The sequence below is a fragment of the Ranitomeya variabilis genome, chromosome 4 (genome assembly GCF_051348905.1).
Source record: "Ranitomeya variabilis isolate aRanVar5 chromosome 4, aRanVar5.hap1, whole genome shotgun sequence".
NCBI lineage: Eukaryota > Metazoa > Chordata > Amphibia > Anura > Dendrobatidae > Ranitomeya > Ranitomeya variabilis.
Genome location: NC_135235.1, coordinates 565,137,901 through 565,281,032, shown reverse-complemented (window position 1 = coordinate 565,281,032; position 143,132 = coordinate 565,137,901). Strand labels below are relative to the sequence as shown.

The window sequence follows — 143,132 nt, the reverse complement described above, 5'->3', positions numbered from 1 at the left end:
TACCAATGAAGACTAACGTGTGACATCGTAGAGAATCGTGCAACTTTTGTTGCAATAAAGCAGAAAAAAAATAAAAATGAAGAATCTTTGAAGTTGTACAAATTCTTCAAATATTTTACTCCTGTTTTGACGCATTTGGTGAAAATCTGGCAGCTCAAATATAAATACAGGACAAAAATTACTGAAACAAAATGATGAATATGGGCCACAGAGTTCTTTTTTAGAACCCACTCTGTGCTTTAACGGCATTAAAAATCTTTAATAAAAACTTCTCTATGGATAAAGACTTGAAGGGAAAGGTTATGGAAATTAGCTTTCCTCCAAATGAAAGAAAGCTGTCTTTGAAATGCCACTTTAAGAAGCAGTAACCCTATGGATCCGATTCACATTTGCATCTTTTACCTGCTTTTATTTTTTGTCTTGTGGTATTTGATGACATTTTTGTTCTAAATTCTTCAATTGAATATTTATGGATACTTAGTTACAATTTAGAGGTTCCCACTTTACCATCGCACATTCATACAATCTGCACAGGGTAAAAAGACACGTCAGTCTCCGAGGACGATTTTGGTCACTTGTGTCAGGACAGCACTGGTGCTATTTCCGAATATTTGACTGAAAACATTCCTGGGTAGAAGATGGAAATCTCCTTCTTGATTGATTTGTTACACTTTGTTCTCAATCCATAATAATTTGTGTCTATCGCAAAGCTTCCGGGAACGCGTTGGGCACACATTGTGCGTCTGCTTATGCCAACCCTTTTATAAGTTTGTGGGAGCAGGGTTGGGTGTACCCATCGTGGCATTTTCAGGATTATGTCCTTAAATGGTACAGATTCATTGATGATTTTCCTTTGGACAGAACCTGAGGACCAGTGTGTCCATTTTATAGAATATCTCAACCAAAATCTATAACAAAATTGGTATTCCAGTTGGACAGTTTTAGCAACTTAGGCAAAATTATTTTCAGGAGGTGGACTATAAATTAGAAACACAAAATCTGACGCATAGGTTAAAAGCAACAAACTGTACAAGGAAAACCATCTCTGGGGCCTACAAAAAGGACAAGACTTTGGAACTAGTTGAGCTCCTTCAGCAGAGATATAAACCACAGAATCAGCAGGTAAGACTTATCACCAATGGGGTGACCGCTCTATCAACATTGGGATGTTCTCTTTCCCGGTCCTCAAATTAGACAGCACATTTCAGACACTCCACAAATCATTGCTTGTCGAGCTCCAGATTTGATATATATTTTGCTTGATAGCTATAATGGAAATGGTGGAACCACTATGCCATGATCCGAGGAGAGACTAGAGGGGCGTAACTAGGTGGAACATCTGATTCTTCACTAGAGCCCCTGATGGTGGGGTTAGACTTGGCTTCAGATGCACACCAGGTGCTACACCTGGACAGACCACGGACGCACGGCATCAACTCCCAAGGGGCAGTGAGCTGGAATGGCCCAGAAGGAGAGCACAGCTGGTACAGGCAGGCACAGCAGGAATATAATTCTATATCATGGGATACGGTAAATGTAACTTTTAATAAATTAAGAATAAAGTATGCTTCAAACACCAGTAAAACATGTATTATTTGTGACACATAAAATAAAAGGTGCTCAAGACAAAATCAGTGCAGATAGTAAAAACCAGATGTCAGGCACACTATAGGCAATACTATCTAATAAGCCCTTACTTGAGTACTCAGTGCCCCTGCACAACTCAATGAACCTATTGGTCTATTTAGCGGCCACATTTGCAGGAACGCAGGTGAAGGTGGGAACAGCTGGTATACAGGCAAGCATTGGCTGGTGCAGGCTGGTATACAGGTGAGCATGGCAGGTGTAGGTTGGTACGACTGGTATACATGTAAGCAAGTTAAATGGATGCAGTAACGCAGAGGTGCAGAGCAGGGGTCACAAGAATGTGGTTTAATCTACAGTACTAAACTCCTCGCAGGGAGATAACAGCAAATTAATAAACAATGACTCAGGCTTAAAGGAACAGGCAGAATTAAAGCAACAGTCCTATATTCAAATAACACTTATCGTGGCTCCCGCTGATGCTCCTTAAGCCACAGTTCATGGGGGTAGTAGTGCCAACAATGGCCAGTGTACGGTCCTCAGATGGGGTCCAAAGTTAACAACCCATCTTCTGGCGGCAGCGGGCTGTCTCCGGTTTTACTCGCTGAGCCCCTAGTCCATTTAACTGTGGAGCAACAGAGTAAAGCTCTCCGCAAGGTTCCTCTTGGTACGTGTGTCTCGGAGCAGCTGCTCTGTACGACTCTGCTTGGCATACGCTCTTCTGTGTGCCAGCAGAAGTGAGGATCGCTGCAGAAGTCTCTGTCACACATGGGTGCCGCTGTGCGTCTGTCAGCAATGGGGGACGCACCTCATGGTTCTGCACCGGGTCCTTGCTCCTCCGCGTGAGCGTTGCACTCTGCTAAGCCAGGCGCTCGGTGCTCTCACTGGCTCAGTGGCCCATACGCGAAAGCTCTGCCACAGTTCTGCCCTGCGCTGTTTCTCATACTGCGGAGCACGTCTGCTTCTGCCCTCGCTGCCAGCGGGAAACTCTCTCTCTCTGGCTCTGGCTTAGGCTAAGTTCACACTTGCGTACCAGGGCTTTGCGGACGGCTGCATACTTCCTCTCTGAAGCTCTGCCCACTTCTGCACTTCTTCCGTTTAGGTCCGCCTACTTCTGCATGTGTCCTGCATACCTATCTTTAACATTGGGTACGCAGGACATGCGGATGTATGCAGATGCTTCGTTTTGATGCGCTGGCTGACCTCACGAGGACGCAACAAGCATACTGGTATACAGGAGGGCACGGCAGGTGCAGGAAGGTACGGCAAACACGGCTGGTATGCAGGCAGGCACAGGCAGGTACTGAAAGACAAACTAGAACAGAGGACCTGATAACTAGCATGCAAGTATTGCATGCAACAAGCAGAGCATACACGTTGTTCAGGCACCTTCCAACATGTGGAGATGGCTTAAATAATAAGCGTCTCCCACTTTAGGGTGACGTGCGCTGTCCCATTTAAGAGGGCACGAGCACGAGCGCCTTAAGCAACGTACCCGGGTATCTGTGAGCCGTGTGCAGACCCCAGGCAGCAGCAGCAAGAGGAGGAGGAGTGGGACGGGGGTTACGGCAGTGGTTGAGTTGGCATCCCTACAAGGGAGGGAGGAAGCGTGCAGGAACGCTGGCGCTACAATATCCATTTCTCTCGTCCTTCCAAATCTGTGAGTATGGGCTATTGTTTGCACGAAATTAATCTGTTTGCGCCTTTTTTTAAACCTATTTTATATATGTTCCCCTATTGTTTTTTGTGTGGATTTTTTTGTGGGTTTTCAGATGTTTTTGCCTGATTCACCATCTGCCACAAAAAAAAATCTATAAATTTGATGCACACATATTCCGGGGAGATTTTTTGTATGACAGAAATTTTTGTTCAATTTTTGCAAAAATGGTTAAAGAAAATAGACCAGAGAGGCAATACCACTGCTTAGATGACAGCATGCATGTTTTTTTTTGTTATTAGCCGGCATAGCGTGACGTCGTATGTTCTTCACACCGCTATGATAACATTGCACCAGGCGAGCTAGTCAAAAGAAGAGCCAAGGATGTTGAAAGGTAAGAGTCAGTACTCCCTGACCCGACCAGGTGCCATAGACCACTGTCATGACTGATGGAATGGGACACACGAATCCATCTGGACCAACTCTCGTCACAGGGTAATTTCATAGCTGAATAGATAGGGCGCAAAAAAATCAGCAAATACCAACAGATAAAAAAAAGGAACTCAAAAACTCAAGCAAATGATGAATCAGACTCTAAAACTCGACAAAAAAACAGGTGACGTATCGGGCTCTATTTATCTGACCCTTAAAAAGCTTTACACCATGACTAAGGATTTGTGATGGGCAAGTGTGCTCGGCACTGCCAGAAACTCGATGACGCATTGGGGTGCTCAACCGACAATCAAGCAGTGCCAAGTATTCTGTGGTGCTTGAGTGCTCAGGTCCCCGTAAGAAGTTCAAGCACAATGAAGCAGGGTATTTCCCTTCCGAGAGCGCAGGAACTCCTCTGTCAGCCAGACTCTTTTTCTGGGGACAAAAGAGAGAGGTCCTCCAGAAAATGCTTCAGTTTCACATTGAGTTCCTTTATGGTTGCTACTCGAGTCAACCATGTCCGAGCATCCGACGTGCTCAATTCAAGTACCTAGCATTTTAGTGCTTGATCATCACTACTAAAGATATTAAGCATACCAAAGTCTCCTCCAAAACAGAAGCAATTTTAGGCCCTTTGACCTCTACACTACTGGATGGCCCCCTAAGGCCCCTCTCGGCCAAACAGCATCCTGCTGTGCCCTGACGGAACAATGACAGGGACATGCTTATGATTTGGAGCCTGCAGCAATTGTTGTGCTCTGTAATCTTCGTCTCGTTACATGATGTTTTGCTGTCATTCACCAGACACGTGAGCTGGGCCAATGGAAGCCTGAGGGTGCAGCTCACATCGTGCTACTTGCAATACTCCTGTGACAGGCGTCTCTATGGCAACATATCATGTTTGTGCTGGTGATAACAGGGGAGACTACTTCCATAGCAACCATGCCAGTATTCGCTGGTTAATTAAAATTGCAGAGCATATAAAAAGCTACTCCTCTGGTGTGACATAAAAGAATGGAGAAGGATGCTTGTTTCCTTATGTTTCTCTCACCCAAAGAGCAAAGCACAACCACAGAGCTCAAGGTATAATGACTTGCACAATTGTTTTCACTTCATCTTCTGCTGTCCTCTGGCAAAATTAGGTACATCGTCACGTCACATGATTACTTTCACATGCACTGCATCCAAATGCTGTGACTCAAGTATTCGTCAAAAAACCCTTCCCCTCCCCTCCAAAAAGTTGAGCAGATTACCATAGAGGGCTGCAATGTTCCTTTGCAGTCACTGGCTGACATCCTGGAGTCTTTCCAACATTCTGGACCTGATGACATCATCCTGCCTGGGATGACCAAGAAAATGTAGCACCTGCAAGGGATCCCACACACACATTAGATTAAAGGAGTTCTCTGGTGAAAACATGTTATCACCTATCCTAGGGAAAGGTCAACAGTGAGGTTGATCAGTTGGAGTCTGACCGCTGAGACCCGCACCGATTAGCATAACGGGTAAATGTTATCCATGTTAGGATAGTGTGGCAGTGCATACACCTGACCACTGCTCCATTCATTCCCTATGAGGCTACCGAGCGCTGCACTCGCAGCCCCTTAGAGAAAGAAAAAAGTGGCAATCGGGCGTCTCACCTGCCATTACATTTTGTAACAGGAATAAAAGCTCCCCGTAAGGTATAAAAATTCTACGTCATGCTGATCAGTGCTGGTCTGAACAGTCGGACCCCCAACAATCAGCAAGTTATCACCTTTCCTATGGATAGGTGATAACTTGGTTCCTCCGGACAAGACCTTTAAGGTGTCATGTCGGACGCTGTTCATTCTAGGACGTTCGACAGACAGCGGTAATTCCGCTTTTGTCCACTATGCGCTCAGTGGCGTCGGCTAGATTTTGTCTAGCTGGTCCGGGGTTAATTTAGCTGGTGCTCGGATTGAAAGCTGGGCCAAGCCCACTGCCTTTAAATAGTTCTTCTGAACATTGGGCGTCGCCGATTATAGCTTCTGTCTAGTGCTTGGTTATCTCGGTCTGCAGTGGTGAGCTAGGAGTTGGAGTATCGTATCTGGTGGTGTATTTCCCTTTGTCTTATTTACTCCTTCCTATATTTGTATTTGTTTTGCCCTGTGCACTTATTGTGTATTCCTGAGTGACTGCGGCTTGGTTCATATTTTCAGTTATCCTTGTCTGTGCTAACTGTGGGTATTGGTGTATGATCTCTTCACTGGGTGGTGGGTTGTGGTTTCAGCCTAGGGTTGAAACAGGAGATAGGGTGAGGGTGGAGGCCTAGACATGCACACCATCAGTGTAAACTCTAGGTAGAGGGTCAGTCAGGATTTCCCTAGTCTGAGGGAAATTGCAGGGGCCCGGGTTATTAGCTCTTGCCCGTGACATTATAATCGGCCTTGAAAGAAAAAAAAAAAAAAAAAAAGGGGTTTCTTTTTTTTTTTTTTGTCATGAATCCCATGACTTCCATAACCCGCCAGTTGGAGGCGCTGTCCCTACAGGTCACTGAGTTGAGGGGGGCAGTGCAGCAACAGGGAGTAGCAGTATCTAATGTGCAAGCTGGAGCGACAGGTAGAGTTGCTGAGCCTAAGTTTCCTTTGCCTGAAAAGTTTGCTGGGGAACGCAGTAAATTTGTTTCTTTTCGTGAAGTTTGCAAACTATATTTCCGTATGCGTCCGATCTCCACGGGTAATGAGGCTCAGCGTGTGGGCCTGGTGTTGTCATTATTAAACGGGGATCCCCAAGCATGGGCGTTTTCTTTGCCATCTGATTCTGCTGCATTTGACTCTGTGGAGAGTTTTTTTTCCTCTCTTGGAAACATTTACGATGAGCCTGACAGAATGGCTCTAGCAGAATCTAAGATACGCACTATTTGCCAGGGGGAGCGAGTTGCAGAGGATTACTGTTTTGAATTTCGCCGCTGGGCGGTCGATACACAGTGGAATGATCCAGCGCTGCGGAGTCAGTTTATTCATGGGGTTTCTGGAAGGGTTAAAAAAGCCCTTCTGATGTACGAGACTCCTGCTTCTCTAGATTCCGCTATGAGTCTGGTTATCCGCATTGATCGCCGTTTGCGTCAGGGAGAGCATGAGACGCTGCCTGTGGGAGAAGGTTTAGGTTCACGTGAGGTTGCTGCAGGTGAGCCCACGGAACCTATGCAAATCGCAGGGGTGTCACATGTTAAGCATCGAGCCCCTGTGCTCAGGAAGCAGGGAGCCTGTTTTTACTGTGGTAAAACTGGTCATTTTGTTAACATTTGTCCTCTGCTGTCTAAGAAAAACGCAACGGCGGAAAACTTCTAAGCTCAGAGGGTGTGGAGGAGGCCAATCTGAGCTTATGTATATCCTCCATGGTGGTTTCTCAATGCATGCTCCCTGCTAAGGTTATTATCGCTGGCAGTGAGCTGCCAATTACTGTTTTTGTGGATAGTGGTTCTGCCACAAATCTAATTGATGAGGAGTTTGCGTGCACTTCTGGTTTTAAGATCGAAAAACTGCCTCATCCTATCCGTGTGGTCACCATCAATGCTGCTCCTCTCTCACAGGGGGAGATTACTGAGTTTGTGGCTGAGGTGAAACTCCACATTGGGGTTCTACATTCCGAGCAGGTTACATGTAAGGTACTCAAGAATCTTCCTGCACAGGTGGTTTTGGGTTTTCCATGGTTGTCTATGCACAACCCGGTTATTGACTGGAAAACTCAGGACATAATTCAGTGGAGCGAGTTCTGCCAGGAGAATTGCCTGGCCACATGTGTGTCTGCTGTGACTTCAAACGTTCCGGAGTCACTTCTGGATTTTGTGGATGTGTTCTCTGAGAAGGGTTGTTCAGAGTTGCCGCCACATCGCCCCTATGACTGTACTATCAGGTTTAAACCAGGGGCCAAATTGCCTAAAGCAAGGATGTTTAACATCTCCGGTCCGGAGAGACAAGCGTTAAAGGATTACATTGCTGAAAGTTTGAGCAAAGGGCACATCAGGCCTTCATCCTCGCCTGTGGCAGCAGGGTTCTTCTTCGTTAAGAAGAAAGATGGCAGACTACGCCCATGTCTGGATTTCAGGGAGTTGAACCAGATTACGGTTCGTGATCCATACCCTATGCCATTGATACCGGATTTGTTCAATCAGGTGGCAGGTGCTAAATGGTTTACCAAGCTTGACCTCAGGGGGGCGTACAACCTCATAAGAGTCCGTCAAGGTGATGAGTGGAAGACGGCTTTTAATACCCCTGAGGGTCATTTTGAAAATTTGGTGATGCCATTTGGGTTGACTAACGCACCTGCAGTGTTCCAACATTTCATTAATGATGTGTTCTCGCATGTTTTGGGGAAATTCGTTATCGTGTACCTAGATGACATTCTCATATATTCTTGCGACCGAGATACTCATTTAGATCATGTCAGGCAGGTGTTACAGCTTCTCAGAGAGAATAAGCTGTATGCAAAACTTGAGAAATGTGTATTTTCTGTTCAAGAGTTGCCTTTCTTGGGTTATATTGTGTCTGCTTCTGGTTTTAAAATGGACGCCACTAAGGTGCAAGCGGTGTTGCATTGGGAACGGCCTGATAACCTGAAAGCACTTCAGCGGTTCCTTGGGTTTTCTAACTACTATAGGAAGTTTATCAAAGATTTTTCCATCATTGCTAAACCGCTAACTGACATGACTAAAAAGGGTACCAATTTATCCGTTTGGCCTGAGGCTGCTGTGCGCGCATTTGAATTTCTCAAGAACAGTTTTGTTTCAGCCCCCATTCTTGTGCAGCCAGACGTATCAAAACCTTTTGTTGTGGAAGTCGATGCGTCTGAGGTTGGTGTGGGGGCGGTGTTGTCACAAGGCTCATCCTTGAGCGATTTGCCTCCTTGCGCCTATTTCTCCAAGAAACTGTCGCCCGCCGAACGTAACTACGATATCGGCAACAGGGAGTTGTTGGCAATCAAGTTGGCCTTTGAGGAATGGCGACACTTCTTGGAGGGGTCGGTTCATCAGGTTACTGTTATTACCGACCATAAGAATTTGCTTTATTTGGAGTCTGCCAAGCGTCTGTCTCCCAGGCAGGCTCGCTGGGCATTGTTTTTCACGCGGTTCAACTTTGTTGTCACTTACAGACTGGGGTCTAAAAACACTAAGGGGGATGCTCTGTCCAGGTGTTTTCCGGGGGGAGAACCTCGGGAGGATCCAGTACCCATCCTCCAAAAGGGTGTTGTGGTTTCGGCTCTCACTACCGAGGTTGAGGCTGAGATTGCCGAGGCTCAGGAGGAGGTACCATCTGAGCTTCCCATCAACAAATCTTTTGTATCGCTTCATCTCCGCTTAAAGGTTTTGGCGGAGCATCATGATGCTGTCCTGGCTGGCCACCCAGGGGTTAGAGGTACCTTGGAGTTGGTTTCACGTCGGTTTTGGTGGCCCAAGATCCGACAGGACGTGGTCTCATACGTGTCAACTTGCACCACGTGCGCTAGGGCTAAGACGCCCCGCTCCCGTCCTGTTGGCGCACTACTTCCTCTTGAGGTACCTAGTAAGCCATGGACGGAAATCTCCATGGATTTCATCACTGATTTGCCCTCCTCAGCTGGGAACACAGTCATCTTGGTGATTGTTGATCGGTTTTCAAAAATGTCGCACTTGTGTCTTTGCCTTCGTTGCCTAACGCTAAGACTCTGGCTCAGGTATTTGTGCAGGAGGTGGTCAGACTTCATGGGGTTCCGTCTGACATCGTGTCTGATAGGGGTACTCAGTTTGTGGCAAAATTTTGGAAAGCATTTTGCTCACGGCTGGGGATCAAGTTGTCTCGTTCTTCTGCGTTTCATCCTCAGTCAAATGGTCAGACCGAGCGTATGAACCAAAATTTGGAACAGTACTTACGCTGCTTTGTCTCTGATAACCAGGAGTGGTCGACGTTCCTTCCTTTGGCTGAGTTTGCCATCAATAATCATCGCCAGGAGTCATCTGGGGAGTCTCCGTTTTTTTGTGTTTACGGGCTACATCCTCAATTTTGTACTTTGAGTCAGAGGGGCTCTTCCGGCGTTCCGGAGGAAGACCAGTTAGGAGCACAATTGTCATCTGTCTGGAGGAGAGTTAAACAGCGCCTGTTGAGTGTGGGTGCTAGGTACAAACGTGTGGCTGACAGTAGGCATGTGCTAGGTCCGGACCTGAGTGTGGATGACTGGGTGTGGTTATCCACAAAAAACATAAGACTCAAGATACCATCTCTTAAATTGGGTCCAAGGTTTATTGGTCCATTTAGGGTCGCCGCCGTCATTTACCCTGTAGCGTACCGATTGGAGCTTCCTACGGTGTATAAGATACACAACGTGTTCCACAGATCGTTGCCAAAAAAGACGGTGGGTCTTGTGGACGCGACACCAATGCCTTCTCCAGTCTTGGTGGATGGTAATTTGGAATTTGAAGTCTCCAAGGTGGTTGACTCTCGTGTAGTGCGTCGCACTTTACAGTACTTGGTACACTGGCGTGGTTATGGGCCTGAGGAGAGGTCCTGGGTACCAGCCTCGGACGTTCATGCGGATCGGCTGGTCAGTATGTTTCACCGCCGCCATCCGGACAAGCCTGGTCCTATAAGTCGTGAGGGCCCTGGGGTCCCTCGTAGAAGGTGGGGTAATGTCATGTCGGACGCTGTTCATTCTTGGGCGTTCAACAGACAGCGGTAATTCCGCTTTTGTCCACTATGCGCTCAGTGGCGTCGGCTAGATTTTGTCTAGCTGGTCCGGGGTTAATTTAGCTGGTGCTCGGATTGGAAGCTGGGCCAAGCCCACTGCCTTTAAATAGTTCTTCTGAACATTGGGCGTCGCCGATTATAGCTTCTGTCTAGTGCTTGGTTATCTCGGTCTGGAGTGGTGAGCTAGGAGTTGGAGTATCGTATCTGGTGGTGTATTTCCCTTTGTCTTATTTACTCCTTCCTATATTTGTATTTGTTTTGCCCTGTGCACTTATTGTGTATTCCTGAGTGACTGCGGCTTGGTTCATATTTTCAGTTATCCTTGTCTGTGCTAACTGTGGGTATTGGTGTATGATCTCTTCACTGGGTGGTGGGTTGTGGTTTCAGCCTAGGGTTGAAACAGGAGATAGGGTGAGGGTGGAGGCCTAGACATGCACACCATCAGTGTAAACTCTAGGTAGAGGGTCAGTCAGGATTTCCCTAGTCTGAGGGAAATTGCAGGGGCCCGGATTATTAGCTCTTGCCCACCTAGGCTTCCCGTGACATAAGGTTGAAAGAAATGGCCAATTTCTAACATTACAAATAATTGTTGGCTGATGTGGTAAACATTTTGACAGAGTGAAAAGAATTCCTAATCAATTAAATAATAACATTCTGTCATGTTGGATTTTTACGGCTGATGATCTGATCATTGGAAGAAAAAATCCAATATTGGTCTATGTATTTTGGGACCTTCATCAGCTCCTTTCTATGTAATGTGTATGGGGAGCTTAAGAATCAAGTCTGTGAGAGGCAAGACTCCTTGGAGGAGGGTCCAGTCATATATGTTCACTTTATTTTACATTGTGAGCACTGTTTAATTAAAGGGATACATTCTCTCCTCCAGTAGCAGCTTCTGCACTTAAAGCACCACTTTGGCAATGGCAATTTTTTTTTCATTTCACCACTAATGTATGTTCCCTGTCTATAGGAGAATACTTACGGTTCGCTGTTATCTATTGTTCTCTGCCAGTCCCGTCGTCTTCTGGTAGTTGGATCACTCCAGTGTTTGCTTGGCGGACTGGAAGTCACTTCTCAATATAAGTCTATGTGAGCCAGAAAGCCAGAAGAAAGCCAAAATTAAGCTCTCATAGACTTGCATTGAGAGTTTGCAAGCACTAGTTATGACTTCTGGTCAGTCAGGAGCTATGGTCACAAGATGGCAGAACGGGGCAGGAGCTGAAGATGGCGGCTGGTATTTTACAGGGAGCAAGGACCACACATTAGTGATACCACTCTAGCGGTGAACTAAAAAAAAAAGCCAAAGTGGAACTTTAAGTCCAAGTCTAGACGGCCACATATGATGGTGTGTATACGGATCACAATACCCAGATTCAACGTTAAATACGCCATCTGAACCAGTAAAAACGACTTGAGTTTGTGTAATTCCCTATGCTTTCCTTGTCTTTTCTTTAACATACCTGTTTTCACATAGCTACTTTGTAATCACTTGTAGAATTGATGGACAAATATATCATTGAATTCATGAGCCTTCTGCTCCTCACATTTTAAAAAGGACCTATAACCAGGTCAAAAACAGCCAGATTTTGCTCTTATTTTATTACTTTTTTTTTTATTTTATTTTTTTAAAGATCAGGATTTGCAATTAGTGGACTACCTGGGGGCCTTGCACCCGAAGATAAGTAAAGTATTGTGCTGTTCCCTTTTTTATACTGTACTAGATGTTAGGTTAGCTATATTAGGCCTCTGGGGGTAAACACCATTGTTTTAATTCACTAACAAACTCTGCTCTCAAATATGGTGAGTAGTGATGAGCGAGTGTGCTCGTTACTCGGGTTTTCCGAGCATGCTCGGGTGTTCTCCAAGTATTTTGGGGGTGCTCGTAGATTATGTTTGAGTCCCCGCAGCTGCATGATTTGCTGCTGTTAGACAACCTGAACACATGCAGGGATTGCCTGTTTGTTAGGGAATTCCCACATGTAATCAGGCTGGCTAGAAGCTGCAAATCATGCAGCTGCGGGGACTCAAACATAATCTACAAGCACACCGAAGATACTCAGAGAACATCCGAGCATGCTCGGAAAACTCGAGTAACGAACCCACTCGCTCATCGCTAATGGTGAGGAATGGAAAAATAAAGTTATATTAGAACGCAGCAGCACAAAACAGTGCTCCTTTCGATAAACTATATCAGAATGTAACCGATAACCCTCACGAAAGAATAAATATAAATGGGTGAAACATTGGGGTGGTATTAAGGAGAGTCTGAGGTGACATTTTCATTGCTCCCATTCTGCTTTGTTCACATTTTTCCTCCGATTACACAAATCTTTACAGAAAAATACAATTTTGTTTGTTTCCAAAAATATAAACTTGGCCTGCTCCCTGCATCTTTGTAGACGGAGACCTGGCCATTCTCACTTGGAGGATATCTAAATGCTCCAGGACTTCACTTTAACTAAATAATTCATGTAATTAAGACTTTATGCGAATGTCAGCCTTTGGAAGACTTCTTGTGAAATAATGCTTCGCTTCTGGGAGGAGGTCATCTCCGAGAACTAAAACATGTAGCTCTTCTGCCAAGCTGCGGTGTTTGGCCTTTTCACAGCAAACAAATACAATGTCACATATTTCACATATGGTAAAAAAAAATGTACACCCCCCCCCTTCCGAAATACTGAGTTCAGGTGCGTTAGCCAAGTCCAGTGCAAACAGATGGATAAAATCAAGCACAGCAATGTCATCTCTACAGCCATTAGTTTTTTTACATTTCCTTCCAGAGTTCTATTTTTCCGATTCATTTAAGAAGAACAACGAAAATAAAATGCTTGGTTACAAGACTCAATGTTTTCTTTTTTTTCCTTAACCCCTTGGCGCAGCAGCCCATTTTCGTTTTTTGCATTTCTGTTTTTTGCTCTCCTTCCCAGAGCCATAACTTTTTTTATTTTTCTGTCAATATGGCCTTGTGAGAGCTTGTTTTTTGCAGGACAAGTTGTACTTTTGAACGACACCATTGGTTTTACCATATTGTGTACTGAAAAACAGGAAACAAAATTCCAAGTGCAGTGAAATTGCAAAAAAAGTGCAATATCACAACGTTTTTTTGGATTTTTTTTTTTTAACCATGTTCACTAAGTGCTAAAACTGACCTGAAGTTATTACAAGTTCACAGACTCCAAATATGTCTAGGTTATTTTTTATTTAAGTGGGAAAAAAAAAATCCAAAGTTTGTTAAAAAAAAATTGTGCCATTTTCCGAGACACGTAGCGTCTCCATTTTTCGTGATCTCGGGTTGGGTGAGGGCTAATTTTTTGTGTGCCGAGCTGATGTTTTTATTGATACCATTTTGGTGCAGATACAATTTTTTGATCACCCGTTATTGCATTTTAATGCAATGTTGCGGCATCAAAAAAACGTAATTCTGGTGTTTTGAAGTTTTTTCTCGCTACACCATTTACCAATCAGGTTAATCCTTTTTTTATATTGATAGATTGGGCGATTCTGAACGCGGAGATACCAAATATCTGTATGTTTGAATTTCTTTTTTGTGGTTTTATTTTCAATAGGGTGAAAGGGGGGTGATTTAAACTTTTATATTTTTTTAATTTTTTTAATATTTTTAAAAACATTCTTTTTTACTTTTGGCATGCTTCAATAGTCCCCATGGGAGACTAGAAGCAGCCATAACCCGATCGGCTCTGCTACATACAGGTGATGATCAGATCACCTGTATGTAGTAGAACACCTCACTTGCTATGAGCGCCGGCCGGTGCTCACAGCAAGCCGGTAGTGACAACCATAGAGGTCTCCAGGAGACGTCTGGTTGTCATGCCAACCCATTGGTGACCCGCGATCACGTGACAGGGGTCACCGATGGTCAGATTTCCGGCCCGGTGGCTGGCTGAGTGCGTCAAGTGCTCTTAACGGGTTAATAGCCCCAGGTGGATCGCGACTCCACCTGCGGCTGTACCAGGCACATGTTAGCTGTTCAAAACAGCTGACGTGTGCCGGGAAAGATGTGGGCTCACCACAGAAGCCAAAATCAAAGGGGGAGACACGACATGCGCCATACATGTACGTCGCACGTCGCGAAGGGGTTAAAATTTCTTCAGTTTTCATCCTTTTTGTCTGTTGTCTGTTTCCCATAGACTTTAATGTTAAAAAAAAAAATTTGACTGGTTTTTTTTTTTTTTTTTTTTTATTTAAACAAACATTTGTGCAGTGGACGAAAAATGTAGTGTGCACAAAAAAACAGTAGATGAATAGCCGGATTACTTACGGTAATGCTCTTTTAATGAGTCCATGACAGCACCCACTGGAGAGATAGGGATCCGCCCCAAGGAACAGGAAACCTACAGAGACATAAAAGGGGGCGGTCCCCCTCTCCTCCTCGGTTTAATTTCAGAGTACCCGGAGGACCGCCAGTGTTAGTCAAACATCACAATGTTTTATCAGAATATAAACTTCATAGAAGTAATTACATTGGCTTTTATTAGGGAGGGATGTGACTGGGTGCTGTCATGGACTCATTAAAAGAGCATTACCGTAAGTAATCCGGCTATTTACCCTTCGCCATGACAGCACCCACTGGAGAGATTTCCAGAGACCAACACCTAGGGGGAGACCACCGTGCTGAGGATAGTCCTGCCAAAGTGTAGGTCAGAGTCGGAAGACAGGTCAAGCCTGTAGTGATTATAGAAAGTGGAAGGAGCCAACCAAGTTGCAGCCTTACATATATCCTCGATTGGCACGTTCCCTTTTTCGGCCCAGGAAGAAGCCATGGCTCTGGTGGAATGTGCTTTGATACCCTCCGGAGGTTCTTCATTTTTCATGGAATAGGCCAACCGGATAGCGTCTCTTATCCACCTGGATAATGTTGCTCTTGTGACTCCATATCCTTTCTTTTTGCCCTGGAAGGATATGAACAGAGCCCTACTCTGCCTCCAACTACTAGTTTTCTCAATATATTGCAAAACTACTCTCCTGACGTCTAGAGTATGGAATTTTTGTTCTTCAGGAGTAGAGGGGTCTTTAAAGAAAGTAGGAAGATGTATCTCTTGTGACCTGTGGAACATCCCTGCTACCTTAGGTAGGTATAAGGGGTCCGGTTTTAAGATTAGTCTGTCATGAAATGTGAGAAGGTAAGGTTGATCTATCGACAAGGCCTGAATGTCGCTGACTCTTCTAGCCGATGTTAAGGCTACTAAGAAGGCTGTTTTTAACGACAAGTGTTTTAAAGATGCTGTGTCTATAGGCTCAAACGGAGATTCTGTTAGAGAGTCTAAGACTAGATTTAGATCCCAAGGAGCTACCCTAGGTATGTGGACAGGAGTAACTCGTTCACAGGCCGTGATGAAGCGGGATACCCATTTATTACCAGCAATATTATGGCCATAGAGGGCACCCAGAGCGGACACCTGGACCTTTAGTGTGTTAACTGACAGACCTAACTCTTTCCCTTTCTGTAGAAATTCTAGTATAGATTTTATTGGGACTTCAGAGGGGTTTGAACTAGTATGGAACTGAAGAAACTTCTTCCATACTTTGGTGTAAATTTTTGTCGTAGATGGTTTCCTGCTAAGCAGGAGTGTATCAATTAGGCCTTTTGAAAACCCCCTGGAATTTAATATCTGCCTTTCAAATTCCAGGCTGTCAGGTGGAGGCTGTCCACCTGAGGGTGGAAGAAAGGTCCCTGAGAGAGAAGGTTTGGGATTGAGGGAAGGACCCAAGGATCCGTCACCGACATTGACCGCAGGCACGAGAACCATGGTCTCTTGGGCCAGAATGGCGCTATCAGTATTATCCTGGCCTGCTCTTCCCTGATCTTCCGTATTACTTGTGGAAGCAGAATTATCGGAGGGAAAACGTACGCTAGCTTGAATTGCCAAGGTGTTTGAAGAGCATCTAGAATGTCCGGGTGATCTGCACGGGACCGAGATGCGAATTTCTGGACTTGTTTGTTTTGTTTTGTAGCGAACAGGTCTATTTGGGGCTTGCCCCATAACAATGTTATCTTGTGGAAAATGTGAGGATTGAGACACCATTCTCCTTGATGAAGAGTGTGTCGACTTAGAAAGTCCGCTTGTTGATTGTCCTCTCCTTTGATGTGGACTGCCGAGAGGGACAACAGATGCTTTTCGGCCAGGATTAAGATACTGTTTGCGGAAGACATTAGAGCGTCTGATCTTGTGCCGCCTTGTTTGTTTAAATACGCCACTGTCGTAGTGTTGTCTGAACAGATTCTGACGTGGCTTCCTCGTAGCTGTGGGAGAAATTGAGGCAGTGCATAGTTTACCACATTCAATTCTTTTAGGTTTGATGAATATAAATCCTCATTCTTATCCCAGGTTCCCTGGCAGAATCTATCTCCCATGTGTGCGCCCCACCCGTGGGGACTATCGTCCGTAGTTATCGTGTGGGATGGAGATATTACCCAAGGGACACCCCCCCGCTAGGTTGTCTTTATCTAACCACCATTCCAAGGAGGATAAGACTTTCTCGGATAAAGTTATTTTCGATTCAAGGTGCCCCAGAAATTTTCTCTGTTCCCGAAGTATCTGATGTTGTAGTGTTCGGGTATGAAGTTGTGCCCACTGAACGGCTGGAGTACAGGAGGAGAGGGATCCTAGCAAGGACATTCCTGCTCTCAGGGACATTTGAGGTTTGTGAATGGCCGCCACTACTTTACCCTCTATAAGAGATATTTTTTCTTGGGGAAGTAGACATTTTTGCTTTATGGAATCTAGATTAAACCCCAAAAATGTCTGAAGAGAGAGTGGGATGAGTCTGGATTTTTTATAGTTGACGATCCAGCCCAGGCTTTCTAAGGACGAGACAGTGTCAGCTAATCGTTCCGCACACTGAAGGGACGAATTTCCTACAACTAAAAAATCATCTAAGTAGGGAATGATTAATGTGTCTCTCTGGCGAAGGTAGGCCATTACTTCTAACATTACCTTCGTGAAGATCCTGGGTGCCGTGGAGAGACCGAAGGGCATGGCTGTATACTGGAAATGATGAATCTCCCCCTCAAGAGTTACTGCCACTCTTAAGTATTTTTGATATCTACTATGGATAGGGAGATGGTAGTAGGCATCTTTTAAATCAATGCCGCCCATTCTACAATTTGGGAAAAGGAGCTTAATGGCCGATCTAATAGACTCCATTTTAAACGTATAATTTTTAATAAACGTATTGAGTTTTTTAAGATTTATAATTGTTCGAAATGAACCATCGAGTTTAGGGATTAAAAATAACGGAGAGTAGAACCCTTTACCCTCTTGTCCCTTTGGCACCCTAACTAAAACATTTTTAACTATAAGACTTCTAATTTCCAGTTCAAGGGCCTTCTGTTGCACTGGTGAGGAAAGGGCTGTTAAAATAAAGGAATCATGGGGAATTTGGAGGAATTCTATTTTCATTCCTTCCTTAATAATATTTAGCACCCAGGAACTTGACGTGATTTTTCGCCATTGGGGAAAGAAAAATTTTAACCTACCCCCTACTGGGGTGTCTGGTGTTTCAGAATTTATTGTCTCTACGGAAGGGGGGGCCTTTAAACATAGTGCCACCCTGTTTTCCCTCTCTTGTGGCCCATCGTGACGATCTTTCGGTTTGTGTTCTTTTCCCGAACGGCCTCTTCCTAAAGGTCTTCCTATAGAAAGGAATTGAGGGGTCAGGGAAGGCTTTTTTCCTCTCTTTAGCTTTTTTGAGGATCTCGTCTAATGCTTTCCCAAACAAAAACTCACCCTCACACGGAATAGCACAGATCTTAGCCTTTGACTGCGTATCCCCCTTCCAGCTCTTCATCCATAACGCACGTCTGGCATTATTAATCAGAACGGCTGATCTTGCTGCAAGGCGAAGAGAGTCAGCTGAAGCATCGGCCATGAATGCTGCTGCACCTCTAATTAGTGGTATCGCATCCCGCAATTTTTGTCTGGAGACCCCCTGTTCGATCTGTTGATCCAGCTGATCAATCCAAACAAGCATGGATCTAGCAGTGCATGTACTGGCAATTGATGGTTTAAATATGCCCGTGGAAGCCTCCCATGATCGTTTTAGTGACGATTCTGCCTTCCGATCTAGAGGATCAGAAAGTAGGCCCGCATCCTCGACTGGTAGAGCTGACTGTTTTGAGGTGGAGGCGACTGCAGCGTCCACCTTAGGGATTTTAGTCCATGAAATTAACTCCTCATCATTAAAGGGGTACTTCCTTTTGGAGGCTGACGGGAGAAAACCTCTCTGGTCCTGTTTCTCCCATTCCCTCTTTATCAGTGCCTTAACCGCAGGAATTACTGGGAATGCTCTTCTCTTCCTCTCTGCCAACCCTGCAAACATGATGTCTTGTGCAGTTTGGTCGTCTTTTGCATCCTCACAACCTATAGTATTCCTGATGGATTTTACTAGGTTGTCCACCCCATCAAGGGGAAAACAAGCTCGACCCTCAATGTCGGAATGAGTTGAGGAAGAGGATGATGCCTGCGAGGAGTCTGAGTGGATAACGCCTTCCTCCTCGGACTCAGAGCTGGATATAGCCTTTTCTTTCCCGGATTTTTTAGGGGGGGTACTGGCTTGTGAGATGGCCTGTAATTCCTCTCTAATTATGGCCCGTATATCTGTGACCGACATAGATGGACTCTGCATTGTTTCCGCCATACATTGATTGCAGAGTTTTTTGGGGTGGGAATCTGGGAGAGGCTCGTCACATAATGCACACTGTTTGTGCTTAGATTTCTGTCTCTTTTTTGCCTGGGAGAAGAAGACATTTGTGGAAAAGGGTGTCAGCTTTATAGGCAGAGGGGAAATTACACTCACCCAGTGAAGCTGTACGGTACCGAAATAGGAGGCTGCGACTTTCTGGATCTTGAATCCTTGGTCTCACTCCTGTGGCTGGCATCTGAGGACCTTCTGCTGGCTGGTTCACCTGCTGGGTCCACTGTCTTGCCTGGGGACGACATGTTGCATCGCCTGTGCGTTGCAACTTCCCCCTTTTTATACAAGATCCGGTCAGTAAAACTTTTTTTTTTTTTTTTTTTTCTTCTCACAGCGGTGTACTGCGCATGCGCGAAACCGCGCTTTCCCCCACCGCTGTGTGAGTGACCCGGAAGTGTTCCTCTACCTCCGGGTCATTCTGGGGATTCTTACACCGCTCCACGCATGTGCGGCCGCCATCTTATCCTGGCCTGCGCTATGGAGCGGTGTACCGGCTGCCGCTGCAGCTGTGCCGCAGATCCCGGACCCTTCACCTGCTGGTCCGCGTCTGGAGCCTCTTCAAGGCCGCACCTCTGCAGCGTTGCTGTATGGAATCGGCGGCGTCCCCCGGACTCAGCCGTCCCACATGCCGGACAGACGAGGGGGGAGCCGTCTAACGGAGTCTCCCCCGACGCTGCATCTGGACTGCATCCCCTGCCGTTCCCGCAGAAACCGCACAGGCGGATGCTCCTAGCCCAGGTATGATCTTCTGTAGTCTTCAGAAATCCTGTCCCCTGGGAACAGGAAACCTAAACTGAGGAGGAGAGGGGGACCGCCCCCTTTTATGTCTCTGTAGGTTTCCTGTTCCTTGGGGCGGATCCCTATCTCTCCAGTGGGTGCTGTCATGGCGAAGGGTAAAACAGAGACTTTTTCTTTTAGGCCCACGTGCACACAGTCAGTATTTGGTTAGATTTTTTACCTCAGTATTTGTAAGCCAAAATCAGGAGTGGGTGATAAATCCAGAAGTGGTGACGTGTTTCTATTATACTTTTCCTCCGATTGTTGCACTCCATTTGGCTTACAAATACTGAACATGTGAACATGGCCTGAGGGTATGGCTCCACGGTCCGGAGGGGCGGCGGTATCGCCGCAGCGGCGAAGCCGCTCGGCGCTAAGCCCCGCCCCCTTCCTGGGACGCGATCATGCCGGATGTGTTAACTCTTCACATCCGGGATGATCGCTCGCTCCCATAGCGCCCTGTGATATGCCTTGCGGGGACGCTGCGTCCCCGCAAGGTGTACGGACATGCTGCGATCTGAAAAGACGCGCAGCATGTCCGGAGTCGCAGGGCTGCCGCGTGCGGGTTTCCACGCAGAGTGGAGACGGGATTTCATACAATCCCCTCCACTATGCTGGAACATCTGGACGCTGCTTTTTTGACGCTGCAGCTCTGCGCAGCGTCAAAAAAGCAGCGTTTCCTGACCGTGGAAACATACCCTTAAAAGGACTCTGTCGGCAAAGAATGACTGTTCAAACTAAACACTGCCGCTTGGTGCACCATGGCGATGACGTGGCCAATCATTTCAAGAAACACTCCTCCTCCCTTCAAAGTTTTTATCCTAATATACTGCAATCATCATATTATATAGTACTGTGTACTTACAATTGCTCATTTTTGCCTTTCTACCTAGATAATACTTCTCTGCTCTATGTGGAAACAGGAAGCCTCTAGTCCCCGCATTTATCATTCCCCCCTGCCCTTCTACCAAGGACGTTGCAGTGACTGATGATTCATGCAGGGAAAATTGACCTCCGGTTTCTACATGGAGCTTAGGATTCAGCTAGTCAGTTTTTAATCATGCGACGTCATAGACCTAATGGGAAAGAGAAGAATTAACTGGGTAGAAAGGCAAAATCAGTGCTATGTAATATGATGATTGCAAAATTTTAAGTGGATAAAAACTTTTATTACAAGCAGGTGGGAAGGAGGATTTAAATGACTGTCTCCACCATGATCCATTGAGCGCCTGCACTTGGTTTGAGCAGTGATTTTGTGCTGACAGATGATACATGCCTGCATGGGCGTATAGGCAGAGACTTGTCAATCACTGTCAGCGGGCAGGGAGAGGCCTGTACGACTAGTCAATAGCGCGGCTGAGTCCCAGCGGCTATGAAAAGTGTGTTTTTCTCTTAAACATCGCAGCGTTTCAGAGACAGATATGCATGGCTGTGTTAATAGAGCCCGTGCCTGACACATGCTTTCCACGCTTTTGCAGCATGTGTCAGCTTCCCTTTACATTAAGATCTATGGAAAACAGATATCATATGTTGTTCACACCACTGGACTCGAGCAGTAGAAATGCGCGTTCCGGAGTAATGAACTGCAGATTGCAATCTGGAGGTTTGACGGACAAATACAGGAATGTGGGTGAGGGGTATTAACTAGGGATGAGCAAATAGCTTCAGATAACTCCTTATCCAAATAGCTATAGCGCTTACCAAATGGCTGCATTGGGAACCCGGATACCGAGCGCTCCCGATATTCAGCTGTTTGGCGCCGCAGGTGCATGTGTCACAGCTGTGTGACAGTCACAACACATGCATGGAGAGCCTGTGTGTTGGGCTCTCCATTCATGTCTTGTGACAGTGACACGGCCGCGACACATGCACCTGCGGCGCCAAACAGCTGATTATCGGGAGCGCTCCAGTCCAGGTATCCGGGTTCCCGATGCAGCTATTCGCTCACCCCTAGTAGTAATAGAAGAACCCGGCACTGTTCTTGTTTGTATTGCAAAAGGATCTCTGGACCCCAATGGGTACTATAGCTCCAATAGCCACCTCCTTGGATGTATGGGGGAAGACACCCTGGAGCTCCAGAGCTGCGCCAATTGTCAGGCTATTTCCAACACATGTCTACCTGACCACAAATCCCAAAGACCGTAGATAACTGGTGGTCCGATCGATGGTTCGGCCGCAGCTGTCTCTCATACACTGGAGTGAAGGCTCTGCCGATAGCTCCTATGTACTCGGAGAGGGCCGCTGCCAGACATGTCGAGACAGCTGGACAAAAATGATCGGACATGCCGGATCCGTATCTCCCCAAGCATCATTTATCCGGGTCCCCCAAACACATGAGACTGCCAGCCTGTTGGTATCACAGCGTTCAGCCGAATTTAGCCTGTGTATGGGACGTAAGGCTAACTTTCCTAATTGCTATAAATGCAAATGTGACAGGACAAGTAAATGTACCCCACAAATTATTCCAAATAGAGCTTTCTAGCCATTTGTTTGATTGTTCTTGTAAAATATTACCACAAAACTACCCATGCATGTAACCACTCATATCCACAAACTAATGTGACAGATAGCATTGCATTTACGAGCTTATTTTTCTATGAAGACAAGAAAGAAAATAAAGGGATTGTGACAATTATGGTCTCCACTAACATGGCCGCCGCCCAGGAAAGGTGGAGACATGTGACTGAAAACATTGTGGCCTCTAGTGTTTGTTTGCAATCTCTGTATTTGGTGTGTGGACCTTGTACCCACATGTAAGAACACTGTGCCTCCGTGTAGTCGCCATCTGCCTCGGTCGCTCGCTGACGGCAGTGACACAAAGGGACGCCCTCCGTGTGCAGGCTCCTTGGGTCCTCACCAAGATGGCGGCGCTGGGGATCGTCCTTCATGTGGGATTCTTGGCCTGGAATGTGTTCGCGGTATGGCAGAACCTGGAGGTGACTAACTCAACCCTGAGCCATGGAGCCAATACATATGGAGGCAGGTGGAAGTACCTGACCTTCCTGAACCAGGTGAGCTATGGCTGGAGATAAGGAGACCTCTCCATCAGCAGGATGAATGCTTGGAGCAGATGCAGCATACTCTAGCTTTGCTGCAGGTAATGAACTACAGAGCCCAGCATGTCAGAGGGTAGCACACTGCTCGGTTAACCCTTTAATTCTGCACCCAGTTCTAATTCTTGCACTTCCATTTTTACTCCCTTGAGAGCCATTACTATTTTGCAGTCTACATATCTTTATGAGCGCTTGTTTTTTTGCCTTCTTTTTTTACCATGCAACTTACTGAGAAATGGTAAAAAAAAAAAAAAATTACAAATGAGGTGAAGTGGTGGAAATCCCACCATTCCGTCATTGCTTTGGGGTTTTGTTCTTACAGTGTTAATTGTACGGTAAGGCTGCGGTCACACTAGCAGTATTCGGTCAGTATTTTACCTCAGTATGTGTAAGCCAAAACCAGGAGTGGGTGATAAATACAGAAGTGGTGACGTGTTTCTATTATACTTTTCCTCTGATTGCTCCGCTCCTGGTTTTGGCTTACACATACTGAGGTCAAATACTGAGGTAAAATACTGAACGTGGCCTAAAAATTACATGGCAGTATGATCCTCCAGATGGGTACGATGTGGGCGATGCTGAACTTGTATAGCTGGGTTTTCTTGTGGCATTCATCGAGACAAGGAATACTCCAGTTTTGTGATACACTAAAATATAGTGTATACGGTAATATAAAAATTATTCAAAAAACGTGATTTACACACATACCACCACCAAAAGATACCCTAGGGAGGTGCCTATCCCTATGGTACCCTGCAATTGCCCTACCTGTCAGCGGAGGTTGGCACCCTAGCCCCCGCTCATCGACGGCTCACCCTGCCAGCCATTTAACCAGAGGGGATCTGACTCTGACGTCCCGTATCACATGGACCTTATGCCTTGTATCTATATTATGCCTTGTACTATTATTATCCACACTGTCACGTCACTCCTGTTGAAGCTCAAGAGAGGGGAAACACATCGAGTGTAATGAGTGTTAGTTTTTTTTTTTTTTTGGTCAATTGTTTCTTTATCACAATGTTGTCACAGACTAGTTATCATGGTTCTGCTGGGTTATACTGAACCTTATGTGGAGTTACTCTGCCAATATGTACATTATATCTGTTATCTATTATACCTGAATATAAGGCACTTTATCTGATCAACGTACTCGGAGAGACAACTTTTGCAGCTCTGAGGAGGACAGTCATCTGTTCACTTATCATATGCGAAGTTCTTTTCTGATGATGACGTTATATACTAATTACTATGGCTATGTAGCCTATACTGCAGCTTATCTGTGAATATTCCACTTCTGCTGCACTGTGCATCGCTGTATGCTAAGGTGCCACGATGGATCACAACAGCACCTTATCCATCACCCTCTCACTGTGACAAGTGATCTCCTCATTCAATAAGGGACAGCCGCTGATCAGCAGGGCGCCACTCTCCCTATACTCTAAGGCGCTAACCTCTGCTGCTAGGCAATATCTTTGATACACCTCCTTGTTCCTCCTTTGTGCCACATTTTCTTCTTTCACTCCTACTCCACAAATAAGGATAGCAGGGTGAGCCGTGTATGCCATTGCGCAGGATCAAGGGTGCCAACTTCCGCTGACAGGTAGGGTTATTACAGGATACCATAGGGATAGACGCCTCCCTAGGTATCTTTCCTAAGTACTTTGGTGGTCGTATGTGTGTAAATCTTGTTTTTGAATAATTTTAATATTAAAAGCTATATTTTAGTGTATCAAAAACTGGAACATTCTTTTTCTCGGTGATTTCCAATTTAGTATATACTCAGACCTATGTTTTCTTTTCCTGTGCTTTTTTTTTTTTTTGTGGCATGAAACAATGTTGGACTTTTTGGTTTGTGCTGCCATTTTCTGAGCCATTTTGGTTTCTGCCTAGGTATTTTTTTTTCTTGGTTCTTTTTATTGATACCATTTTGGAATAAATACACCATTTTCATAACTTTGAGGTAGGGTGTATTCACACTCATTTTCAATGCATTTGTTTGTTTTTTCATGCATTCAATTGAAGGGTAAAAGCACTGAAAAAATTGACATACTGCGGTTTTTAAAAAAAAAAAAAACAACCTCACAGCAGCTCAAAAAATGAGGGGAAAAAAACAGTTTGAACAAGATTTTAGGAATCTCAGTTCTTTAACTGATACTGTAAACCAATGCGTTTTTTTTTTTCCTTTTTCTGCATGGAAAAACCACTGCAAAAAAATGCTATGTATAAACAAGTGCTTTTGTTTTGTTTTTTTTTCAGCTGGGTTTGTTTTTTGCTTATGGTATGTCTTGTTTAAGATAAAGCTGCTTTATTTTTTATCTCTATTTGGCTTTGATTTTTTTGTTATTTATACAGTCATGTTCAGATTAGAAGCATTTTTATTGCATTTTTCAGCTGCTCAAACTCCTCTCTTGATCCCCTCCATACGCGGGCAGTCCAGGGCTGTGGAGTCGGTAAGCCAAACCTCCGACTCCTCAATTTCCCTGACCCCCGACCCCACAGCACTGGTCACTACTGAGCCATCCATCTTGCTCTGTATCTTGCTCCTCTCTAACCCATCACAGATGTAAGGAACATTGTATATATAGTTTTAAGCTGGCCAATCACCAGTTTTAGCCTTTTAGGGAGCGTTTTTAAATGCCGGATCCGTCAAAAACTGGAAAGGAAACCAGACAAACCGGATGAGACGGATGCGGTTTTTCGCCGGATCCGGTGTCCGGATCCGGCAAAAAACCGGATCCGTCTCATCCGGTTGTCCTCCAGTTTCCAGAAAAAAAAAACGGATCTGGTGATGCGGTGCGACGCCGGAACCAGCATCCGGCAAAAAAACTGATGTGTGAAAGCGGCCTTATCCAGGTCCCCCAAACACATGAGACTGCCAGCCTGCTGGTATCACAGCGTTCAGCCGAATTTAGCCTAATGTGTATGGGACGTAAGGCTAACTTTCCTAATTGCTATAATTGCAATTGTGACAGGACAAGTAAATGTACCCCACAAATTATTCCAAATAGAGCTTTATCGCCATTTGTTTGATTGTTCTTGTAAAATATTACCACAAAACTACCCATGCATGTAACCACTCATATCCACAAACTAATGTGACAGATAGCATTGCATTTACGAGCTTATTTTTCTATTAAGACAAGAAAGAAAATAAAGGGATTGTGACAATCATGGTCTCCACTAACATGGCCGCCGCCCAGGAAAGGTGGAGACATGTGACTGAAAACATTGTGGCCTCTAGTGTTTGTTTGCAATCTCTGTATTTGGTGTGTGGACCTTGTACCCACATGTAAGAACACTGTGCCTCCGTGTAGTCGCCATCTGCCTCGGTCGCTCGCTGACGGCAGTGACACAAAGGGACGCCCTCCGTGTGCAGGCTCCTTAGGGTCCTCACCAAGATGGCGGCGCTGGGGATCGTCCTTCATGTGGGATTCTTGGCCTGGAATGTGTTCGCGGTATGGCAGAACCACCTGAGCCATGGAGCCAATACATATGGAGGCAGGTGGAAGTACCTGACCTTCCTGAACCAGGTGAGCTATGGCTGGAGATAAGGAGACCTCTCCATCAGCAGGATGAATGCTTGGAGCAGATGCAGCATACTCTAGCTTTGCTGCAGCTATGGAACTACAGAGCCCAGCATGTCAGAGGGTAGCACACTGCTCGGTTAACCCTTTAATTCTGCACCCAGTTCTAATTCTTGCACTTCCATTTTTACTCCCTTGAGAGCCATTACTATTTTGCAGTCTACATATCTTTGAGCGCTTGTTTTTTTGCCTTCTTTTTTTTTAACCATGCAACTTACTGAGAAATGGTAAAAAAAAAAAAATCCAAATGAGGTGAAGTGGTGGAAATTCCGCCATTCCGTCATTGCTTTGGGGTTTTGTTCTTACAGCGTTGATTGTAAGGTAAGGCTGCGGTCACACAGTCAGCATTGGGTCAGTATTTTACCTCAGTATTTGGTCAGTATTTTACCTCAGTATTTTACCTCAGTATTTGGTCAGTATTTTACCTCAGTATTTTACCTCGGTATTTGGTCAGTATTTTACCTCAGTATTTGTAAGCCAAAACCAGGAGTGGGTGATAAATGCAGAAGTGGTGAATGTTTCTGTTATACTTTTCCTCTGATTGTTCCGCTCCTGGTGTTGGCTTACACATACTGAGGTAAAGTACTGAATGTGGCCTAAAAATTACATGGCAGTATGATCCTCCAGAGGGGGGGCAACGCCAAACATGTATAGCTGGGTTTTTTGTGGCATTCATCGAGACAAGGAATACTCCAGTTTTTTGATACACTAAAATATAGTGTATAATATAAAAATTATTCAAAAACGTGATTTACACACATACCACCACCAAAAGATACCCTAGGGAGGTGCCTATCCCTATGGTACCCTGCAATTACCGTACCTGTCAGCGGAGGTTGGCACCCTAGCCCCCGCTCATCGACGGCTCACCCTGCCAGCCATTTAACCAGAGGGGATCTGACTCTGACGTCCCGTATCACATGGACCTTATGCCTTGTATCTATATTATGCCTTGTACTATTATTATCCACACTGTCACGTCACTCCTGATGAAGCTCAAGAGAAGGGAAACGCATCGAGTGTAATGAGTGTTTGTTTTTGTTTTGTTTTTTGGTCAGTTGTTTCTTTATCACAATGTTGTCACAGACTAGTTATCATGGTTCTGCTGGGTTATACTGAACCCCTTATGTGGAGTTACTCTGCCAATATGTACATTATATCTGTTATCTATTATACCTGAATATAAGGCACTTTATCTGATCAACGTACTCGGAGAGACAACTTTTGCAGCTCTGAGGAGGACAGTCATCTGTTCACTTATCATATGCGAAGTTCTTTTCTGATGATGATGTTATATACTAATTACTATGGCTATGTAGCCTATACTGCAGCTTATCTGTGAATATTCCACTTCTGCTGCACTGTGCATCGCTGTATGCTAAGGTGCCACGATGGATCACAACAGCACCTTATCCATCACCCTCTCACTGTGACAAGTGATCTCCTCATTCAATAAGGGACAGCCGCTGATCAGCAGGGTGCCACTCTCCCTATACTCTAAGGCTATGTTCACATTTGCGTTTTGCGGCGCAGCGTCGGCGACACAATGCATGCAAAACGCATGCACAACGCAGCGTTTTGTGACGCATGCGTCCATTTTTGGCATGATTTTTGGCGCAAAAAACCTGCATCATGCAGCGTCCTCTGCGCCCTGACGCTTGCGCCAAAAATGACGCATGCGTCACAAAACGCTAGACAACGCATGTCCATGCGCCCCCATGTTAAATATAGGGGTGCATGACGCATGCGTCGCTATGCGTCGCCGAACCTGCACCTGACGCAACGCAAATGTGAACGTAGCCTTAGGCGCTAACCTCTGCTGCTAGGCAATATCTTTGATACACCTCCTTGTTCCTCCTTTGTGCCACATTTTCTTCTTTCACTCCTACTCCACAAATAGGGATAGCAGGGTGAGCCATCTATGCCATTGCGCAGGATCAAGGGTGCCAACTTCCGCTGACAGGTAGGGTTATTACAGGATACCATAGGGATAGACGCCTCCCTAGGTATCTTTCCTAAGTGTCCTTTGATACTTTGGTGGTCGTATGTGTGTAAATCTTGTTTTTGAATAATTTTAATATTAAAAGCTATATTTATAAAAACTGGAACATTCTTTTTCTCGGTGATTTCCAATTTAGTATATACTCAGACCTATGTTTTCTTTTCCTGTGGTTTTTTTTTTGTGGCATGAAACAATGATGGACTTTTTGGTTTGTGCTGCCATTTTCTGAGCCATTTTGGTTTCTGCCTTAATTGAGCTGTGTAAGGGCAGGTATTTTTTTTTTCTTGGTTCTTTTTATTGATACCATTTTGGAATAAATACACAATTTTCATAACTTTGAGGTAGGGTGTATTCACACTCATTTTCAATGCATTTGTTGTTTTTTTTTCATGCATTCAATTGAAGGGTAAAAGCACTGAAAAAATTGACATACTGCGGTTTTTAAAAGGAAAAAAAAAACAAAAAAAACCTCACCGCAGCTCAAAAAATGAGGAAAAAACCCATTTTGAACAAGATTTTAGAAATCTCAGTTCTTTAACTGATACTGTAAACAAATGCATTTTTTTTTCCTTTTTCTGCATGTTCACATTAGAAGCATTTTTATTGCATTTTTCAGCTGCTCAAACTCCTCTCTTGATTCCCTCCATACGCGGGCAGTCCAGGGCTGTGGAGTCGGTAAGCCAAACCTCCGACTCCTCAATTTCTCTGACCCCCGACCCCACAGCACTGGTCACTATTGAGCATGTACATAAAGTGCAACGCAGATTCATCTCAACTAAGAGTCCAGATCCTTAGATCTGGAACAGAACAGACATTTTATAGGAATTGCAGAACGGATATTACCCGACCTCTGCTCGCCTTTATAAGCGAGATCTGAACATTTATGGCATATCCTATATATATATATATATATATATATATATATATATATATATATATCTATCCCTTTAAGGTTTGGGTCCTTTTTGCGGTGTGTGCAGACTGCGGAGCTGGCAGAGATCACAATCTCTTGGGCAGAGGGGACTTTGCCTGTGGGTGACAGTGATTCAACGTTTTAAAGGTTGCGTTTATTGAGACGTAGTAAAATTGCCAGTTGTACCTACAGCAATTAACCCCGCTGCCCTCTCACACATGTCGCTCTGGCGCTGCCAAGTACATGTGTTTTCAGTAAGGACAGTGGCATAAGGTGCTGCCCATCACTTTTGATAATGAGTTATCTTCTTACGACTGGGTATGATGAAATCAATTGCCTGATCCCAAAAGTGAGCACTGACTGTATAAAAATGTTTGCCCATATTTATTGAGGTCCGGAGAGCCCCTTTCAGTTCGGTGGTTCTCCCTTCATACCGTGGATCCTTCCCCGCTGTAACTGGCAGATATATGGGATGTTTCAACTCTATTACATTTGTGGGGCAGAGTATATGGATCCCAATTTATCAAGAATGACGGATGCTTACACCTGTATCTAATCCTCTGGGGTGAGGCAGCACAGAAACCTGCCAGAGCCGATGATTTGTGCCTTACTATCTGAGGCTGGGAGAATTTAAGGAATCTAAGGGTTGGAAAAATCCATATGTCTGTCTTCATAGTGATGTGGTTAGGTAAGCCCCGAGTCCGCCGTTAGATAACTGCACTCACATAACTTTGTGGATCTGGGGAAATAAATTATTTAGGAATGGCACATCCACCAGCCTATAAAGTGTAGGACCAATCTGCACCCCAGATATGTCTCTCTAATAAGTTCTCATGCTCCATGAAATGCCAGTTCTGAATGGGAACAACCCAGTTGTCAAGTTTCCTGGAGGAATGACAGAGGGACAACACGGTGCAGAACTCTAAGGAAAGAATGCTTATGTTATGAGGAATACAAGTGTTAAGACATGTCAGGAGACGTCACCGATCCTCTTAATACAGTAATGTCAGTGTTTTCAACTACTAACATTTAACGTTATCACCTCCAACCGAGAGATCACACATCCACTACGTGGTTCTACCTGGCTTCTCAGCAAGGACCCCCACGAGTCTCTGCTCAATATCTGAATCTCAGGCAGGCCCTTTTGGTCTGCATCATGGAGGTTGCTTCCGTGCCCTCACTATGACCGGCCGCCACACAGCACTTTGCCATAATAAAACCCTCATTGAACTGTCAAATCTAGAATGGGGACATGTGTGGAAAAGGGTCGGATGGATCTACCTTGGTCAGATGTTTGTAACTGGGGCCTTAAGCCTTTTTAGACCTAAAAGAAGTACTAAACCTTGCAAACAGTTATCTTTTCCGCTAACTACAATTTTGACATGCCCTTCAGACCTTGTTCTTGGGTCTATCCCGTGTCCTGCGAGAATTCCCTTTGTCGCAGGTGATACTGGATCTACCTGGATCTGTGCCGATATCCCAATTATATGCTCTTTTGCTGGCTGGGAGCGCAGAACCACTACATGACCTGACGAGAAGCAAGTGGGAGACCGACTTGGCACTGATAATCACTGAGTCGTGGGAACGGAGCCTTGGAAGCTCCTAAACAGGTTTCCTCTAATAATACTCAGAGAGTCACAATGTTCTATATTCTTGACCGTACGTATTACACCACAGCTAGAATACACAGGGTATAACCTGAATTCCTGGATTAGTGTCCGCAAATGTCATTTCGGCCAGGGAACATGTTTTTCACTTTCTATGTGATTGCCCGGAGATTAGAGAATATTAGGTAGGCCTAAAGGTACCTTCACACGAAACGACATTATAACGATATCGCTAGCAATCCGTGACGTTGCAGCGTCCTCGCTAGCGATATCGTTTCGTTTGACACGCAGCAGCGATCAGGATCCTGCTGTGATGTCGCTGGTCGCTGAATAAAGTCCAGAACTTTATTTGGTCGTCCGATCGCTGTGTATCGTTGTGTTTGAAAGCAAAAGCAACGATACCAGCGATATTTTACACTGGTAACCAGGGTAAACATCGGGTTACTAAGCGCAGGGCCGCGCTTAGTTACCCGATGTTTACCCTGGTTACTAGCGTAAAATGTAAAAAAAACAAACAGCACATACTCACATTGCGTCCCCTGCAGTCTGCTTCCTCCTCTGACTCAGCGCCGCAAAGTGAAAGTGAAAGCAGCACAGCGGTGACGTCACCGCTCTGCTCTCACTGTACGGCGCTCAGTCAGTCAGGAAGTGGACGCAGGGGGACGTGAATGTAAGTATGTGCTGTTTGTTTTTTTTAGATTTTACGCTGGTAACCAGGGTAAACATCGGGTTACTAAGCGCGGCCCTGCGCTTAGTTACCCGATGTTTACCCTGGTTACCAGGGGACCTCGGCATAGTTGATCGCTGGAGAGCGGTCTGTGTGACAGCTCTCCAGCGACCAAACAGCGACGCTGCAGCGATCGACATCGTTGTCGCTATCGCTGCAGCGTCGCTTCGTGTGAAGGTACCTTTAGGTACCGTCACATTAAGCTTCCTGACACTGCTTCCTGACACTGACTGAGCTCCGGCCCTAACAGCACAGCGGCTTTCACTTTCACTTTAGGGCCGGCGCTCAGTCAGTGTCAGGAAGCAGAAGCTGGGGGAGGTATGACGCTGGGTGAGTATAGGTACCGTCACATTAAGCGACGCTGCAGCGATAGCGACAACGATGCCGATCGCTGCAGCGTCGCTGTTTGATCGCTGGAGAGCTGTCATACAGACCGCTCTCCAGCGACCAACGATGCCGAGGTCCCCGGGTAACCAGGGTAAACATCGGGTTGCTAAGCGCAGGGCCGCGCTTAGTAACCCGATGTTTACCCTGGTTACCAGCGTAAAAGTAAAAAAAACAAACAGTACATACTCACCCAGCGTCATACCTCCCCCAGCCTCTGCTTCCTGACACTGACTGAGCTCCGGCCCTAACAGCACAGCGGCTTTCACTTTCACTTTAGGGCCGGCGCTCAGTCAGTGTCAGGAAGCAGAAGCTGGGGGAGGTATGACGCTGGGTGAGTATGTACTGTTTGTTTTTTTTACTTTTACGCTGGTAAACCAGGGTAAACATCGGGTTACTAAGCGCGGCCCTGCGCTTAGTAACCCGATGTTTACCCTGGTTACCAGTGTAAAACATCGCTGGTATCGTTGCTTTTGGTGTCAAACACAACGATACACGGCGATCGGACGACCAAATAAAGTTCTGGACTTTATTCAGCGACCAGCGACATCACAGCAGGATCCTGATCGCTGCTGCGTGTCAAACTAAACGATATCGCTAGCCAGGACGCTGCAACGTCATGGATCGCTAGCGATATCGTTTAGTGTGACGGTACCTTAAAGTTGTTCAGTTCCTACACAACTGCATGGGTGTTCTATTTGTTGACCCTGAACAATAACAAAGGATTGTAGAAGAATCATTCCTGGCTGAAGTCCTATTTATGGCTGGAAATGTGTTGCTAGACATTGGATGGCATCAAGTCTATCAACCATCTTTCAATGGAAATTGGCGGTAAACCCGCTGGGTGGGGATAAGGTGGTGGCCAACCTGGATGAGTGCTTCCGGGATCGCATTTTCTTCTATGTGTTCTTCGAACCTGCCCTTTACCAACCTACAAGTGCTTCTCACTAAATTAGAATATCAGCAGAAAGTTAATTTATTTCAGTTCTTTATTACAAAAAGTGAAACTCGTAGATCACTCTATTTGTAATGACTCTATATAATATATTTCAATTGTTTATTTCTGTTAATGTTGGTGATAATGGTTTACAGCAAATGAAAACCCAAAAGTCATTATCTGTGAGGCCCCTTTCACACATCAGTTTTTTGCCATCAGTCACAATCGGTCCAATTTTGAAAAAAAACAGATCCGTCGCAGATTGTGAAAAACTGATGTGAAGGATCCGTTTTTTTGCCGGATCCGACTAGCTTATCCGGCTAATTGGATCCTAAAAAAAATTGGAGCATGCTCAGTTAAAAAAAAAAATAAAATAATCCATTGCCAGATTCCGTCATTTGATGGATCCAGCGCCATAGGCTTCCATTCTAGCAAACAACAGACTGCGACGGATCCATTGCTGTCGTTTTTTCGACAGACACAAAACACGTTACTTTGTCCGTTGTCTCCGGCCGCCGGACAAGCAATTTTCAGCGGATCCGGCGAATGACGGATGAAACATGAGGCAATCCATCGCTAATACAAGTCTATGAGAAAAAAACGGATCCAGCAGCATCAGTCGCCAGATCTGTTTTTCAAAATTCGACGTATTGCGACCGATGGCAAAAAAACTGATGTGTGAAAGGGGCCTAAATTAGAATACTTTATAACACCCAATTGGAAAATTATTTTAAAATCCGAAATGTTGGCCTACTGAAATGTATGTTCAGTACATGCACTCAATACTTGGTCGGGGCTCCTTTTGCATCAATTACTGCATCAATGCGGCGTGGCATGGAGGCGATCAGCCTGTGGCACTGCTGAGGTGTTATGGAAGCCCAGGTTGCTCTGATAGCAGCCTTCAGCTCGTCTGCATTGTTGGATCTGATGTCTCATCTTCCTCTTCACAATACCCCATACCCCACTTTTTGATGATATTCTAATTTAGTGAGAAGCACTTGTATCTCACAAGATAGAAATACGTAGATAAGCAGCAATGACTATTGTACATTATAATTTATTTGGGATGTTTTTCCATTTGTGGGCAGAACCCACTTAGGTAGGCTTTTACATATTCAAGGTCTCTACATCTATTCTACATGACTTACTACTAGGTACTAGATAACTTGATTTATTTGCTGTATCTGTAACGTATGTGACCCTTTTATATATCTTCAATAACTTTTTTTTTTTTTTTTTAACACTAAGTTAATCGCCTACCCACAGGATTGGTAATAACTTGTGGATTGGTGGAGGTTCAACCGTGGAGATCCCCTTCTACCTCTAACCCCACCTTCTTACAAATGGCTGAAATAGGGTCTCCTAGGCTTTCTATGTCAGAAATGTCACTCCACAGGGACCCAGATCTATCTTTAGGATGGCGACATGTCTTGCTCTGTCAGTAATGTGGAGGTGGCCATGCCTGCATGGCTCTCTATTCCTCACCATCAGATGTATACATCAGCATAGATCCAGGGCAGATACATGGATGTCTGCTGCATTTTATTTTTTCCGCTATTGTAATGTCTCCCCAGGTCCTCCAGACGACGTTCTTTGGTGTTTGCCTACTGTGTGATCTCTTCCAGCTCTGCCTTTCCAATAGGAACCGGTTCTGCTCCGTTCTGACACGGGTAAAGGACTGCATCTTTGCTGCACTGGCATTCCCAGTTGGCGTGGTAAGTTTGACACATTTCACACTTCAATTAAATTGTCCCCTAGGTGGCGCTCTCTATCAGCAGGATCTGCACTGTTCAGGCATTCCATTTTTAATATATATTTTTTTCCATTTCCAGTTTGTATTTACTTCATTCTGGAGTATTTATGCCTATGACCGGGAGCTGGTCTACCCCAAAGAACTGGACAGCATCATTCCTCAGTGGCTTAATCATGCCATGGTAAGAGTATCCTATGAGTTCTCCTTCTGGTGCGGCTTTTTATTTATTTTACTTATATTGCGCCATCACATCCCACCGCGTTGTACTTCACTGTCCCAATTATGGCTCACATTCTAGATTCCCTATCAATATGACTTTGAGAGAAAGCCTGACTCTAGTCTTTGCCATAAAATGAGGAAAAGTAGATGGTTCGGCACTGCTGAAGATGTCAGCACTGTAAATGCAACTAGAAAAAAATAAGTTAATAATCCAGAGTACGTTACGATCTGACACCTATACTTTTCTATTGATTTTGGGGAAAGGAATTTTGGCATATCTATTGTGTGGATCTCTAGTTAAGAAAAAATGATCCTTTTAAGAAGTTTTCCTGTCTCCTACAGTGCTGGCACGTTGCTGGATATGCCGTTGGCACATATCCTGAGAATTAAGGGGATAGTGGGGTGGCTGTGCTATGTACCGTTGTGTTACATTCATTCTTTTATTTTATTTTCCCCCCTCCACCTGACTGTATTAGGGACCGCACTGCATCTCCCTAATGAGGTGAATGAGAGATACAGAGATCGGACCGCCACCTTCATACACTATAGTTATACGCCATCACTTTATCATACATTATCTGACAGGTTATAGCTAAACCTCACTGTGACGGTAGTGGAAGTATATCATTAGTTTTCCCTTTTCAGCCTTGTGGTCTAGGGACAGTCTAGCTTATACTGGAGTTCCATGTCAAATGACCAGATTTACTGGATTATTGGGGACAGAGTAATGGAATTTTGCTGCATATTATTATATTGTTGATATCATCATAAACACAATTCCTGATGGAGCCAGTATGGTAGCACATGGAGACTCGTAATGCAATAGCATTTGCATAAGATTTAGGTGAAGCACAGGGTAATGGGTGTATTAATTAGGCGACTCAACACCCTCATTCCACACTTCATCTAAGGCGGGGTTCCAAAAGAGGGGAGCATATCCATAGTTTTTCTTTGGGGTAATCTGGTCATAGACGCATGTAGCCCTGTGTGATGTCTTGCTCCTTGTGTTATCCCCTTTCTCTTTACAGCATACATTTATCCTTCCGCTTATACTTATCGAGCTTGTTACATGTTCACACCAATACCCGAGCAAGAAGAGTGGCCTTGCTGTCCTGGTAGGCTTCGGGGTTGCGTATCTGTCATGGTAAGTGGTTCTTTTCCACTAATTAGGTGGTCCAGGTAGGGCTTTTCCCAGACACAATAGAGCGGAGTACAGTTATTACTGATCATTACTGAAATCTGACATGTCACGTAACATGTTAGGAGTTTTACACATTGGGGATCTGGGTGCTGAAACACTGACCATTCGCTTAATCAAAGGTGTTGAATTACCCAATAAAAGTGATTTTCTGGGACTTTAACATTGATGGCCTATCCTTAGGATAGGTCCTCAATGTCTGATCTGTGGGGAGTGCGACTTCCCGCACCCTGGCCGATCAGTTGCTCCCAGTGTCGGTGGCGGTTATGCCCTATTGATTTGAATAGCAAAATAAATGAAGTGCATTCTGCTAATGTGGAGGTGCAGGCTGAACTTGGGTAAGCCGAAAAGATCAAACTCTGAGTGAAAACAGCCGCACTCAATAAATGGTTTAGGTTGCAAAAAAGTTAAGCGTGTTCATTACATGTGCAGGGAAAACACCACAGAGAGTTGAGACATTGAAGGTAAGGTTACGTTTCGACCCTTCCCGAGTCTATGTCAAACCTCACTGAAAGGTAGACGAGACTTGTTTGGAGAAGAAATTAGAAAAAAGAAATTAAGTCCCTGCTGGGGCTCTTGCGTCAGTGTGGTTAACGGGTGGTGTGCCCTGCACCATCTGTGGTGGCAGCAGATGTGCAGTACCCAATCGCAGACACTATATATTCGAAGGAGGTGTGCTGTGCATAACTGAGCAAGTGCGCCCGACAGGGCTGTGGAGTCGGTAAGCCAGACCTCCGACTACTCAATTTCCCTGAATGCACAGCGCTGCCTCACTACTGAGCATGTACATAAAGTGCAGCACAGATTCATCTCAACTAAAAGTCAAGATTCTTGGGTCAGGAACAGAACAGACATTTATAGGACATTTCATAACTTTCCCCAATTTTTATTAAAAAATATTCAGTAAATCCTGCACTGAACTACTGAATCCAATGTATTACCGTATTTTTCTGACCATAAGACGCACTTTTTTCCCTCCAAATTTGGGAGGAAAGTGTGGGTGCGTCTTATGGTAGGGATGTAGCATGTGGGGAGGGGGGCAGCAGCGAGTGGGATCGCACTGTTATCCCACTTCAGGAGGCAGAAAAATGTCCCCACTGCCTGGAATCAGCTCTGGGGAAACCATGTGGTCCCGATGATTAAGTGCAGTGAATATTCATTAGCTACTCCCTGCCCACCTATCAGCTGAGTGGTGAGCCGGAGCAGCAAATGAATACTGCACTTAAGCAGCAACACACATGGTTTCCCCAGCGCTGATTCCTGCAGCAGCTCGGGAGATCCGTGTGTCCGGGGGAGGAGGAGGCAGCAGCAGGGTCCGGGGGAGAGGAGATCGCTGCGTACCTTCCTGGGCTGGAGCTGAGTACTGTGCAGTGTGCACAAGGAGGACCTGTGATGATGTCAGAAGTGGGCGGGCTGGAGCATCACATGGCAGCACAGAGCCCTCCCTCTTCTTGACATCATCACAGGTCCTTCAGACTCCCCACTAGAATCTGCAGGATTCCTCTTATAACCTGTGCTGTGTTGTGGAAAGGCAACAAGAGGGAGGGCTCTGTGTGTGCAGTCATGGGATGCTTTTCACCTCACCACAGCTGGCTGGCTGCCACAATTAAGAGGTTAGTCTTTCCAAAACACAATAAAGCACTCTGCCACTCCTTTAGTGAACTATAACTCCCAGCATGTCATAGGATCTGCAGGACATGCTGGGAGTTATAGTTCTCCCATGGGATTTTAAAGCAGCACTCCAGTGTTATTTTGCAGTGCTGGAGTGGTGCTTTCAATATAAGCCCTGTGCCCCCATTCTTATACTCACCCTCCAGCATCTTCATATAGTACTTCACATACACCACACTGGTCCCGCAGCTTCCAACATAATAACATACTATTATATATAATAACACCACATATAATAGTATGTTATTAAATATTTTACCACTTTTTTTGCTTCAAATATTTTTTTCCCTATTTTCCACCTCTAAAACCTGGGTGCGCCTTATAGTCCGGTGCGTCTTATAGTCCGAAAAATACGGTATATATTTAGGAGTCGGTTCATTTTATACCGACTCCGCCAAAATGGACACAGACTCCATGACTCCGACTCCACAGCCCTGCCCACACCGGGACCAACATGATGATTATGCTCCTTCATTTTGGTATGCTCTCCTCAGAGCGGAGTGGTGGACGGCTCACAGAAAGCCCATACACAGTTATCTCTGTGATAGGCAGAGCCAAAGGGGCACAGTGCTTGGCTAAACGCTTATACCCCTTCATTTCAGCAATCAGTTAAAAGCTTCATGAAATGAAAGTAACAGTATAAAGGGATACATCTGCCAGCTTATGTGTACACATGTCATAGAAAATATTAAAAATCCTTGAGGTCCCTCATCCCCTCTCCCTTTTTTCTTTCATCTACCATTTGTCCTGAGGCGGAACCAGCTAGCACTCAACCCTGTCTTTATGTAAAATGGCAGTGACAGAGATGTGAAGCAGATTAATTAAAATGGGAGGATTCCTCATTATGTCCAGGTGACTGAAGAGGATATGTATTATCCATAGAGAGAGACAGGAAAAGGTAATTAGGATCTAAGTGAATCAACGAAGATCTGACACCCTTTACAAATAGCCATGGTCACTGCAGCTACAATAAACCAGCAGACAGTATAGCTCCGGAACAAAGTATAGAATATTGGAATTTATGTCCATCCGATATGAATGAGATGTACGTTTTCAAAACCTGGATAACTAGTCCGAAATAGATACATTTTCTTTCGATAATAAGCCCCACCAAAAGGCCTAAAATCCATAGGGGTCATATAGCCACCAGCAGCTAGGCCATGTTTGGTCTCTAAGAGTAGATAAAATCCTGATACAAAAGATTACATCATTCTCAAACTTCTGTGGTCATCTTATGAGGAGTTATTGCATAAGTTAGGATTTCCTAAAATCATGAAGGACTGAGACCAGCCCACAACTGGGCCCTTGTGAGGTTATCCCTGAGGGGAATATGGGTGGGACTCTGGGTCTGATAAAAGATCAATCCCAATTATCATCAGGATTCGTACAGAGAGCTACATATCGTGTATGCAGAAAGCCGTTATCGAGGGCCAAATCAAAGCACTCTCCTTCGGCTGTCTGCGATCGGTGTAGTAAGTTCTTTGTTAATCCCTTTTATGTCATGTAAATGTTTATGCTGTATTGTTTTGTCTCCCTTGTAAAATCGTTTGTTTATTATTCATAAACACTGCCTCCCTTTGGACTAAATATAAAATGTAATAGTTCTGTTGCTCTTGTACTGTAAACTACGCCTCAAAGCCATAAGCTACCGTGCGGTGTCTATTCGACCGAGACAGAGTGGTGGTGGCAGCAGCGAGTAGTCTGGGGTTATCGGAGCGCTAGATGTGACCGCACCGGGAAGTATACTCATATTCCCTGTGTTGGAATCCGGAGGTGTATATGCCGTGCGCTCACCAATAATTTTCCAATAGCCGGCCTGGTGAGGCGAACAGGTTGTGGCCTTCTCCGTTGATCGTCAGCCAATCATGTAACTGTCTGGATGATAGGGGGCAGAAGAGAGGGGTTCGCTCCAAAAACCACAGTGGGTGATACCAGTGACCTACCTGGCCTATGATATCAGGGATTTGTGAGATTAAGGAAGTTCTGATAAATTAATTCTCCCTGACAACATGGAATCCGTGTTATGGCTGTATAGGTGCTTGTCCAACTAGCAAAAATTATATATATTTTTATTTTTGAATGATTCATTGTGCCAATCATGGGGAAAGATGATGTTGAAGCTATATGCAAATCATGCTGGCAGGTGCACTGGGGGCGTGTCCATACACATGCTTCCAGGTGCATTGACACTCCCCCAGTGCACTTCCAGCCTGATTGGCATATGGTTTCTGCATTAGATTTCTCATGAATGGCACATCAGATCGCTACAAAAAATACCTAATTTTTTTACTGGGGGACAATAGGCTGTACAGTCATGCCACCACCTCCATATGTAACATGCTGACGGGTAGCACCGGACAAGAGGTTGACTGCAAGGAGACATGTTAAACATGCTGAGTAATTGATGAACATGGTACTCTAGAATGATGCAGAATTTTGTATTATAGTGACCGTTTTATGGGGAAGATTTGGGGATCCAGTTGATTGTGGACAGTGCATATAAAGTATTAATGTCCTCTTGTCTTATGCAGGGTGTACTGGGTGCATTATGCCGCGGATATCTGGGTGTATCCCATCCTGGCTAAGCTGGATGCAGTAGGGATGCTCATCTTCTTCACATCCTCATTCCTAATTATGCTCACGTTCTACTTTATCGGAGAGTGGCTGACAAGGCTGCGCTGGGGTAAGTACTGCTACGTTGTACGCCACGCCTCATTCACAACTTACGTATTCAGTGTTTATTAATGGTCAAATATTGGGACTATAAGAGGTGAAATGAAGCCAATAGGATTGGTCTATTAACTCCTGCTTTTCCTAAGGAAATATAATTTAGATCGAACTATGGAAAAATATCTAAACTGCCCCCATTGCACTTATTTTGGGAGAGGTAGTCCTTTTTACAGATGCCTGGGCCATCCCAGTGCTGTTAAATGGCCAGAAAGGCTTACAGAAAATATAGTCCTAATAGTTGCCTATTTTGATTCACTACCTTGTTCTGACATCAATACTTTACTTCTCCCTGCTTGTTCCACAGGCTCCGGACGTCCCTCTAAAAAGAAGAAGAAAAAGAAGAGCAACTAAAGTTAAAAGTCCGGATTCAGGACCAACAAACAGTTTTGTTTTTGCTTTCCTCTTAATTGAACAAGGAACCCTTCTCCTTTAGTGGGAAGAGGGAAGGACCACAGCAGAAGAATCATTGTAATGCTGATGGCTCCAGGTCCCCCTTCTCTGCAGATCCAGCTGAGGAGCTCTCCAGCTCCACCTAGTGGTCCGCAGCGTGTATCACTGAAGATGGTACCCGCTAACTCATTGGCACTAATGGTTTGAGGTCATTATAAAAAATGAACTTTTCCACTTCTATCTCCCTTCCAAATTTACATTGAAAAAGAAATGAAAACTCCAAATATTGTGTGGGTTTTTTTTTTTTTTCCCCTTGCTGTTTTTTAATCTTATGTTTACATACAGGAGTCATGGCTTTACCAAGCGGGAATGTACTGTAAGCTGGTCCTAGTTCCTGCCTTAATCTGTGGCCTCACAGCAGCCTATGCACAAAGGAATTCTGGGTTATGGCTTGCTGCATGGCTATGGGACTGTGAAGGTTTAATGCTACATTATTATAATTTGTATTTTTTAATTGTGCATCATAGGACCGTGGACTGTACAATATCCTGTATATGTGCTCTCATTGATCCTACATCTCTTTCCCTGTGGGCATCTTCATGTTACTAGTCCCAGAGTGATGGTTTTGCATTTCATTAGAGGCCGGCCGACACAAGTCTCGCTTGCTTTGCCTCCAGGGCTCGGGCCAGTGCACACAGAAATATCACTGTGGTGACTCTTTGTAGGGGTGTGTAGTATGTGTGGCACAACTTCACAAGGACTTGGGGAAGCTACAGAGCCAAGAACAAGAAAATCGCGGGCTAACCACATGGACACTCCTGGCTTGTTGGTGCGCCCTCGCCTTCCTTTCACCAGCCAGTCGAGGAGGCTATTCAACACGAAGCATTCAGACACGTCATTTACTGCCTAAGGCTCTGTTCACATGTCCAGTAGTAATCAGAGTGGATCAGCAGCAATCTGCTGACAAAGTTGTGCAAACAACTTTTTTGTCCTGCTAAAAATAACTGATTTCAACTGGATCTGTTGTATTAACACTGAAGTCTATGGAAAACCAATCCATTAATCATTTTTTTTTTTATTTTAAAAGGATCCGTTGTTTGCTTTTTGGATCAGTTTCAAATGGGACAAATTGGATGGCTATTTAAGGAATGCATTTCCCTCCATTGACTTCAATGTTAAAAAAAATCCAAAACAAACAGATCCAGTTGAAATCTTTTTTTTTTTTTTTTTTTTTCTGAGAACCGATTGCTGTTGGATTCGTTTTAACTTATGATTACTGGACATTAGCAATGAGCAAACGTGCTCTTATAATGCTCCAATTATATGCATGTCTCGCTGCTGTTCGGTTTGTTAGGCTATTTCTACATGTGTTGTGGCTGTTCAACAGCTGCAGGACATGCAACATGAGGACTCAAATGTATTATTGGAGCACGCCGAAGTCACTCTGCTAGCACCTGAGCATGCTCAGATAACACCTTATCAGAGCACGTTCGCTCATCGCTACCAGATATGTAAATGGGATTTGCCCACTTTCCTGTCATGTTTGTTTTAGTGAAAGGAAAAAAATATAGTAATCAGCTCACCTTCCAGGGAGAACAATTGAATATGAAAACCTCTTGAATTCACATAAGAACCACGGTAGACCTTGTTTGGTCAGGATGTGGTGCACGGAGTGTAAGAACACACCAGGCTGATATTCAGGTCCGATATGAAAGAAGGGTCCATGAGGACTGGGCTCCAGCACAAATGAGAAAATGATAAAACATACCTTTTACTATACAATGAAAAACAGATGAGACTAAGGATTAATAAGCTTACGCGTTTCAGGTCATCAACCCTATTTCACAGCTACGAATAAGTGTATCTAACCCAAAACATATAAGCTTATGGATCCTTAATTTTTTTTTTTGCTTTTTCTAGCCATGTTTTTATTTGTACAGTGAAAGTTATGTTTTACCATTTTCCCATCAGTGCTGGAGCCGAGTTCTCATGGATCCTTGCTATGTTTGTGTTAGTTCTTATTTCCATTCCCAATAATTTAACAATTCAAAATCTTAGAAATCGGTCTCTTTGTTATTCCTCCTGGAAATGTATGAGTAAATTAATGTTTGGACATTACGTTGTGTCCAATTACTACTGATTTTATAGGATGCAACGTTAACTCAAAGTTGTCTTTTTATTGCTCTATTTCTTGAGGAATAACAGCAGCGGTATAATGCAGATTATTCTTGTAGCAAATACCTGGAATTATGTTGTAAAGAAGTACTTTGGGATTTTTAAAAATTACTCTCTATAGGCAGCTGTAGATAATGTTGTATGTAGCCTGCACTACAAATTTGGGGTCTTTACTTGCCCTCTGATGGTTTCTATAAATTGACAAGTGGGACGCTTTCCCTGTGTGATGTCAGACCTGCACTGTGGCCTCTGAGCAAATCAGATGCTTCCAGTTTCATTAAAGCACTAAGAAAGTGCGGCTCCATCTCCCTCCTCTCCCCACACACCTCTTTTTTTTGTACTGTTTACACCATATGGTGTTTTAGCATTTAAATATTTACCAGTGTCTGCAGGCAAGAAAGTGGGAGGTATGGGCTGCTGAGGGGGATGATGCCGCATTATTACCCGAAGATGTTTTTTTCAAGAGTTTATTTTATACTCCTTTACTACTGATTTATAGAAAAAATCCTAACCATACAAACAGTTTAATATAGGATAGGACAGGACAAGACTGATGTTTGTAACCCTTTTGTACTCCTTTTGCATGCGTGGGGAAAACAAAAATCTCTGTAATATAACTTCCATTTAGCAATGATCATGTGACATGTGTAGATGCATAAGTCGTCGGGGTACATAGAGTTGGGGGAACAGAGGAAAACTTGAAATAAATGGATATTACAAAGTTTCTTTTTTTAATCTTAAGGCACATAACAATTATAGCGATGTAGTAGAGCTAAATCTGTTATTTAACTCCTTAGAGATAGATTTAAAGGGAAGGTACCGCGTTTGTAGATCATTAATAAATCACTTTAATGTAGCATAACATGCTGCTATAACCAAGTTTTAAATGCATGTGAAACAGATTTTGTGTGTTATGAGTTTAAAGAAGGCACTGGGGGCTGACATCTTGGTTTCACAGCAGTTCACGACACTATCAGTGTCATTTTACGGCACCCCATGGACATAGGGTCAGCGCCGGTCTATTATCTCCTATCTATAACATTGCAGCAACATTAGCAGTGAGCTGGGCACGCCTCTGTGGGCTGTACAACTTACTGCTGTAGGTGTGACTAGCCGCCATTTTATTATAGCCCAGTGCTATCTGCTGAGCTCCACTTACTCTATCACAGGAGAGAAGCACGCTGCCCTGTGTGCTTCTCCTGCTCTGTCTCTGCCTCCTCACACACAGTCCCAGAGATCTCTGGTAAGCTGCATTCACAGCCTGCAGAGAGGGAGCTGACACTTGGAGAGAGAGCAGGAGAGCTGACAGGACAGGGATTAAGGTGGGGGAAGGGGGGATGGCAAGAGTGTTCGTCACAAAACAGCAGAGACATAGCATGCACACAATATAGCATAGCATGCACACAATATAGCATAGCATGCTCAATATGTGTCTCACTCATCATTCTACAGGTCTCTCTCCCATCAGTCTTTCTCAGCCATACCAATGTATCTCTCCCCCCTCCACAATGCCTGGCCATTCACTGCAGACCTGGATCTCCTTCTTATCTTACTGAGGGATGAGTCACAGACAGCTCCGCTCAGATAATGCTGCTCCATACATAAACACCACATGTCTTCACTTTTCCTCCAGTCCACCATGCTGCTGAGCCCACTATGTTCTGCTCTTTTGTAAACTCTAGCTGTGTTTCTGATGCAGTAACTGCTGGTGGTAGCAGATCACAGGTCAGTCACACACAAAATGGTTCTGCCCTGTGATGCTGCTCTTCATTCTGCCCCAGGGATATTAGACCACCCAAAAGGGGAGGGAAATGCTGATGTCAGCAGTTACTGCCCCGATTTTCCAGTAAAGCTGGTAAGTCTCACTATAGCTGCTTGAGGTCTAAAACGGAAAATGCTCCCCCTAGTGGTCAATATATATATATTTGTGAGAAAATATATATTATTTTTCATATAGAAATGTTTGCAAACATTGCATTAATACATTTTATTTACTATTTTAAGCTTAATTTCACAAAAAACAAACTACAAAAAAATTGGTGGCACCTTCCCTTTAAGATTGTGTTTCCTTAAGGGCTCATGCAGACGAGCATATAATCAGACGTGTGCTAACAGATTTTTGATTGGACAGATGAATTGAGCAAATTTTTTTTCAAAATTCGGTTCTGATTATGATCGGCAGCGAATATTGTTTTTGCAATATTCATCAAACACAGCTGAATGTCATTAGAGTCAGTGGGAGTAGAAATGATCGTATATGTTCGGAACCGATCATCAAACATAAGTTCGCCACGAATAGGGTACCAATATGGTAAATTCAGATTTGGCCACTGAATCCAAACATATTTGCTCGACTCTATTGGACAGCACAGTGACCCATGTTATTCTGTAGGGCTGTTCAGATGAACGATTTTCATTCTCTCTCCAAATGTCCTGGAGAAAGAAACCACAGCATGCACTACTTCATAGTCTCTGAGACTCATCCATTCATGTCTCTGGGTGCTAAAGAAAAGAAAAAACAAATCACACACAGATAAAAAGTCAGTTATCTGCATGAAACTTGGAACAATTTTTCATACGTTTGTCTGCTGACGGCCACCAAAGGAGCAGCGATGACCGACCTTATATAACAAGGTGTTCTTGTTTGTGGTGCATTATTATTGAAGCTCCTGAGATTAAGGACATGACAACCTTGAACACTCTTTTTCAGTTAACTTACAAACTCCTACCTACACACAAGTATTATTTTTGCATTAATTATTGTGTGCCAATTCTGAGTATGCATTACACTCCAGAGCTGCATTTACAATTCTGCAGGCTTCAGAGCTACAGTCTTTCAATCCATTTCCTTGCTTGTTTGGTGTCTGAACAAAGATTGCTTTGCTTTCAGTAAACTGTAGTCTTTCCGCTAGACTACGCTGTAGTGTAATCAGAAGTAGGGCAAAATAACTGTGTGCTGCATTATAAGGGCTCAGCTAAGATGTTAGGAGTGATTGCTGACTGTTTCTAATAAAAAAGGAGAATGGTGAGTGCAGCTTTAAAGGACGTCACGCAGGATCAGTAGAGGATAAGTAATATATGTACACAGCGGCTGCACCAGCAGAATAGTGAGTGCAGCTCTGGAGTATAATACAGGATGTAACTCAGGATCAGTACAGGATAAGTAATGTAATGTATGTAACACAGTGACTCCACCAGCAGAATAGTGAGTGCAGCTCTGCAGTATAATACAGGATAAGTAATGTATGTACACAGTGACTGCACCAGCAGAACAGTGAGTGGAGCTCTGCAGTATAATACAGGATATGTAATGTATGTACACAGTGACTGCACCAGCAGAACAGTGAGTGGAGCTCTGCAGTATAATACAGGATATGTAATGTATGTACACAGTGACTGCACCAGCAGAACAGTGAGTGCAGCTCTGCAGTATAATACAGGATGTAACTCAGGATCAGTGCAGGATAAGTAATGTAATGTATGTACACAGTGACTCCACCAGCAGAATAGTGAGTGCAGCTCTGCAGTATAAGGCTAGTTTCACACTAGCGTTAACTGCAATACGTCGCAAATGCGTCGTTTTGCCGAAAATACGCATCCAGCAAAAGTTCTTGCTGGATATGTTTTTTCGTCATAGACTAACATTAGCGACGCATTTGCGACGCATTGCAAAATGTCGCGTCCGTTTTGCGACGCTTGGGCGTGTGGTAGCGGACCGTCGGGAGAAAAAAAAGTTACATGTAACGTTTTTTGCTCCCGACGGTCCGCTTTTTCCGACCGCGCATGCGCGGCCGGAACTCCGCCCCCACCTCCCCGCACTTCCCCGCACATCACAATGGGGCAGCGGATGCGTGGGAAAAATGCATCCGCTGCCCCCGTTGTGCGGCGGAGACCACGCTAGCGTCGGGAACGGCGGCCCGACGCACAGCGACGGGTTGTTCCCGACGCTAGTGTGAAAGTAGCCTAATACAGGATGTAACTCGGGACCAGTACAGGATAAGTAATGTAACTCCTCGGGTAGAATAGTGAGTATAGTGCTGAAGTATAATACAGGATTTAGCTGTTTGAAAAGTGACTAAGGCTACTTTCACACTAGCGTTTTTCGGCGGATGTCGCAATGCGTCGTTTAGGAGAAAAAACGCATCCTGCAAAGTTGTCTGCAGGATGCGTTTTTTCCCCATAGACTTACATTACCGGCGCATTGCGACGTATCGCCACACGTCGCAACCGTCGTGCGACGGGTGCGTCATGTTTTGGCGCACCGCCGCCACAAAAAAACATTACATGTAACTTTTTTTGTGCCTCTAGTCCGCCATTTTCGACCGCGCATGCGCGGCCGAAACTCCACCCCCTCCTCCCCGGACCTTACAATGGGGCAGCGGAAGCGTTGTAAGACTGCTTCCGCTGCCCCCGTTGTGCATTTCTTTCACAGCATGCGTCGGTACGTTAGCCCGACGCACTGCGACAGGCCCGTACCGACGCTAGTGTGAAAGCAACCTAAGTGTTGTACGTCATTTAGATTTTTATGTTATTGAAAAATTGTGGATACCACTATTACGAGCGCCTGTATACACGGTACACAAGCATAAATGATTATACAAATTGATGTGAATGGAACTTACTGACACGCACAACACTGTAAATCTGCAATATTTAGATGATGGGTTTGGATTGTGTAGACGTCTCATTAACGCTGGATCGTACTTGAGGTCATCTTTGGAGTTAATACGCTGTGAACTGTTAGACGTGGTGTGGGCTTTGGCATCGGAAAATGCAAAGTAAATGTTTTCAGTAATGGGGAGTAATTTAATATTAATTGTTACGTTAAATCTGTGATCTGTTAATAAAATCTACTGACTTTTCTTATAATGTCGCATTGATATTACTTTTCTCCTGCTAAGTAAATACAGTCACTTGGTCTGGAGGGTAATCACACCAACAGTTTGTGGTAGCACTGTATCGATGTTATGTTGTAGTAAGGCCTCTTTCACACCTCCGTGTTTCATTTTCCATCATGATGTGTTGTTTTGTGAAAAAAAAATGGATCCTGCGAATTTGCCAGACCAATTATATCATGTGTGGGCACCCTTACTGAGCAGGTATCTGGATGGGTAGAGGGTATTCTTAAACCCCTGGTAAAGGATACACCCATCTTCATTAAGGACACAACTGACCTATTGAATAAACTAGCAGCAATAGGTCCTCTACCAGAAGGAACCATCCTGGCCACCATGGATGTGGAATCTTTGTACTCTAATATCCTACACCAGGATTGATTAAATGCCTGCAAATTCTTCCTGGAAAACACAGGGACTGATGCGGATTCTGTGGTGAAACGTATAAAATTCATCCTTACCCACAATTACTTTGAATTTGACAACAAGATCTATCTACAGGAGACTGGCACAGCAATGGGAAGTAAAATGGCCCCACAGTATGCAAATCTTTTTATGGTCAAGCTTGAAAGCAACTTTTTGTCCTCATGTCCCATCAGGCCTCTGGCCTACTACTGCTACATTGATGATATTTTAATCATCTGGACGGAGTCTGAGCCACAGCTAAAGACGTTCCATGAACAGTTTGATCAATTTCATCCCACCATCAACTTAACACTCAACTACTCCTGCACTGAAATTAACTTTTTAGACACCATCATTAAGCTGCAGAACAATGAAATAGAAACTTCCCTGTATCAAAAGCCAATTGACCGTCCAACGTACCTTAAATGAGATAGTTTCCATCCAAAACACCTAAAAAACTCCATTGTCTACAGCCAAGCCATCAGACACAATCGTATATGTTCCAACCCAATGGATAGAGATGAACAACTTGGTCGCCTTAGAAAGACCTTTTTGAATCAGGGCTACCATCCAAAACAATTGAAAACCAGATTACAAGAGCCACCAGAATATCAAGAAATCACCTGCTACATTACAAAGCTATGGAAGAAAATAACCGGGTACCTCTAGTAGTCACCTACAATCCAAATCTGGAGGTGCTAAGGGAAGCTGCACGGAAATCACAACCTTTACTGCAAAAAGATGCCCACTTGCAATCCATTTTTCCAGACCCTCCACTACTGTTTTAGGCAGCCCCCAAATCTAAGAAGCATCATTGTCAGAAGCTCCCTGTCCTCTCCAACAGCTGCAGGTACCTTTCCTTGCAACCAGAAAAAATGTAAAACCTGTCCATTTATAATGACCACTGACAAGATAAAGATCCCCAATTCACATCAGGACTACAAGATACCAGGTACTTTCAGCTGCGTCACTTCTAATGGGGTGTACTTAATTATTTGTACTAAATGTCCAACTGGGGGTCTGTATGTGGGGGAGACTGGGCAAAAACTGAGAACAAGGATGAACTCTCATGGCCATACAATAAGGGCCTGTGCACACGATGCAGATTTAGTGCAGATCTGTAGCGGATTTTTCACTGCACGTCGCTGTGCGTCGTTTTGTAGAAAAAACGCATCCTGCAAAAGTACTTGCAGGATGCGTTTTTTCTCCATAGACTTGCATTAGCGACGCAGTGCGACGCATTGCCACACGTCGCAACCGTTGACGTTGGTCCGTCAACACCAAAAAGCATTGCATGTAATGTTTTTTTGGTGCGTCGAGACCGTCTTTTCCGACCGCGCATGCGCGGCCGGAACTCCGCCCCCACCTCCCCGCACATCACAATGGGGCAGCGGATGCGTTGAAAAACAGCATCCGCTGCCCCCGTTGTGCGGCGCTTTCACTGCTTGCGTCGGTACGTCGCAACGACGCAATTCGTCGTGCGTCGTACAACGCTAGTGTGAAAGTAGCCTTACAGTACAATGTAAATCAATGTGAAAAAGAAAAAGCTGTGCACATGGTGCAGAAAAATCAGCGCAGAAACGCTGCAGATTTCAAAGAAGTTCATGTCGCTTCTTTAGTGCAGATCTGCAGCGTTTCTGCACCCCTCCATGATAAAAATCCACAGTGGTAAAATCTGCACAAAATCTGCAACAAAAACTGCAGAAAATCTGCCAGGAGATGCAGATTTAGTGCAGAAAATTCTGCACCACATTTCCTACGTGTGCACATAGCCTAAGAGAAAAAAGAATGGATCTTCCTGTGGCAATACATTTTTGTCTCCCCGATCATAGCATTATGGACATGAAATTACTTGTATTAAAAGGTAACTTCATATCTCAAAAAGACAGAAGAATCTGGGAGTATAAACTGATGATGACCTTTGACAGTCTTAATGCAGGAATGAATGTGTTGCATGGATTTATGTCTTTTTACATCAACTAAGGAATTTGCCCCTCAGACCATGTGGGGTCATCACAACAGAACCAGACCCCAATCAGAGGACAATAAAACATTCCTTATCTAAGAACTGGTCCAATATTTATGGAAATAACTGTTATCACTCATGGTAATTCTGCTTCATGTCACCTGTCTTATCCATGTTTTTTTTTTTTTCTGTGCTATGTTGTGCATAAATATGTGATTCTTCAGAATTTGTATTAGGCTACTTTCACACTAGCGTCGGGCTCGGCCCGTCGCAGTGCGTTGGGCCGAGGTTACCGACGCTAGCATTCTTTGCGCCGCACAACGGGGGCAGCGGATGCATTTTTCCAGCGCATCCGCCGCCCCATTGTGAGGTGCGGGGAAGTGCAGGGAGGTGGGGGCGGAGTTCCGGCCGCGCATTCGCGGTCGGAAAAAGCAGACCGTCGACGGCAAAAAACGTTACATGTAGCGTTTTTTTGTGCCGACGGTCCGCCACAACACGGCGCAACCGTCGCACGACGGTTGCGACATGTGTCAATCCGTCGCAATACGTCGCTTAATGTTAGTCTATGGGGAAAAAACGCATCCTGCAAGCACTTTTGCAGGATGCGTTTTTTCGGCCAAACGACGCATTGCGACGGATTGCAAGAAACGCTAGTGTGAAAGTAGCCTAAGTCTATGCCTGATGAAGAGACCTGTGTAGTCTCAAAAGCTTGCAATTTGTTACCATCTTTTCAGTTAGCCATTAAAAGGTATCAACCACTGAGGACTCTCAATTCTAAATATTTTTCCATCCACTGGCTAACACGGTACCAAGATATTTAGCTTTCCTGTATTTGATGGCAGTCACCGTCCCTCCACTTTCTAGAGCTTGATATGGTTTTGGGAACGAAGTGAGTGCTTTCATAGATAGTGGTCCTAAAACATATGGTTGTAATGTCTGCATAGCTAAGATGCTAGCGGTAGATTGTTGAAGGAGGACTGTGCTAGAGGTTGAGGGGTTAGAAATACATTTGTAATTCTAGAATGAGTACATCTGTGGTGGGTTAGATAACTTCCTGCGCTATTAAGATGTCTCCCCCCTGTGGACTTGGCAGAGCGATACTCTGTCTCTCCATTATGAGTCTGATATGGAAGGGTCCAAGAATATTAAAATGCAGAAAGCTTGTCAGATCAGAGCTGAGGCACCTCTATGTTTCCTAGCTCAAGGTCAGCTCAGCTCATTCCACCCCAAGTTCCTTTTATGGTATTTTTTTTTTCATTCATTGTGCTAATAATGGGAATATATCTAAGATATCAGACTTCTCTAGTCATTATTATCAGACCTGCGCCAGTATTTTAACCCCTTAGTGACAGAGCCAATTTGCTGCTTAATGACAAGCCAATTTTTACAATTCTGACCACTGTCACTTTATGAGGTTATAACTCTGGAACTCTTTAACAGATCCCGCTGATTCTGAGATTGTTTTTATGTGACATATTGTAATTCATGATAGTGGTAACATTTCTTCAATATGACTTGCGTTTATTTATGTAAAAAATGGGTATATGGCGAAAATGTTGCAATTTTCAAACTTTTAATTTTTATGCCCTTAAATCAGAGAATCATGTGGAGCGCCCCCAGTAGGGCAGTGGGCAGTCCGTTGTAAAATGGGGGAAAGGTCTTTAAAGAGATAATGTTCGTGACGCCACCTGTGGTATTCGGTCAGGGTGACCGACGCTGCTTGGGGGTCCGCTGGGGTGATGTTATGGCAGCTAGATGGTATACCTTCCCACAGGTGAAGTATGTCCCCAGGGCTTCCCAGAGTGTAGATGGTGGATGGTGTGAGGCGCAGTGAAGAACGAGGACACAAGGTTGCAGTCTCTTTACCTTTACTGAAGGATTCAATGTCCACAGTCCAGAGCACCAGATCACAGGGCAGGCAGAGTCCAGCCGGACTAAAGGCAAATCCAGAGTCCCCTTATCTAGGTGGAAATCACCTCTAGCGCCTGGATGTTGTAGTACCTCCCTGCTGAGCCTCTCATAAGGTCCTCACAACTGCTGTAGATGTTCTAGATGTTATGTCTTTCTCTCTGTCCCCCAGATGGATAGGAACAACCCGTATGACTGATGACCTGAGGCTTTTTACAGGGACTCTAGCATGCCCCAGCCCCCACAAGTTGCCACCGTGCCTCCTGGGTATAGGTCGGGCAGGTAACATGGAATTATCTGTCCTGCCGGTCTTTGGAGTAAGGCTTGGAGACGATTGCTCCCTCGGTGTTCCGGCTACCGGATCCTGCGCCTCAGAAAGGAGGCAGCCTTTTGCAGGGCAGAACTCCTGGTTTCCTCTCCTTGTGCTATGACTTTGTATCTCACCCTCTGCAATACAATTCTCTTTTGTGTCCTTTGTTAGGATGCTGCCGCACGTTGGGCAGGCGCAGCTCCGTGACCTTCTGGCTAGGCCTCTGACAGGATCCCACCCCTGTCAGGGAGCACTCTGTCTGCAGCTCTTGATTTTCCTCCTTTCCCTCTGGCTGCCTGACAGGTGCTGCCTGGGTGAAGCCCAGTCAGCTTCTGCCTAACTTCCTGTCCAGACCACCAGTTTTACCTAATTGTGAAGAGTGCCCTAATAGATAGGAGCATAACTCACCCTGGTGGACTGGAGTGTGAAGTGTGTTGTATGGTTTGTGATACCTGGTAAAGTGATCTCCTTCATTACCTTTAGACGTAACATCATTCTCCCTGGTGGAAGAATGACATTACTGCAACGACCAGGACTCTGGGGCGCTGCACTTGTCACACAAAATACTTAAATAAAATTTCCCACATGTCTAGTTTACATCAGCACAATTTTGTAAACTAATTTTTTTTTGTTAGGAAGTTATAAGGGTTAAAAGTTGACCAGCAATTTCTCATTTCTACAATAAAATTTACAAAACCATTTTTTTTTTAGGGACCACCTCACATTTGAAGTCACTTTGAGGGGCCTATATGACAGAAAATACCCAAAAGTGACACCATTCTAAAACCTGCACCCCTCAATGTGCTCAAAACCACATTCAAGAAGTTTATTAACCCTTCAGGTGCTTCACAAGAACTAAACCAAGGTGGAAGGAAAAAATGAACATTTAACTTTTTTTGCTAAAATTTTACTTAATCATCAAATTTGTAACAGGAGAAAATGGACCCTAAAATTTGTTGTGCAATTTCTCCTGTGTATGAAGATACCCCATATGTGGGGGAAATTCACTGGGCGCATGGCAGGTCTCGTTTTGGAAACTAGACCCCTCAAGGAATGTATCCAGATAACCACATTCAAGATCATCAGGGTCTAGAATAAAATGTTTGTTACTAATCCCATGTCTGGACTCCTTTCATACACCTGTGTATATTTCTATTGAGTCAAGGAGGTGAAGTTAGCTACTTCCCGCCTCATTGAACTAAACATCACATAATACTCTTCAAACCTAATAACTTAATCACTATAAATTCTGTGATATCTTAATTGATACACAAATTTATATACACTGCTGCACAAAAGTTTTCAGCAGGTGTGGTAAAAAAATGCTGCAAAGTGCTTTAAAAAAAAAAAAAGAAGTGTTTAACCTCTGAGTGACCAAGCCAATTTTGACCTTCATGACCATGACAAATTTTTGAAATGTGACCAGTGTCAGTTTATGTGGTAATAACTCTGGAACGCTTCAATGTATCCCACTAATTCTGAGTTTTTTCGGGACATGGTGTACTTCATAGTAGTAGTAAAATTTGTTTAATATGACATGTTTATTTGTGAAAATATTGGAAATTTGGTGAAAATTTCAAATATTTTGCAATTTTCAAACTTATTTCTTATGCCTTTAAATGAGAAAGTTATGTTGCACAAAATAGTTAAGATTTCCCACATGTCTACTGTACACCTATCAGTTTTTAAACACATTTTTCTTTTGGTTAGAAGGGTTAAAAGTTGATCAGCAATTTCTAATTTCTCCAACAAAATTTACAAAACCATTTTTTTAGGGACCACATCATATTTGAAGTGACTTTACAGGGCCTATATGACAGAAAATACCCAAAAAGTGACACCATTCTAAAAAACTGCACCCCTCAAAGTCCTCAAAACCACATTCAAGAAGTTTATTAACCCTTCAGGTGCTTCACAAGAACTAAACCAAGGTGGAAGGAAAAAATGAACATTTAACTTTTTTTGCAAAAATTTTACTTAATCATCAAATTTGTAACAGGAGAAAATGTACCCTAAAATTTGTTGTGCAATTTCTCCTGTGTATGCAGATACCCCATATGTGGGGGAAATTCACTGGGCGCACGGCAGGTCTCGTTTTGGAAACTAGACCCCTCAAGGAATGTATCCAGATATGTGGTGAGCGTCTTGAACCCCAGGTGCTTCACAGAAATTTATAATGTACAGCTGATAAAATTTAAAAAAAAATCACATTTTACCCACCAAAATGTACTTTCAGTCCCAATTTTTTATTTTCACAAGGGTATTATAATAATAATAATAATAATTTTTATTTATATAGCGCCAACATATTCCGCAGCGCTTTACAACTTATAGAGGGGACTTGTACAGACAATAGACATTACAGCATAACAGAAATCACAGTTCAAAACAGATACCAGGAGGAATGAGGGCCCTGCTCGCAAGCTTACAAACTATGAGGAAAAGGGGAGACACGAGAGGTGGATGGTAACAATTGCTTTAGTTATTTGGACCAGCCATAGTGTAAGGCTCGGGTGTTCATGTAAAGCTGCATGAACCAGTTAACAGCCTAAGTATGTAGCAGTACAGACACAGAGTGCTATTAACTGCATAAAGTGTATGAGAACACGATGCAAGGAACCTGATTATGTGTTTTGTTTTGTTTTTTTTTCTATTTTTAATAGGCCACACAGGGATAGTTAGGTTAATGCGTTGAGGCGGTAATTAGGAGAAAATGGACCCCCAAATTTGTTGTGCAATTTCTACTGAGTACACCGATACCCCATATCGGGGATAATGGGGATAGGGGAAAATATGTGCAAGTGGGTTGAGAGTTGGCTCAGGGATAGGAAACAAAGGGTGGTTATTAATGGAGCACACTCGGACTGGGTCACGGTTAGTAGTGGAGTACCACAGGGGTCAGTATTGGGCCCTCTTCTTTTTAACATATTTATTAATTACCTTGTAGGGGGCATTCAGAGTAGAATTTCAATATTTGCAGATGACACTAAACTCTGCAGGGTAATCAATACAGGGGAGGACAATTTTATATTACAGGCTGATTTATGTAAACTAGAAGCTTGGGCTGATAAATGGCAAATGAGCTTTAATGGGGATAAATGTAAGGTCATGCACTTGGGTAGAAGTAATAAGATGTATAACTATGTGCTTAATTCTAAAACTCTGGGCAAAACCGTCAATGAAAAAGACCTGGGTGTATGGGTGGATGACAAACTCATATTCAGTGGCCAGTGTCAGGCAGCTGCTACAAAGGCAAATAAAATAATGGGATGCATTAAAAGAGACATAGATGCTCATGAGGAGAACATAATTTTACCTCTATACAAGTCACTAGTGCGACCACACTTAGAATACTGTGCACAGTTCTGGTCTCCGGTGTATAAGAAAGACATAGCTGAACTGGAGCGGGTGCAGAGAAGAGCAACCAAGGTTATTAGAGGACTGGGGGGTCTGCCATACCAAGATAGGTTATTACACTTGGGGCTATTTAGTTTGGATAAACGAAGACTAAGGGGTGATCTTATGTTAATGTATAAATATATGAGGGGACAGTACAAAGACCTTTCTGCTGATCTTTTTAATCATAGACCGGTGACAGGGACAAGGGGGCATCCTCTACGTCTGGAGGAAAAAAGGTTTAAGCATAATAACAGACGCGGATTCTTTACTGTAAGAGCAGTGAGACTATGGAACTCTCTGCCGTATGATGTTGTAATGAGTGACTCATTGCTTCAATTTAAGAGGGGACTGGATACCTTTCTGGAAAAGTATAATATTACAGGGTATATATATTAGATTCCTTGATAAGGCGTTGATCCAGGGAACTAGTCTGATTGCCGTATGTGGGGTCGGGAAGGAATTTTTTTCCCCATGATGGAGCTTACTCTTACCACATGGGTTTTTTTTGCCTTCCCCTGGATCAACATGTTAGGGCATGCTAGGCTATGGGTTGAACTAGATGGACTTAAAGTCTTCCTTCAACCTTAATAACTATGTAACTATATATGTGGAGGAAAACTACTGTTTGGGCGCACGGCAGGGCTTGGAAAGGAAGACTTTGATGAAATGCAAATTTCAAAAGAAAACACAGCCGCACTGCCGCTGATATAAAACATCGATGACTACATATATAGTATTCCTCGTTGCATTGGAGGTGCTTGCAATGAAAACCAGTCCATAAAAGTGCAATTCTAAGAAAAGATGCAATAGCACTCACCAATGAGGTGCGGTAACGGTCCTTTTTATTGAAGAAACAGGTGCATGAACAAATCTTCACGGCATCGGGGGTGAGGAGAGGAAGTGAGCAGGGGAAGGCAAGACGACGGCAACCGTTTCGCGCTAAACCAGCGCTTCTACGGGTCTGATGGATCGGGAAATGACGCCAGTATAAGTAGGCAGGCCAAATGGGCTGTCCCACTCACACCGCGCGTCATCTCAGTCGGTCCATTCATTAATAATACAAAACATTGATGAAATGGTCTGCAGGCGTCATGTCATGTTTGGAGAGCCCCTGATGTGCCTAAACAGTGGAAACTCCCCACAAGTGACACCAGCTGTCATGCATTGGAAAAAGTGTGGGCTCTGTGCCGGAGCCTGCATCAAAGGGGGGGAGACACGACATATGACACTTATATACGTCATATGTCGTGAAGGGATTAAGAAACTTGGCATTGAGGTTTTTCCAAACATCAGTGAGAAAAAAACGCTGATCTGTGGATGTAGGTTTATGCAAATCTTTCTGTCTCTTCATGTAATTCCAAATATGTTGAGATCAGTGCTCTGAAGGGGCCATATCATCACTTCCATGACTACTACAGGTGGTTCGTAAGGACACTGGCTGTATGTTTGGGGTCGTTGTTCTCCTACAGAAGGATATGGAGCCAGTTAGACGCCTCCCTGATGGTATTACATGATGCATATGCAGCGCCCCAGAGTCCTGGTCGTTGCAGTGCTGTGGCTCCGCCACTAAGGGGAGCTATGGTGCGTCTGATGGCACTGAAGGAGTTCATCTGATCAGGTATCACAGACACCAATACATTTCACAGTCGGGCCTCCGGGGGGAGCTAAGGGTTCTATTCACTAGGCCACTCCCCACCATAGTGGGTAAACTGGGGGTCAGGCAGGAAGTTAGATCAGAAAGCTGACTGGGTTGGAACCAGGCAACACCTTGTGGCAGAGGGTGTTGTGGGGGAAGATACAGTAGGGTCTCTGTCAGGGGTGGGATCCTGACAGAGGCTTGGCAACTTGAACGAACGTGACGGGACCGTGCCTGCTCAGCATAGCGGCGGTGCCCAAGGAAGGACTAGAAGCGAGATAGATTGTGCTGAGTGAGAATCGAGATCACGCAAAAGGAGAAATACCAGTAGGGGTCGTGCTGCAAGACCGAGGCAACATCCTACTGAGGCGCACTACCGGTGGCCGGAACGCAGAGGGAGTATTATAACATTCAGCTTCAAGCAATACTTCAAACAGCGGCAGGACAGTCAGTCTAAGGCGGGCTGTCTCACCTAAATCACCTATGCAGTCTTGGGGGGCAACTTGTGGAGAGGGGCGACTCTAGGGTCCCGGAAGAGCTCCGAGCCTACCCGTCAAACGGGTGCCGTTCCAACCAGAACACCAGGGAGGGACGGGGAATTAGCAGAACATCATCTAATTGAGTTGTGAGGGAACTTAAGAAACAGACACAACAGTTGTGGGGACTTTCCGTAAGCACAGCAGGGAAGGACCGCAACACATAGCGCTAGAAGGAAGGCACCGATTTCCACCTGTGAAGAGAACTCTGGAGGTGCCATTGGACCGGCCGGACTTGCGCAGCCTGGTGAACCGTATTCTGGACTGAGGACCCAGAGATCTTCAGTAAAGAGGTAAAGAGACTGCAACCTGGTGTCCTCGTTATTTACTGCACTGCACCACTACAGCCTCATCACCATCATCCGTTATCCCTATTTCACTGTGCGCCCCACGGCAGGGTCACGGACCGGGGCCTAGCCGCCGTGACAACCCCAGAGCAGAGACTCAGAGGCCCGGTACCGGGTACCCCTCGGCCCTGCGGCGGTGGGGGCGCTACAACTTGGCGTCACGAACAGGATGTACTCAAGCCTGAAGAATCAGGTCATGTGTGCCTTGGAACTGTGATTTGTTGTGCTTGGACTGTACTTTATTACAAAGACTGTGCTGTGCCATTTACCACCAAAATCCACCGCCATTACAGCGCTGAGGAGAGCGCAGGAGAAGAAGAGGGGCGTGGAGTGGGCGTAGGCAAGCTGAAAAGCGCGAAAAGCAATGGCCGCCCAGTCTAAATATTTCTGCACCGTGAGGACGTGTCCGTCAGCAGCAGAGATCCGCCTCCTAATCCTCAATGGAGGGCGGAGACCGAGAAAATGACACCACCCACGAAGGAGAGAGCGGGAAAAAGACCAGGAAGTGACCCACGTGGAGGACGCTATGGCTAGCAGCTCCGAACCCGACAGTGGGGTTGAAGTGGAAGTCTCCCCCAACTACCCGGATGAGCCCAGCAGCCCGTTCTCCGTGGACAACACTGAACTTCTGCGGGTCGAGATGGAGAGCCTGATCGACCAACTCCTCCAACTGAACATGAAGGCCCAGGCTCCGCACCAGGCAGCGCCGGAAGAAGGTCCTCAGGCGTCGGATCCTGCACCGTTACCGGAGCAACCGCTGGGATCCTCGCCGACACCGCCGGAAGAACCCGCCACGGAGGAGGAACCTGCATCGGCTGGTGAGTCCGCCGACCCCGTCCCGCTGGCCGAGGGCTTGCTGGTGGGTCCCGTAGCAGCACCACCTCTCCCGGGAACCCATAGACTCCAGCGCCTGCTACCATGGGAGGAAGCCACGGGCATGGAACACCGTATGCGAGCCCCAATCACCCCTACTCCCTTGCTGTGCGAGGTCCACGCGGAGCGCACAGTGTGCCGCTGGGTGAACCCCGGATCCAATCTTATGGGGTTCCCCGGGGTGGAGACCCAAGAGGGGGAGATGGTACAGGCCCTAAGCTGGGAGGAATACCGGGTCCAGCTAGAACAACAGTGGAAAGAGGAGGAGAAAACACACCAGGCCGGGCGGGAGGCCCACCATCAAAAAGACTTGGCGGTCAAGGACCGGGCCCGCAAGAATCCCACTGCTCAGCAGGCCCCACGCAGGCAGGGCACCGTCATTGACTTTAAGCTCCGCGGGGGCTGGGGCTTTATAAAAGAGCCGGGTCTATATGCTGAAGTTTTTGTTAACCGGCGGGATGTAGAGTCGCATCTTAGAGAGGGCCACCCAGGCCGAGATCTGTATCCAGGGGATAATGTCAGCTACACCCGGCACCTTGGAGAGAAGGGGTGGTTTGCCCTGAACGTCCACAAGAGGCACTGTCCCATGTCCCCCGTGGCCAGGGTGCCTCCTTGTGACCGGCCTACGATTACCACTGAGACCACCGTGGTCACCCCAACGGGCACAATTGTGAAGACCACGACTTGCCGCGTCATGACCTCCACCGCTGTCGTGGCCACGCAGGCACCTCCTCAGGTGACCAGCGTGTCTACTGCCCGTGCTGCTGCAGAGCTGAAGACTGTGGGTACACAGACTCCCAGATGGGACGACAGACCTCCTTATGCAGTACCAGGCGGTTCGCAATACCCAAAGGGGTTGCCTCCGCCGGTGCTGCCTCCCGAGTGGTTCGCGTAAGCATGACTGCTTTAAAGATGTACATAGTTCTTAACTGTTTGTTGTTTCCTGATTTTTGCTGAACCCGTCCAGGGTTAACTCTTAAGGGGATCCTTCTGTTGACCCGGGATCCCTATTGTTTTGCTTTTGTTTGATTTTTTCCAAGTTTTTGCACAAAGTTTCCAGAACTGCTGAAATCATGAACAGTGCATGATCCGAACTTCTTGTACATAGTTTGCACCTTATTAAAGGCGCTCCCTACTGGTTTTACTTAAAGAAGGACTCTTTGTGAAGATACCACGCTGGAACCTTTGCTGAGTATGGACTGGTAGCTTGAGAAGGCGTGCTACCTCATAGAGACTTGGTGCCCTCTTAAAGGGGATGTTCATTTGTTGCGCTTAAACCGTGATATTGCTTTAAGACTGGAAGCAATAATGTCTTGACCAAAGAAAGTGATGATAATGTTTATGTGAGTAAGTTATATGTATTTAACTAGTTGATTGTGAAGAAATGCTGATGATGTTCTCTGAAAAGAAAAAGTGAAAGATAGAAGAAAGATGCAGTGGGCCCGTAGGGATAGACGTGATGTCCAGCATGCATGATAGAGAGAAAGATAATGAGAAGGCTTGATGTTCAATAGAAAATGTTTTAATAATGTTGATAGATAGTTAGGATAGAAGGTAAACCCTGAGTCCTCATAGGAGTCATGTAGAGATGGCTCAGTGCTCTTAAACTGAAAGTGTGTTATGTTCTATACTGTGTATAGTAGTTGAAAAGACAGAAGGCTCGGGCTGAAAGGAGCGGTCCTGTAAGAAAGGAGAGGCAGTAGGTCTGGCGCCGATAGGACAGGCGGTCCTGCAGATTTAAAGAAGGAGAATGAAAAAGTTAAATTACCTTATAATTAGTGTTGAGCGATACCGTCCGATACTTGAAAGTATCGGTATCGGAAAGTATCGGCCGATACCGGCAAAGTATCGGATCCAATCCGATACCGATACCAATACAAGTCAATGGGACTCAAGTATCGGACGGTATTCCTGATGGTTCCCAGGGTCTGAAGGAGAGGAAACTCTCCTTCAGACCCTGGGATCCATATAAATGTGTAAAATAAAGAATTAAAATAAAAAATATTGCTATACTCACCTGTCCGACGCAGCCTGGACCTCAGCGAGGGAACCGGCAGCGTTGTTTGTTTAAAATTCGCGCTTTTACTTGGTTACGTGAAGTCCCGGCTTGTGATTGGTCAGGGCGGCCATGTTGCCGGGACGCGGACCAATCACAGCAAGCCGTGACGAAATTACGTCACGGCTTGCTGTGATTGGTCCGCGTCCCGGCAACATGGCCGCCATTAACCAATCACAAGCCGTGACGTCATGGGAGGCTGGACACGCGCGCATTTTAAAATGGGCGCGTGTCCAGCCTCCCGTGACGTCCCGGCTTGTGATTGGTTGCGGCGCGGTCAACCAATCACAAGCCGGGAGGCTGGACACGCGCGCATTTTAAAATGCGTTTTAAAATGCGCGCGTGTCCAAATTGTACACTTATTTATATGTATACAGAAGTATGATGTTTTCAACCCTGTAGTTTGGCTTAGCTTGGCACTTTTTGATGTATTGCGAGGCTCAGGTCTTGATTGTGAGCTTGGTACACACTTGTGATTGGTTGACCGCGCCGCAACCAATCACAAGCCGGGACGTCACGGGAGGCTGGACACGCGCCCATTTTAAAATGTGCGCGTGTCCAGCCTCCCGTGACGTCCCGGCTTGTGATTGGTTACGTCGCCCATGTGACCACGACGCGCCCAATCACAACGCCGGAACGTAATTTTAAAATCCTGCAAGGACCTGAAATTACGTCACGGCTTGCTGTGATTGGTCCGCGTCCCGGCAACATGGCCGCCGCGACCAATCACAAGCCGGGACTTCACGTAACCAAGTAAACGCGCGAATTTTAAACAAACAACGCTGCCGGTTCCCTCGCTGAGGTCCGGGCTGCGTCGGAGAGGTGAGTATAGCAATATTTTTTATTTTAATTCTCTCTTTTACACATTATTACATTAATGTTGTTTCGATACCCGATACCCGATACCACAAAAGTATCGGATCTCGGTATCGGAATTCCGATACAGCAAGTATCGGCCGATACCCGATACTTGCAGTATCGGAATGCTCAACACTACTTATAATGTGATTATAGGAAGGTCTTTAGTGGATTTAGAGTGTATGTCCTTAAAGGCAATGTTAAATTATTGTTCAACAATGTTGCACTTAGTAGAATACCCGGTTGGGTAAGAACAGTTATTTGTAGCATGTTGCTATGATATTTAACCACGTTTGTAACGTTCAAGTGTCCTTACCTCCCATAAAGGGAAGCCTGTTTAAATATGCTTATTGTTATTACACTCAACAAAAATTGTATGTCTTTTTGCTGACTTGTATTGTTGTTTTCTTCCCAGTCCCGGAGTACTGTGTTTAACCAGGGGGGAGTGCAGCGCCCCAGAGTCCTGGTCGTTGCAGTGCTGTGGCTCCGCCACTAAGGGGAGCTATGGTGCGTCTGATGGCACTGAAGGAGTTCATCTGATCAGGTATCACAGACACCAATACATTTCACAGTCGGGCCTCCGGGGGGAGCTAAGGGTTCTATTCACTAGGCCACTCCCCACCATAGTGGGTAAACTGGGGGTCAGGCAGGAAGTTAGATCAGAAAGCTGACTGGGTTGGAACCAGGCAACACCTTGTGGCAGAGGGTGTTGTGGGGGAAGATACAGTAGGGTCTCTGTCAGGGGTGGGATCCTGACAGAGGCTTGGCAACTTGAACGAACGTGACGGGACCGTACCTGCTCAGCATAGCGGCGGTGCCCAAGGAAGGACTAGAAGCGAGATAGATTGTGCTGAGTGAGAAACGAGATCACGCAAAAGGAGAAATACCAGTAGGGGTCGTGCTGCAAGACCGAGGCAACATCCTACTGAGGCGCACTACCGGTGGCCGGAACGCCGAGGGAGTATCATAACATTCAGCTTCAAGCAATACTTCAAACAGCGGCAGGACAGTCAGTCTAAGGCGGGCTGTCTCACCTAAATCACCTATGCAGTCTTGGGGGGCAACTTGTGGAGAGGGGCGACTCTAGGGTCCCGGAAGAGCTCCGAGCCTACCCGTCAAACGGGTGCCGTTCCAACCAGAACACCAGGGAGGGAATTAGCAGAACATCATCTAATTGAGTTGTGAGGGAACTTAAGAAACAGACACAACAGTTGTGGGGACTTTCCATAAGCACAGCAGGGAAGGACCGCAACACATAGCGCTAGAAGGAAGGCACCGATTTCCACCTGTGAAGAGAACTCTGGAGGTGCCATTGGACCGGCCGGACTTGCGCAGCCTGGTGAACCGTATTCTGGACTGAGGACCCAGAGATCTTCAGTAAAGAGGTAAAGAGACTGCAACCTGGTGTCCTCGTTATTTACTGCACTGCACCACTACAGCCTCATCACCATCATCCGTTATCCCTATTTCACTGTGCGCCCCACGGCAGGGTCACGGACCGGGGCCTAGCCGCCGTGACAACCCCAGAGCAGAGACTCAGAGGCCCGGTACCGGGTACCCCTCGGCCCTGCGGCGGTGGGGGCGCTACACATATGTATCTGCCTGTATTTCTCAGCAATGAGGACACCATTAGTCCTGGCCAATTTCCCAGCTCCTGCTGCTGAAATGCAGCCCCAAACTATCCAGGACCCTCCCCAATGTTTCACTGTTGCCTGCAGACTCTCATTATTGTACCAATCTCCAGACCATCTCAATAAACTGTGTTCTCTTAGGCCGGCGTCACACTAGCGAGTTTTACGGACGTATGAGCGCATAAACTACGTCCGTAAAATACGCATTACACACGGCCCAATGAATCTCTATGGCCCAGCTCCTATCTGCCGTATATTACGCATCCGTAATATACGGTCTTGTACGGCCGTAGAAAATCGCAGCATGCTGCGTTTGTCACCGTATTGCGCAAAAAAATCGCCAATGAAAGTCTATGGGGGCGAGAAAAATACGGATTCCACACGGACCAGCAGTGTGACTTGCGAGAAATACACACCGGTGTTAGTGAAAAGCCGGTAATTCAATTGCCGGCTTTTCATTTCTCCTTCCCAAACCCGACATGATATGAGACATGGTTTACATACAGTAAACCATCTCATATCCCTTTTTTTTTTTGCATATTCTACACTACTAATGTTAGTAGTGTGTATGTGCAAAATTTGGGCGCTGTACCTTGTAAAATAAAGGGTTAAATCGCGGAAAAAATTGGCGTGGGCTCCCGCGCAATTTTCTCCGCCAGAGTGGTAAAGCCAGTGACTGAGGGCAGATATTAATAGCCTAGAGAGGGTCCATGGTTATTGGCCCCCCCTGGCTACAAACATCTGCCCCCAGCCACCCCAGAAAAGGCACATCTGGAAGATGCGCCTATTCTGGCACTTGGCCACTCTCTTCTCACTCCCGAGTAGCAGTGGGATATGGGGTAATGAAGGGTTAATGTCACCTTGCTATTGTAAGGTGACATTAAGCCAGATTAATAATGGAGAGGCGTCAATTATGACACCTATCCATTATTAATCCAATAGTACTAAATGGTTAATAAAACACACACACATGATTACAAAGTATTTTAATTAAATAAAGACACATGTTGTTGTAATATTTTATTAGACTCTTAATCCACCTGAAGACCCTCGTTCTGTAACAAAGTTAAAAAAAAAAACAACAATATTCCATACCTTCCGTCGTTATGTCCCACGATGTAAATCCATCTGAAGGGGTTAAATCATTTTACAGCCAGGAGCTGTGCTAAAGCACTCGCTCGTGCCTGTAAAACCCCGGGTACTGAATGGAAAGCTGGGTGATCTGTAGTTACCTTGAGTTGCGGTGAGGCGCCCTCTGCTGGATGTCCTCATGAACTGGAGCCTTGGAAAAGTTCCCACGCTCGAGTTCATATGAGGACATGGACCCTCTCTAGGCTATTAATATCTGCCCTCAGTCACTGGCTTTACCACTCTGGCGGAGAAAATTAAGCGGGAGCCCACGCCATTTTTTTCCGCCATTTAACCCTTTATTTTACAAGCTACAGCGCCCAAATACATACATACACACTACTAACATTAGTAGTGTGGAATATGCAAAAAAAAAAGGGATATGAGATGGTTTACTGTATGTAAACCATGTCTCATATCATGTCGGGTTTGGGAAGGAGAAATGAAAAGCCGGCAATTGAATTACCGGCTTTTCACATATATCGCGCTGAATTAAATATAAATACAGAATATATATATATGTGTCTCAATGACATATATATATATATATATATATATATATATATATATATATATACTGTATATATGTTTTAACGAACATTTGAGCACATAAATCCATTAGATGTCGGTTTTGCAAGCCTGCGAGAAAATATCGCAGTACGGATGCCATACGGATTACATACGGAGGATGCCATGCGCAAAATACGCTGACACACTCTGCCTACGGATGACATACAGATCACTATTTTGGGGACTTTTCTGCGTATTACGGCCATAAAAAACGGACCGTATTTACATACGCTGAGTGTGAGGCCGGCCTTACAGCCAAATACTTCACATTTTCACTCATCAGTCCAGAGCAGAGGTGTCAAACTGCAATCCTCGAGGGCCGCAAACAGGTCATGTTTTCAGGATTTCCTTAGCATTCCACAAGGTGCTGGAATCATTCTGTGCAGGTGATTAAATTATCACCTGTGCAATACAAGGAAATCCTGAAAACATGACCTGTTTGCGGCCCTCAAGGAATGCAGTTTGACACCTCTGGTCCAGAGCGCCTGACAAAGGTATGACATTTTGGCATACCTCCCAACCATCCCGGATCCAGCGGGACTGTCCCGATTTTGACAGTCAGCCCCGCGATCCCGGGCGGGACATTAGTTGTCCCGCACTGGTTGGGAGGTGTGTATATCACCCGGTCAGCTCCCTGAGCCCCTGCACCCGCAGAGCAGCATATTGGCTGCTCTGTGCACACAGGACCTGTGATGAAGTCACAGGATGGGAGGAGTCAGGGGGTCACATGATCGGGAGGACCTCCGTGTACAGGACTCCGCTGGTTGTCATGGCGCTGGAGGAAGGTAAGGGTATGTGTGAGGTCAGGAGGTGTTTACAGTGTGGATGTAGCAGAGCCGTATGTGTAAGAGGTGTACGGAGCGGAGCAGCCTGTGAAAGGTGTATGGAGCGGAGTCGTGTGTGTAAGAGGTGTACGGAGCCATGTGTACGAGGTGTACGGAGCGGAGCAGCGTGTGTACGAGGTGTACGGAGCGGAGCAGCGTGTGTACGAGGTGTGCGGAGTGGAACAGCGTGTGCAATGTGTATGGAGCGGAGCCGTGTGTGTTCGAGGTGTATGAAGCGGGGCCGTGTGTGTACGAGATGTATGGAGAGGAGCCGTGTGTGTGCGAGGTATATGGAGTGGAGCCGTGTGTGTACGAAGTGTAGCCGTGTGTGTACGAGATGTATGGAGAGGAGCCGTGTGTGTATGAGGTGTACAGAGCGGAGCCGTGTGTGTGCAAGGTATAAGGAGCGGAGCAGCGTCTGCAATGTGTATGGAGCGGAGCTGTGTGTGTACGAGGTGTAAGGAGTGGTGCCGTGTGTGTACGAGATGTATGGAGAGGAGCAGTATGTGTATGAGATGTACGGAGCGGAGCCGTGTGTGTGCAAGGTATACTGAGCGGAGCAGCGTGTGCAATGTGTATGGAGCGGAGCCGTGAGTGTACGAGGTGTATGGAGTGGTGCCATGTGTGTAAGAGATGTATGGAGCGGAGCCATGTGTGTATGAGGTGTACGGAGTGGAGCCATGTGTGCAAGGTATACGGAGCGGAGCAGCATGTGCAATGTGTACGGAGTGGAGCTGTGGGTGTACGAGGTGTACGGAGTGGAGCAGTGTGTGTACGAGATGTATGGAGAGGAGCCGTATGTGTACGAGGTGTACGGAGCAGAGCCGTGTGTGTGCAAGGTATACGGAGTGGAGCAGCGTGTGCAATGTGTATGTAGTGGAGCCGTGTGTGTATGAGGTGTACGGAGTGGAGCCGTGTGTGTATGAGGTGTACGGAGTGGAGCTGTGTGTGTATGAGGTGTACGGAGCGGAGCTGTGTGTGTGCGGAGCGGAGCCGCATGTGCAAGGTGTATGGAGCGCAGTTGTGTGTGTACGAGGTGTATGGAGCGGAGCCATGTGTGAACAAGGTGTACGGAGTGGAGCCGTGTGTGTACGAGATGTATGGAGAGGAGCCGTGTGTGTAATGAGGTGTACGGAGCAGAGCCGTGTGTGTATAAGGTGTATGGAGCAGAGCCGTGTGTGTACGAAGTGTATGGAGTGGAGCCGTGTGTGTACGAGGTGTATGGGGAGGAGCCATGTGTGTATGAGGTGTACGGAGTGGAGCCGTGTGTGTACGAGGTGTACGGAGCGGAGCCGCATGTGCAAGGTGTATGGAGAAGAGTCGTGTGTGTACGAGGTGTATGGAGCAGAGTCGCATGTGTACGAGGTGTATGGAGCAGAGTCGCATGTGTACGAGGTGTACGGAGCGGACGCTGGCTGTGTCGGATCGGAGCAGATATTGCTCCTCGCTCTGGCACTGACTGGCACAGGAGACACAGGAGGTCTTTATCAATGGCGTATCACAGCTGCAGCGACGTGAGCAGTCAGCGGCGCAGCTGGATGACACCATTCAGCGCCGTGGGAGTGGAAGCTGCCGGCTGCTGCGAGGGAGCGCGGTGAAAGGTGTGTGTGTGTAGTGATGGAGAAGGCAATGATGGGGGTGGGGTAACCATGTGTGGCCATTATACTGCACCCAGCATTGTGTGGGGCCATTACACTGTATGGAGCATCGTGAGGGGCCATTATACTGTACCCAGCATTATGTGTGGCCATTATACTGTACCCAGCATCGTGTGGGGCCATTATACTGTACAAAGCATCATGTGGGGCCATTATACTGTATGGACCATCACGTGGGGCAAGTATACTGTACGCAGCATCATGTGGGGCCATTATACAGTATGGAGCATAATGTGGCCATTATACAGTATGGAGCATTATGTGTGGCCATTATACAGTATGGAGCATCATGTGGAGCCATTATACAGTGAGGAGCATCATGTGTGGTCATTATACAATATGGAGCATCATGTGTGGCCATTATACAGTACACAGCATCATGTGTGGCTATTATACAGTACGAAGCATCATGTGGGGCTATTATACAGTATGGAGCATAATGTAGCCAATGGCCATTATACAGTATGGAGCATCATGTGTGGCCATTATACAGTATGGAGCATCATGTGGCCATTATACAGTATGGAGCACCATGTGGCCATTATACAGTATGGGGCATCATGTGTGGCCATTATACAGTATGGAGCATCATGTGTGGCCATTATACAGTATGGAGCATCATGTGTGGCCATTATACAGTATGGAGCACGCACTGTGTGGCCATTATACAGTATGGAGCATCATGTGGAGCCATTATACAGTATGGAGCATCATGTGTGGCCATTATACAGTATGCAGCATCATGTGTGGCCATTATACAGTATGGAGCATCATGTGGCCATTATACAGTATGGAGCAACGTGTGGCCATTATACAGTATGGAGCACTGTGTGGCCATTATACAGTATGGAGCACTGTGTGGCCAATATACAGTATGGAGCATCATGTGGAGCCATTATACAGTATGGAGCATCATGTGTGGCCATTATACAGTATGGAGCATCATGTGGCCATTATACAGTATGGAGCAACGTGTGGCCATTATACAGTATGGAGCACTGTGTGGCCATTATACAGTATGGAGCATCATGTGTGGCCAATATACAGTATGGGGCACTGTGTGGCCATTATACAGTATGGAGCATCATGTGTGGCCATTATACAGTATGGGGCATCATGTGTGGCCATTGTACAGTATGGAGCATCATATGTGGCCATTATACAGTATGGAGCATCATGTGTGGCCATTATACAGTATGGAGCATCATGTGTGGCCATTATACAGTATGCAGCATCATGTGTGGCCATTATACAGTATGAAGCATCATGTGGCCATTATACAGTATGGAGCATCATGTGTGGCCATTATACAGTATGGGGCATCATGTGTGGCCATTGTACAGTATGGAGCATCATGTGTGGCCATTATACAGCATGGGGCATCATGTGTGGCCATTGTACAGTATGGAGCATCATGTGTGGCCATTATACAGTATGGAGCTTCATGTGTGGCCATTATACAGTATGGAGCACTGTGTGGCCATTATACAGTATGGAGCATCATGTGTGGCCATTATACAGTATGGGGCATCATGTGTGGCCATTGTACAGTATGGAGCATCATGTGTGGCCATTATACAGTATGGAGCACTGTGTGGCCATTATACAATATGGAACATCATGTGGAGCCATTATACAGTATGGAGCATCATGTGGCCATTATACAGTATGGAGCATCATTTGTGGCCATTATACAGTATGGAGCACTGTGTGGCCATTATACAGTATGGAGCATCATGTGTGGCCATTATACAGTATGAAGCATCATGTGGCCATTATACAGTATGGAGCATCATTTGTGGCCATTATACAGTATGGAGCACTGTGTGGCCATTATACAGTATGGAGCACTGTGTGGCCAATATACAGTATGGAGCATCATGTGGAGCCATTATACAGTATGGAGCATCATGTGTGGCCATTAAACAGTATGGGGCATCGTGTGGCCATTGTACAGTATGGAGCATCATGTGTGGCCATTATACAGTATGGAGCATAATGTGGCCATTATACAGTATGGAGCATCATGTGTAGCCATTATACAGTATGGAGCATCATGTGGCCATTATACAGTATGGGGCATCATGTGTGGCCATTATACAGTATGGAGCATCATGTGTGGCCATTATACAGTATGTGGCATCATGTGTGGCCATTATACAGTATGGAGCATCATGTGTGGCCATTATACAGTATGGAGCATCATGTGGCCATTATACAGTATGGAGCATCATGTGTGGCCATTATACAGTATGGAGCACTGTGTGGCCATTATACAGTATGGAGCACGGTGTGGCCAATATACAGTATGGAGCATCATGTGGAGCCATTATACAGTATGGAGCATCATGTGTGGCCATTATACAGTATGCAGCATCATGTGGGCCCATTATACTGTATGGAGCATCACGTGGGGCCAGTACATTGTACGCAGCATCATTTGGGGCCATTATACAGTATGGAGCGTCATGTGTGGCCATTATACAGTATGGAGCGTCATGTATGGCCATTATACAGTACGGAGCGTCATGTGTGGCCATTATACAGTATGGAGCGTCATGTGTGGCCATATTTTTTTTTGGTTTATAATTATTGTTTACGAAACATTGTGATCAGAAGTTCTAAATGGGTGTGGTTGGGGCGTGACTAGTTGTGAATTGGGTGTGGTCAGAGGTGTGGCCTAAAATTTGCCACGGCGCGCAAAGGACTTTGTCCCTCTTTCCCTTCCTCGAAAGTTGGGAGGTATGATTTTGGTCACAATTCTTCCATGAAAATCTCAGTCCTGACAATGCTGGGCACCTTCCAATTTCAAAGGAAAGTAAGCATTATGTGTCATTTATCTGCTGCACCAAGTTTCTTTGCCCAACCACTCACCTACTGTCCTCAATGCTGTCCATGTCTTCGTGCTTCTTCAAAAGAGCTTGAACTGCACACTTGGAATCCCATCTGCTTTGAAATCTTTGTCTGGGAATTACTTTGCTGATGCAGTAGAACTACCTTGTGTCTTGTTTCTGTGCTCAGGCTTGCTATGGGGTGTGACATGTAACACAAAGCGGTCTTCCATAAGTTTGGCTGTTCCTCACTTATCTTTATATGCGAGTTACAATCAGAAAATGACCTATTGTTTAAATCAGGTTTTTGGGTTGTGTATTTTTTTGAATTTTGGCAATGTTATATCTAATATATAAAGCTGAATGTGTGTATGTATGTATGTATGTATGTGTGTATGTCCGGGATTGGCATCTGCACCGTCACAGCTACAGCCACAAAATTTTGCACAGTCACACGTCTGGACCCCGAGAGCGTCTTAGGCTATGTTGTGAGGTGAAATTTTAACCCCGCGCGTTCCAATTCACCAAACAATTTTGCCCCTATCTACATAATGGGGAAAAAGTGAAGGGAAAGGAGAAAAATTGACAGCTGCCAGATGTGAACAATGGGGACTTAAAGAATGAGAGCGATGGCGCCAAAGAGTATATACCGTACAGTTGCTAAGGTGGGGTCCCGACATGGGATACTCACCACACACGGGGATATGAACACAAACACAAAATGCGCCACACACTACCACGTGCTTGAACACATATACGACCCTCAGCGCAATTTCACCACACATACACCAACCTCGCCACATAAAAGATGAAACACAAAAGTCACCACTCAAAACTCGCCACACGCAAAACTCGCTACATGCAAAACTCGCCATATGCAAAACTAGGCTCACGCAAAACTCGCCACACGCAAAACTCACCTCATGGAAAACTCACCTCATGCAAAACTTGCACACACAGAAAAATTGCCACATGTACAAAAAATGCACCACATGCAAAAGTTGCCTCACACAAAACTTGCACATACTCAAAACGCACCACACATAAAACTCGCCACGCGCAAAACTCGCCATGCTCAAAACTTGCTGCACACAACTTGCTACACTAACCTGTCACATGCAACTCGACACACAAAATGTTGCTACATGCATGTCACCACACAAAACTCATCTCACAAAAGTCACTACATGCATGTCGCCACACGCAACTCAACACACACAACTTGATACATGAAACTCGCCCTGAAACACACACAAGTCTGGTATTGTCCTTCAAAAATAAAAATCTGATTAACCCCTTAATCCCATATGACGTACTATACCGTCGAGGTGGGGTGGGCCTTAATTCCCGGTGACGGTATAGTACGTCATACGCGATCGGCCGCGCTCACGGGGGGAGCGCGGCCGATCGCGGCCGGGTGTCGGCTGCATATCGCAGCTGACATCCGGCACTATGTGCCAGGAGCGGTCACGGACCGCCCCCGGCACATTAACCCCCGGCACACCGCGATCAAACATGATCGCGGTGTACCGGCGGTACAGGGAAGCATCGCGCAGGGAGGGGGCTCCCTGCGGGCTTCCCTGAGACGATCGGTACAAGGTGATGTACTCACCTCATACCGAACGTCTTCTCCCTGCAGGCCCCGGATCCAAAATGGCCGAGGGGCTGTATCCGGGTCCTGCAGGGAGCACTTCCGGGTCGGAGCAGGCTGCAGATGAAAGCTGCAGCCTGCTCCGATGAAAGTATGATCGCAGATCTGATAGAGTGCTGTGCACACTATCAGATCTGCGATCTGTGATGTCCCCCCCTGGGACAAAGTAAAAAAGTAAAAAAAAAAATTTCCACATGTGTAAAAAAAAAAAAATAATAATTCCTAAATAAATAATAATAAAAAAAAAAATATTATTCCCATAAATACATTTCTTTATCTAAAAAAAACAAACAAAAACAATAAAAGTACACATATATAGTATCGCCGCGTCCGTAACGACCCAACCTATAAAACTGGCCCACTAGTTAACCCCTTCAGTAAACACCGTAAGGAAAAAAAAAAAAAAACGAGGCAAAAAACAACGCTTTATTACCATACCGCCGAACAAAAAGTGGAATAACACGCGATCAAAAAGACGGATATAAATAACCATGTTACCGCTGAAAACGTCATCTTGTCCCGCAAAAAACGAGCCACCATACAGCATCATCAGCAAAAAAATAAAAAAGTTATAGTCCTCAGAATAAAGCGATGCCAAAATAATTATTTTTTTCTATAAAATAGTTTTTATCGTATAAAAGCGTCAAAACATAAAAAAATGATATAAATGAGGTATCGCTGTAATCGTACTGACCCGACGAATAAAACTGCTTTATCAATTTTACCAAGCGCAGAACGGTATAAACGCCTCTCCCAAAAGAAATTCATGAATAGCTGGTTTTTGGTTATTCTGCCTCACAAAAATCGGAATAAAAAGTGATAAAAAATGGTCACGTGTCCGAAAATGTTACCAATAAAAACGTCAACTCGTCCCGCAAAAAACAAGACCTCACATGACTCTGTGGACCAAAATGTGGAAAAATTATAGGTCTCAAAATGTGGAGACGCAAAAACTTTTTTGCTATAAAAAGCGTCTTTTAGTCTGGTTTCACACTTGCGTTTTATCTGCATGCGTTTTTTAAAAAAACCGCATGTGTGAAAAAATGCATGTAAACGCGGTAAAACGCATGCGTTTTTATAGAAAAACACAAGAAAACAAGAAAAAAACAAAAAACCCTAACCCTACCCCTAACCCTACCCCTAACCTGAAATACGTGGCACTGAAATACGTGGCACTGAAATATACGTTTATATACGTATATACGTATATAAGTGCCACGATATTTCAGTGGCCACGTATATAAGTGCCACGTATTTAAGTGCCACGTATTTAAGTGCCACGTATTTAAGTGCCACGTATTTACGTGCCACGTATTTACGTGCCACGTATTTACGTGCCACGTATTTTTCAGTGCCTGAAATACGTGGCACTGAAATACGTGGCACTGAAATATCGTGGCACTGAAATATCGTGGCACTGAAGTATTTACGTGCCACGTATTTTTCAGTGCCTGAAATACGTGGCACTGAAATACGTGGCACTGAAATACGTGGCACTGAAATACGTGGCACTGAAATATTGTGGCACTGAAATATCGTGGCACTTAAATACGTGGCACTTAAATACGTGGCACTTAAATACGTGGCACTTATATACGTGGCACTTATATACGTGGCACTTATGACTGTCAGAAAATGTTCAGTAAACGGTTAGGGGTAGGGTTTCAGGTAGAATTGGGGAGTTTCCACTGTTCAGGCACATCAGGGGCTCTCCAAACGCGACATGGCGTCCAATCTCAATTCCAGCCAATTCTGCGTTGAAAAAGTAAAACAGTGCTCCTTCCCTTCCGAGCTCTCCCGTGCGTCCAAAAAGGGGTTTACCCCAACATATGGGGTATCAGCGTACTAGGGACAAATTGAACAACAACTTCTGGGGTCCAAGTTCTCTTGTTATCCTTGGGAAAATAAAAATTTGGGGGGCTAAAAATCATTTTTGTGGGAAAAAAAATATGTTTTATTTTCACGGCTCTGCGTTGTAAACTGTAGTGAAACACTTGGGGGTTCAAAGTTCTCACAACACATCTAGATAAGTTCCTTGGGAGGTCTAGTTTCCAATATGGGGTCACTTGTGGGGGGTTTGTACTGTTTGGGTACATCAGGGGCTCTGCAAATGCAACGTGACGCCTGCAGACCAATCCATTTAAGTCTGAATTCCAAATGGCGCTCCTTCCCTTCCGAGCTCTGTCATGCGCCCAAACAGTGGTTCCCCCCCACATAGGGGGTATCAGCGTACTCAGGACAAATTGGACAACAACTTTTAGGGTCCAATTTATCCTGATACCCTTGTGAAAATACAAAACTGGGGGCTAAATTTCATTTTTGTGAAAAAAAAAATAATAATATTTTCACGGCTCTGCGTTATAAACTGTAGTGAAACACTTGGGGGTTCAAAGTTCTCACAACACATCTAGATAAGTTCCTTGGGGGGTCTAGTTTCCAATATGGGGTCACTTGTGGGGGGTTTGTACTGTTTGGGTACATCAGGGGCTCTGCAAATGCAACGTGACGCCTGCAGACCAATCCATTTAAGTCTGCATTCCAAATGGCGCTCCTTCCCTTCCGAGCTCTGTCATGCGCCCAAACAGTGGTCCCTCCCCACAAATGGGGTATCAGCGTACTCCAGACAAATTGGACAACAACTTTTGGGGTCCAATTTATCCTGATACCCTTGTGAAAATACAAAACTGGGGGCTAAAAAATCATTTTTGTGAAAAAAAAAATAATTTTTATTTTCACGGCTCTGCGTTATAAACTGTAGTGAAACACTTGGGGGTTCAAAGCTCTCAAAACACATCTAGATAAGTTCCTTAGGGGGTCTACTTTCCAAAATGGTGTCACTTGTGGGGGGGTTTAATGTTTAGGCACATCAGGGGCTCTCCAAACGCAACATGGCATCCCATCTTAATTCCAGTCAATTTTGCATTGAAAAGTAAAATAGCGCTTCTTCCCTTCTGAGCTCTGCTATGCGCCCAAACAATGGTTTACACCCACATATGGGGTATCGTCGTACTCAGGACAAATTGCACAACAACTTTTGTGCTCTAATTTCTTCTCTTACCCTTGGGGAAATAAAAAAATGGGGGTGAAAAGATCATTTTTGTGAAAAAATATGATTTTTTATTTTTACGGCTCTGCATTATAAACTTCTGTGAAGCACTTGTTGGGTCAAAGTGCTCAACACACATCTAGATAAGTTCCTTAAGGGGTCTACTTTCCAAAATGGTGTCACTCGTGGGGGGTTTCAATGTTTAGGCACATTAGGGGCTCTCCAAACGCAACATGGCGTCCCATCTCAATTCCAGTCAATTTTGCATTGAAAAGTCAAATGGCGCTCCTTCCCTTCTGAGCTCTGCCCTGCGCCCAAACAATGGTTTACACCCACATATGGGGTATCAGTGTACTCAGGACAGATTGCACAACAATTTTTGGGGTCCAATTTCTTCTCTTACCCTTGGGAAAATAAAAAATTGGGGGTGAAAAGATCATTTTTGTGAAAAAATATGATTTTTTATTTTTACGGCTCTGCATTATAAACTTCTGTAAAGCACTTGTTGGGTCAAAGTGCTCACCACACATCTAGATAAGTTCCTTAGGGGGTCTACATTCCAAAATGGTGTCACTTGTTAGGGGTTTCAATGTTTAGGCACATCAAGGGCTCTCTAAATGCAACATGGCGTCCCATCTCAATTCCAGTCAATTTTGCATTGAAAAGTCAAATGGCGCTCCTTCCCTTCCGAGCTCTGCCCTGCGCCCAAACAATGGTTTACACCCACATATGGGGTATCAGCGTACTCAGGACAAATTGCACAACAATTTTTGGGGTCCAATTTCTTCTCTCACCCTTGGGAAAATAAAAAATTGGGGGTGAAAAGATAATTTTTGTGAAAAAATATGATTTTTTATTTTTACGGCTCTGCATTATAAACTTCTGTAAAGCACTTGTTGGGTCAAAGTGCTCACCACACATCTAGATAAGTTCCTTAGGGGGTCTACTTTCCAAAATGGTGTCACTTGTGGGGGGTTTCAATGTTTAGGCACATCAGGGGCTCTCCAAATGCAACATGGCGTCCCATCTCAATTCCAGTCAATTTTGCATTGAAAAGTCAAATGGCGCTCCTTTGCTTCCAAGCTCTGCCATGCGCCCAAACTGTGGTTTACCCCCACATATGGGGTATCAGCGTACTCAGGACAAATTGTACAACAACTTTTGGGGTCTATTTTCTCCTGTTACCCTTGGTAAAATAAAACAAATTGGAGCTGAAATAAATTTTGTGTGAAAAAAAGTTAAATGTTCATTTTTATTTAAACATTCCAAAAATTCCTGTGAAACACCTGAAGGGTTAATAAACTTCTTGAAAGTGGTTTTGAGTACCTTGAGGGGTGCAGTTTTTAGAATGGTGTCACACTTGGGTATTTTCTATCATATAGACCCGTCAAAATGACTTCAAATGAGATGTGGTCCCTAAAAAAAAATGGTGTTGTAAAAATGAGAAATTGCTGGTCAACTTTTAACCCTTATAACTCCGTCACAAAAAAAAATTTTGGTTCCAAAATTGTGCTGATGTAAAGTAGACATGTGGGAAATGTTATTTATTAAGTATTTTGTGTGACATATGTCTGTGATTTAAGGGCATAAAAATTCAAAGTTGGAAAATTGCAAAATTTTCAAAATTTTCGCCAAATATTCGTTTTTTTCACAAATAAACGCAAGTTATATCAAAGAAATTTTACCACTAACATGAAGTACAATATGTCACGAGAAAACAATGTCAGAATCGCCAAGATCCGTTGAAGCGTTCCAGAGTTATAACCTCATAAAGGGACAGTGGTCAGAATTGTAAAAATTGGCCCGGTCATTAACGTGCAAACCACCCTCGGGGCTTAAGGGGTTAATAAGCAGACAAACTACAAGAGCAACAAATGTACCATATAGGAAATACGGCAGCTGTCAGTCACATGACCTGTCTATTATGTGTATGTGTGAGCTAATATATACTGCCAGGGGGTGGGCTTACTGTTGGCTGGGGATTTATCAGGCTGCCAATAGCAACCAATCACAGCTCAGCTTCTATTTTGCTACAGTTAATTAATCTGAGCTCTGATTGGTTAATATAGGCAACAAAGACATTCTCAGTATAACAAAGCTAATATATGTTGTGAAATTCTTCTATTAGCTTAGTTTTTGCCTTTTAATAATTACATTTCTATCTATTTGTTTTGTGGTTTTTGTGTGCAGAATAAATTTTTGTTAACATATTCTATTTTGCTAACAGCAGTCATTAACCCGGGCGAAGCCGGGTAGTACAGCTAGTATATATATATACATAATCAGAATGGAGCACCAGGCAACATCAGGATTAGTGATGAACGAACGTGCTTGTGCGCTACCCGACTGTCTTCGTTGTGCTTGAGTCCCCGCGGCTGCATGTCTCGCGGCTGTTTGACAGCTTCAGGGATTGCCGGTTCGTTAGGCTATCCCTCCATGTGTTGCAACTGTTGAACAGCCACGAGACATGCAGCTGCGGGGTCTCAAACATATTTTTCGAGCACGCTGAAGACACTCGTTTAGCATCCAAGCATGGTCGGAAAACATCTTATCCGAGCACATCCGCTCATCATTAATTAGGATGTCTACAATAACTTGCACACAGAAACACATTCCTTGGCCTGATTTACGGCTGAAGCCATCCTCTGACTGGTCTAGTAATGTAGCCCTCCTCCAATGCGCAGAAAAGCGCCAATTAACTTGGCTGGGTAGCTGACTACATGGCACATGCCACACCTGGTGGCTCTGCTGAGATGACCAAAACAATGGTGACTGGTGGAGAAGAACTCTGTAGGGGTGCAGCAATGTAAGTTTGACCAAGGTGTTTAGATATGGAGCTAGGACAATAAACTAATTTGCGAATGTGCTCCTCGCTGTATAAAAGGGATTGTACAGAATTAGTAAAACATTGCTGCTTTCTTTTAGAAACAGGACCTGGGCATGGGTTACGCATAGTGTTGCAGCCCTGTTCTATTCAATGGGGTGGAGGTACCAATAATGAATGAACCTATAATCAGGGGTGGCGCTATTTCCTAAAGAAAGCCGCCATGTTTTTCTAATCCAAGCCAGCCACTTTAATTGCAAAGGCACATTGAAGAAAAGTTTCAGCATGGTTCCCATTAAACTGAGAACTAGGACTACATTTCCCAGGTAAGGTCTTGACCAAGGTGTCCATCTGCTACTCCATAAAATATATAGCACAGCCGTTCTCGCCTGCTGGTTAAGCTTTTCTGTAAGATGCCAGCGATCCAAATCTACTCATCTTGTATCTTTAGAGCTAGATCCCCTTAGCTTCCCTAATGGCTGGCACACATCCAGGTACCAGTCTTTGAGGAACAGATGGTCAGAGTCTGCTCGCAGTTCCTTACGGGGTCTTCATCTGCTTCCTGGAGATGACTAGCATCATATAGGAAGCTGATTTCACCCTATACACATCCCGCACAATAATTGCTCTTTTAATTGTCTTGTAGCCGCTCGTTGCCTCTCTCCACCATCATCACCTGGGTGGTCCCTGATCACCAGCCGTAATACGTCACCTTTTTTCCTGCCGAGGCTTTGTCCTGTCCCCTGTGGGAACCAGGGTCTTAGTGACACAGTTTTAAAATGGGGCCTTTTCAGCGGGTGTCTGCGGCACAGAGCGTGAAAATAGAGACCAAGGCACACTGCGCCCTCACAATGACACGGCTAATGAGAACTGACAGCCGTGGCTGATTAACCCTTTCAAATAGATGCCGCAATGGCTAACCTGTTTGATGACCAAACTCCATGCCACCCACCCTTTCATCATTGCCAAGGATATGAGGGGAAGGGGTCTGCTAAGCTTTGTGTTGTGACTCTGGATTTTGTCCAGAACTTAACCACTTGTAAGCTGGAGCCATCACCTGGCATCACTGAAAGGGTACGGCATCACACTCACTACTGGCAGCTGCTTTCATTCATTAATTTTAATAATGCTGGCAATAAAAGTAACAATTGCATAAAACCGTCAAACCCATGTGTTCAGATATAAATAAAAAATGCTTGACTGGTATACAAACTTGAGTGACGACGCTGTATATATAAAAACCTTTATTCTGAAAACTGCCTTGTTGGCCGCAATACCAAACAAAGCCCACAGAGAAGTGTGGCGCTGTTTCTGAAATAAAGCTGCCATTTTTTTTTCTAATCCTGCACAACCCTATATAAGAGCTTACCCTAAATAAATTTACTAAAAGGGGCTAAGAGCATGAAATAATCAAACATATATAAAGGTTATGAATTTAAAGACGTCCAACACTTAGGCCACAATAAAAAAATAAAAAAACACATAGGTTGTTGCAACTATCTGCCTGCTATAGAGAAGTCACTGACTGCTCCTGCCGGTATTTCAGCTGCTCCATGTGAACAGAGCAGCGCTTCTTCTTTCATGCCACATTGTTGACGGGGCATGACTTCCGACGACATGCTAATTGACAGCTTGCTTCCCGCAGGTAGGAAGCAGGGAGCCGGCTGTCAATCATCATGACATCAGCAGTCACATTCCATTAACAGAGCAGGGTGGATGAGAGGCCACTGCTCTGTCGACATGACGTCAGCAGGAGCCACTGAATCGCCGGTAGGAGCAGTCTATGACCGCACTGTGCCAACGGAAAATCGGTGCTGGACACAACAGGCAGGTTGTTAGTTTTTTGGCACAGTGCTATCAAATAGTCCTGGATAACACCTTCTCTGTTCCAGTGATTCTTACTTCGCCCGCAGCGATGATGTCATGACCCACATCATGGATCATCTACAGTCAATCAGTGACCTCAGTAGTTACATATTCATGTATGGCACACGGGCGATGGAATGGGAGCAATGGTTATTTTATTATTTTAACTTACTCTCTGAACTTAGCCCATTTAAAATAAAAATTCCAGACAATTATTATTTAAAGGGACATCTAGATGTGATCTGTGAAGATCCATCCCTCAGGATCTCCGCTGATCAAGGCTGCACTTCCTTCAATAGTTCCCTGGTCACATGGAAATCTGTACATACTGCTGCACTTGGTATTACAGGTCAGTTCTGTTCTGTGATGGTTGGTCTCTATAAATATGGTCGCTTTTTGCTTTGTACTAGTTTTTTTTAATCCTTTTCCACTTATTTTTATTATCAGTATATTAAAGGTTGTCTAAATTAGTTCAATACCCTGATTTAGTAGAGGGGTCACAATGACTGTTTCTCACTCTGGAGGACTCATGGTGTCTTTTCACTTCAATGGGGATGTATGCAATACTTCATTTTTCCTTAAGAGGTGCTGCAGGGGAATTAAACATTTGATGCCAATTCCTCCTTCAGATTTCAGCTCCCTGACTATCAGAGCTATGCCTGAGTAAATAATGGGACGTGGCGGTCACTGGCGCAGGCCCTTCATTGAGCTGATTAGCGGGTTCTTGTCTGTTGGATGCCTAATGATCATCTATTCATATTGTAACCTGAAAATAAGCCATCATAATTACAATCCCAGAAAAACTTCAATGGGTATTTGTTCTTAGACCGTGTTCACACGTAGTGTAAATATTGCGTTTTTCTGCTGCTTTTTATTTCTATAATTTCTGTAGGTGTCCACACCGTAACCACAACCTCTGATTATTGCATTTTAGCTGCTTTTTGAATGGGTTTATTTGATGATGAATATTTGAAACATCGTTTTTAATGGTTTTATCTTATTTTTTATAGTACACAAAATGTTGGTTTGCCCTTAAAAATGCAATTGCATTTTTTTTCATGTGCTTTTATTTCAGGCTCCTATAGAGAAAAAAAAGGTGGGAAAAAACAGAGCAACAGCGTCTGTAGACACCCAGCGGATAGGAGTTTCCATGAAATCACATCCACTTTGCTTTGACAGTTGAACACAGTAGAATTTATGCATAAAAGAAAACAAAGTAGTTATGGAACAAGGTCTAATATGGACTTTTTAAAAATGGCCAAATCTTTTGTAATATTCCAATGCTGATTGTGGAGGGAATTTCATTTGTATCATCAAAATTTAAAGGTTCTGTGTTAAGGATTTCCCTTTAATATAATGATAAATGTGTGGTTATACAAGCCTTGTGAAATAAACTGCAGAACTTTGCTGCACCCTAGTGTTCATTGTCAATCACCACTACTGTGCTGGATCCTAAGGCGGATTGATCTTTTTTTTTATGTCTTATATTTATTTTTACAGGTTAAAACTTGCACCACACTTTTTTTAGAGTAAATAAAAAATCCAATCCTTTAAAATCATACACCTTAGGCTGGAGTCACACACAACGTATAAAAAAGGTCCGTTTTACACAGGCGAGAATTGCAGAAATGTTCCCTGAACAGTGATCCGTATGTCATCTGTGTGCAATGCACGGAAGCGATTATCTCGCATGTAATCATCCGTGTGACATTCGTATGGCGAGATTTTCTCGCCGGCTTGCAAAATGGACATATAATGGATCCATAGCCTCAGATATTCGTGAAAACATATATACAGTATATATATATATATATATATATATATATATATATATATATATATATGTCAGTGAGACACATATATATATATATATATATATATATATATATATATATATATATATATATATACAGTACAGACCAAAAGTTTGGACACACCTTCTCATTTAAAGATTTTTCTGTATTTTCACGACTATGAAAATTGTACATTCACACTTAAGGCATCAAAACAATGGATTAACACATGTCGAATTGTATACTTAACAAAAAAGTGTGAAACAACTGAAAATTTGTCTTATATTCTAGGTTTTTCAAAGTAGCCACCTTTTGCTTTGATGACTGCTTTGCACACTCTTGGCATTCTCTTGATGAGCGTCAAGAGGTAGTCACCGGGAATGGCCTGCCAACAATCTTGAAGGAGTTCCCAGAGATGCTTAGCACTTGTTAGCCCTTTTGCCTTCACTCTGCGGTCCAGCTCACCCCAAACCATCTCGATTGGGTTCAGGTCTGGTGTCTGTGGAGGCCAGGTCATCTGGCGTAGCACCCCATCACTCTCCTTCATGGTCAAATAGCCCTAGTGCAGCGCCCCAGAGTCCTGGTCGTTGCAGTACTGATGCTCCATTGTCCTGTTGAAAAATAAATGATGGTCCAACTAAACGCAAACCGGATGCTGCTGGTTCAGTATGCCTTCAATTTTGAATAAATCCCCAACAGTGTCACCAGCAAAGCACCCCCACACCATCACACCTCCTCCTCCATGCTTCACGGTGGGAACCAGGCATGTAGAGTCCATCCGTTCACCTTTTCTGCGTCGCACAAAGACACGGTGGTTGGAACCAAAGATCTCAAATTTGGACTCATCAGACCAAAGCACAGATTTCCACTGGTCTAATGTCCATTCCTTGTGTTCTTTAGCCCAAACAAGTCTCTTCTGCTTGTTGCCTGTCCTTAGCAGTGGTTTCCTAACATCTATTTTACCATGAAGGCCTGCTGCACAAAGTCTCCTCTTAACAGTTGTTGTAGAGATGTGTCTGCTGCTAGAACTCTGTGTAGCATTGACCTGATCTCTAATCTGAGCTGCTGTTAACCTGCGATTTCTGAGGCTCGTGACTCGGATAAACTTATCCTCAGAAGCAGAGGTGACTCTTGGTCTTCCTTTCCTGGGGCGGTCCTCATGTGAGCCAGTTTTTTTGTAGCGCTTGATGGTTTTTGCCACTACACTTGGGGATACTTTTAAAGTTTCCCCAATTTTTTGGACTGACTGACATTCATTTCTTAAAGTAATGATGGCCACTCGTTTTTCTTTACTTCGCTGCTTTTTTCTTGCCATAATACAAATTCTAACAGTCTATTCAGTAGGACTATCAGCTGTGTATCCACCAGACTTCTGCACAACACAACTGATGGTCCCAACCCCATTTATAAGACAAGAAATCCTACTTATTAAACCTGACAGGGCACACCTGTGAAGTGAAAACCATTCCCGGTGACTACCTCTTGAAGCTCATCAAGAGAATGGACGCCCTCCCCATTGAGGAATTCATGGGGGGTCGCATGATAACACAACCCCTATAGTAATATTTTAATGTTAACCACACACTGGTCTTATTCTTAAGTAATGGTATTACATTTCACTAGGTTTCTATGGATTTTTAAACTTGGTCTGAAAGGGTTAAGTTATCAAGTAAGCTGCGCTTGGCGTGAGCAGGTTCCAGCTGGTTTATTCTGGTTTTATTCCCGCAATTTTTGCGGGATATGATTGGCTGTTGTGAAAAGAGCGGGAGGAATTTTTCCTATTTAATCAGCTGCTCCATCAGCTGTCTCCAGTCACCTGATGAAGACAGAAGACAGCTGATGGATTCGTTACTTCAGCAGCTGATCCGGAGGGCGGAAGCTGAGGGCGGCGCCGAGTGGCTGCAGAGTTGCTTATCTATGGGACCGGCTATAAAACCTACCACTGAGCCTCAGGTCCAAGCTTCTTCTGCGCCACAGTCGCATCCTCCTTCCCAGCCTTTTGAAGAGGTGCCTTTACCTGCGCGAGCAAGTCGGAGCCCCAAGAGGAACCGGAGAGCGAGAGTGGTATACTCTCCAGTGCCGCCATCTTCGCGCGTCCCTGAGCGCTCTAGGAGTGGGCGCGCCGGAGGTCGGAGTTCAGCGAGGAGGAAGTCTCGGAGCGCGTCGCGGGATCTTCTCTCCGGTCGGCAGACGTCACAAGCCCCAGCGCCGGAAGCTGTCGTCAGAGCCGGCGCGTCAAGAACAGATGAGCCTTTAGTAGTTCCGGCCGCAGCGGGGAGCAGCGACGATTTATCTAACCGCTGTAGCCGTATAAGCGCTGCAGCGGTCCAGGGAGCCTGGGACGCCGCATCGCTGGGCAGCGCAGACAATGCCGTCTACAGCACCTCATCTGCTGCTGCCGCAGCTGCCAGGTCGTGGGTCAGTGGTCCTCCACCCAGCCAGGAAGAAGGACATCCTCATCAGCGCTCGCATTCGCCTACAGGAGTAGGTTTGAGTGCTAGTAGTGCTGCCGCGCAGGACCTGGGACGTCATGGAGATGGTGAGATTATATCTGTCCCTCTGTCTGTCCACTCTCTAAATATGAAAGAGCTAATTAAGGAAGCTCTAGATGATTATTTAGGCAGCAATGTTTTGTCAGCTGCCCATAGATCTGCTAGTATTGAAATGAATTCCAGCAGCTCTGGCATTGTTTTAAAGCCAGGACTGCCGGAGATTCTTTTGAAAGAATCATTAACATGTGAAGTGTCACCTCTGGGCTTTCATCTGAGCCCTGTAGTAAAGGAGCAGATTTGGAGCAGAGCATTTGTTGATTTGTTTTCGTTATTGCCGTCTGGCAGGGATCAGCAGAACAGGTATGAAAAAAAGGATGACACTGATGACAAAAAGAAATCTAACCCAGTAAAATCCTTTAATAACTGGTTACAAGCTTTTTCCATCTATTCTGCGGTCCTAGGCGAAAAGTATCCTAATCTCTGCTCTGGGCTTTTTCAGCACTTAGATTGTATTTTAGAGGCATACCGTAATTTTGGCGGTATGGCCTGGCTCCTTTACGACGAGGCTTTCAGACAAAAGCTGTCAATGTTCCCTAATTTAGCTTGGGGTAATAAAGATGTCGGGCTATGGATTTCATTAATGATGCCTCAGAGGTTTCCATCCCATAGGCAGACCCCGACTCCCATGTTAAAAAAGGGTGTGTGCTTTGCATATAATGAGTCATCATGTAAATGGGCTCAGAATTGCAGGTTTCGGCATGAATGCTCCTTCTGTGGGGGCACTCATCCAATGGCCAAATGTTACAAAAAACAAATGCAAGGTATTCAGCACCCTGTCAATAGAGAAACCTTTTCTAAAAGCAACGACCCCGGTGAACCTGGGAAATATGGTTCCATGGTTAAAAATATACCCCGATCAGGAGAGTAGCTCGCTTCTCTTTGAAGGTTTCTTAAAGGGATTTTTCGTACCCCCATTTTTAGGAGCGGGCTGCAAGATGGTGGCTAATCTTCCATCTGCACTTGAATTCCCAGAAGTAGTTGAAGAAAAAATCAGGGCAGAATTAAATTTAGGAAGAGTGTCTGGTCCGTTTAACACTCCCCCATTTGAAAATTTTAGGATTTCACCGTTAGGTGTTGTTCCTAAAAAAGACAGCGGGTCTTTTAGACTCATACATCATTTGTCCTATCCAAAAGGGGAATCGTTAAACGATGAAGTGAGCAGTTGTAATTGTTCGGTTCAATATACATCTTTTGATGTAGCAATAGATTTACTAAGGACATTTGGTCGCGATGCCCTTATGGCAAAATCGGACATCAAATCGGCATTTAGAATTTTACCAGTTAATCCGGATGGTTTCAATTCTCTGGGTTTTTCATTTCAGGATAAATTCTTTTTCGACAGATGTCTCCCGATGGGGTTTTCTCTGTCTTGTTTTTATTTTGAGTCTTTTTCTAAATTTATTCAATGGGTGGTGGAGTTTGATTTTTGTGGAGGGGGAATGTTACATTATCTTGATGATTTTTTGTTCATTGGCCCGGCTGCATCGTTTAAATGTCAGTCCATGCTGTCCAAGTTTTTAGGAATATGTGAACAGTTCGGTGTCCCAATTGCATTTGAGAAAACAGTTCCCCCTTGCACGTCAATTGAATTCTTAGGTATCTTGATTGATTCTCACAATATGTGTTGTTCTTTACCTGCTGAAAAATTGTTTAAACTACAATCTGCAATTTCCCGCTGTTTAATTTTGGAGAAGGTCACTTTAAAAGAGTTGCAATCTTTATTAGGACTATTGAATTTCGCATTAAGAATCATCCCCATGGGTAGGGTGTTTTCTAGGGGTTTGTATGAAGCTACATCCGGTCATTCTTCCCCAAAATCTCATATACGCCTGGGGAAGGCGTTAAAAGAGGATTTAAAAATCTGGCTTAGATTTTTATCTAGTTTTAATGGTAGGACTATGTGGCAGGATTCTTTTGTACCGGCACAAGATATTGGTTTGAATTTTTATTCAGATAGCGAGTTTGGTTTTGGCGTATCTCTACATTCACGTTGGTCCTCAGATGAGTGGCCTTCTCTTTGGCTGGAGCTTAAGGTATTGGATAACCAGACAGTGTTGGATTTATTTTCGATATATTTGTGTTTGCAGCTATGGGGAGTGTTATTGAAGGACAAGAGAATTCTAATTTCTTCTAATAATCAAGGTGTAATTTTTGCTTTGAATACTCTTTCATCCAAAAATAAGTGGGCAGCTAGGATTCTTAAACAGGTTGTTTTCCTTTGTTTAGAGTTTAATATATGGTTAAAAGCAATTTCCTGCCCTAAGGAGAATTCTACTAACGCAGCATATGTTTGTCACCGCCAGCTGTTTCTTTTCAAGAGGGATTTCCTGAAAGAGGAGGAGGACAGAGTTTTTTGCCCGCATTGGATTTGGGATGTAATTCTGGAATAATTTCTCACTTTATTACTAAATCCCTAGCTGACAGAACATGGGCCGATTATTCGGCGGCATGGAAGATTTGGTTGGATTTTTGTTTAGTGAAGGATCATCCTTACAGCGATTGTTCGGTAGGGATAGCGCTTAGTTTTTTGGAGCATTTGGTTCAAAAAGGATTGTCATTTTCTGCTTTGTCTAAGAATGTAGCTGGTATATCTTTCTTTCTGAAAATGCTAAATGTAAGGCCGATGTCAGAGATATTTCAGGTTCGGCAGTTTTTAAAGGGATTTAGGAAAACGTATTTTAAACCGGACGATCGTCGTCCTATTTCTTTTTCATTACTAAAAAATCTATGCTCAAGTCTTTCTTTAGTTTGTGCTAATGAATTTGAAACATGTCTTTTTTCTACAGCATTCTCTTTAGCCTTTTTTGCGGCCCTCAGGGTGAGCGAGCTAGTATCCCAGAAGAAATCTCTTCCCTCTGGTCTGTCGTTTGATGATGTTAAGTTTTTTCGGTCACATGTTATATTATTTATTAAAAAATCAAAGACGGACCAGATGGGTAGAGGTTCATCTATACGTTTAAATTCTATAGAAGACAGGGCGATTTGTCCTGTCGCCAATTCTAAGAGATGGGCGCTATTACGCCCCAAAATTGGTGGACCATTTTTTATTCACTCTACTGGGGATCCCGCAACTATTTTCCAATTTAATTTTATCCTTAAAAAATGTTTGAAAGTATTGAATCTCTCTGATCAAAAAATTTCTTCTCACTCCTTCCGGATCGGGGCGGCGACTGAGGCCGCGAGATTGGGTCTTCAGGATGGTAGAATAAAGAGTATAGGCAGATGGGATTCAAACAAGTTTAAACTTTATATTCGTCCAGATTTGTATATTTCCTAATATTTGGTTCCTTTTTCAGGTGTGCTATCAGTATGGATTATCGGGCACTCCTTTGTCTTTTGGTCAGAAAAAAGGGCAAGTGTGCGATCTTATTCAAAAAACCTTTCTTTTAATTCTTCTTTTATTCAAATTTTCTGGTTTAGTAGGCGCGGAATGCAATGGAGAGACCTAATTGAAGAAATAAGAAATTTGAAGAAGCATTGGCCTTCGCCTGATCTAATAATTTTGCATTTGGGCGGTAACGATCTGGGCAAAGTTAGCACCCTTAATTTAATTGCTTCCATGAAGAGAGATATTTCTATTTTAAAAACCGAATTTTTTAATTGTTCTATAGTTTTTTCAGAAATTGTTCCACGGTTCTTGTGGTTTAACAACAATATGATTTTTCTTGAGAAAATCCGGAAGAGACTGAACAGAAGCATGGAAAAGTTTATGTATTTAATAGATGGTTTTTCTTTCAGGCATGTAGAGCTGGAGGAAGTCATTCCCGGAATGTACAGGGGTGATCTAGTTCACTTATCGGAAGTGGGTTTGGACATTTTGAATTTGGATTTTCAATCTATGATTGAAAAATGGCTTTGGCGTTTTGGGGGGCCTCACCTTTTCAAGGCGAGGCGTTTGGGATAATCGCCCGTTGAATTCGGGTGGATTGTGATGAATTGGAGTATTATTAACTTATTTATTAAAACGGTTTATTGATGGTTATTGGAATAAAATATACTTTTATCAAGTAACTCAAAATAAAACGCCACGGCCATTTATTCCAACAAAAAATTGGTGTCATGTGTATTTATTGGGATTAGAATGGGGTTTGTGTTACCATGGACGCCCTCCCCATTGAGGAATTCATGGGGGGTCGCATGATAACACAACCCCTATAGTAATATTTTAATGTTAACCACACACTGGTCTTATTCTTAAGTAATGGTATTACATTTCACTAGGTTTCTATGGATTTTTAAACTTGGTCTGAAAGGGTTAAGTTATCAAGTAAGCTGCGCTTGGCGTGAGCAGGTTCCAGCTGGTTTATTCTGGTTTTATTCCCGCAATTTTTGCGGGATATGATTGGCTGTTGTGAAAAGAGCGGGAGGAATTTTTCCTATTTAATCAGCTGCTCCATCAGCTGTCTCCAGTCACCTGATGAAGACAGAAGACCCCGCCCACCCTCCCTTAATTTATGCTGTTAATTTTGAACTGTCGTGGCGTTTGTTTGTGGGATAATCGCCCGTTGAATTCGGGTGGATTGTGATGAATTGGAGTATTATTAACTTATTTATTAAAACGGTTTATTGATGGTTATTGGAATAAAATATACTTTTATCAAGTAACTCAAAATAAAACGCCACGGCCATTTATTCCAACAAAAAATTGGTGTCATGTGTATTTATTGGGATTAGAATGGGGTTTGTGTTACCATGCCAAGAGTGTGCAAAGCAGTCATCAAAGCAAAAGGTGGCTACTTTGAAGAACCTAGAATATAAGGCATAACTTCAGTTGTTTCACACTTTTTTGTTAAGTATATAATTCCACATGTGTTAATTCATAGTTTTGATGCCTTCAGTGTGAATGTAAAATTTTCATAGTCATGAAAATACAGAAAAATCTTCAAATGAGGTGTGTCCAAACTTTTGGTCTGCACTGTATATATATATATATATATATATATATATATATATATATATATATATATATATATATACACAGTGGGGCAAAAAAGTATTTAGTCAGTCAGCAATAGTGCAAGTTCCACCACTTAAAAAGATGAGAGGCGTCTGTAATTTACATCATAGGTAGACCTCAACTATGGGAGACAAACTGAGAAAAAAAAATCCAGAAAATCACATTGTCTGTTTTTTTATCATTTTATTTGCATTTTATGGTGGAAAATAAGTATTTGGTCAGAAACAAACAATCAAGATTTCTGGCTCTCACAGACCTGTAACTTCTTCTTTAAGAGTCTCCTCTTTCCTCCACTCATTACCTGTAGTAATGGCACCTGTTTAAACTTGTTATCAGTATAAAAAGACACCTGTGCACACCCTCAAACAGTCTGACTCCAAACTCCACTATGGTGAAGACCAAAGAGCTGTCAAAGGACACCAGAAACAAAATTGTAGCCCTGCACCAGGCTGGGAAGACTGAATCTGCAATAGCCAACCAGCTTGGAGTGAAGAAATCAACAGTGGGAGCAATAATTAGAAAATGGAAGACATTCAAGACCACTGATAATCTCCCTCGATCTGGGGCTCCACGCAAAATCCCACCCCGTAGGGTCAGAATGATCACAAGAACGGTGAGCAAAAATCCCAGAACCACGTGGGGGGACCTAGTGAATGAACTGCAGAGAGCTGGGACCAATGTAACAAGGCCTACCATAAGTAACACACTACGCCACCATGGACTCAGATCCTGCAGTGCCAGACGTGTCCCACTGCTTAAGCCAGTACATGTCCGGGCCTGTCTGAAGTTTGCTAGAGAGCATTTGGATGATCCAGAGGAGTTTTGGGAGAATGTCCTATGGTCTGATGAAACCAAACTGGAACTGTTTGGTAGAAACACAACTTGTCGTGTTTGGAGGAAAAAGAATACTGAGTTGCATCCATCAAACACCATACCTACTGTAAAGCATGGTGGTGGAAACATCATGCTTTGGGGCTGTTTCTCTGCAAAGGGGCCAGGACGACTGATCCGGGTACATGAAAGAATGAATGGGGCCATGTATCGTGAGATTTTGAGTGCAAACCTCCTTCCATCAGCAAGGGCATTGAAGATGAAACGTGGCTGGGTCTTTCAACATGACAATGATCCAAAGCACACCGCCAGGGCAACGAAGGAGTGGCTTCGTAAGAAGCATTTCAAGGTCCTGGAGTGGCCTAGCCAGTCTCCAGATCTCAACCCTATAGAAAACCTTTGGAGGGAGTTGAAAGTCCGTGTTGCCAAGCGAAAAGCCAAAAACATCACTGCTCTAGAGGAGATCTGCATGGAGGAATGGGCCAACATACCAACAACAGTGTGTGGCAACCTTGTGAAGACTTACAGAAAACGTTTGACCTCTGTCATTGCCAACAAAGGATATATTACAAAGTATTGAGATGAAATTTTGTTTCTGACCAAATACTTATTTTCCACCATAATATGCAAATAAAATGATAAAAAAACAGAGAATGTGATTTTCTGGATTTTTTTTTCTCAGTTTGTCTCCCATAGTTGAGGTCTACCTATGATGTAAATTACAGACGCCTCTCATCTTTTTAAGTGGTGGAACTTGCACTATTGCTGACTGACTAAATACTTTTTTGCCCCACTGTATATATTTATATTTCATACAGAGCTAGATAGCAGAATAACCATTAATTCATTTGTCAGCTTTTGCTAAATCATTACAGAACCTGACAGGATATGAGACATGGTTTACATACAGTAAACCATTTCATATCCATTAGATTTTTATATATCCCTCACTAATAATGTTAGTAGTGTGTGTGTGTAAAATTTTTGAGCTGTAGGTGTTAAATTAAAGGATTCATTCATGGAAAAAACTGGCGTGAGCTCCCGCGCAATTTTCTCCGCCAGAGAGGGAAAGCCAGTCACTGAGGGCAGATATTAATAGCCTAGAGAGGGACCATGGTTATTGCCCCCCCTGGCAAAACAAAATCTGACCCCAGCCACCCCAGAAAAGGCGCATCTATAAGATGCGCCTATTCTGGCACTTAGCCTCTCTCTTCCCATTGCCCTGTAGTGGTGGCATATGGGGTGATAAAGGGTTAATATCACCTTGCTATTGTAAGGTTACATTAAGCCTGGTTATTAATGGAGAGGTGTCAGTAAGACACCTATCCATTACTAATCCTATAGTATGAAAGGATTAAAAATACACACACACATTAAGAATAAAGTCTTTTAATGAAATAATTAAACACAAAGGTTTAACATCTTTATTACACTCTCAATCCAAGCGAAGCCTTCGTTCGTCAGTAAAAAAAAATTCAAAATAAAAAAGCAACAACATCCCATACCTGTCCGCTGTACAGTCAAGTCCCACCCTGCAATTCATCTCAAGGGGTTAAATAGTTTACAACCCAGAGCGGTGCTAATGTTACCGGCCGGGCTGTAAACCACAAAGGAATGAAAGTAAAGCTGCGCAGTCTCAGTGACTACCACTGATGCCACTGAGGCTTCGCAGACTCCCCACCTGACGCAGTGAACTTGACAGCATGGAAAAATGTTCAGAAACTTTCCCATGCTACAGAGTTCATGTCTGGTCAGGCGGGAGGCTGCGCAGGCAGCTTTTCATTCATTCCTCCGTGGTTTACACCCGGGTCGGTAGCATTAGCACTGCTCTGGGTTGTAAACTATTTAACCCCTTGAGATGGATTGCAGGGTAAGGTATATATACAGTACAGACCAAAAGTTTGGACACACCTTCTCATTTAACCCCTTAAGCCCCGAGGGTGGTTTGCACGTTAATGACCGGGCCAATTTTTACAATTCTGACCACTTTCGCAATTTTCCAAATTTGAATTTTGATGCCCTTAAATCACAGAGATATGTCACGCAAAATACTTAATAAGTAACATTTCCCACATGTCTACTTTACATCAACACAATATTGGAACCAACAATTTTTTTTTAACAGAAAAACGGCTCGCACATCCTAACCAGTGTGAATAGGTGCATACCAGGAGCAGCTACCTCCATACATAAATATACAAAAAAGGTTGCACTCTATCGTGCCAAAGCATGTCTAATATGGAATACATGAAATTTGAATAGCAAAATGGCTTTTGAACATTAGAAAAATATTTAAGAGACGCTTTGCACAGAATTTGATATAAATCAAATAGTGTGAGCCCATCAACTTCGTCAAAGTGGTCTCAGACTGATGGGTCCCTGACCTCCCTGTCCAAATGTGAACACTTACCAAAGGCCAATATCTGTATGCCTGGGTGAATGTGGACACCTCTATTCAGCAAAGCCTACATATGAGTTAGCCGGGACCAAGTGTAATGAGATGCAATTAAAAACCACATGGTGATGGGAGGAGTGCACAGCCAGTAAGCTAACATGGAATTAACAGAAAAACGGCTCGCACATCCTAACCAGTGTGAATAGGTGCATACCAGGAGCAGCTACCTCCATACATAAATATACAAAAAAGGTTGCACTCTATCGTGCCAAAGCATGTCTAATATGGAATACATGAAATTTGAATAGCAAAATGGCTTTTGAACATTAGAAAAATATTTAAGAGACGCTTTGCACAGAATTTGATATAAATCAAATAGTGTGAGCCCATCAACTTCGTCAAAGTGGTCTCAGACTGATGGGTCCCTGACCTCCCTGTCCAAATGTGAACACTTACCAAAGGCCAATATCTGTATGCCTGGGTGAATGTGGACACCTCTATTCAGCAAAGCCTACATATGAGTTAGCCGGGACCAAGTGTAATGAGATGCTCCTGGTATGCACCTATTCACACTGGTTAGGATGTGCGAGCCGTTTTTCTGTTAATTCCATGTTAGCTTACTGGCTGTGCACTCCTCCCATCACCATGTGGTTTTTAATTGCATCTCATTACACTTGGTCCCGGCTAACTCATATGTAGGCTTTGCTGAATAGAGGTGTCCACATTCACCCAGGCATACAGATATTGGCCTTTGGTAAGTGTTCACATTTGGACAGGGAGGTCAGGGACCCATCAGTCTGAGACCACTTTGACGAAGTTGATGGGCTCACACTATTTGATTTATATCAAATTCTGTGCAAAGCGTCTCTTAAATATTTTTCTAATGTTCAAAAGCCATTTTGCTATTCAAATTTCATGTATTCCATATTAGACATGCTTTGGCACGTTAGAGTGCAACCTTTTTTGTATATTTATGTATGGAGGTAGCTGCTCCTGGTATGCACCTATTCACACTGGTTAGGATGTGCGAGCCGTTTTTCTGTTAATTCCATGTTAGCTTACTGGCTGTGCACTCCTCCCATCACCATGTGGTTTTTAATTGCATCTCATTACACTTGGTCCCGGCTAACTCATATGTAGGCTTTGCTGAATAGAGGTGTCCACATTCACCCAGGCATACAGATATTGGCCTTTGGTAAGTGTTCACATTTGGACAGGGAGGTCAGGGACCCATCAGTCTGAGACCACTTTGACGAAGTTGATGGGCTCACACTATTTGATTTATATCAAATTCTGTGCAAAGCGTCTCTTAAATATTTTTCTAATGTTCAAAAGCCATTTTGCTATTCAAATTTCATGTATTCCATATTAGACATGCTTTGGCACGATAGAGTACAACAATTTTTTTTTGTTAGGAAGTTATAAGGGTTAAAAGTTGACAAGCGATTTCTCATTTTTACAACACCATTTTCTTTAGGGACCACATCACATTTGAAGTCACTTTGAGGGGTCTATATGATAGAAAATACCCAAGTGTGACACCATTCTAAAAACTGTACCTCTCAAGGTGCTCAAAACCACATTCAAGAAGTTTATTAACCCTTCAGCTGCTATACAGAAATTTTTGGAATGTTTACAAAAAAATGAACATTTAACTTTTTTTCACAAAAAATGTATTTCAGATCCAATTTGTTTTATTTTACCAAGGGAAACAGGAGAAATTTGACCCTAAAAGTTGTTGTACAATTTGTCCTAATTACGCCGATACCCCATATGTGGGGGTAAGCCACTGTTTGGGCGCATGGTAGAGGAAGGTGCGCCTTTTGACTTTTCAATACAAAATTGGTTGGAATTGAGATAGGTTGCCATGTCGCGTTTGGAGAGCCCCTGATGTGCCTAAACATTGAAACCCCCCACAAGTGACACCATTTTGGAAAGTAGACCCCCCTAGGGACTTATCTAGATGTGTGGTGAGCACTTTGAACCCCCAAGTGTTTCACAGAAGTTTATAATGTAGAGCCGTAAAAATAAAAAATCATATTTTTTCACAAAAATGATCTTTTCACTCCCAATTTTTTATTTTCCCAAGGGTAACAGGAGAAATTGGACTCCAAAAGTTGTTGTGCAATTTGTCCTGCGTACACTAATACCTCATATGTGGGGGGAACCACCGTTTGGGCGCATGGCAGAGCTCGGAAGGGAAGGAGTGCCGTTTTGGAATGCAGACTTACAATGGAATGGTCTGCGAGCGTCATGTTGCGTTTGCAGAGCTGTTATGGTCTGGTGATTAAGGAGCGACATGCGACTAGCTCTGAGCAGGTGGTAACTATACCGACCGCAGTTCCTGATCTTAACACAGACACTAGCAGTAGCCGTGGGATGTTCCTGTCACTCCCTGGACACCTCGTCACAGCCAGAGATCTAGCTACCCCTAAAGGTAGAAGCAGGAAATACAGAAGGAGCATTAGAAAGCCCGAAAGGCATCACCAAGTATTCAAAATGGCCTTCGGGCGTATTAAATGCAGTTTTCCATTCGTCACCCTGTTTAATATGAACAAGATTATATGCCCCTCGAAGGTCAATCTTGGTAAACCAACTAGCCCCCTTAATCCGAGCAAACAAATCAGAGAGCAAAGGTAAAGGGTATTGGAATTTGACCGTGATCTTATTAAGAAAGCGATAATCAATACAGGGTCTCAAGGAGCCATCCTTCTTGGCAACAAAAAAGAATCCCGCTCCCAATGGTGACGAAGACGGCCGAATATGCCCCTTCTCTAAAGACTCCTTTACATAGCTCCGCATGGCTGCATGCTCTGGCACAGACAGATTGAAAAGTCGGCCCTTAGGGAACTTACAGCCAGGAATCAAGTCAATAGCACAATCACAGTCCCTATGTGGAGGAAGGGAACTGGACTTGGGCTCATCAAATACATCCTGGAAATCTGACAAAAATTCAGGAACATCAGAAGAGGCGGAAGAGGAAATTGACATTAAAGGAATGTCACTATGTACCCCTTGACAACCCCAACTAGTCACAGACATTGATTTCCAATCCAGCACTGGATTGTGTACTTGTAACCATGGAAAACCCAGTACAACAACATCATGTAAATTATGCAACACCAGAAAACGGCAATCTTCCTGATGTGCTGGAGCCATGCACATAGTCAGCTGAATCCAATACTGAGGTTTATTCTTGGCCAACGGTGTAGCATCAATACCTCTTAAGGGTATGGGACTCTGCAAAGGCTGCAAAGAAAAACCACAGCGCCTAGCGAATTCTAAGTCCATTAAGTTCAGAGCAGCGCCCGAATCCACAAATGCCATGACAGAAAAAGATGACAATGAGCAAATGAGGGTCACAGACAGGAGAAACCTAGGCTGCACAGTACTAATGGTAACAGATCTAGCGACCCTCTTAATACGCTTAGGGCAATCAGAAATAGCATGAGCAGAATCCCCACAGTAAAAACACAGCCCATTCTGACGTCTGTATCCCCTCTGTTCCGCTCTAGTCAAAATCCTATCACATTGCATGGGCTCAGGACTCTGCTCCGAGGACGCTGCCATATGGTGCACCACTTTGCGTTCGCGCAGGCGCCGATCAATCTGAATGGCCAGAGACATAGATTCGCTCAAACCAACAGGCGTGGGGAACCCCACCATAACATCTTTAAGGGCTTCAGAAAGACCCTTTCTGAAAATTGCTGCCAGAGCGTCCTCATTCCATTTAGTGAGCACAGACCATTTACTAAATTTCTGGCAGTATAATTCTGCCGCTTCCTGACCCTGACACAGGGCCAACAGTGTTTTCTCAGCATGCTCTACAGAGTTAGGTTCGTCATACAATAATCCAAGCAATTGAAAAAATGCATCTACATTAAGCAATGCCGGATCCCCTGACTCGAGGGAGAATGCCCAGTCCTGAGGGTCACCACGCAGCATAGAAATAACTATTTTTACTTGCTGAATGGGGTCACCAGAGGAACGGGGTTTCAGAGCAAAAAACAATTTGCAGTTATTTTTAAAGTTCAAAAACTTAGATCTATCCCCGTAAAACAAATCTGGAGTAGGAATTCTAGGCTCTAAGGCTGGAGTCTGAACAACATAATCTTGAATACTCTGTACTCTTGCAGCAAGCTGATCCACACGAGAAAGCAACCCCTGAACATCCATGCCCGCATCCAAATCCTGAACCACCCAGAGATTAAGAGGAAGGAAAAAGACAAAACAGACTAAAGAAAAAAAAAATGGCTCAGAACTCTTTTTCTTTTCCTTCTTTTGAGATGCATTCAGCTCATTTTTGGCCAGTTGTACTGTTATGGTCTGGTGATTAAGGAGCGACATGCAACTAGCTCTGAGCAGGTGGTAACTATACCGACCGCAGTTCCTGATCTTAACACATACACTAGCAGTAGCCGTGGGATGTTCCTGTCACTCCCTGGACACCTCGTCACAGCCGGAGATCTAGCTACCCCTAAAGGTAGAAGCAGGAAAGCTATCTTGCCTCAGAGAAAATCCCCAAAGGATAGGACAGCCCCCCACAAATAATGACTGTGAGAGGAGAAGGAAATGACATACGTAGTATGAAACAAGATTTAGCAAAGGAGGCCACTACTAGCTAGAAAGAATTAGTACAGGACAGAACACTGTGCGGTCAGTAATAAAAACTAGAAAAACTCCACCGCAGAGAAATGCAAAAATCTCCACACCTGACTAAAGGTGTGGAGGGCAAACTCTGCTGCCCAGAGCTTCCAGCTTAGCTGACTAGATACATACTGATAAGCTGGACAAATGAGCAAAACATTGAAAGTGCTAAACAACAAAGTCCACAACAAGTGAACTGCAAAAAGACAAGCAAGGACTTAGCTTTGCTGAAATGGTCAGAGTGACAGGGAAATCCTCAGAGAGCCATGACTCCAAGCTCAACAATTGACAACTGGCATTGAATTAGGGAAAAGGCCAGACTAATATAGCAGAGCCAGAAAGACGATCAGTGAAAACAGCTGCTGATGCTAAATCCAAGAAGCAGCCATAACACTCAAAACCACAGGAGGGAGCCCAAGAGCAGAACTCACAAAAATGCTACTTATAACCACCGGAGGGAGCCCAAGAGCGGAATTCACAACACAGAGCCCCTGATGTACCTAAACAGTGGAATCCCCCCACAAGTGACTCCATATTGGAAACTAGACCCCCCCAAGGAACTTATCTCGATGTGTTGTGACAACTTTGAACCCCCAAGTGTTTCACTACAGTTTATAACGCAGAGCTGTGAAAATAAAAAATATTTTTTTCTCACAAAAATTAATTTTAGCCCCCCAATTTTTATTTCCCCAAGGGTAACAGGAGAAACTGGACCAAAAAAGTTGTTGTCCAATTTGTCCTGAGTACGCTGATACCCCATATGTTGGGGTAAACCACTGTTTGGGTGCACGGCAGAGCTCAGAAGGGAAGGAGTGCTGTTTTACTTTTTCAGCGCAGAATTGGCTGGAATTGAGATTGGACGCCATGTCACATTTGGAGAGCCCCTGATGTGCCTAAACAGTGGAATTCCCCACAAATCTAACTCCAACCCTAACCCAAACACACCCCTAACCCTAATTCCAAACCTAACTACATCCCTAAACCCAACAGACCCCTTACCCCCAACACCCCCCTAACCCTAATCTCAAGCCTAACCATAACCCTAACCATGATACACCCCTAACTCTGAAATACCCCTAACCCTAATCCCAACCCTAATCCCAACTGTAAACGTAATCCAAACCCTAACCCCAACTCTAGCCCCAACTTTAGCTCTTACCCTAACTTTAGCCCCAACCCTAACTTAAGCCCTAACCCTAATGGGAAAATGGAAATATCTAAGTTTTTTTTTTTTCATTTTATCATTTTTCCCTAACTAAGGGGGTGATAAAGGAGGGTTTGATTTACTATTTATAGGGTTTTTTTTATAGTGGGTTTTTGTTTGGCAGCTGTCACACACTAAAAGATGTTTTTTATTGCAAACAATAGTTTTTGCATCACCACATTTTGAGACCTATAATTTTTCCACATTTTGGCCCACAGAGTCATGTGAGGTCTTGTTTTTTGCTGGACGAGTTGATGTTTTTATTGGTACTATTTTCAGGCACATGACTTTTTTTATTGCTTTTTATTATGATTTTTGGGAGGCAGAATGAACAAAAACCAGAAATTCATGAATTTCTTTTGGGGGGGCGTTTATACCGTTCCACGTTTGGTAAAATTGATAAAGCAGTTTTATTCTTCGGGTCAGTACGATTACTGAGATACCTCATTTATATTTTTTTATGTTTTGGCGCTTTTATACAATAAAAACTATTTTATATAAAAAATAATTATTTTTGCATCGCTTTATTCTGAGGGCTATAACTTATTTACGTTTTTGCTGATGATGCTGTATGATAGCTCGTTTTCTGCGGGAGAAGATTACATTTTCAGCGGTACCATGGTTATTTATATCGGTCTTATATCAGGGCCGGCAGAGCACAGCGGTGACGTCACCGCTGTGCTCGGCTTTACGGCCGGCACTGACACATTCAGTGCAGGAAGCTCTGAGCAGCAGCGCGGACGCCGGGGGACATGACAGACATCAGAAGGTGAGTATGTACTGTTTTTTTTTTTACTTTTACAATGGTAACCAGGGTAAATATCGGGTTACTAAGCGCGGCCCTGCGCTTAGTAACCCGATATTTACCCTGGTTACCATTGTAAAACATTGCTGGCATCGTTGCTTTTGCTGTCAAACACGATGATACACACCGACCTAACGACGAAATAAGGTGCTGGCCTTCTAGCTCCGACCAACGATATCACAGCGGGATCCAGATCGCTGCTGCGTGTCAAACACAACGATATCGCTATCCAGGATGCTGCAACGTCACGGATCGTTGTCGTTCTCGTTGGAAAGTTGTTCAGTGTGAAGGTACCTTAACTCTATTAAAACTGTATGACCAAGCCAAGGTACATTCCTGAATCCCCATAATGTTAAAATAGATACCAATAAAAGTAAAATTAATTGAGACATCAGTAGGTTAAGTGTTTTTGAATATCCATATTCAATCTCGAGTCCCATATAATCCTGCATAAAGGTTAATAATGGCCCCATAAGATGCTCCATAGACACATTTGCCCAATATAGTGCTGCAGAAACGTTGATTATGGCCCCATAAGATGCTCCATAAAGATATTTGCGCCATAAAGTGCTGCAGAAACGTTGATTATGGCCCCATAAGATGCTCCATAGAGACATTTGCCCCGTATAGTGCTGCAGTACAGTTGATTATGGCCCCATAAGATACTCCATAAAGATATTTGTGCCATATAGTGCTGCAGAAACGTTGATTATGGCCCCATAAGATGCTCCATAGAGACATTTGCCCCGTATAGTGCTGCAGAAACGTTCATTATGGCACCATAAGATGCTCCATATAGACACTTGCCCAAAATATTGCTGCAAAAACGTTAATTATGGCCCTATAAGATGCTCCATATAGACACTTGCCCCATATAGTGCTGCACAAACGTTGATTATGGCCCCATAAGATGCTCCATACAGACACTTGGCCCATATAGTGCTGCACAAACGTTAATTAAGGCCTCATAAGATGCTCCATACAGACATTTGCCCCATATAATGCTGCACAAACGTTAATTATGCCCCATAAGATGCTCCATACAGACACTTGCCCCATAGAGTGCTGCACAAACGTTAATTATGGCCCCATAAGATGCTCCATACAGACACTTGCCTCATATAGTGCTGCACAAACGTTATGGCTCCATAAGATGCTCCATACAGACACTTGCCCCATATAATGCTGCACAAACGTTAATTATGGCCCCATAAGATGCTCCATACAGATACTTGCCTCATATAATGCTGCACAAACGTTAATTATGGCCCCATAAGATGCTCCATACAGATACTTGCCCCATATAGTGCTGCACAAATGTTAATTATGCCCCATAAGATGCTCCATCCAGACACTTGCGCCATATAGTGCTGCACAAACGTTAATTATGCCCCATAAGATGCTCCATACAGACTCTTGCCCCATTTGCTGTTGCTGCGATAAAAAAAAAAAAATCACATACTCACCTCTCCGTCGCTCAGGCCCCCGGCACTTTCAATATTCACCTGCTCCTCGCTCCAGCCGCCACTCCATCTTCAGCGTCTTCTGCACTGACGCCACCGCGCCCTCTGACCTCAGCGTCACTACAGAAGACGCTGAAGATGGAGCGGCAGCTGAAATGAGGAGCAGGTGAATATTGCGCAGCGCTCCCCTCCCCATTATACTCACCTGCTCCTGGCGCGGTGCAGTCCCTGCTTCCCCGGCGCCGGCAGCTTCTTCCTGTACTGAGCGGTCACCGTTACTGCTCATTACAGTAATAAATATGCGGCTTCACCCCTATGGGAGGTGGAGCCGCATATTCATTACTGTAATGAGCGGTACCATGTGACCGCTCAGTACAGGAAGAAGCAGCAGCGCCGGGGAGCCAGGGACCTGCAGGGACCGCGTGAGGAGCAGGTGATTATAATTAGACAGCCCTCGCTCCCCCTCCCCTGTCGACCCCTGGGTATGACTCGACGAGGAGCCTCCTTGGACCGCCGCATCACCAGGCGGCCCGCTGGCGCCCCCCTGTCGGCTGCGCCCGGGGCACATGCCCCGGCTGCCCCACCCTGGATACGCCGCTGCATGTATGAGCATACAGTACAATTCCCACATGGGAACGGGCCTTTTAGTATAATCCCACGATTAAGTCTAACTGTGGGCCTGGTGTAATGGCTCCTCATGAGCATGTCCCTAAAATTAGGGGCCCTTCTGGCAGTCACCAGAGGTCGTGGACTGACTACTCGGGCCATTTGCATGTCCGTGGTCAAGATTCTCCGATGGTTATTCAGGATGTTCCTTACCTGGGTCCATTGGGTATGATATCCTGTGATGAAGCGCGCAAAATTGTCCGCTTTTTTCTCTGTGGGGACAAGTAAGGCATCTTGTGACTGTGACCTAGCTCCCTGGTATGCCCGAGAGATGCGTTTCTTAGGATAATTTCTCTTCCTAAGTTTTTCTGTGAGGTCATGGGCTTCCCTCCGAAAGTCTTCATCGTTTGTACAGTTCCGTCTTGTTCTGAGGAACTTGCCCCTCGGAATACCGTCTCTTGTATGTCCAGGATGAAAGCTGCGATATTCCAGCAAACTGTTAACCGCTGCAGGTTTCCGATAAAGACAGGTAGACAGAATGCAGTCCTGGCATTTGACCCCCAGGTCCAGAAAATAAACTGCAACAGAAGAAAACTGGTGGGTCAAAAAAAATATTATAGGGATTATGATTGAGAAAATCCAGAAATTCCAGACATTCCTCTGGAGAGCCTGACCAAATAAAGAAAATGTCGTCTATGAACCGCGACCAATGTTGTTGATAAATAGGCTGGAAACATAGACGACTGTGGACTCCCACCACCCTAAAAACAGATTTGCAAAAGCTGGGGCGCAACGCGCCCCCATAGCCACGCCTGATGTTTGAAGAAAAAAGGTCCTGTCAAATAAGAAAAAATTGTGCCTCAAAACAAAATTAAGTAAGTCAATAATGAAGGAGTCATGCATTCTATCCGAGTTTGATTGTTGATCAAGAAAGAACATGACCGCCTGCAAACCATCATCATGGTTGATGTTTGAATAAAGGGTTTCTACATCACAAGTGACCATAATTTCACCCGGAGACAAAGTGATCCCTTTGTAAATACTGATGAAGTGTGAGGAGTCTCTAATGTAAGAGGGCAGTTTGAGCACAAATGGCTGTAGAAAAAAATCAATGTACATGCACGCCTTTTCGCAAAGACTGCCAATACTCGACACAATTGGTCGACCCGGAGGTTTGTTCAGGTCCTTGTGGACTTTGGGTAGCATATAGAACGTTGATGTAATTGGTTCCTCTACCCAAATAAAATCCCGTTCACTGGCACTAATGAGTCCCAGCTCAAAGGCCCTATCTATGAGGGCTCTCATTTTGGTAGCGAAGACACCCGTGGGATTAGAAGGGAGTCTCCGATAAAAACGCTGGTTGTCAAGTTGTCTAAGGGCTTCTTCGAGGTACATATCATGAGGCCACAAAACAACATTACCCCCCTTATCTGCCTCCCTGATTAAGAATTTATTGTTAGATCGTAAACCAGATAGGGCCCGTTGTTCCTGAAATGTTAAATTGAGCATCGGTCTACCACAGACCGTCAAAAAAAAAACAAATAATAATCGTTTCCAAGAATATACATGTATGCTAAAATAAGCCGTGTGCTGCCAAGCAAGAGAATAAACACCACCAGGTGTTTGAAGAGATCTGTAAATCACATTTAGTAGCTGGCGCACCACAGTAATACAATAAATAGTTAATGGGGGTGCAAATACAGTGGCTAATAGACAGAATGATAAAGAACGCAGAAAAAGGAGCCACTATAACATTTGCACACCACCAAAATTTCAGTGAAAAAACACATAAGCTTTATTAGTAACATGAATAAAAACCATTAAAACCATACAGAAATAACTCCCTCTGTGTACATGCTCCCACAACTACCAAATATCGCACAAAACTCCCATATAATAATGGAAAATGTACATAAGGTATAACAATTAACCTATGATGTGCACATAATAGTAGTTATTGGCAAATAAGCCACATGGTGCTCAGAGAAGTACCCATAATAGTAAAGCCGTGCCAAACAGAGCCTGACACAATACTGCAGCACAACCACGTCCTGTGGCCCCCTTATGTTAATTGAGATTATGTTAATGTATAAAGTGCAAAGAATAGGGCCAAGCATTTGCCCCAGATAGAAAAGAGGGAGAAAAAAAGGGAGAAAAGAATCTCCAAGTCATGCACGGACATCACCTGTAATAAAGTGATAAGGGACCATGCTGCAGTAGCTAAGTAGTGCTCAAGGCGTGAAGCTCCAGGACTCCTGGAAGATGGTAAGAGCTGAGCACCCAGGGAGTGGGTAACGCCAGAGGGAGAGCCCAACGCGTGTCGCTGTTCAAGACAGCTTCGTCAGGGGAAGTGGACTCAAAGGAACCGATGAAGCTTATAAGTACCTGGTCTGATGAGAATCAATATGATCCGGTGTGTGGCAGATCAGGAGCGGAAGCGCCGGAAGTGGCAATTGGAAGGAAACATAGTGCTAGGCTCTAAAGAATGAACTGCGCATGCGCCGGTCAAAGGAACTGACGGATCGCAGGGAGACCAAGATAGAAGACCAAAAACAAAGAGGGCTGCTATGGCGCATGCGCGGCTCTCGGGAGCAGGTAATGTGGCAGTCATGTGTGCATAACTGTCAGCACACCAAGGGGAAACGAGTTATAAGAATGGGAAATGTTCTATTTGTGTCTAAACGGGGTAAAGACAAAAATTAAGAAAATAATATACATTAATTAAGGTTTTTTAGAACGCATCCATATAAACCATGTGAAAAAGCAAAAACAGCAAAAAAAAAAAACAAAAATACCCCCATAGCCTGAAAAGGAAAATGTAATGATTAAACAAAAATAAACATCCAACAATTATACATGAAAATCAAGATAACAGATACTATATGGACATGGGAATCAATAGTATTATAACGCGCATAGTCCAAGTACAAACCAAATAAAGTCCATACACAATGCCCCCACCCATGTAGCGATATAGTCTTTATCTGCTTTTCATTCAAGAAGGTAATGTGGAGATGCGTATGCAGATGGAAAAGAGGCAAACATATTCATTTCTGTATGGTTTTAATGCTTTTTATTCATGTTACTAATAAAGCTTATGTGTTTTTTCACTGAAATTTTGGTGGTGTGCAAATGTTATAGTGGCTCCTTTCTCTGTCTCCTCCGCACCTGTGCTGCGATTCTCTCATGTGATAGCACGACACTCGGATCACGCTCACAGCAGAGCAGGAGCTGAGGGTCATTAGCATATTAGCAAAATCATGCCATATGCTAGTGTGATTCCAGCCTAAGGCCTGGCACTGACGCCGGCACTGCATGTAGAAATACATGCTGTCGCACGCTCCGGTCCCGAGTGCCAGCAGCAGTGCCAGGTATTGATGCGAGTTTCTGGCATTGCACTTGCAAGTGTGACCCCGGCCTAAGCCACATTCTCACATTCAGTATTTGGTCAGTATTTTACCTCAGTATGTGTAAGCCAAAATTAGGAGAGGAACAATCAGAGGAAAAGTATAATAGAAACACGTCACCACTTCTGTATTTATCACCCCCTCCTGGTTTTGGCTTACACATACTGAGGTAAAATATCAACCCAATACTGAATGTGTGAACGTGGCCTTAGGGTACCGTCACACAGTCACACTTTGATCGCTACGACGGTACGATTCGTGACGTTCTAGCGATATCGTTACGATATCGCAGTGTCTGACACGCAGCAGCGATCAGGGACCCTGCTGAGAATCGTACTTCGTAGCAGATCGTTTGGAACTTTCTTTCGTCGCTGGACCTCCCGCTGACATCGCTGGATCGTAGTGTGTGACAGCGATCCAGCGATGTGTTCGCTTGTAACCAGGGTAAACATCGGGTTACTAAGTGCAGGGCCGCGCTTAGTAACCCGATGTTTACCGTGGTTACCAGCGTAAAAGTAAAAAAAACAAACAGTACATACTCACATTCCGGTGTCTGTCCTCCGGCGTCTCAGCTTCTCTGCAGTGTGAGCGCCGGCCAGCCAGAAAGCGAGCACAGCGGTGACGTCTGACGTCACCGCTCTGCTTTCCGGCCGCTGTGCTTACACAGTGCAGAGAAGCTGAGACGCCGGGGGACAGACACCGGAATGTAAGTATGTACTGTTTGTTTTTTTTACGTTTACGCTGGTAACCAGGGTAAACATCGGGTTACTAAGCGCGGCCCTGCGCTTAGTAACCCGATGTTTACCCTGGTTACCCGGGGACTTCGGCATCGCTCCAGCGCCGTGATTGCAACGTGTGACCGCAGTCTACGACGCTGGAGCGATAATCATACGATCGCTGCGACGTCACGGATCGTGCCGTCGTAGCGATCAAAATGGCATTGTGTGACGGTACCCTTAGCCTTGGAAAACTGCTACCAAGAGACATTTGGGAGATATGTCAATGATGGTGCAAAGGAAAAGTTGAGACTTTGATGCTCGAAAACTAATGTGAAAGCCCCTTTCAGCTAGTCTGCTGGTCCCACTATATTTTATGGGTTTTGCCTAGCTAATTTGTGACAAAAAATGTAATTCTCATGACTGTCCAGCAGGGGGCAGCTAACTTTACTGGTCTTTTGATTGTATGATATGAATGTGTCGCCATCATTTCAAATTCAATTGTAATGCCACTAATGTATGTGGTATATGTCTGATCAGTGTGTGTGGATCCCAATAACCACACAGTATTTATTGTGTCAGCTAAATGTAGATACAGGGGAGTTCATAGAAGTCATGGGCCCTCTAGCAGGAGTTGTAATTGCCCCCCTCCAAATAAAAAAGGAAATAAATAATAGTGGAGTCACAGAAACGTATATCTCACAGCTTTGCAACCCTTACAAAGTAATTTCCCCGTATTGAAAACCCCAGGTTCCCCTGTCATTCCCCCCATAAAGTATGTCAGTATGATGCCAACAAAAGTGTCCCAAAAACCAGGGCTGTGGAGATGGTGTTGTGGAGTCGGAGCCCATTTTGGTGAAATCGGAGTCATGGAAATTGATGTGTCGGAGGTTTGGCTTACCGACACCACAGTCCTACCAAAAACACAGTATGATACCCCCACAGTGAATTCCTCCACAGTACCCTCCATAACCTGGATGACCCTACTGTTCCCCTCCCCGGCAAAGTATCGAAGTATTCGTGACCCCAACACAGTATGATCTCCCACCTGTGATCCCAACACAGCCCTCCAGACAATATGTTAGCCATGGCATGTGTTTATATACCTGCTTTGTCTGACTTGTTTACTCAGCAGAGGAATTTTGTCCTCTATTGTCTGACATGTCTTTGGCTCAGGGGTGTGATTCATTGTTCATGAGTTGTTCATGTTTTTAAGTGGTTTTAATACACATTTTGTATGTCCTGGTTTTCTAATAAAAATTATTTGTTTTCATGTTGTTTGGGTGTGCATACCATTATTTGTTTGGTCTGTTTTCTCCTTGAATCATGGCCACCACACAGCCCTCCATACAGTATAATGGCCCCCACACCCCTAATGGCCCCCACACCCCTCAACACAAGCCTCCACACTGTATAATGACCCCCACTAGCTATCCCAGCAGTATAATGGCACCCACACAGCCCTCCATACAGTATAATGACCCCGACACTCCTCAACACAACCCTCAATACAGTATAACCTTTACTAGCTCTCCAAATAGTATAATGGCCCCCACACAACTGTCCACACAGTATAATGACCCCCACTAGCTCTCCCAGCAGTATAATGGCACCCACACAGCCCTCCATACAGTATAATGGCCCCGACACTCCTCAACACAACCCTCAATACAGTATAGCCTTTACTAGCTCTCCAAATAGTATAATGGCCCCCACACAACCGTCCACACAGTATAATGACCCCCACTAGCTCTCCCAGCAGTATAATGGCACCCACACAGCCCTCCATACAGTATAATGGCCTCGACACTCCTCAACACAACCCTCCGTACAGTATTATAGCCTTTACTAGCTCTCCAAATAGTATAATGACCCCCAACACAGCATAATGGCCCCCACACAAACCTCCACACAGTATAATAATATAAACAGGCTGCAGATCTCATTCGTTGGGTAAAATGATCTTTTTATTTGCCCCAGAGATCATTGTTCTCAGCAGCGCATCATCTTGTGTAAACAAGTCCCACGCTGTCAGGAACAATGGCAGCCTGTGCGCACAGAACATCTCTTACAGATCATTCGGTGCAGATCTGAAGAGCAATGTGCCTGTGTAAACAACCTACTAAACCACCAATTAGAAAACAAGTAGCTGATCAGCAGTAGTTTAGTGGCGCCAATCAGCAAGTGTAAACCGACCCTAGGCTGCGTTTCCAAGCTAAGCTTTAGGTGAGTTTTGGATGTTGCAAAGTTTCTACACCATTTCTTCACCCATTAGCTAAATTAGGTTACTTGTGTGTGTTTTTTTTTTTATTGCGTTTTTATTGGGTTTTGTCTTTTACATGCATTTTTCACACTTCTGTTTTTGTCTCTTTTTGCTATGTCATGTTTTAAAGTGGATCTGTGAGAAGTTTTTCCATTTAATTTGAGAGCAGCATGATGTAGGGGGATGAGATCCTGATTCCAGCGATGTGTCACTTACTGAGCTGCTTGCTGTCGTCTTGATAAAAGCCCAGTTTTATCTGGTGCAGATCTGCTAGTTCTCCGAATGCTGAGCTGTGTATAACACCGCCCACACTACTGATTGGCAGCTTTCTGCGTACACTGTATTGAATCAACAACCCACAGCTTAGTAAGTGATACATTGCTGGAATCAGGGTCTCAATCTCTACATCATACTGCTCTTGTATTACATAGCAAAAAGCTGTTGATAGATTTCCTTTAAATAAAGCTGCCGTGCTTTCAATACGTCCTGGTAATTTTCTTGGATCAAACTTTATTGATACAGTCAAGTGCCAATTACATGCATTTTTAGTATGATTTTACATGCGATTTTCTGCATCTAAACCAATGTTATTGGGAAAATCCACACATCAGCGTACCTGCAAGAGAAATTAACGTCTTGTGGATTTTAAAAATGTATCGCATGTCAGCATTAAAAAAATATATAATACAGTGGGCATGAAATTTCTATAAATCCCATACACTTTGCTGGAACTGTAAGATGCTGTGTCAAAAAGTCATTGTGGGAACCTAACCTTACAGCTCTATGCACGGTCCTGATGACTAGATGCAAGCAGCTACAGGGAGAATAGAAATTAATTTTCTCCCTGTAGCCACTGCTCCAGTAAGCCAGATAGAAAGGACTTAAATGCCATATCGACAGGTACATAGGGTTTTTTCCCAAGGTGACAGGTTCATACGTTTTTCCTACCCCATCTGAGAGCAGCGAAATGTAAGGGCAGAGATCCTGATTCCAGCGATGTGTCACTTACTAGGTTGCTTGCTGTCATTTTGATAAAATCTGTTTTATCTCTCAATGCTGAGCCCTGTATAACCCTGCCCACTCCACTGATTGGCTGCTTTCTGCCTATGCACAATGTAGACACAAAGCTGCCAATCAGTGATAGTGTGAGGTTATACAGGGCTCATGAATAGGGAGGACTACCTGGCAGCAGGTTTACTAGGCCTCTAGTGATAATCTCCTGCTGATAAAACAGTGATTTTATCTAAACTACAGGAAGCAGCCTAGTATGTGACACATCTCTGGAATCAGGGTATCTGTCTCTACATTATACTGCTCTCAGATTGAGTGGCAAAAACCTTGTGGCATATTCCCTTTAAGATCTAGTGCAGATGATCTGGGACCATCCCTGGAAACCAGGGGCTGAATGGTTTCCTGCACTGTGTCACCTCCTATCTGCACAAAATGCAGGGTATCACATGACGGAGACAGGAACAGACTGTCACCTCTCACCCAGTTACTCAATCCTGTCCTGTGTGTTGCGTCATCACTCGGGTGGATCCGTGTTCTTGGCAGCCGGCGTTACTAGCGGTTATGTCAGGGTACGGGCTGCATCACTGGAGTGCTGTTAAATAATGGATGCAAAGGGACACGGTGTCTAAATATAAGTCTGTGTCCTAGACGCTGCACATGGGAACCGAGGCGTTCTCATAGGGGGTGTGTGGCTGGGAAATGCTCTTCCCATACTCTCATGTACTGTATGGCTGATCCACTGAATGATGACACATTCTGCAACTTTATATTTAGTCCTCATCGTTTTCAAGATCTCTGCTTGATCCCAAAGAATGGCAACATTCTCGTTTACATTCAGAAACTAAAAATAACATATAGCTCTAAAGGCCCCGTCTCACTAAGCGATTTACCAACGATCACGACCAGCGATACGACCTGGCCGTGATCGTTGGTAAGTCGCTGTGTGGTCGCTGGGGAGCTGTCACACAGACAGCTCTCTCCAGCGACCAACGATCAGGGGAAGGACTTCGGCATCGTTGAAACTGTCTTCAACGATGCCGAAGTCCCCCTGCAGCACCCGGGTAACCAGGGTAAACATCGGGTTACTAAGCGCAGGGCCGCGCTTAGTAACCCGATGTTTACCCTGGTTACCAAAAAAAACAAACAGTACATACTCGCCTTTCGGTGTCCAGGTCCCTTGCCGTCTGCTTCCTGCTCTGACTGAGCCGCCGTACAGTGAGAGCAGGGCGCAGCGGTGACGTCACTGCTGTGCTCTCACTTCTCACTGTACGGCCGGGAGTCAGTGAGAGCAGGAAGCGGACGGCAAGGGACCTGACGGACATCAGAAGGCGAGTATGTATTGGTTTTTTTTTTTTACATTTACGCTGGTAACCAGGGTAAACATCGGGTTACTAAGCGCGGCCCTGCGCTTAGTAACCCGATGTTTACCCTGGTTACCAGTGAAGACATCGCTGGATCGGTGTCACACACACCGATTCAGCGATGTCAGCGGGGCCTCAACGACCAAAAAAAGGCCCAGGCCATTCCGACACGACCAGCGATCTCACAGCAGGGGCCTGATCGCTGGTACGTGTCACACATAGCGAGATCGCTATGGAGGTGGCTGTTGCGTCACAAAACTTGTGACTCAGCAGCGATCTCGCTAGCGATCTCGCTATGTGAGACGGGGCCTTAACACTATGCACAGCAGAGGATTTGCTACAGTATGTCGAGCCTATCTGAAAGCAGCATGATGTTAGGGCAGAACCTCTGATTCCTGCGATGTATCGCTTACTAGGATGCTTACTGTAGTTTTGATAAAATCCCTGTTTTATCTTCTACAGATCTAGCAGCTCTCTGAATGCTGAGCTCTGTATAACCCCACCCACAGCACCGGCAGCTGTGTACATTGTGCATAGGCAGAAAGCTGTCAATCAGTGGTAGCGGTGTGGTGATGCAGAGCTCATGAATATCGAGGACTACATGGTAGCAGGTTAACTAGTCCTCTAGTGATAATCTCCTGCTGATAAAACTGTGATTTTATCAAAACTACTGCAATCAGCCCAGTAAGTGATACATGCCTGGAATCAAGGTCTCCGTGCTCTCAGATTAGGCGGCAAAAACCTGGTGACTGATTCCCTTTAATTCTTTGAGGTAAGATATCTGCTTTCTGTTAGTGAATTGAAACCTTCTAGTTTACCTCCTGACCTTGATCTTCTCCCATGTGATGGTTTGCCACAATGTATTAGTGTGAGCAAAGAAATCTGAAGCAGAGGTCTCACGTCTGTCCTAGAGATCAGGTGGATAACAGCTTCACACATCCGACATTCGCTCATGCAAAAAATTAGTGGCGGACACAGACAAAAGAGGGCCTCCGTGCCAGAACAGTGTATGAGCCCTTTGCAGTCCAATAGCTCATCATAATGCACAATCCCACCTGCTTTGGAAGTGGTAGTGGCCCCTTACCTCTAGGGCCCTTGTGTGGCTGTACAGGTTTCACCAATGATATGTCTGCCCCTGCAACATATGGATCGCTGGGGGTCTCCTGACTGGAACTCAGCAGCCTCTTAGGTATACAGTCACGGCTGAAAGAGTTGTCATCCTTAAAATTGTTTAAAAAAATGAAGTATTTCTCTCAAGAAATTATTACAACTACACTTGTTTTGTTACAAACATGTTTATTTCCTTTGTGTGTATTGGAACAACACAAAAAAAACTAAGAAAAAAGGCAAATTGGACATCATTTCAATAAAAACCCCCAAAATGGGCAGGACAAAATTGTTAGCACCCTTCCAAAATTGTGGGTAAACAACTTTGTTTCAAGCATGTGATGCTCATTTAAACTCACCTGTGGCAAGTAACAGGTGTGGGTAATATGAAAATCACACCTGAAACCAGATAAAAAGGGGAGATGTTGACTCTATATTTGCATGGTGTGTCTGTGTGTGCCACGCTAAGTATGGAGAACAGAAAGAGGAGAAAAATATCAACATTCTCAAAGTTACAAGGCCATCTCCAGAGATCTTGATGTTCCTTTGTCCGCGTCATCATTATCAAGAGTTAAAGGGAACCTGTCACCCCCAAAATGGCTGGTGAGGTAAGCTCACCGGCATCAGGGGCCTATCTACAGCATTCTGTAATGCTGTAGATAAGCCCCCGATGTATCCTGAAAGATAAGAAAAACAAGTTAGATTATACTCACCCAGGGGCGGTCCCGCTGCGGTCCGGTCGGATGGGTGTCTCCGGTCCGCTCCGGCGCCTCCTATCTTCATTCCATGACGTCCTCTTCGGGTCTTTACGCCGCGGCTCCGGCGCAGGCGTACTTTGTCTGTCCTGTTCAGGGCAGAGCAAAGTACTGCAGTGCGCAGGCGCTGGGCCTCTCTGACCTTTCCCGGCGCCTGCGCACTGCAGTACTTTGCTCTGCCCTCAACAGGGCAGACAAAGTACGCCTGCGCCGGAGCGTAAAGACCCGAAGAGGAAGTCATGGAATGAAGATGGGAGGCGCCGGAACGGACCGGAGACACCCATCCGACCTGACCGCACCGGGACCGCCCCTGGGTGAGTATAATCTAACGTCTTTTTCTCCTCTTTCAGGTAACATCGGGGGCTTATCTACAGCATTACAGAATGCTGTAGATAAGCCCCTGATGCCGGTGAGCTTACCCCACCAGCCATTTTGGGGGTGACAGGTTCCCTTTAACAACCCATGGCACTGTAGTTAATCTCCCTGGATGTGGACTGCAGTAATACAAAATGAAATGTTGCAACGTAGCATAGTCCGGATGCTGGATAAGTGGCCCCAATCAAGTTCCAATTAAATTCAAGCTGCAGGCTCAGGGTGCATCAGTGTCAGTGCGAACCATTTGTTGACATTTGTATGAAATGAAACGCTATGGCAAGAAACCCATGATGACCCCACTGCTGACACAGAAATATAGCAAAGTTAGATTGCAGCTTGCCAAAATGTAAGAGAGAAAGCCAAAATCCTTTTGGGAAAGCGTCTTGTGGACAGATGAGACCAAGATAGAGCTTTTTGGTAAAGCACATCATTCAAATGTTTACCAAAAACGAAATGAGGCCTACAAAGAAAAGAACACAGCACTTACAGTCAAACATGGTGAACGTTCAAAGTTGTTTTGGGGTTGTTTTGCTGCCTCTGGTACTGGGTGCCTTGAGTGTGTGCAAGGCATCATTAAATCTGAAGATTATCAATGGATTTTGGGTCGCCATGTAGTGCCCAGTGTCAGAAAGCTGGGTTTGCTTCCTAGGTCATGGGTCTTCCAGCAGGAAAAGGACCCCAAATGTACATCAAGGAACACCCAGAAATGGATGGAAACAAAGTGCTGGAGAGTTCTGAAGTGGCCAAATAGGAGTCTGGATCTAAATCCCATTGAACACCTGTGAAGAGATACAGATGAGAGGTGTTAGAAGCTTGCTGATGGTAATAGGAAGTGATTAATTGCAGTTATTTACTCCAAAGGGTGTACAACCAAATATTAAGGTGAGGGTGCAAACAATTTTGTTCTGACCTTTTTTGGTCCAATTTTTTATTTCCAATTTGCTTATTTTCTCCGTTTTTTTTGTTTTGTTCCAATGCACACAAAAGAAATAAACATGTATATAACAAAACATATGTAATTGCAATAATTTTCTGGGAGAAATACTTCATTTTCAAGAACAATTTCACGGGTTCCAACACTTCCGGCCATGACTGTTCATGAGGCTGTTCAGTTTGTCTCAGCACTCACACACCAGACTAAACAATGTGGACTATAAATGTCAGACGTGTGAAACACTGTGACTACCTGCAATTGTTTGAGAGCAGTAAGCAGCTAGGAAGAGTCTTCATTCTGTGAATGTAGACAATAAGTGCTTCTATTCACTGTCAGCAAGCAGAGGATTAAAGCAAAGAATATTAGGAAAAATCATGAAAACGCAGGTAACAACTATTCTGGCCACTCTGGTTATTCATTGCGCTGCCAGCCCTTCACTGGCCTCACTAGGACTGATGGGTGCGGGTCGGACTGCAGTGCCAGTTGTGTTGGTGTGTATCGCGCTGGCACCAAGACTCTTATAATGAGATTTTAGTGATACTTTTGGCCATAATCTGTGTATCTGAGGGGGTGACATGTGAGGGGGTACAGCAGCACAATATCGCATGTATGCCCAATGGTGCCCCTTACCCAATAGTGAATGTGTGCTAACCACAATTACTAATGAAGGGTGGACATGCCATTGGTACAACTACAGGGGCCCAAGAGGTAAGGGGGTCAACTTCCACCTCCTATAGAAAGTTGCTTCTGTCTCAGACCCACTATTGGACGACAAAGGGCCATATACTTTTGGTGCACAGGGCCCTCTTCTCTGTGATCTGTGGAGAGCCTGGTGTATTTTGGGTGCCCTGGGGCCTGACAGTGTTCATCGCAGCAAGGACATTGTTCCTGTGTATCCAGTCCGAGTAGTGTCTGACCATTCCCAGTACAGACTGGTGTACCCTGATCAGGTGACATTGTGTACAGTTGTACTAACAGTGAGCAAACGCAACCTGAACCCTGACAGAAAGTGTGACCAGGGGCTAGCACATCCTACAGTGTGCGCATTTTTCCCCTATAGGGTTATTATCACCTACGTGGCGCGTATGAGCAGTCACCATACCATTCCATTACGACACTCCGTTCTCGAGATCTGAGCCATTGATGAGGGGCTGACTGCTGGGACCCCCACAATTGTGAAACAGGGACTTGTAATAAAATAAGTTGGTTGCCAAGCATGCACATCACATCTCCATTCATTCTCTATAGGACGGCTGGTCGGTAGATGAGTATGGCTTCAGAGAGAACAAGTACAGCAGCCTCCAAACCAGAATGTTCCAAGGGCTGACTACCATTGCCACTAACATTTTAAACAAGATAGGCAGCAATGTAACCTTAGCTGGGCTCGCCTCAGAACGTGCCGCCCACCTCTTCAGTGATGATAGCAAAAATTGCATGTAGCCCATAATCTTGTTAATGGCATTAATGGGGGAAATAAAGCATTACTCCCACCTTCATAATGGATATTGTTGGGCAGTACTGTACTTCAACAATTCACAGCTTATTAAAATGTGCAGCGGTTCTTGAGTTATTAACACCTTTCTTTACAGCTTGTAGCCTAGGAGACCGACCATCGCTGCTGTCTAGCTTGCAAACATTGTGCTGAAGCTGGCCAGAACTAGAAGGTAACAATGAGCTCCAGCAATCCTGGCAGCTCATAACAGTGCTTACAAGCGCAATAGAAAGGAGCTTGTAAATGCTGCCTCTGTTCTGCTGCCCTACAGCAGTGGTCAGTCTCCAAGGCAATGAGCTGTAACAGAAGTGTTAATATCTCAAGAAAATTTTAATCAGCAGTAATTGCAAAATTGCTTGTATCAAAAAGCACTATCCAACAAAACTCACTTATGAATATTCCATTAACACTTTAACCTTTTGGGACCGTCCGATTATTCATCTTTGCACTTTTGTTTTTTCCTCCCTGTGAAGAATATTGGAGATGTAATTTCATGTCAATCATTTGCATCCTATTTGGCATAGGATTATAAAAACCCCTTCCCATGTGCAGCTGTAACAGGACACCTAGCTCAGCAAGGGGTCCAGCCTCAATGTGTGACAGATCTCACACCTTGAGCCAGCTAAGCTCAGAACTAAAGGCTTGCTTACAAAATAGATACCATGAGGTCTAACTGTATCTTGAGTCAGCTTTGATTTCATAAAGAGAATATGGACTTATACGTCTTGGTCACACACTGGTTACATTTTCGAGATCTCTGGACTAGACTGAATGTCTTCCAGGGTCTTGATCCATTCTAGCACCACAGGTTGGGGAGATATGTAGAATGACTAGTAGGAGCCAGGTAGGAAAGCTGTGTTTGGTCTCAATGCGTAGCAGGGTCCTTGCTGGATTCAAAATCAACTTACTAGGCCCGTCCATTAAAGAGTTATAACTCATCATCGGTTTTCGAGTTTTTTGCTGCTAGAGGCAAGGGGAGGGGATTTAAATTTTGCCCAGATGGCAGGACATCACGTTGATGAAAGTGGGGATAGGGATGTAATAGTGACATCAGGCAGGGTGGCAAGGTGCAGGTTCATCACACTCCCCATCTCTTAAGGGCCATAACTTTTTTATTTTGTCGACATTGCTGTATGAGGCTTGTTTTTGGTGGGACCAGTTGTAGTCTTGAATTACATTATCCATTTTTTTGGGGGGAGGGGGTATATTCAAAGTGCAGTGAAATGGTGAAAAAAATGAGATTCCGCCATTGTTTTTTCTTCTGGATTTGTTTATTACGTTGCTCATTGCGCAGTAAGAATGACCTAGCAGTCCGATTCTCCGGGTCGGTATGATGTCCATGATGCTAAACTTGTATAGTTTTTTTAGATTTCTGTCTCCATCATCATTCTCCACCTGAGAGTTTGTTTTTCTCTGCCGAGCTGACATTTTTATCTATACCATTTTGGGGTACATATGACATATACTTAACTATTTATTGCACTTTGGGGGGGGGGGACTGTTGTGACTAAAAGAAATACAAATCTGTGGAGTTTTTATTTTTTTCTTGTCGACATTTACTTAGCGTCTAATTAAAATAATTTTAGATTTTGATAGACTGGACTTTTATGTACACATCGATACCAAAGATGTTTACTGTTTTACTTCAAAATTGGGAAGAGGAACGATTTAAACTTAAAAAAAAACAACACACATTGTAGTACCCTGGGGGGATTCTAACCTGCGATATACAGTATATAGTACACATGGTGGTCTTCCTTGGAGTTCAGCGTATAGCGGTATCCTCAGTGGTGGCGACCCGGGCTTCCATGGTAGCGCTTGCAAATGCCGGAGGATGGAGGGGGCACGGCTCCTGAGCTCGCTCCATACACATGCACCGACGTACATGATGGGGTGAAGGCTGGCAATAGACTTGGTGGCACTCCAGATGGCATTTTCCATATGGGCATCCTGCGGCCATACTGGTTGGGAACACGAAGTAGTTCTGAGGGGCACAAGCCGGCATTACCCATGGGGCATGCTGCTCACTCCTGCGGCCATACTGGTAGGGAACATGAAGTAGTTCTGAGGGGCACAAGCCGGCATTACCCATGGGGCATGCTGCTCACTCCTGCAGCCATACTGGTTGGGAACATGAAGTAGTTCTGAGGGGCACAAGCCGGCATTACCCATGGGGCATGCTGCTCACTCCTGCGGCCATACTGGTTGGGAACATGAAGTAGTTCTGAGGGGCACAAGCCGGCATTACCCATGGGGCATGCTGCTCACTCCTGCGGCCATACTGGTAGGGAACACAAAGTAGTTCGGAGGGGCACAATCCGGCATTACCCATGGGGCATGCTGCTCACTCCTGCGGCCATACTGGTTGGGAACATGAAGTAGTTCTGAGGGGCACAAGCCGGCATTACCCATGGGGCATGCTGCTCACTCCTGCGGCCATACTGGTAGGGAACACAAAGTAGTTCGGAGGGGCACAAGCCGGCATTACCCATGGGGCATGCTGCTCACTCCTGCGGCCATACTGGTAGGGAACACAAAGTAGTTCGGAGGGGCACAAGCCGGCATTACCCATGGGGCATGCTGCTCACTCCTGCGGCCATACTGGTAGGGAACATGAAGTAGTTCTGAGGGGCACAAGCCGGCATTACCCATGGGGCATGCTGCTCACTCCTGCGGCCATACTGGTTGGGAACATGAAGTAGTTCTGAGGGGCACAAGCCGGCATTACCCATGGGGCATGCTGCTCACTCCTGCGGCCATACTGGTTGGGAACATGAAGTAGTTCTGAGGGGCACAAGCCGGCATTACCCATGGGGCATGCTGCTCACTCCTGCGGCCATACTGGTTGGGAACATGAAGTAGTTCTGAGGGGCACAAGCCGGCATTACCCATGGGGCATGCTGCTCACTCCTGCGGCCATACTGGTTGGGAACATGAAGTAGTTCTGAGGGGCACAAGCCGGCATTACCCATGGGGCATGCTGCTCACTCCTGCGGCCATACTGGTAGGGAACACAAAGTAGTTCTGAGGGGCACAAGCCGGCATTACCCATGGGGCATGCTGCTCACTCCTGCGGCCATACTGGTTGGGAACACAAAGTAGTTCTGAGGGGCACAAGCCGGCATTACCCATGGGGCATGCTGCTCACTCCTGCGGCCATACTGGTAGGGAACACAAAGTAGTTCTGAGGGGCACAAGCCGGCATTACCCATGGGGCATGCTGCTCACTCCTGCGGCCATACTGGTTGGGAACACGAAGTAGTTCTGAGGGGCACAAGCCGGCATTACCCATGGGGCATGCTGCTCACTCCTGCGGCCATACTGGTAGGGAACACAAAGTAGTTCTGAGGGGCACAAGCCGGCATTACCCATGGGGCATGCTGCTCACTCCTGCGGCCATACTGGTTGGGAACACGAAGTAGTTCTGATGGGCACTAATATGGGGCAATGGCATTACCCATGGGGTATTCTGCTTGCTGCCATTTATGGGTGGAATTCTCCTGGTATTATTAGGAGCGGACTGGTCGGCACCATTTTTGGAGGTTGTCAGCTTTGCATTCTTTGGACTTAGGCAAGTTCTGGGGCCGATGGCTCCTTGGGGCCCATACTCCAATTGGTAATGTCCACCATGTCTGCACCAGTGTTATACTGCTCCAATCACAGCACATTAACGTTAAATACCGGTGTGAATGGTTGGAAATGGGGGAAGGTGTCCCATCCCCCACCCATCCTCCTCCCCACCCCCACCATGACCACTGGCTGCCGCTGAGGGCATCGCTGACACAGTGCACTACTACATGTATTGTAAAGAGACTACAGGGCAAGTCCCTCAGGGACCCCAAGGAACTATTTGCCTGTTCCCCTCTGTATTATACGGCTCTTTCTCCGTCTCCTCACTGCAGATGACAAGAGCAGAGAGAGGTGACACCCGACCGGCACGTGAAGGTCACCTGTTTCTTTAAACGCCGGCTCCGGGGCGGGGCTAAGTGACGCACATCCGTGACGTAAGCAGCAATGTCGCTGATTCCGATTGGTCGCCGCCTTTGCCTGGACTGCGCACTGATCTGACGCCTGTGTCACTTGGCGTCGGGCGGGCGGAGAGATCGGATCACCGGCAGAATGAAGATCTGGACCTCAGAACACGTGTTCGAGTAAGTATTGGGGGCCTCTCAGTAAGTATTGGGGGTCTCAGTAAGTGGTGGGGGCCCCATAGCCGTCGTCTGTGCGGGCCAGACTCCTGATCCAACGTTTCAGATCAGGACGCAGATAATCCGCTGTGTGCCGGACTACAAGTCCCAGAATGCTTTACGGGCCTTTGTCTTATATGATGGGGGGCTCCAGTGAAAGGCATGCTGGGATTTGTAGTTCTATTTTACAGATGGCTGCTTGTACTCGGAATGAGCATTAACCGCCAATGGGAATTGCAGGGTTTTGTTCTGATGATCATCGATTTGGCTGTAGCGATTGCAGTAATCATTTAACTCTCTCTAGTAACTGACATTCTCATATCAGCCTCCACATTGCTGCTGAGCGGTGATGTCATCTACTTGGCAGTGATGTCATCTATGTTTCTGCAGAATTTGGAGGCTGTGATGTCATCGGCTCCGTATGACCTCATGCTGTATATGATGACAAGGATCCATGAACACTATGGGGTGACGCAGTGTGTAGTGTCATGGTTGCCCGTAGCAACCAGCCACTCCATTGTCTTTTTCCAGTGATCCCTGGTGGTCAGTGTGTGCCCGCTCGCAGCACTGTGGTCTCTGACCTCCCCAGGGTGTACAGGCGTGGATGCAGGCGCAGCTTCTTGTTACTGTGTGATTATCACGTGTGACCTGCCACAGCCGCATTCCTTATACACCGCTCATTACTGGATCATCAGGTCCTCCAGTTACTGGACGCCAAAAGGTTGTTCTTTACCAGTAAAGTCCGGAATTACCAGATCTTCTCCGTTATTTTAGGCCAGGGGTCCTCAAACTTTTTAAACGGGGGGCCAGTTGACGGTCCGTCAGACCATTGGAGGGCCGGAATATAGTTAAAAAAAAAAACAAATTCCTATGTGCACTGCACATATCTTATTTTGAAGTAAAAAAACAAAACAGGAACAAATACAATATTTAAAATGAAGAAGAAGTAAAGATAAATCAACAAACTTACCGGTATTTCAATGGGAAATAGGAACCATGGGCCTGCTTCTCGCTAATGAGATGGTCAGTGTCCGGCTCCATGTTTGTCACTGCTAGTCTTAGCAAGTGAAGCAATTGTTCTTTCTTGATATCATGGTTTCCTAGGGATTCCAAACTGCTATTAGTAAAATACCAAAATAAATATATATATACACAGACACAGCGCTACAAAAACAATATACCAGCTATAAAATTGCCCACACAGAGACATACAGACTGCACTGCCCATCAATGCAGCTTTGCCAGTCAATATCCTTTCAGCCTCACCAGTGCCCATATTGGTGGAACTCCGCTTTTACCTCAGGCTCAGACTGGTGTGGGGTGAGAGTCCCCAACAGGCAGAATAGGGCCCCAATAGGCAGGTAATTGTCCTCAATAGGCAACATAGTTCTCAACAGGCAGGTAAATGTCCCCAACAGGCAGGTAAATGTCCCCAACAGGCAGAATAGGGCCTCAATAGCAGGTAAATGTCCCCAACAGGCAGGTAAATGTCCCCAATAGGCCACATAGTCCCCAGCAGGCAGTTAAATGTCCCCAATAGGCATGTTCGAATGGACCCTGCATTTAAAAAAAAAAAAATAAAATACCAGTGCTCACCCATGTCACCCGCTGCTCTGAAAAGGTGCCCTCTCTACTCCGTCTTCCGGCGTGATGACAATCACATGGTCTGTGCTGCACACGGAGTGCCGGGCATCACCTATCCTTGTCGTTCTGCCCGCGATTACAGGGCCCGCCGGAATTGAACTGTAGTGAAGTCATGTTTGCGCACGGACGCCCCATTTCACATCTATTGGGCTGACTGAGATATTCTATATAGCGGCTGTATATGTGCCGTGCAGGGGAGGAATGTCGCATCGTAATTGCTTGATATCGGAATGCTAGACTTCTAGGGTTGGGTGACTGTCAAACTACAACCCTCAGCATGCCAACGATCTTTACAGACCTATCGGATCAAGCACCATGAGCTGTGACCTTACCCTACACACATGTACCACAGTGCCCGGACTGATCTGCACTAGTGGTGCCGCTACATAGGCCCCCCCCCCTGTGTTTCCAGAAGGGGTAACAGAGGAACATCTCCTGAATTATTTCAAGTGGAAATATTTGCTGAAAGACACATTAGGAGAGCAGACAGGTAGAATAATCCTATAATTAGCTGTGAATGATTACCTCCGTAGCAAGCTGGGACTTGTAGTTCGCTGCTCGGAAGCACCAGTCTCACTGCATCCCTTAATTACATGTCAGACAGGTTGAGAGTTTTCATACTGACTCATTAATGTCTTCACTGTTAATAACCACACCGTGTCATTGTCTTCCTGGACTTTTACCTAACTGGTTAGTCCGTGGTGGCACATGGACACTGCATTAATAGCCTCCATCCTATAATAAATTAGATTGTAGATTATCAGATAATTTTATAAACAGAAGACATCGTCCCTACGGTCATTCATTGCCCAGCTGAGATTAGAGCATTGTTATATAGAGGGTGAAATAAATATTGAACATGTCACCAATTTTCTAAGTAATATATATTTCTAAAGGTGCTATTGATATGAAATTCTCATCAGATGTCGGTAACAACCCAACCAATGCACACAGGCATACCATAGATGTCCATAAATTGTGTAATAATGAGAAATGACACATGGAAAAAGTATTATACACATGAAGAAAGAGAGTTACAAAAAGCCATGGAAAGTCTTGACACCAGCTGAAATCTATCAGTAATTAGAAAGCAATCCTGCCACTTAATGAAAAATATCATTTGGTTCAACTGATGCAAGGTTCCACGCAAGAAACATCTCATGATTGGCAGAACCAGTGAGCTGTCTCAAGACCTTCAGAACCTGATTGTTGCTAAACATACTGATGGCATTGGTTACAGAAGAATTGCTAAACTGCTGAAGGCTCCAGTGAGCACTGTTGGGGCCATAATTGGGGAGTGGAAAGAACATAATTTCACCATAAACTGGCCACGACCAGGTGCTCCCCGAAATATTTCAGACAGGAGTGAAAATAATTACTGTACCAGAAGAGTTGTCCAAGAGCCAAGCAACCACCTAAGGAGAGCTACAGAAAGACCTGGAACCAGCAGGTACAATTGTTTAAAAGAAAACAATAAGCAATGCACTCAACCTCCATGGCCTGTATGCACGCTCACCACGCAAGACTCCATGGGGTCCTCTCCCCTCTGTACCAGTCTCATTGTAAATTTGTTTAGTGTTAGTGATATCTATAACCCTGTATGTAACCCTTTTCACATGTACAGCACCGTGGAATTAATGGTGCTATAGAAATAAATAATAATAATAATATAGTCTGGGCAGATGAGACCAAAATTGAACATTTTGGATGTCATAATACACACCATGTTTGGAGGCCAAAAGGCACTGCATATCACCCCAAAATCACCATACACCAGTGAAGTTTGGAGGTGGGAGCATCATGGTGTGGGGCTGCTTCTCAGTATATGGCACTGGCAAACTTCATATACTTGAAGGGAGGATGAATGGATAAATGTACCAAGACTTTTGATAGATAAACAAAAAAAAAATCTGCTTCCATCTGCCAGGATGATGAAAATGAAACGAATGTGGACTTTCTATTCTAGCAAGACAATGAACCCAAACACACAGCCAAAGAAACTCAGTTGGCTTCAGAGAAAATAAAGCTGCTAGAATGGCCCAGCCAATCACCTGACCTGGATCCAATAGATAATTTACAAAAGGAACTAAAGCTCAGAGTTCATAGAAGGAGCCTACTGTACCTTTAGGATCTGAAGAGTGGTTGTGTGGAAGAAGGGGCCAAAATCACACCTGAGCAATGCATGCCACTAGTTTCGGTGTCTTGAAGCTGTCATCACCAACAAAGCCTTTTGTACCAAATATTACATTTCAGTAAGCGTGTTCAATGAATTTTCCCTGTGTCATTTCTCATTATTTCACATAATTTATGGACATCTATGGTTTGATTTCTTTGCCTGTATCGATTGTATGAGTTTTTACCATCATCTGATGAGAATTTCACATCAATAGCACCTTATAAAAATATATTTACTTAGAAGATTGGTGACATGTTCAATATTTTTCACCTGCTGTGTATGTATGTGGAGGCAGGATTCATTTGTGGACCACACAAATCAATATCTTTTGGAGGACACTATCCCTATCATCCCAGCTTGTATTGGACAGGCAGCAATCGAATGCATCTTGCCTGCACAGTAGCATAAATTTAGATTGACTTTGCGTACTGTGAGGACGGTAACGTGTCAGTAGGATTAGCCTCATCTGTGAGGTCAGGAGCGTCACCCATGTAACTGTCCTGATATTTTTACCTGCAGGAGTGCTCCCGCCTCACATTTCCCACCCTATATTTGGCGATGAAAGGGTGGCCATGGTGCTAGGGCTGATGGGACCTGCATGCCTTTCTCATTAGTGCTGGAATGTTAAAGGGGGAGGGGGTCCCAGTGAGGTCGGCCCCTTCCTCGGAATCACGCTTTTTTCCATTAGAGCATTGGCCTTTCTGTGCGACTATTGTATAGTGTCCTCTATGTTATCAGCCGTGGGGACAAAGTTATATATAATTGTAAAATTTTGTAATTGTTGGGGGAGATATTTTTTCGACACGAGCTCATCCTATAATCCTACGTAGAAGACTGCAGCAGCTCTAGTCAGAAGTGGCTGATAACAGAGAGATCTAACGCCCCCATCCTTATTTCAGAGTGAAATGATGCCACTTATCGGATATTACTTTTATTACTGTGCACTTCCCGTATTGTACAGGAAGTGTCGTCTTTTTACTAATCTAATGCAACAGTCGCTTTGAAGGTTGTCCGCACATGCTGGGAGTTGTAGTTTTGTAACAACCACAAGTGTAGATCATTGTTACCGTCTGATGGGCTATAAGATGGCTGCTCCCCAAGGACATGATAGCAGGCGCAGCCCTTGTGACCACTATCCTCATTCAGACGTCTCTGGCTCCCGTTACCCATTGAGGTCTATGGTGTTTTTCACGTCTGTGGTTTTATGCGGACTGTGTCAACAAAAGATCTGTCGCACAAATTGAACTATACAAGTGTATGGGTCTGTGATAATCAGATGGCACGTGGGTGGCATCAGTGGACAGTCCATGTGCGGCCTATGACTAACATTGATAGAAGCTGTGTAATTTATTTATCCCTACATGTAAATCACTGATGGTAAAGACTGACCAAAAACTGATGAAAATCGTATCCTGAGCACTGATGGTACTCGGGTGATTTTTTTTTGCATACATGAAAAATCACCTATGTCCAGTTTCACGCGATATTCAAGTCCGAGTGTGGGCCGCAATGTCCGACCCGGCAGCAGGTCTCCTAGGTATACTTGAGTGTGTGGAGTTTTCAGGTCAGGAGACCGTTAATGTCAGACGTGTGAACCCGGCCTGAGGGAGTCATAGTCTTCATTGCCACACTGCAGAATAATTTGGTGATGTGCTTTGCTGTCACTGGAGTTTTATGTAGCCTGCAGAGAACTGAACTTTCAGGTTGTATACAGAGGCTGGGTGGCTCCACATTGCTCAGAGAGCAGCAGACTGACCTGTACATTCAGTAATTACCATACAATGGGAGGTCATGACAGGTATTGTTCTTGGATAATTACAGATCTCCCCTAGAAGTCATTAGGGTACCTTTACACAGTGCAATTTTGATCGCTACGACGGCACGATTCGTGACGTTGCAGCGTCGTATGATTATCGCTCCAGCGTCGTAGACTGCGGTCACACGTTGCAATACACAGCGCTGGAGCGATAATTTCATGACGTATTTGCGATGTAGAAGCCGTTGGTTACTGTGCGCACATCGTATACAACCTGTGTCACACAATGCAATCATGCCGCCACAGCGGGACACTAGACGACGAAAGAAAGTTTCAAACGATCTGCTACGACGTACGATTCTCAGCGGGGATCCGGATCGCAGTAGCGTGTCAGACACAACGATATCGTAAATGCATCGCTGGAACGTCACAAATCGTGCCGTCGTAGCGATCAAAATTGCACTGTGTAAAGGTACCCTTAGAGAGAACCGTGCACTACAGCATCATCGGCCCATTCTGGAGGGTCTGGACCCTCATCAATCAAATCTATATATGGGATATTCTGTGAATATGCTATACGTAATTATAGCCATGGAAGCCTTCAGTATTCAGCTTTAACAGGGCTGTGGAGACAGTGTCCATTTTAGTGGAGTTGGATTCAGTATAAAAGGGACTGATTCTGACTCCTAAAATATATAATAATTTGCATACAGTGTTTAAATCTAGGATGTCCTGAATGTTTTCGTAATTTGGGAAAGTTATGAAATGTCTTATAAATGTCTGTTCTGTTCCTGATCTATGGATCTTGGCTTTTAGTGGAGATGAATCTGTCCTGCACTTTATGTACATGCTCAGTAGTGACCAGTGCTGTGGGGTCGGGGATATTGAGGAGTCAGAGTACTAGTAGGTGGTTTGACTTACTGATTCCATAGCCCTGGCAGCTTAGATGGTGGGATGTTCGGTGGAACTCCAGTTGATCAGCGGTTATCTCTCGTAACCACATGCAGCCCACTATAGTCAGTAGGTAAGCATACATGGTCATGTAACTCCTCTATAGCGATAGATGCCCAGTTCTACTCTGACTAATACAGAGTCCTTTGTTACGTTGGTGAGCAGTGTCCTGGTCGTATTAGAGGGAAACCTAATAACCTGCAGATATGGGGTAAAGCTTCTGAACGCTGCAGGGAGAAAATTAACTTTATTCCCCCTCCGGCAGCATTCCTCTTTCAGTCATGGTACTGTAGGTTCAGTCGCCGCTCTGAGTATAGAGAGCAGCGGCTGTAACCGCACTCCCATCTGACGGTAACATATGGCCCCAATGCAGAGTCTGTGTCCGAACCCGCGTCGCCCACCAGAATGCTGCCGGGGGAAATAGTTAATTTTCTCTCAATAGCGTTTGGCTAAGTGTGGGTGCAGGGAAATTTAATAACGCTAGTAACCAGCAGATTAACCCCATATTGGTAGGTTGTGGTTTTTTTTCTGGTGACCGGTTCCCTTTAATTCTATGCAGACTGCAGCTCCACTTCTCCAGAGTGCGGAGTAATGCAGAATTAGAACATTGTTCTGTTTTTTTATTACAGCCACCCATGGGAGACTGTTACAACAGCCGCTATGCAGAAATACCCGAATCCCATGAATCCAAACGTGGTTGGTGTGGACGTACTGAACAGACACGTGGACGGCCGTGGGAAGCTGCACAGCCACCGGCTCCTCAGCACAGAGTGGGGCATGCCTAGCCTAGTCAAATCGGTAAGTGATATGACAGTCTTCACCATCCACTGCGCGGCCCACTCCCCTCCTGGAGCCTTGAGCGCAGGGAACGTTGTGTGCCGTTCTTCCGTCCATGACCTTTTCAAGGCACAAAGGAACGGCAATGTCAGCAGAGACCTTCCATTATAAGCGCAGACTATGCTGGGACTCGAGCCTTTAACCCCTTGAGCATTGAAGTGCGTACATTGAGATGAGTGTAGGAGCAGGCTATCACAGAAAGGTAGCACCTCCTCTGTCAGCGTGAAATAAGCAATTATTTTTTTTGGGTTCTTTGTAGATTATTGGGGCATCAAGAACAAAGACCTATATCCAGGAACATTCGGTGGTGGATCCTGTGTCCAAAACAATGGAACTGAAGTCTGCGAATGTAAGTGATAGAGACGTCCTTGTACATGGCATTCTTCAGGACAGGGGGAGTCCAAGGTTCACAAATCATAGGTTTTATTGGCGTTTTATGTGTTAGCAGCCTATCGGGTCATAGTTTGACTGACTGGTGTTTTCTTCCCTTCATTCAGATCACCTTCACACACATGATATCTGTGGACGAAAGATTAGTCTACAAGCCACATCCTCAGGATGACAAAAAGTGAGTGCTGGCCTGTGCAGTAATGAGTGCGTGTCAGGGGAGCACACTGATTGGCAAACCCTAGGGAAGATGACCTTTTTGCTAACAACCTACTCGCATGCTGGGAGTTGTAGTTTTATAATAGCTCATGAGCCACTGGATAACAGGTCGTTCTCACCCTTTTATGATCCTCTTTTTTTTGTGCTTTCAGAACTGTCCTGACCCAGGAAGCCATTATAACTGTGAAAGGAGTCAGTCTGGGCAGCTATCTGGAGAGCATGATGGCAAACACCATATCCAGCAATGCCAACAAGGTGAGCGGTGTGATGTCCTGCTTCTGGTCACGGCATTGCAATACATCAGTGGGTAGGGTGCCACACAATTGCTTGGATTCTAGTAAATATAGGGCTATATGGCAACTTTGGGTGCACAACCAGTGACCGCTGTGTGCTGCTGCTGCATCATGGATGTAAATGAGGTAATTTGACATCCCCACTGCCAGAGGAAGATGTTAAGAGACCGATGGAGGATAACGGCAGCAATTAGAGCCGGGGACCATTTTTTTTTTCTTTTTTACTGTCTGAGCTGCTGTAGAAAATCTCAAGTCTGGTGTTCTGGATAATGCAGCCCATGTCATGTCTCTATCCTTCCACTTGCAGGGCCGGGATGCCATGGAGTGGGTTATTGGAAAACTGAACACCGAACTGGAAGATCTGAAAGCCACGACCAGAGGAGGTCTCAGGACGACCATGGCTGCCGCAGCCTCTGTAGAAGAATGATCCATCGCCATCGTCACTAGGTGTTATACTGGAAAGGCTGCAGCGTCTCTCCGTGCACATAATCTATTTATTCTTATTTAAGAATGTCTCTTTATTAAGTAGGATTTTTTTCAAATTGAAGCTTGGAGAGAAATGTCAGCAACGTGGGAACAAGTAAAGCCGGGGACCAGGCTGCGGAATGACATAACTGTAGCATGGCCTCTTCCCAATAAACCATTTTCTAGTGTCGGCACAGTTGTGACGTTATCGTACCCGCTTCATGGCCACTGTCGGACCAAGGGTCATGTTACACCAGCACCTCTCACAACCTTATCTCTAGCGCCCACAGTCTTACATGGCAGAGGTCGCACTGCTCCATCATACCACTCTGAGAATGTTTCTGCCATCATAGATATGCGTACGTCTTGCATGCCAGAACAGGTGATGTCCCTGAACCAGTGACCAATGTACATGTAGCAGAGCTGGGTTTGTCATTTGTCACAACCCTTTGTAGCAGTTTCTAGGTAAATGACAATCTTGGCTTTGCTATATCTGGGAATCCATTTACTTTGTAGAATCTAGTTATTGCCCAGGACTGAATTCCTGCAGTGTTAATTGTATTTAGAAGTCACCGTATGATCCTAACTTCCAGTTTTAGCCTATTGTTCCTTTTATACAGCAGCCATATTTGTAAGGCGCAGTGCAAATAATTCTGACGGTGTCACCCAGAGAAACCAGTAACTTGCACTAGTACATCGTGAATTTCCCTCCCAATATCTGACCACCGTTTCTGTCTATAAATGACTGGCAGCCATGTTTTCCAGGTGACCAGTGATTACGTGCATTGAAACGAACGCCTGCATTTACCTCAGCCTGTCATTGCGCGGATTTGACTACATGCGTCTAATGCGAAACGCAAATGTGGGAACTTTGTGCTGATCTATGAAAGAAAATATTTTACTTGAATTTTATTTGATGGGTTAAGTAAAAGTTCGGGAATGTGAACATTTTTTTTTTCTTTCTGAAAGAAAAGCTTATGAACGTACTACTTAGTTAATGGTCTACTCTATTGCACAAAGGAAACGGTGGTAGTTGTAATGGAAGGGTTAATATTTAAAGAAACGGGTCTCGGACACATTGTTAGATTTATTTATATGTTTTTAATTATTGTTTCATAATTACTAAATTGGGATTTTCTTCCTCTTTGAAATAACAGAACATTTCCAATGACAGTCGTGTTTTCCTTTGTATTGGAATTTAAATCTGTATTTAAAGGGGTATTCCAGTCAAAAACATTTATTTTGGAGGTACAACTGATGAAATTGCAACAAGCAGTTTTTGTGAATAAAGCAATGGCCAAGTGTAAGTGTTGCGAACGTCCTGTGGCGTGAGGCAGCCATGATGGGACCAGGGTCCTGCGTTCCTCCTACTACCTGCTGTCATCCCCGGGTGCTGCGCCATCATTGTGGCGTGTGACACTCATGATTGGACCAGGGTCCTAAAAACCTTCTAATACTTACTGTTGTCCCCGGAGCTATGCCATCATTGTGACATGTGACACTCATGATAGGACCAGATTTATTATCTTATCTTTATTATTTTGCTCAACTCAAATTTTAACTTTTTGGCCGTGAATACCCCTTTTGATTTACAACAATCTCTTTTTTTTTTTTTTAACACAGCTCCATAATTGGACAGTCGCTTATCGGCGAAACACCAGCAATAATGTTTTGCTTATTAATATTGACTAACTGAACATCTGCGGTTCCAGACAACTAAAAGAAAAATTATATATGGGTCCAGCCAACGCTGGCAAATTCAGTGGAATTGCCCAAAATTGCATTTTTAGTCTTCACTTGTACTTTAATTTCTAACAACCATTATCAGGCTTAGTCTTTAGTATTAGTATGGTAACGACAGTTCCCCCAAATTGGCATACAAAAAATTTTTCTTGTGTAATATATACTTTAACATGTGGCCTGCCTGGCAGCCATTTTGTGTCTAGCTCTGTGACAGGGATCATAATATGTGATGAGACAAAATGGCTACCTGATGTGTCAAAACTGACGCTTGTGAACATGCTGACTGTAACAACCATTCAGCGTGCGGCTTTAATTTTTGCAGGGCATTAAGCAACCGCTGATTGGCTACTATAGGCAGCAAGGTTATATCACATTTTATGAGGCAGTTTTGATGGACAAGGCCCAATATGTCCAGTTTAAAGCTATTTGAAGGACTTTGTCAGCACAAGCCTTTTTCTTAGGCCAGATAGTAAGGTACTGTTTTAATCAGTGTTGTCGAATCAGTAGCCTTGAAGTTGTTGTGAAACTACAACTCCCAGCATCTCCTGACGGTTGCAGGCTATCAGCGGACACTGGGAGTTGTTATTTCACAACAGTTATTCAGTCACAGGTTCGGGACCACTGGTTTAGGAAAATTACACAATATTGTGTTTGCTTGTGTGAGAGTAATGTAACATGGCCTTACCTGTACAGACAATAAGGGTTAAACAGAAAAATGTTTTGTATGATGAGCACTCCTGAGTTTATTTTTATATTAACCTTGTTGTTCATGTTATGTATGTGATGTCGATGAACAAATGCCAGTAAAAGCTGGAAACGGAGCAGAAATGTGTCTGTCTTTTATTGGGCTCAAAATGGCGAGTAGGTGTTGAAGGACACTAAATAGATCATTATTTAACAAGTTGATGGGCATAGACCAGCCAAAATGCCCCCATACTGGACCAGAATTCCAAACTGACTGGGACCGTCAGAGGGGCAGACGGCACAAAATATTTACAGTGGTGCTCCATGCCCCACAGCCCACACAGTCTGTTATGGGAATCCCTATGGCATCCCTGGGCATTTGATTCATCCTCTTAGGCCACATTCACACGCTCAGTATTTCGTCAGTATTTTACCTCAGTATTTGTACGCCAAAACCAGGAGTGAGTGATATACAGAAGTGGTGGCGTGTTTCGATTATATTTTTCCTCTGATTGTTCCACTCCTGGTTTTGGCTTACAAATTCTGAGGTAAAATACTGACCAAATACTGAGCGTGTGAATGTGGCCTTGAAAGCGGCTTCAGCTCCCTTCACTTCTGCATTGGAAGGTGAGTGGCTCGGTGACATCACCTCTACAGCTGTCTGCCCGGATTTCATTCAGTACCCGCTGCTTGTGATCCAGCAGATATCTATAAACGTGAAACCACTGGTCCCACCACCTCCCGATGCAGAGGTGAGCAGAGACAACTACCCCTTTTCATGAAATCCTAAAAGGAGTATTGATTCTTAAAACCAAACTAGCCCCCCCCCCCCCCCCCTCCCCAAGTAAATGAGCAGCTCAGTCCTCTTGGTAAATACAGATCCAAGAGTAGACCTCCTAAGTAAATAACAAGCTCAGACCAGGACCCTGAAAAACAGACCCCAGGTCTGACGCCCTATTAAATTCAGACCCCGTCAGCTGACTGGTGCTGCCCGTGGTTTGTGCAGTATGAATCGTGCACCAGCTTCATTTTTGCAGCCTTTTAAAGAAAACCTGTAAAAGCCACCTGGGGACCATACGTCTAATATTACTAGTTTGGGGCTGGTCCCCATTGACTTCTCCCTGCCTCACTCCCATTGACTGACTGGTCTCTCGTGTGTGTGTGTGTGTGTGTTTGTGTAAAAAAAAAAATAATAAACCACAGGTTCCATTTAATAAATCTGTAGAAGATTTGACCCGTCTCATGGTTGTGTGCAGCTCCATCCTGTGGCATGGATTTGTATTTCAGCTGAGTTCTGTTGTAATCTAAAAGTGGTAACCATATCCTGCGTTCAAGACTGTATTCACACTTTGCGGTAGTGCAGCCATGCCCACCTAAAGGGACAAATAAGTGCACAAATTTGCAGGTAACCCCTCAATGTTAAGGCATATACTCATTTGTGGCAATGGTGTGCCATCCTAAATCTTAAAATATCACACAGTGAAATATGGAAATTTTTCAGCACGTCGGCGTTTGTGCTCACTTTCAGTTTTAATTTTAATTGACCGACCTGAACAAACTGCAGATATTTGCCTGTCCTTGTCCTTGCAGTCCTCACTCCCTGGTGCCGCATACAACATCAAGCTGAGATGTGGAGCCTTGGACTAGAGAGGACCGGAGAGGTGGGCTTTGGCCCTCAACAATTGCCAGATTTACTCATTTCTACACCCTAGCTGCAACACACATAATTCTGCACCTTCAATTTATCATTTTCAAATTAATATATTTATTCACATGTTTATTTTTGGAATACAAAAGCACTAATGATGAGCGAGCATACTCGAATTGAGTAAGGTGTTATCGGAGCACCCTCGGGTGCAAACAGAGTGTCTTCAGCATGCTTGAAAAATATGTTTGAGTCCCCGCAGCTGTATGTGGCACGGTTCGACAGCTGCAACACATGCAGGGGTTGTCTGCTTGTTAGGAATTCCCTCCACGTACTGCGACTGTCGATCAGCCATGAGACGTGCAGGTGCGGGGACTCGAACATATTTTTTGAGCATGCCGAAGTCACTCGGGTTAGCACACGAGCATGGAGGATAACACCTTATCGGAGCACGCTCGTTCATCACCAGTAAGCATTTAATACAATCATTAGGCTCTTCGATCCACATATATTTATTTCAAACGTACACTACTTGTGAAATTGCATAATATTTACACATACAATAAACTTTCCATCAAATTTCTTCACGTTGTCTTCAATAGCTACTAGAATTTCTTCATGTTTTTGTTCAGGAAAAGGCTTCTTGTTAAATCTGCTCTAGTGCAAAGGATAATAGAGGGAACTCAGGCACGATTGCAGCATATTAGGAATATATATACTCTTATGTCTGGAATGTAGCTCAAGTTCTGCTGACAAAGGTGATGGACAAAAATGCGGACTAGTCGTCAAATAGAGATAAGAAGGGGGGGGGGGGGGGGGTAGGAACACCAAAAATGACAGGTCCATTGCAAGCAAAATAAATGTAACAACTTTATTATAAACAACGCAAAAAAGACAGGTGTGGGAAAACTGCTGGACAATTACACATGGAACTGTGTGCACAAACGCAGAGGGTCGCACAGAGACTGGTAAAAGCCAATAAATCCCACAATGTGAACAATTGTACCAATGATCAAGCAAAGTTATTTAACAAGGATATAAACACATTTGTGAGATTTCAGATGGAGAAATTCACCATCGTGTAGAGCGAGTTGTAGATTATTGTAATTTCTGTATCGCAATCTTACACTATGTGACTGCACACTGGGGTGTTACTACAAGGGGGCATGTGATTATAAGCATAACATAGTTAAAGGGAATCTGTCACCCCAAAAATCGTATATGAGCTAAGGCCACCGGCATCAGGGGCTTATCTACAGCATTCTGTAATGCTGTAGATAAGCCCCCAATGTATCCTGAAAGGTAAGAAAAACAGGTTATATTATACTCACCCAGGGGCGGTTCTGGTCCGATGGGTGTCCGGGTCTGGCGCTTCCCATCTTCATACGATCCCGTCGTCTTCTTGCCGCAGCTCCTGCGCAGGCGTACTTTGTCTGCCCTGTTGAGGCCAAAGTAAAGTACTGCAGTGCGCAGGCGCCGTGAAAGGTCAGAGAGGCCCGGCGCCTGCGCACTGCAGTACTTTACTTTGGCCTCAACAGGGCAGACAAAGTACGCCTGCGCCGGAGCCGTGGCAGGAAGACAAGAAGAGGACGTGATCGTATGAAGATAGGAGGCCCCGGACCGCGACGCCCATCGGACCGGACCACAGCGGGGACCGCCCCTGGGTGAGTATAATATAACCTTTATTTCTCATCTTTCAGGTTACATTGGGGGCTTATCTACAGCATTACAGAATGCTGTAGATAAGCCCCTGATGCCGGTGGCCGCAGCTCATATACGATTTTGGGGGTGACAGATTCCCTTTAAAGTCCGAACAACAGCAGGTGATGGCTTTTGGGACTGTTACCCCCATCATCCGACACCTGTTGTCGCTAATAACAGTGACAGAAGGTGCAACCCTCAGCTGTCAGCTTCTGCAAGGTTGGTTATCAAGAATAGGGGGTCCCCATGCTTTTTTTCAGTTATTTAAATAAATAATTAAAACGGTGTGGGGTCCCCCCCCCATTTTTGACAACCAGTCTTGCTAAAGCTCACAGCTGGGGGCTGCTATTCTCAGACAGGTAAGGGACCCCCCCAGCCTAAAAACAACAGCCCACAGCTGCCCAAGACGGTGCCAAAATGCGACCGTCCTGGCTGAAAACCACTGGTGAATGAGCTGCAGAGACCGCAGAATCATTCACCAGCGGTGACGTCATCACCGGCGGAAACCGGCCTTAAAAGCAGCACAGAGGGCTGGAACTGAAGATGCTGTGTTTTTGACACAGTGAAAATGCACGCTGTCAAAACTCCCCAAAACTCATCGTGGGCACACAGCCTGAGGCTGCCGTCACACTATCAGTATTTGGTCAGTATTTTACATCAGCATTTGTGGCCAAACCCAGGAGTGGGTGATAAATGCAGAAGTGGTGACGTGTTTCTATTATACTTTTCCTCTATTTGTTCCACTCCTGGTTTTGGCTTACACATACTGAGGTAAAATACTGACCAAATACTGCTAGTGTGACAGCAGCCTAAGTGTTTATGCAGAGCAATGAGAAAGTTCAAAAACATGGCAAAAAATGCAACAAATGGGTTTTTGCTGCGGTTTTGCAGCGTTTCTTTGCTACATTCTTTGTAAATAAAACTAATTTTCTTATACATGTGCTGTGGACAAATCACACGTGTAATAATTTATTATTATTTATTTCTATAGCGCCATTAATTCCATGGTGCTGTACATGAGAAGGGGTTACATCAAAATACAAATATCACTTACAGTAAGCAAACTAACAATGACAGACTGATACAGAGGGGAGAGGACCCTGCCCTTGCGGGCTTACATTCTACAGGATTATGGGGAAGGAGACAGTAGGTCGGGGGTTGCGGTAGCTCCGATGGTGTTGAGGTGGCCGTGTGGTCATTACAGGCTGTAAGCTTTCCTGAAGACATGGGTTTTCAGGTTCCGTTTGAAGGATCCAAATGTGGTGGATAACCGGACGTGTTGGGGCACTGAATTCCAGAGGATGGGGGATATTCGGGAGAAGTCTTGGAGGCGATTGGGTGAGGAGCGAATAAGCGTGGAGGAGAGAAGGAAGTCTTGGGAGGACCGGAGATTACGTGAGGGAAGATATAGAGAGACAAGTTTGGAAATATACGAGGATAAAGGTTATGGATGGCTTTGTAGGTCAGTGTTAGTAGTTTAAACTGGATATGCTGGGAAATTGGGAGCCAGTGAAGGGATTTGCAAAGGGGGGAAGCAGGAGTGTAGCGAGGAGAGAGATTAATTAGTCGGGCAGCAGAGTTAAGGACGGACTGGAGGGGTGCGACAGTGTTAGAAGGTAGGCCACAGAGGAGGATGTTGCAGTAGTTGAGGCGGGAGATGATTAGGGAATGCACAAGCATTTTGGTAGAGTAAGGGTAGAGGAAAGGACGGATTCTGGAAATATTTTTGAGCTGGAGGTGGCGAGAGCTTGGATGTGTGGACGTGTAATCCACACCAAAAAAGCATAGTATTTGTACAGCTAATTAGAGGGAAGGTTTTGGCTGCTAAAATGAAACATAACCTTTGAGCAATTATCCACACTGGTGCATTGTAACCAACTACATCTCAGATCAGCATGAAATTCCAGTTTCTCTCTCAGTACTCTGTGGCAAACAACGGGCGCCATTGATAATAGGGTTCCCTTGGTTCTGCCTTGATGTTTGCCATTTTGGTGGGAAAAATAAAGGAGCTTTTAGATGAGGCGAAGAATCAGCAAACAATAGTTCTTGACTGGATGGTTTATGCCAGCATAAAGCTCTTGGTTATCAGCAGGCTATCCTCTGGTGTAGACAGGTGATGTGCCGATGATAACCTGAAGCTGTATGAGGACACAACCATTGTGTTAGGGCTCATTCAGACGTCTGTGCTGCACACACACAGGAAGGATGTTATGGAGCAGGAGGACCTGACCAGATCGATGCACATTTTTGTGGGAAACGTTTCAGTAAACTTTGTGTTTTAGTCATTAAAACCTACATTTTGGACAGTCGTCCCTATATGACTGCATGCAGAGACAGCTGTCAGTCACTAGTAGGACCGCCCACTGGACTCCTGTGTACAAACACCAAGGATTTCAATGAATAAAATAGGAAATATACTGAATATTTTCCCTACAGACCCATATAGCACGCTGCTTAGCTTCTCCCGCTCTGCAGCACACAGCCGCCATGTGATGGGTTCCCTTTAAAGTAGAAACTGTTTAATAGGGTGTGATATTTGGTTCTAAAGCCCACAAAAAAGGTAAATATAGTAGACCGCACAAATGCCAAACTTTTAGGTATTTTAACCAACAAATCTGGTGCACACCTATTAATAAACCTGTCGCTGTTTCATTACTGACAGCAATAAGTGGATGAAGAATGAAAGTGTAGTTCTGTGTGAAGGCGCATGCGCTCTGTTCACTACACTGGGACCTCTCTGGGCGGCTGCTACACTGAGGGACATATTGTATTACAAAATGACGGGCAGATTCTAGCTCCGCTTGTCGCTGTTAAACTAGCTGTCAATAAAGCTTTAACAAAGAATAAAAAGCTGACCAGGGCGATGCCCCGCCTCCTAATATTACCTCTTCTGATTGGTTAGCTGTAGCCGGCTCCTGCTCACGATTGGCTAACTCGGAATTACGTCCTGATTGGTTGACTGGTCTTTGTCCACTCTTATGATTGGTAATTGACAGTGCGACTATCCTTTTCCTGTCGCCTTCTCCCTCTGACCTTCTGTCCGCGGACGGGTGTTGTGCGGCTGGCATCATGGTGGCATACTGGAGACAGGCAGGCCTCAGGTAAGGGCGCAGGATGGTGCTGTGGAATGGTGGAGGCCTAGCGTCTGGGCGGCCTGTTATTAGAGGGGGTGGAACCTGCACCTGAAGCCTCTGCACTCCCAGAATGGCCGTGCTGTGCCCTCTGCGCCCCTTCCTCTCTCACTGCCCCATACCTGGCATGCTAGGGATCCTTACTAGTGCTGTGCTTCTATATGGAGTCTGTCGCCCCCAAAATCAATATTACACTACTTTATGGGGGGCAAATGTGGTAGTTTGACGCTGCCAAGTGTGGTGCACAGCATCTGCAGAGATGAGCCCATGCTCGCTGAATGCGCACTGACATTGTGCAGCTCTGGCAGTGTCGTTAGGTGTGCTCAGGCTGAGTTCAGACAGTCATAACATCCCGTTTCGGGGTCTGGGCTGCTCACTGCTTTCCGAATTTTCTCAATGAGCTCTCTTACTGGCTCCTCACTTTTCATTCGACCATACGAAGGAGCGCACTGTCACTGTGCATTCCTCATTCAAAGGAATATCGCTTACTGAGCATGTGTCCATCATGTAACATCATGTCCGCTCTCTATCTGAAACTCAACCTCTCCAAAACTGAACTTCTTCTGCTCCCGCCTTCTACTAGCCTCCCTAAATCTGACATTTCCCTCTCCGTGGGTGGCACCATAATAACGCCTAGGCAGCAGGCACGCTGTCTGGGTGTTATGTTTGACTCCGATCTCTCCTTCACCTCCCACATACAATCTCTTGCCCGCTCGTGCCACTTACACCTAAAGAACATCTCTAGAATCCGCCCTTTTCTCACCATGGAGACAACAAAAACTCTCACTGTCGCCCTAATCCACTCCCGTCTGGACTACTGCAATGCTCTATTAATTGGCCTCCCCCTCACGCGACTTTCCCCTCTCCAGTCTATCCTTAATGCAGCAGCTAGGGTCGTCCATCTGGCTAATCATTACTCGGACGTGTCCGCTCTTCGCCAGTCGTTACACTGGCTGCCCATTCATTACAGGATACAATTCAAAGTACTTGTTCTCACCCACAAAGCTCTCCACAGTGCGGCACCCCCTTACATCTCCTCCCTCATTTCGGTCTATCGGCCTAGCCGACCGCTGCGCTCTGCAAACGACTTTCGACTAACCTCTGCACTAATCCGTACCTCCCACTCCCGACTCCAAGACTTCTCCCGTGCTGCACCAATCCTCTGGAATGCTCTACCCCAAGATATTAGGACCATCCACAACTTGCATAGCTTTAGGCGCTCGCTCAAAACTCATTTGTTCAGAGCGGTCTATCACGTTCCCTAATCAGTCATTTTATGTTTGTGTGTGTGTGTGTAGCCCATTCACTATCTCCATCTACCCCCCACCCCCGGAAGATAAATATTTTCATAATAATTTGGCAAAGTTCTGAAATGTCTATCTGCTGTGCGCCAATTACATTATTATTCAGACATTTATAGGACAAGTCTCAAGGTAACATTGGGGGTGCAAACAAAGTGGACAAGAAATAGAACATGGCAAAAAGGAAGAAAACAAAGCCACTATATAGTATGCATACCACCCAAGATAATCTAATATAAAACAGGAAAACTTTATTGGCAACAATATTAAAAACAATGGAGCACTCCACCACACAAATCCCGTTCCTGTGTGAACAATAGCAATACATGATAGTACAAACTAGAAAAGTTGATAAATGGCGACCAGAAAAAATGTCCTATAAATGTCTGTTCTATTCCTGATCTATGGATCTCGGCTTTTAGCTGAGATGAATCTGTGCTGCACTTTATGTACATGCTCTGTAGTGACCTGTGCTGTGGAGATGAATCTGTGCTGCACTTTATGTACCTGCTCCGTAGTGACCAGAGCTGTGGGATTGGTGATTTGGCTTACCAACTCCCACAGCCCTGCCACATTTTGAGACTGTACCAGTAACAGCCACTATAAAAATGACACTAGCCCTTTAACTAGGTACCTTTATATTACTTTATAGATAGTCATACCATAAATCAATATTAAAGACTCCCTTTTAAAGGCAATCTATCACCAGGTTTTTGTTACCCTTTCCGATAGCAGCGTAATGTAGGAAAAGAGACCTGGATTCCAGTGATGTTAGTTTCTTGGCTGCTTGCTGTCATTTTGACAGATCTGCAGCAGATAAAACAGATTATCACTTCTCTGAATGCTGAGCCCTGTATAACTCCGCCCACACCACTGATTGGCAGCTTTCTGTGTACACTGTGCATAGGCAGTAAGCTGTCAGAGGTTGGGGCTATACAGAGCCCATGACTATGCAGGATTACATGGCAGCGGTTTACTAGTCCTAGTGATAATCGCTTGCTGATAAAAGTGATTTTATGAAAACTACACTAAGCAGAACAATAAGTGACACATCTCTGGAACCAGGGTCTCTGCCACTACTTTATACCGCTCTCAGATTGCAAAAGCCTGGTGACAGATTCCCTTTTAAGTATGGTGGGGTTTTGTACTGCGCTATGATCACTTTTTGGTAGAAGAACGCCGTGTCATGTGACTTGTGTTCCATCAGGCTTCACAGGACACATGGAAACATCTGCAGCCATACTATGTAATGATGTGATGCTGAAAATATCCACCCTCAGCCCCTGCAACGCTGTTGGTCCGTCCTGCAGCTTTGCTACCTCTATAGCATGACCATGGGGCGGCACCCCAGATCCCTCCACTCCCTACTAATTAAAAAAAAACAAAACAATGCTTTTATGGGAATAGATTTGCAATCTGTTTTTTCTTAATCACAGGGGTAATATTCAACATGTTGTTTGCCCTGAATGTCTCCATGTACTACATAGATGCATTGGATTTCTTATAACTGGTGCAGACTCCGTTACCTGTAGCAACCAGAGCCCAGCCGTCATTTTGTTTTAGTGCCGGAGAATGAATGCTCTGATCTGATTGGCTTTCTTTATTAATGTCTTTTTTTTTTTTTTTTTTTTAATGTGACATGGGTAATACTATTCTCCAGTAGGGGGCGCTGCAGGGAAGTCAAACACGTGATGCCAGGACATAGTGCGATTGTGTTGTGTGTATTCCTAGCTTTATCCCTGGACATTCATGGTGTATCCTCGGGACTCTCGCCTATCAGGGGAGTGGGAGTTTGTTGATTCCATTGATTCTCAGCTGCCGCCTTCCCCATACACCTGAAAGGAAAGGATTATTGGAGGGGACCTTTCAGTCTCATCATGACTTGCGGTTTAGGTACGTTCACCTGACTTGGGTCTGGACTAACAGCTTCTCCATCTCTTCACAGCTACATCCGCTACTCTCAGATATGCGCCAGGGCGGTGCGAGCGGCTCTGAAACCACAACTCAAAGTGGAGGCTGACAAGTTATCGCTCGCCAACGTGAAGCTCATCAAACCGAAGAAAGAGTAAATGGGGTGAGTGCTTGTACATGTCCTTACTGCCGGGACGATGGCTCCCTAATTACAGGGGGCAATGCCTTGCAGGAAATGTGTCCCCAGTAAATATGGAGCAGATGTATGGTGGTGGTAGTGGTGTGCAACATGGCTGGGAGCTGCATGTCCAATGATCCACGGCAACTACCAGTGAAACGCCGAAAAAAACCCAAAACAAAAACCTGTGATCCACCTGTCCTCTCCACAGATACACAATTGGCCTGCAGGATTGTTGCACATGATTGACCCTCATGTCCAAACCCACCCCCGTAAAACTGGATTCAGACGGGCTATGGGCTATACTGGTGCCAGCAGAGCGAACGTGTTCTCTGCTGTGCATCGTTTTCGAGCGTGTATGCCCACTGGAGGCGGATACCCAGACATAGTAGACCCCCATACTGTCCTGTCTGTATACTCTTTTGTGTCACCCTCCGGCCAGGAGCTGTGGAATGATCAGACCATGTTCCTGTACGGTCAGACACGGCCATTACACAGCACAGCAGGGCGCACATTTATAAGATTATCTCAGCACAGGAACATTATTTTATTTTTTTTACACCAATTATGGAACTTATTTTTTTATTGCAATATATATTGATTAAAATATACTTTCTTCAATACCTTTTTAGACTTGGTCTCCATTAAAACAAACTCAAACTGATTGCTGTAGCTGCGATCCAGGCTGACTTATGGCCATTAGTAGCTTTTCTGGACTTCTCATACATCCTTGACTACTATGTCGCTACACTTGAGTGACCTAGGAGATGTTTGATTTGCAGGAATGAGGGTTTGTGATAGTGTCGACTCCTCTCATAATGCTCCTGATCTTGCAGGAAGACGCTGTAGAGGAAATGTGGTGTTATGTGGCGGCCATAATGAATGAATGACCACGGTTTTGTTCCATCACGGACATTTAATTACGGTACCTTGTGTCCCATTCTTGATTTCTCCCAAAGTAAGGCACGATCAGTCAGGCGTTTCCTTTGCAGCAGCCATTCATAATGACTAGTCATCCATGTAATACAAGGATATTTTGAGTCCACCAGACCTACACAGAAACCTCTGTTCTGGTTTGTGAAGAGGCATCATAAGTGGGGAGACCCCTGTCCCTGCTCTGACCATCTTTGTGGTGCCCTTACACAATTCCCTTCTTTACTGTGCCGTAACTGCTGCTACTTGTCTTTTCAGATCCTCCCCATCAATCTTGGAACAAGAAGATTCCCTCGGAGCCGCCTCCCGTCTGAACATGTTGCTGTTCCTGTCCTGAAGTACACTGACTAAATGAGTGAATAAATTAGGACTTATTATTTGTAAATGTCTCCTGTCTTTCCAGTTCTTCAATGAATGGAGTTTTAATGTAAAGTTTGACCTCTGAAACGTAAATTACCCCCCTCAATCCTTCCATATTGCTGAGATGTGGGTTACTGGGACTCTTGCACTATAAAGCTGCTGCCCTGTGATACTAGGTGGGGATCAACATGACTTGCACAATGGCCATGCTGCAAAGCTTAGGGGATTAAAAAAAAAAAACCCTCCTTGACAAAAGGGAAATCTGTTAGGCCTTATTCAGATGTCCGTGCTGTCTGTTTTGCATGGCCTGCACACACTTATTCTAGTCTGGCTATGGATTACATGTACTGATGGCATGTATGAAAATATTGTACACTTGTACCACTGTGGTGGGCTTTCTGGGCTGAATGATGAACAGTATACAGACGCCATCCATTTTTCTCGTTGCTAAGAGAACCCGCTTCTTGGCCTTCTTCCATGTATTTTTGCATATGTGGGGGAAACACAGCTGCCACCCTGCTGATAAAAACTGACAGTGACTGTACACGAATCAAAAAATGGCCCATCCTACTGACAGACCGATAAGTATATGCGAGTATGGTAATGGTGAGCAGTATGACAAGTGTCTGGCATTGTACAGGATGACTATTGGGACAAGATAACAAAAGCAAGATTGCCTAATGTCATTGGGGGATTCGAAAACGAGGGTCCTTTCAGGAACAGTGCCCCCTCCCTGGTGGTCTGCTTTATTCAGTGCAGCTCTCCTGTAAAACCCCATGGTCAGGTGTGGTGCTGTACCTAGAAGACATGGCTTCATCTTTTTTTCTAATGTACAGCCTTTTTATTTAGAATGAATATATTGTTAAAAAGGTGTTTTCGTCACTGATGGGGTGGTGTGAGAGCTCCTGGCTCCCCCTGCTGGTAGGACTATTGCACTGCACATGTGGAGTGTAACAGAAGAGGATGTGCCACTTCCATTGATATCAGTGTGAAGCTGGCTTCTTTTTTTCTTTCTTCACTTGTGTTATCGCTGGGAACCATGCTTCCTTCCCTGCTTTATATCATCTGTCACTCTCCCCCAGCTCGTCACATAGACATCCATACAGTAGACTTCCATTACTGCTATCGATGGGTCTGTTCTGACTTTTAGCAGAAGACTCTGGATATGAAGCGCATGGACTTTTTTTTAATTTTTTTTTTTACTGCGTTATGTACAGTTGTCTCATTTGTAATCCAAAAAGGGAAGTATAGCAGATGATAGATGTGGGCGATCTGTCTTATGATAAACCCACGTGTCTATACGTCTTGTAATAGCACAGAGGAGGAAAGCTGTGTATCATGTGATGTATGGAAAATGGATCATAGTGACGTTATCAATATGTAATCTGGTTACATGTCAACCAATTCCGAGGCATCAGATGGCTGGCCAACCTGCAGCTGGCCTCTAGGCCCTATTGTGTGAGACAGGGTGTAAGCTCCTTATCTGTCGAAGGTGCGCACAGAACAACAAGAGCTGCTCTTATCTTTATAATTTTCATCTACACCATGTG

At 44.8% G+C, this 143,132-nt stretch overlaps 3 protein-coding genes and 1 long non-coding RNA gene across 5 annotated transcripts; 3 read left to right on the top strand and 1 right to left on the bottom strand.

Moving 5' to 3' along the window:
- Positions 1-22,564: 22,564 nt before the first annotated feature.
- On the top strand, positions 22,565-43,909 carry LOC143765788 (androgen-induced gene 1 protein-like). 2 transcript variants are annotated; one of them, XM_077252820.1, is made up of 6 exons: positions 22,565-22,856; positions 34,627-34,767; positions 34,885-34,986; positions 36,053-36,168; positions 40,425-40,576; positions 40,928-43,909. In XM_077252820.1, the coding sequence occupies exons 1-6, from the start codon at positions 22,707-22,709 to the stop codon at positions 40,972-40,974; spliced, it is 708 nt and encodes a 235-aa protein (XP_077108935.1). In that variant the 5' UTR covers positions 22,565-22,706; the 3' UTR covers positions 40,975-43,909. The 2 variants fall into 2 exon arrangements, with proteins under 2 accessions (XP_077108935.1, XP_077108936.1); XM_077252821.1 differs by lacking the exon at positions 22,565-22,856 and adding an exon at positions 26,148-26,428.
- A 1,185-nt stretch (positions 43,910-45,094) lies between these two features.
- Positions 45,095-104,081, bottom strand: LOC143765789 (uncharacterized). The gene is made up of 3 exons (XR_013213460.1): positions 104,045-104,081; positions 101,873-102,237; positions 45,095-45,690 (listed from the first exon to the last, which is right to left on the bottom strand). It is a non-coding gene; the product is annotated as an uncharacterized LOC143765789 (long non-coding RNA).
- Positions 104,082-119,073: 14,992 nt separating this feature from the next.
- On the top strand, positions 119,074-130,559 carry PRELID3B (PRELI domain containing 3B). Its single transcript, XM_077252819.1, has 6 exons — positions 119,074-119,231; positions 126,424-126,592; positions 126,891-126,980; positions 127,129-127,199; positions 127,390-127,492; positions 127,838-130,559. Exons 1-6 carry the CDS (start codon positions 119,200-119,202, stop codon positions 127,955-127,957), a joined length of 585 nt encoding a protein of 194 aa, XP_077108934.1. The 5' UTR covers positions 119,074-119,199; the 3' UTR covers positions 127,958-130,559.
- Positions 130,560-136,710: 6,151 nt separating this feature from the next.
- Positions 136,711-141,607, top strand: ATP5F1E (ATP synthase F1 subunit epsilon). The gene is made up of 3 exons (XM_077252818.1): positions 136,711-136,869; positions 140,146-140,274; positions 141,481-141,607. The coding sequence occupies exons 1-2, from the start codon at positions 136,838-136,840 to the stop codon at positions 140,267-140,269; spliced, it is 156 nt and encodes a 51-aa protein (XP_077108933.1). The 5' UTR covers positions 136,711-136,837; the 3' UTR covers positions 140,270-140,274; positions 141,481-141,607.
- Positions 141,608-143,132: the final 1,525 nt, after the last annotated feature.

Excerpts from the sequence above, each read along its gene's own strand:
- LOC143765788 (XM_077252820.1), top strand. The coding sequence starts at position 22,707 with ATGGCGGCGCTGGGGATCGTCCTTCATGTGGGATTCTTGGCCTGGAAT. Across the intron at positions 22,857-34,626 it reads ACCTGACCTTCCTGAACCAG|GTCCTCCAGACGACGTTCTT; the intron begins GTGAGCTATGGC and ends ATGTCTCCCCAG. Across the intron at positions 36,169-40,424 it reads GGGGTTGCGTATCTGTCATG|GGTGTACTGGGTGCATTATG; the intron begins GTAAGTGGTTCT and ends TGTCTTATGCAG.
- ATP5F1E (XM_077252818.1), top strand. The coding sequence starts at position 136,838 with ATGGTGGCATACTGGAGACAGGCAGGCCTCAG. Across the intron at positions 136,870-140,145 it reads TGGAGACAGGCAGGCCTCAG|CTACATCCGCTACTCTCAGA; the intron begins GTAAGGGCGCAG and ends ATCTCTTCACAG.
- PRELID3B (XM_077252819.1), top strand. The coding sequence starts at position 119,200 with ATGAAGATCTGGACCTCAGAACACGTGTTCGA. Across the intron at positions 119,232-126,423 it reads ACCTCAGAACACGTGTTCGA|CCACCCATGGGAGACTGTTA; the intron begins GTAAGTATTGGG and ends TTTTTATTACAG. Across the intron at positions 126,593-126,890 it reads TGCCTAGCCTAGTCAAATCG|ATTATTGGGGCATCAAGAAC; the intron begins GTAAGTGATATG and ends GGTTCTTTGTAG.